At 35.3% G+C, this 144,179-nt stretch overlaps 1 long non-coding RNA gene and 1 other non-coding gene across 2 annotated transcripts; both read right to left on the bottom strand.

Annotated features, from left to right (window-relative positions):
- Positions 1–49,370: 49,370 nt before the first annotated feature.
- On the bottom strand, positions 49,371–49,443 carry TRNAK-CUU. The gene has a single exon. It is a non-coding gene; the product is annotated as a tRNA-Lys (tRNA).
- Positions 49,444–65,121: 15,678 nt separating this feature from the next.
- On the bottom strand, positions 65,122–109,407 carry LOC103677531. The gene is made up of 4 exons (XR_572425.2): positions 109,311–109,407; positions 73,500–73,537; positions 68,558–68,672; positions 65,122–65,310 (listed from the first exon to the last, which is right to left on the bottom strand). It is a non-coding gene; the product is annotated as an uncharacterized LOC103677531 (long non-coding RNA).
- Between the last annotated feature and the right edge of the window lie 34,772 nt (positions 109,408–144,179).

The following is a 144,179-nucleotide window of genomic DNA, read 5'->3' as shown; positions in this document are numbered from 1 at the left end:
AAAATCAGTTTAAACAATTTATGGAGACCAATGAAAATGAAAACACATTGGTCCAAAACCTATGGGACACTGCAAAGGCAGTCCTAAGTGAAAAGTACATAGCCATCCAAGCCTCACTCAAAAGAATAGAAAAATCTAAAACGCAGTTTTTATATTCTCACCTCAAGAAGCTGGAGCTGGAACAGAAGAACATGCCTAACCCATGCACGAGAAGGCAGGTGATCAAGATTAGAGCAGAGATCAATGAATTAGAAACCAGGAGCAGATCAACAGAACTAGAACCTAGTTCTGTGAAAGAATAAATAAGATCAATAAGCCACTGGCCACACTTATTCAAAAGAATAGAGAAAGGACCCAAATCAATAAAATTATGAATGAAAGGGGAGAGATTACAACCAACACCAATGAAATAGGAAGGATCATTAGAAACTTTTATCAACAGCTTTATGCCAATGAATTGAACAACCTGGAAGAAATGGATGCCTTCTTGGAAACCTATAAACTACCAAGACGGAAAAAGGAGGAAATTGATTATTTAAACAGACAGATTAATTATGAAGAGATTGAAGCAGTGATCAAAAACCTCCCCAAAAACAAGAGTCCAGGGAATTCTACCAAACATTCAAAGAAGAAATAATACCTATTCTCCTGAAGCTGCTTCAAAAAATAGAAACAGAAGGAAAACTACCAAACTCATTCTATGAGGCCAGTATTACCTTGATCTCCAAACCAGGCAAAGACCCCATCAAAAAGGAGAATTACACACCGATATCCCTGATGAATACGGACACCAAAATTTTCAACAAGATCCTAGCTAATAGGATCCAAGAGTACATTAAAAGGATTATCCATCAAGACCAAGTGGGATTCATCCCTGGGATGCAGGGGTGGTTCAACATTCACAAATCTATCAGTGTGATAGACCATATCAACAAGAAAAGAGTCAAGAACCATATGATCCTCTCAATTGATGCAGAAAAAGCATTTGACAAAAGACAGCATCCTTTCCTGATTAAAACCCTTCAGAATATATGGATAGAGGGTGCATTCCTCAATTTCATAAAAACCATCTATGAAAAGCCTACAGCGAATATCATTCTCAATAGGGAAAAGCTTAAAGCCTTTCCCTTAAGATCAGGAACACGACAAGGATGTCCACTCTCGCCATTATTATTCAACATAGTACTAGAAGTCCTAGCAACAGCAATCAGACAACAAAAAGGGGTAAAAGGTATCCAAATAGGCAAAGAAGAAGTCAAACTGTCTCTCTTTGCAGATGACATGATACTCTATATGGAAAACCCAAAAGACTCCACCCCCAAATTACTAGAACTTATAGGGCAATTCAGTAATGTGGCGGGATACAAAATCAATGCTCAGAAATCAGCTGCGTTTCTATACATGAACAATGAGACTGAAGAAAGAGAAATTAGGGAATCTATTCCATTTACAATAGCACCAAAAATCATACGTTATCTCAGAATTAACTTAACCAGAGACATAAAGGATCTATATTCTAGAAACTGCAGATCACTCTTGAAAGACATTGAAGAAGACACAAAAAGATGGAAAAACATTCCATGCTCATGGATCAGAAGAATAAACATAGTTAAAATGCCCATGCTACCCAGAACAATCTACACTTTCAATCCGTCCCGATCAAAATACCAATGACATTTTTCAAAGAGCTCGAAAAAACAGCCCTTAAATTTGTGTGGAACCAGAAAAGGCCCCGAATCGCCAAGGAATGGCTGAAAATGAAAAAGCTGGGGGCATCACGTTGATGGATTTCAAGCTATACTACAAAGCTGTGATCACCAAGACAGCATGGTACGGGCACAAAAACAGACACATAGACCAATGGAACCAAACAGAGAACCTAGAAATGGACCCTAGGCTCTTTGGGCAACTCATCTTTGACAAAGCAGGAAAAAACATCCAGTGGAAAAAACACAGTCTCTTCAATAAATGGTGCTGGGAAAATTGGACAGCTACATGCAAAAGAATGACACTTGACCACTCTCTCACACCATACACAAAGATAAACTCCAAATGGATGAAAGACCTCGATGTGAGACAGGAATCCATCAAAATCGTAGAAGGGAACATAGGCTGCAACCTCTTTGACATCGGCCACAGCAACTTTTTTCATGACACATCTCCAAAGGGAAGAGAAACAAAAGATAAAATGAACCTGTGGGACTTCTGCACAGCCAAGGAAACAGTCAAAAAAACTAAGAGGCAGCCCACGGAATGGGAGAAGATATTTGCAAATGACACTACAGATAAAAGACTGGTATCCAAGATCTACAAAACTTCTCAAACTCGATACACGAGAAACAAATAATCAAATCAAATACAATAAAAAATATTATTAAAAAAATGAGTGCGAAACCCTTTGTAAATACCAAACGCTGTATGAATGCTAATAATAAAGATCTGTATGAATGCAGCGCAACAAAAAAAAATGTGCAGAAGATATGAACAGATACTTTTCCAATGAAGACATACAAATGGCTAACAGACACATGAAAAAATGTTCAAAATCATTAGCCATCAGGGAAATTAAAATCAAAACCACATTGAGATACCACCTTATGCCAGTTAGAATGGCAAAAATTGACAAGGTGAGAAACAAGAAATGTTGGAGAGGATGTGGAGAAAGGGGAACCCTCTTACACTGTTGGTGGGAATGCAAGTTGGTATAGCCACTTTGGAAAACAGTGTGGAGGTCCCTTAAAAAGTTAAAAATTGAGCTACCCTACGATCCGGCAATTGTACCACTGGGTATTTACCCCAAAGATACAGATGTAGTGAAGAGAAGGGCCATATGCACCCCAATGTTCATAGCAGCGTTGTCCACAATAGCTAAATTGTGGAAGGAGCCGAGATGCCCTTCAACAGATGACTGGATTAAGAAGATGTGGTCCATATATACAATGGAATATTACTCAGCCATCAGAAAGAACGATTACCCAATATTTGCAGCAACATGGATGGGACTGGAGGAGATTATGTTAAGTGAAATAAGTCAAGCAGAGAAAGACAATTATCAAATGGTTTCACTCATTTATGGAACATAAGAAATAGGACGATCGGTAGGAGAAGTAAGGGAAGAATGAAGCAGGGGTAAACAGAAGGGGAAATGAACCATGAGAGACTGTGGACTCTGGGAAACAAACTGAGGCCTTCAGAGGGGAGGGGGGTGGCGGATTGGGATAGGCGAGTGATGGGTATTAAGGAGGGCACATAATGCATGGTGCACTGGGTGTTATACGTAAATAATGAATCATGGAACACTACATCAAAAACCGTGGATATACTGGATGGTGACTAACATAACATAATAAAAAATTAGTATAAAAAAAATCCTAGAGAAGAACACAGGCTGAAACCTCTTTGACCTCGGCCATAGCCACTTCTAACTAGACATGCCACCACAGGCAAGGGAAACAAAAGCAAAAATGAACTATTGGGACTTCATCAAGATAAAAACCTTCTGAACAGCGAAGTAAACAATAAACAAAACTAAAAGGCAGCCTATGGAATGGGAGAAGATATTTGCAAATGACATATCTGATAAAGGGTTAGTGTCCAAAATCTATAAAGAACTTATCAAACTCAACACCCAAAAGACAAATAGACCAGTTAAGAAATGGACAGAAGACATGGACAGTTTTCCAAAAAAGACATCCAAATGACTAACAGACACATGAAAAGATGCCCAACATCACTCACCATCAGGGAAATACCAATCAAAACCATGATGAGATACCATCTCACACCTGCGGGGATGGCTAAAATTAGCAACACAAGAATGTAAAGAACAGGATGTAGGGACCTCAAAATGTTAAAAGTAGAACTACCCTAGGATCTGAAGGATCTAAAGGATAAAAAGTACAGATATGAAGGGAAACATGCACCCCGATGTTTATAGCAGCACTGTCAACAATAACCAAACTATAGAGAAAGCCCAAATGTCCATCAACTGATGAATGGATAAAGAAGAATTGTTATATATATACAATGAAATATTACTCAGCCATCAAAAAGAATGAAATCTTGCCATTTACAACGACATGGATGGAGTTAGAGTGTATTATGCTAAGTGAAATAAGCCAGTCAGAGAAAGACAAATACCATACGATCTCGCTCATGTCTAGAATTTAAGAAAACAGATGAACATATAGGAAGGGGGGAAAGAAAAAAAAGGAGAGAGGGAAACAAGCCATAGGAGACTCTTATGATAGAGAACAAACTAAGGTTGATGGAGGACGTTGGGTGAGGGATGGGCTATGTGGATGATGGATATTAAGGAGGGCACTTGTTATTATGAGCACTGGGTGTTATATGTACGTGATGAATCACTGAATTCTACTCCGGAAACCAATATTGCACTGTATGTTAACTACCTAAAATTTAAATTTAAAAAATAATAGAAAATAAAGAAGTGAAAAAGAAAAAAGAAAAAGAAATCTAAGCCTCTACCATACATGTCTAGAGAAAGAAAAGAATCATACCCAAAAGTAAAAATTAAAAATAAGAGCAGAAATGAGTGAAATAGAAGGTAGATCATCAATGGAGAAAATCGATGAAACCACAGTATTTATATTAAAAAGATCAATAAAGTTTATAAACTTTTAGTTGACTGATCAACTTAAAATGGGAGTAAAGACAAATTACCATAATCAGGCAAAGAGAAGGGACATCCCTCAGTATCCTATACCAATCAAAAGGATAATAGATAATATTTCTGCCTATAAATCTGACAATCTAGATGAAGTAGACAAATAACTTGAAACCATAAATTATCAAAACTGACATAAGAAACATTAGAAAATTTAAATAGCCATACTGGAACATCTGAGAAACAATAAGGAATAAAAACATCAGGGGCACCCGGGTGGCTCAGCTGGTTAAACATCTGCCTTCAGCTCAGGTCATGATCCCAGGGTCCTGGGATCGAGCCCCACATTGGGCTCCTTGCTCAGTGGGGAGCCTCTCCACTCATCTCTCTCCCTTTCCTCTCCACTCGTGCTCTATCTCTGCACTCTCTCTTCTCTCAAATAAATAAATAAAACCGTTAAAAAAAAAAAAGGAATACAAACATCACTACTTGCTCTCATTTTTACTGCTCAACTTAATACCTAAATTATCAACCAACACAATAGGACACGTGCTCACTTAGGTAGAAAATCCCATTTGAGTTAAGAAATCACCAGAACTAGTAAGAATGTTCATAAAATTTGTCAAATATGATATAATTTTTCAAAAGTAAAACAGTTTGGGTACATGAGCAATAGTAACTAGAAAATGCAGAAATAACTTCAGGTAGTAACTAATTAACCTGACCAAATGTATATGAGATCTTTTTGTAATAGATTTCTAAACTATTAAATGTAAATTTTAAAGGCTCTAGATAAACAGGGAGCTATGTCTAGTACATAGATGGGAAAACTTAAAATATGTTAATTTTCCTCAACATAAACTATAAACTCAATATAATTTCAATTGGAATTCCAAATATTTATTTTCATATTTTGTGAAACTCATACCAAAAATCACAAGAATATCAAGAAATACCAAAAATAATTTGAAAAGGGGATAAAGAGGGAGCAGATGCTCTATTTGCCATGTGTTTGCCTTTCATAAATATAGCAATTATATACACAAAAACAGGCAAATAAACTAATAAACTATTTACAGAAATACAGAGTTCAGAAATACCCTTACTTTCTTGTATATCGCTATTGAGCTTTTAATTATCTGATTTTTTTTTCATTTGATTAGTGCCTGACCCCTCCACTAGAAAAATATTACTGTATTATTATTATTATTATTACTATTATAAAAAATGTTGAATTAGGGCAGAGACTTTGACCCTTGCTATATGCCCAGGACTTGTAATGGTGCTTATTAAATATTTGTTAAAGGAAAGAAAAGATAATGAGAGGTATATGATAGAGATTGAAGCACAAATCAGTAGAAGACTTTGGGGAAGCCACCCACCCTATGTAGAAAACCTAAAGTAAATTTCATAGTTTATGCCATACATTAAAGCAAATTGTAGACAGATTTAAGATCTAAAGATCAGAGGTAAAAACCTAAAAAACTACGGTGAAATAAGAATAAGAGAGTACCTTTATTATCTTGGGATAGGAAAGGACTTCAAAAGAAGAATCCAATAAAGAAAACCCTTCCAATAACAAAATTATCAAAATAACTGGATGGAAATTTTAAGAAAGTAAGATGCATATGATTTTTGTTAAAGATATATATTGGAAAATTAATATGTCTAAACTTATACTGGGGAATTGAAAACTAACTTGAAATTCAATATACACAGCTTTACAGAACAGAATATCTAATACGATGCTTTTAAATGAGACCACTGTAGTCATTGCTTCATTGTCTTTTAATATTCCTTTTCAATTCTATTTCCTTGTAATAAAGCTCCTAAATTTTTATTCAACCATCTCCCAAAATAAAGAGTAGAAGAAGGAATAAAAAGAAGAGGTGGTGGAGAAAGGGAAGAGAGTTGGGGAGGAGGACTTTCTTCTAGCTACATATATCCATAGGGATACATTCCAGACAATGGGTTGTTAAAAAATATGACACGAGCAACTTCTGGATCACCCTCAAAAGGAGGGTGAATGCTTTTCTGTGACCTCTTTCCTCTTCCATGCTGTTGACTTGTTAGATTATGAACTCCTTAATCATGTGTATAAGAAAAACACTCCACAAAGATAAACAGAATAGAAAGTCCATAGCCACCATACCAGCTGGAACTTCAAAATGACAAGTCTCGATTTTGTTTCTGAGCACCTGAATAATCTGCAGCCACCTATGAAGGCTTAGTTTATACACAGAGCACATTAAATGGATAGTGTTCACTAAAACAACTGAGAAGTAGTAGTGTATTATTCCTACTGATCATGTATATATATATTCAGTATTATATATATCTTAATGGGCTATTCTGATTGGTGATATTTCCTATAGATGTTTTCCCATTGAATATTATAAGTATCGAACATACTAAGGTTTTTACTCAAAGCCTTCCTGAGGACTCTTTGGATTACAAAGATGCTTATTTGTTCATCTAATTTTAGAAGGCACAGCCACCCAAATTGCTCTTGTTGCAAAGGAAGCCAGCATGACAGCTAAAAGAGGTGATACATAATAACCCTGGCTTCTTTCATGCCTTTATGGAAAGAATGAAAATCAATGGGTAGAGAAAAAGCATGCATAAGTTTTTCAAAGAAAATAGGATAAAAGGGGCTTCTAACTATAATTTAGAAAATCTGATTATCATGTACCTTTTCTACTAAGCAATATTCTAATGAATAGCAAAGTGAGGGCAACATCTTGCAACTGTAAACCAAAGAAACTGTGCTATAAGAATATGTGTTAGGAAAGAAGGTAATGTTCAAATTCTGGAAAAGTATTTTGTAAACAGAGATATTTAAAAGGTTACACGGTAAGACCTAGCCTAGCAGTCATAGCAATACGTTCTCTTTAGACTGTCATGTGAATGGTATATTACTTTGAATTTGTCTTTCTTTTTTCTAGAAAAAATTACGTTGGAACAAAGTTTTGTATTTTTAATACAGGCTTATTTAACAGATAAATAATGCATGCAAGTGTGAATAGCAGTTCCCCAATACTAACATATTTCTTTTTAATCCATAAATCTCAAAGTTTACATCTTTGAATGTCTTTATGATAAATTTAACATCCCAGGTTAGAATATTTGTATTTCCATTCCAAGCAAAGACAGTGAGGCTGTAATTTAGAATAGACTGGTAAGTGAAGTTATTACACTATCTATAATAGAATAGTTACTAAAGGACATATTTTGAAGTAAGAGCTGTTACCAAGTTTGTAAACCCAAACAGAAAGGTTTCAAAGAAAAAGTGACAGATACATATGACATAAAAAAACAAGAAGTATTCACCAACTCAACTATCATTGGTACCCCCTACTTAATGTTTTGTGCTTATACAAATTAGTCTTCTATAATAAATGTTTGAGAAGTCAAATTTTTCAATAAAGCTTAAATTACGTTCAGTATAACAGACTTCAAATTTTATTTCTTCAAGTGATAATGGCTTGATTTATTTTCATCATATAGTGAAGGGAGAACTGGGAGGCTCTCCACATAGAGCACTCACTTCTTACTGCATTCTTTAGAGTCTGAAACAAAGCAGGGAGAGCAATTTCTAGGAAATAAACATAAAGCAAAAGGTATCAGACCAAAAGCTTGAGAATGTGATCTCTTTTTTTTTTTTTTAAGATTTTATTTATTTATTTGACAGAGAGAGACAGCGAGAGAGGGAACACAAGCAAGGGGAGTGTGAGAGGGAGAAGCGGCTTCCCACTGAGCCGGTAGCCCGATGCGGGAGTTGATCCCAGGACCCTGGGATCATGACCTGAGCCGAAGGCAGTCACTTAATGGCTGAGACACCCAGACGCCCCGAGAATGTGATCTCTTATGTGAGGTAAAGTTAAGAATGTTTTTTCTCATCTCCATGAGAGATCAGGAAAGGAGATTTAGGCTTGGATTACTTAGGTACAGCCAATTTGAGCAGCTATCATCCCTGTGAAGAAGTAAAATGATTGGCTCGACTTTCATTTTAGAAAGCCTGAAGGAATTCTTCACTTAGACAAATGAAAGAGAGGTAAATACAAAGTCTACTAATGTAAAGAGTATATTCTGAATTTAGAGTCAGAACATGGAAAGAAATGATCCTAGCAAAGCTCCTCAGACAGCCTGCCTGACGCTGTGCGACCGAGAATCACTACCCTCTCTCTCTGCCTACTCTTGCTCTCCCCCCGCTCCAGCGGCACTGGCCTCTTGCCGTTCTTCAGACTTACCAGGTAGACTCCTGGCCCAAGATTTGCACGTCTGCTTTTTCTGAATGGAGTATCTGCCCTCCACATAACCAAGTTACTACCTCCCTCGCTTTATTTAATGTCACCTGTTACCTAGTGAGAGAGGCAAGGAAAAGATCATATTTTGTTTGCATTGGTTTTGCCCCAAACTCTAATGTGGTACTTACTATATTTGGCTTCATCAGAGGGTGTACAGATAGGAGGCACAAAAAACTAGAAGTAAATGAGATTGCTCTCTCCCGGAAACTATCTCCAAAATTTTGGCTTTCATTGCTTTGATGATGAGAAAATGCAAGTCTAGTGTTCTTTGAATTGATAAATCCATGACAGCTTTCATTCTCCCTGCAGCTACTTCGGGGAGTAGAAGGTAAAGGCCAGGGAGGAGACTTAATCCCTGACATTAATTTTCATGCTCAACTAACATTCCTGGTTCTGATAACAGGACAATAATATATACCTATGGGAACACTGTAGGGTTAGGATTATCTCCACCTCATACGTGATGCTGACTGATTTGCATCAATGAAGCCAGTGCCTCAGGACTGTGATGCTCCTATCAAAATGTTCAGGCCATTTGTTGATTTTTAATCATCTGTTTTTGAATGAGGAAACTAAGAATCCAACCTTAGAAAGAATAAAAGGTCAAGAAGACTTTACTAAAGCTATTTAAGTCTGATCTCAAGTAAACATTCAGAAACCTCATATTTTTCTTTAGACGTAACGGGTAGGGTGTTGCCTGCATGAGAGTTTTCTGAAGTAAGATGACATAAAAAGAAAAATAAATACATAGGACAGAAGATGAACTATAAAGCACATCATCTTGTCTTTAATACTGTCCCTGCTAATGTGTGTGAGCCAACAGATTCACAATGTGTTTTGCATTACAATTTCCTTAATGATTACTACATTATATCGATAATAAAATGGCAATGGATTTTGGTGAACAAAAAAATCAAAATGTTAAAAGCTGACTAAAGAAATTGTCTTCTCTTACCATTCTGAGCAATTCACAGGCTCTTGAGTTATCAGCAATTTCAATAATTACTCTGAACTATTCTGTATACATACTAATAAGCAGAGAGCAAATACATTTTTTCTTATTGCACATTCAGAGTGAGAAAAAGGTTCTGAACAAATGTTGACGGAGCAGTTTGTCTCTGACATTCTCAGCTCACCCACAACTCAAGTCTTCCTTTTTAGTGATGTACTCATTCCATGTGCATTATCTCAAAGAGATAATGGAAATTAAAATAATGTGTATTCAATATTTCTTTGTGGTGAAATCATACTGTGTTTTTAGTCAGAGATTTACTCCTACTGGTCATGACCTATACGCTAAAGAAGGAATCCTCTCAGTAAGCCAGAGTCCTATCAATAGTTGCCCTGTCATAATAATAAATAATTGAAGCCACGGCCATTTCAGGACACAAAATAATAACATGCAGACTTGATAAGAGTGACACAGCCGAAACTGGATTTTAGAGATCATCTATCTCAACGTCTCATATACCAAGCGAGGAAACTGCGATAGCAAGGTCAGAGAGCTCACTGATGGCCTAACTCAAAATCTGTGTTTTCAAATGACTCCTTAAATACTATTTTGTCCTTTGCCTGTAATGTTTCCTCTCCACCTGCTGACCCACCCCACCTTCAGCCTGGTGAGTTCCTTTTCATCATCCAATATTCAAATGAAATGGAAGGGACATTCTCTTTACCATGCCTGTCCCCCCATTCATTGCCACCACCACATTTGTTCTCACTGTGTGCCTACGTATAAGCCCATATTTCTAAGATACATTTAAGCCTATTGCAATTAATTTTTAAAATCTGCCTCTAGTTGTGGAGATCTGCTTAAATAAGAACAGTATCTCATTTATGGTTGGATCCCTGTGCCTGACAAAGCTGCTGTCAGAGGGGACACACAAGAAATGCTCCTTGGCAACTGAAAGAAAAGCATATGTCACCGAGTGTGATGGCTTAAATACAAAAGTCCATACTTCACTGGACAAGGAGAGGTTTTGGTTGAAAGATGTAAGATGTGGTATAGACACTATGAGGTTGTGCTGAGACTGAATACTATTTCTGTTCTTTTACAGGCCTCTATGATACACAAAACCTATTTTCTCCAGGGTTTCAAAGAAAGGCAGTTTCTTGGCAACTGGATAGGTATAAGCAGAACACAAGTAGAAGGAAAGCCAAATCTCATTAGCATCTAATTTCTGAACAGGCAATGTACAGTAGAAATAATGAGCAAAATAAATACAGCAATATTTAAACCATTGACAAAGACTGAAGTATGAGAAATCAGATATTGAGACTTCCATGTAGTTAGGATTTATTTAATAAAATGATCAGCTTGGTAAAAAGTAGCATGGGCAAAAGCATCAGCAGAACAAAACAAAGGAGTCTGAGAAGTAGACCACAAACAGAACAACTTCCATTAGTTATACCTGCCTCAACTGCACCATCCTACTGTCCTACGGAGTATCACCTTGGGAACCTCAGTTACTTTTTCCAGGGACACCATCCATGAAATCCTCCCAATGTGGCTGAACTTCCTCTGATCACCTTTTGATGCTCATCTAAACTTTGGCCGCCACCCCTACCCCAAACAGTTACATAAACAGACTGACATTACGCCAAATGGGAAACATTACCAAACTCCTATTGTTGTTGTAAAACAACTACCCATGGACATCTCAGCTCTCTCCGTAGTTTGGCTATTGTGGACATTGCTGCTATAAACACTGGGGTGCATGTGCCCCTTTGGATCATTACATTTGCATCAGTGGGGTAAATACTTAGTAGCACAATTGAATGTATAAAGAAGATGTGGTATATATATATATATATATATATATATACACACACATACATACAATGGAATATTGCTCAGCCATCAGAAAGGACGAATACTTACCATTTACATCAACATGAATGTTCTGTTCATGTATTATGGGTATTATGATGAGCGAAATAAGTCAAAGAGAAAGACAATTATCATATGGTTTCACTCATATGTGGAATATAAGAAACAGCACAGAGGATCATAAGGGAAGGGAGAGAAAACTGAATGGGAAGTAATAGAGAGGGACACAAACCATGAGAGACTCTTAACTATAGAAATAAACAAACTGAGGGTTGCTGGAGGGGAAGTGGGTGGGGGGATGTGATAACTGGGTGATGGGCATTAAGAAGGGCATGTCACGTGATGAGCATTGGGTGTTATATGCAACTAATGAATTAAAATCTACATCTGAAACTAATGATGTACCGTATGTTGGCTAACTGAATTTAAATTTTAAAAAAGAAACAATCACCCATGAGTCCCATATTTCTGCATACCTTCTGATCAAAGGCATTGCCAGCTTTTCTTCTGGATTATCTTCTCAAGGATGTTTACAAAGCAAACAACATTGGTATATAGAGATAGATCCTTACACAGGAAAAGAGAGTAGATTTATTTGCTGTCCAGAATAATAAAGCAAATGTCTCCCTCCGGGACAAAGGCTGAGCAGGTTTGTTTGAAGTTCTTTAGAGGATTGTGTTCCCCTAAAATCACAGTTTCTCAGCTGTGACACAAAAACAGCGTACGTACATAAGTCACGTAGGCTGTCTCAGACCCCCTTCACGGTATTTCAAGGGGCAGTTAGGACTTGAAAGTTTGAAGCATATGCTCGTGGTGTACTCTGTGTAATAAAGTCCTTTGTCTCTGACCCACAAAACTCATGTCTTCTGCTAGCATCTAGGACATGGAAGCAGGGATGCTTAATTTGTAAGCTTTCAAGCAGGGAAAAACCTCCTGTCCTTCACAGTTCTTGACAATAATATGTTCAAAATGATTCCAGTGCTATAAATATAGTGATGGGTGACCAGTAAGCCCCTCCTCTAATAGGGGAGATAAACAAAACTCCATTTAATAACAAAGACCATGATGACTACAGTTCCACACAGGTATTATAGTGGAGGGCAACAGGGAGCTGTGAGAGAGAATACCCGCAGATATAGAGGGTAGGATAGTGAGAAAAAAGATCTCTGAATAAGTGACTTTTAAATTGGGACATGAATTGTAAGAAAGAGTCTTCCACTAGAAGTATGAGGCAGGAGTGTTCTAGGTATACAATACATCAAAACCAAGCGTTCAAAGGTGAGAAAGAGTTTGGGTGTCAGAGGACCAATATGGCTAGAATGAAGCAAGAGGAAGGGTAAAATTGTTTGAAAATTATATAGGAAAGTTTGGAAGAGTCCCTAGAAGACAATAGGTTCTGAAGGAAGGTGGTAAGAAATTTATATTTTCTAAGTAACACTGAAATTTTTAAGGGAAAGGAAGTCACTGGTCATGGAAAGAAATGATACTCAACTTCTGTCTTAAAAAGACGACTCAGATTCCAGTAAGTAAATATATTTGAAGAGGGTAATTAGAATCAGGGAAATAGGGTAGAAACAATAGACTATAGGAGGCTATTATTAAGCTCTAGACAACTGATGAAAGTATACTGGAGTAGGGTAATGGAAATGGAGATACAAAGATTAGAAAGAATCAAAATATATTTTAGAGGTAGAATGGACAGGATTAGGGTTCAGTGTCAATGGTGAGTGAAAGTAAGAAGGAAGACTGATGCCAAGATTATTGGCAAAAGCAACTGTAATCATTTATTTCCTTCCTGCACATTTCTTGAGGACCACATGAATGTAAGGTACTCTTTTAGGAGATGAGAATACAAGAGTGAACAAAATAAAGTCCCCGCTCTCAAGCAATTTGCATTCCAAGGGGAGGTGGAAACAATAAATAAAAATAGGAAAATTATACAATGTTAGGAAGTGGTGAGCACTACTAGACAGAAATGAGACAGGGTCACAGGATAGAGGAGAAAGAGGGTGCTCTTTAGATCACGTGGTTAGCAATGGCTTTTGCTGAGGAGGTGACACCTGAGAAGAGACCCACATGAAGTGGGTGAATGAGCCAGCCAGTTACTGGTATATCTGGGTATGTCAGGCAGAAGGGCAACTATAAATGTCTTGGGGTAGGTGGGTTCAAGGATTATGGTTTTATTTACATTAGTGTTTCTGGCTCTAATTCTTGATTCAAGTTTTCCTTTCCCTTCTCTCAAAAGTCTAAATAAGTAATTAAACAAATACAGCCATGCCCATCTTGTTAATCATTGTGTTCCTCCTAGCAGGGTGTGAGGCAGAGATTTGGCTCCCGATAATCACTAGCTCCCAAAATAACACCTCTTTCTCTGGTAAAATCGGTGTTTTCTTTAAAAAAGAGAGTCTCACAGAATATGATTTTTTTAAACCTAGGCTCACTCGTAAATTATTTATTTTTCCTGGCCCCTGTCCACTCTCCTTTGAATCACTGCTTTCCCTGACCTCTCAGGGGATTCAGTACATTCTTGTTCGGCTGGATCTTTGCCACCTGCATACAAACTTGCCTTTACTCAGCCCACCCACCCCCCCAAAAAAAAGAAAAAAGAAAAAAGGACAGTTTTAAAATTCCACTTGGCTTCAACATGCCTCCTCCGAATATTGCCCCATTTTGTATGACACTGTACATAGTAAAGCTGTCAAAAGAGCTGTGTATGGTCACTCCTTCCTCATGTTCTATTCGTTCTTTATGAACATTGTCAATTCCACCTTCTCTCTGTTTTCCTAAACTGCCATGGAAGGGGTATGTTGATTTTATTACTCTTTTAAAAGAAGTAGTTTTGGCTTTTTTTAAGTTGTGTTTTCCCTCTTCCTAATTTCTGCCCTTGTAATGATAAAGGCTAACCGCAAAATTCTAAGCAAAGTCCCGCAGCCCTGTCTCTTTTATATATTTACTCATTCTACCCTCACCACAACTCTGCAAGGCAGGTGCTATTACTATCACCCATACATTATAGATGAGGAAATCGAAGAGCTTATGTTACTTGCCCAAGGTCAAAAAACTATTAAGAGGGAAAGCAGAGATTCATATGTAGACAGTCTGGCTTCAGAGGCAATGCCTCTTTATTAAAACCTATCTCTACTTTCTTTGGATTTATTCTACAGCTTATGTTTTTTTAACTTTAAAGTTGGATATTTAACATGTTAATTTTAGCCTTTTTTTCTAACATAAAAACGTAAGGCTATTATATATTGCAAACAGTTATACTTTATTTACATTCCATAACTTGTGATATGTGATAATTTTTAAAATCAGCCCCATTTTCTAATACCCATTCTGATTTTTTATTTGATCTGCTCATTATTCAGAACAATGTCTTCAAATTTCTAAACTCATGGAAGTTTTCTGACTGTTTATTACTAGATTTTTAACTTATCAGAACTATTATCAGACAATGCTGTCTGTATGATATTTACCTTGTAAAAATTGGTTGAGGAATACTTTATAGTAAAGGATGAAGCAAATTTTCATAAATATCCATGTATGTTTGAAATAAATTGTTGAATCTCTACTGTTGGGTGTAATGTCTTTCATATCCTCATTAGACCTAGTTTACTGACCATGTTAATTCTCCAATATTCTTACTGATGCTCGGCTTGTCTGATCTATCAATTGTTGAGATAAGTAAAATACCCAAATGTAGGTGTATACCTTCTATTTCTTTTTGTGGTTTTATAAATATTTATATTATATACTTTTAAAATTATTTTGAAGTGTATACAGGTAAATAATTTTTATGTAATCTGAGTGAATTAAATTTTTTATCATCATGCAGTGACACTTTATCTTCAGTAATGGCTTTTATATTAGAGAGTACTTTGACATTAATATAATTACACAGGTTTTCTTCGGTTATTTTTTTCTTACTTTTTAATTTTTACTCATCAATTTCATATTTTCATGATTTTAAAACTGTGTATTAGGGGCATTTGGGTGGCTTAGACTGGTCATGATCTCAGGGTCATGAGATCGAGCCCCACATAAGGCTCTGTACTGGGTGTGGAGCCTGATTAAGATTCTCTCTCTCCTCTACCTCTGCCCCTCTCCCTGCTCTCTCTAAAATAAAAATAATAATAAAATAAAAATTACATTTTATAAAAATCATATAGGTGGATTTAGCTACAAAGTGGAAACATTTTGTGTTTAATTGGAACATTTACATTTATTATCCAATTACAATTATTAAATCCAATTACATTTATTATCTTAACTGATGGCTTATTATCATCTTATTTTGTGCCTTTATTTATTTCAGTTTTTGTGTTTTCCTTTTTCTCTCATTTCTTGACTTCATTGGATTGAGCATTTTATTTTTCTCATCCCTTTTTTTCCTATTATATTTGGAAAGCTATAAACTCCATTTCTTGTATTTTGTTACCCTAGGAATAATAAATATGTATAGCTAATATATCAAATGTTCAAATCCATCAATATATCAATATAATACATATAATATATATGATATATATCAATATAATATGTATAATATACACAATCCCAGATATTACATATATTGCATAATATATTTAATCCCAGATTATATAAGGACTTTAAAAAGCCTTAACATCAATAAACTCTTCATGACTTACAGGCATTATTTGGGAGTTTTTTACTTCTTTCTTGATTTTTTTTAAGTTCCACAAGACATTCTTTTTTTTTTTTTTTTCCACAAGACATTCTTATTATCATGGCTTCAGATATGTTCACATATGAACTTTTTATTCCTCCTTGCAAGCAAAACTACCATTTGTAATCACTTTCATTCTGCCTAAATGAATTCTTTAAGAATACCTATTATACGAGTGTGCCGCTGCTCTCACGTATCTTTCATGAAATGTTCTTTTCTGCGTCTTTTCACTGGGTATAGTATTTTACGTTCTGTTCAAATGTTAACTAATCAGAGAGATTTTCTGGACCCCCACACTTACTCTCTATCCTGCTTATTTTCTTCATACCAATTCTCCATATCTCATATGTATTTATTTGGGTGTTCTCTCTCCCTCCCCTCCTAGACTCTAAACTCCAAAAGGAAAGAAACAATGTTTTGTTCACTTATGATTTTCCAGGCACTAATACAGCCTCTTGACTGTAATGAGCCCTTCAGAAATAAGTATTTACTTTAGAATAAATTCTTGAATTAGTAATCTTTAGGACAGAAATGATGTTAATATTTGCCATAAATACAGGAATCTCTTCTGCCTGATTCCTTTGTATTCTCATTGCCTAGGCTGTGTTTATAGAGGATATATATTTTTAGTAAGTAATCATGGGTTAATAAACAAATGAGGGAACAAAGCTTATATGCTTTATTTTCCATAAACAATGGTGAGATAATCACAAAGAATATTGGAGATAATAGAGAACTATGAGGCATTAAGCCCCAAACTCTACCTTCTTCCATTTAGATTCTCTGACAGAGAATAGTTTATCCAAGCATTCGCATTCTTGGACCCTGCCCAAGATGTGACAGCATTAGTGAAAGTTTTCTTCTATTCGGCTAGCATTTTAGAAACAAAGTGATCTCTCTTACATTTATATCCAATCAGTTCATACCACAAGGGTACAAATCTATAGAGTAACCTAGCAACAAATAATCAAATTAACTGGTAAAAGATGAATATGTACAGATAAATTTTGGAAATTAATTTTTCATTAATTTATGTGGCAGATCTTCTAAATCTAATGAAATAAAAAATAACTCATAAGAATATGTAAAACAAGAGAATAAAATAGTTTTAAAAGTAGCTCAAAAACAGACTCACAGGAATGGTCTTGAGAGTTTGGATTTCCACAGCAAGCAAAGTTTTACACACACTGCCACATAGCAGTAGAACATATAGACTTAGCTTAAAAATTTTTTACTGTCATGGATATAAAAGCCTATCAAATTAACACAACATTTTCAGATAAGAAAATATTTTTAATATTAAAAGATAGGAAGAGATATAATCTCAAAATATTTATTTAAGTTGAATAAATCCAGCTTATGAAAAATTCACTAATTTATCTTCCTTATACCCATTTAGTCTCTGTCCTAACAAAATTTTATCACAGAATCTAGCCACAGACAGGAACTGGCAAACAAGAATTGGAAGTATGTATTTTAACATCTATTCTCTGGCCTTAGCGATTCCTGAAAAGCTACATCTAACACTTTTTTCACCCATTCCTTAAATATTCCAATGAGACCTAATAATTGATAAATAGTAACTTGAAGACTTGGACTCTTTGATGTTATTTTTATTGTGACCTGATTTTTAAAATCATGTGTTTTCTTATTTTTCCAAAGAAATATTCATGTATTAATTAAGGAACTGTGAGAAAGAAAATTTTTTCCATGAGTAAAATTTTTAAGTGAAGACAAAACATCATAGGGTTGGAAAGAGGTAATGGAGGAATTGTAAGATAGGCATCTGGCACCATGATGTAAGCAAGTAATAGATGTCTATGAGTGAAGGCAGCTAATTCTGTTGTCATACACTGAAAGGGTTGATGAACCATGCTGCATTTCCCCCTTAGCTTCTTCACAAATATCACTTCCTCTACTGAGATGATCACTTCTCCAGTCCCTGAATTCAAATCATAGTATTTGATTGATCAATCACAGTAAAAGAATGCACCAGAAGTAGCAGTCTGCTTTCTTTTGTCAAGTTTCTTCTTATTCTACATTATTAATTTGTCCCCAAATCGTTATTAATCTGATTCTGATCCCCAGTCACACAAAGATATAAACAGACTCAGTTTAGGTCATACATCTCATTACTCTTTAAGTGAACTAAATTTTCTAGAAACAAAAATGACATAAGACAAAGACTCTATGATAATGTCTATGAAATGAGGTAATATTTATTTTTAAAGATGTGCTTTCGATATTTCAATTGAAACAGCTAATTGCTAACTATGATTTAATCAAGGTAGTTTTGTATTATATGTTGTATACAAAGGTTATGTCTAGAACTTGCATTTTTCTCTGTGTAATGTAAGTCAAAGATAACTAAACTTTGATTTCTGCTAAAATTACTTCCCCAAATATAATATTTACAAAGATTCAACCTGTTAAATTATTTTGTATTTTGTATATTTTACAAAATTTTTGAAGGCAAATTTGTCCAGTAGTAGACACTATGCCTACTTAACTTTTGTCCCTGGTTCTTTGAGAGATATAAAATAGACAAAGATAAAATGGCATATATTTTTACAGCATTCTGAATTTTTAGCTTTATTTGCATAAATCAGAAACAAATTATATGTGCTTTTAATAAAAAGATATAGCAAATGTGAAAAATATTATGTGTTCATTCAAAAACTATTTTCAAGCACCTCTTCTATGACACGTACTGTTAAGAATAATGGAAATAGGGGCGCCTGGGTGGCTCAGTCGTTAAGCGTCTGCCTTCGGCTCAGGGCGTGATCCCGGCGTTCTGGGATCGAGCCCCACATCAGGCTCCTTTGCTAGGAGCCTGCTTCTTCCTCTCCCACTCCCCCTGCTTGTGTTCCCTCTCTCGCTGGCTGTCTCTATCTCTGTCAAATGAATAAATAAAATCTTTAAAAAAAAAAAAAAAAAAAAAAAGAATAATGGAAATATATCAATAGGTGAGATTAAAATCCCACCTTTATAAACCTTAAAAATCATCTGGATCACCTAGCTCCAGAAAATTTTGCAGCAGATTCTAAAATTACAGATATATACATAGTGGAGTCCATGTCTTTATAAATAAACAATTGATAAAACATCTAAATTTTCCTGGTATATCTGGTATGCCATTCAATAAATATGCAAAATGTCAGAAAAGTTGCTAAAATTCTTTCATTAATGTATTTTAGGCTATGTTCAAGTATCAATAGAAGCAGTAGTATAAGAACAAACTAAAACACAAGTCAATGACAGAACTTACTGAAATGGAAGATCATATTACAGTATTAAGTGTCATTTAAAATTTTTTAATATAGTTAACATTCTGATACCAGTTTTCTTAAGAGTGTAATAAATATTTAAAACTTAGGTTTCATTATAAGATACTAACAGAAATATATTTTAGAATTAAAAAAAAAAGTTTTGATGACTATCAAATGACTCACAAGTATAAAGTCTCTTCTGAAACATATATAATGGAGATATAATTAACTAAACTCAAATTTATCAGGTTAATCTGACACACTTTGTGAGACAGTAAAAACTTTGAGACTGCACTAATCACCCATTTGCCTCAATTATCCACCCCATTGCACAGAACGAAATTATAGGACTTTTGATCTAAGCTCAGCACATAAATTCTGATACAGATTTAGAAATAATAACCAAAACAAAAACCTAATTTATTTCTTTAATATGATAGCTCCATATCTAATATGATTAGATCCTTGGGATCTCTATGGCTATAGCTTAAGTGGAGTGCTTAAGGTATTAAAACATGTGTTATTTAAAAACACAATTATGTAACTAATTAGTTAACTCTTTCCTAATGTCCCAAGGACAAGACTAGATCATTTACCAAAAGCAAATGGGTTTCCAGAAATGTCAGAATAAGTCTTTACCTTTTATACGTTTGGCTGCCAAGATAGTGTATACTGAACTCCAGAAAAAGCAACTCTCCCACCCATCTTATAATTAGGTCTGAACTCTGTTTAACTGACACTTACTTTAAAGTATATGCGAGATGCACCTGGGTGGCTCAGTCAGTTAGGAAAGCGATGCTTCAATTCAGCTCAGGTCATGATCTCAGGGTAGTGAGATCGAGCGCAGCCCCCTCCTTGGGCTCCACACGCAGCGTGGAGCATGCTTGAGATTCTCTCCCTCTCCGTTCCATCACCGCCGCCCCCCATCCTGCCGCCTACATTCTCTATCTCAAATAAATAAATCTTTTAAAAATAACAAAAAAATAAAGTATCTGGGGATTGGAGTACATGCATTGAATATGAAGTCCATGCTGTTGATATTATTTCACTTGATTATAATCACACTGAAATAATAAACTGTGAGTATTGTATACCGTATATAGAATAATGCAGTATTGAAATAACTATACAAAATTCACCAATCTGGTTAGTTGTGCTCATACCTTTCCTTCTGTGCCTATTCCTCTTATTGTGATCCTTGAGTCCATGGGGCTTTGTAAAGATTTTCCTGTGAGTCCAGGAGATTTTTCTATAATACATATATTTATAATTTGTATTTTATTTTCTGTGGTGACGTATCATCATACTGTTGACCATTTGTATGGTTCTTATATCTGAGTACTATACACAATTTCCTGACTTAGCATTTTAACTGCTTACAGTATATTGTACTATTGTACCATAAATGTGTTTCTATTATCTCAAACATAACAACACCCAAGAGGAAATACTAGAAGTTGTTAAATCTATGACTGACTGGTAATTTCATTTAAACTATAATTAGCATTATCCAGAGGCTCTTTCAGAATAAGAACTATCATAGACTATCAGAGACCGTGGCGATGCTTCAAGTATTTTGGTAGAAAGGCTGCAAGAAAGGTAGTTAAGCACAGGTCAGATTTGGAGAAGAGCCAATGCATGTGATTTAAAGATTTAGCCTTTCTTTTGTCATTCTTGCATGGAAAAAGTATAAAAAGAGGTGTTATAATATGTTCTTAAAAATTACCAATGATGAAAAATTTACCAAAATATTAATATAAACATACATACATCCCTACTAAATAATGACTATCATTTAAGCTTAAAACTTCTTCAAAACTAAAGAAATACAAAAAATGTACACAGTTACATTGTTAATATGGAAATAATAATACTGCCCTTCCGGGATGTGAATTATTTATAACATATGATTTTACTACATGGGTACATGCATCATTTCTCAATCTTCTATACTGATTGTGAGGAAATAGCTATAAAATTTAATAAAGTTTGGAATGGAAGTCTGGAAATTCAGAATAACCTCGCAGCAATTAAGGACCAAGCAGAGATTAGATCACACATTCATCTGAGATTCTTTTTTAAGACTTTTAAATAAAGAGTATTTACAGAAGTGTCAGCAGGACTGAGGAAACCAACAGGCAATACTGAGCCACCCACAGACTAACAACAGCAGTAAGACGATATTGCTTGTAGATGCAAGTACAGGAAATGGCATTACTAGGATTCTGTTTTGAGCTGGAGCCTTAAAAGAAGGGCTGCCTGACAGAAGCTATAGACAGAACAGAATTTCTGTAAAAACTGTGAGACTGTGGAGAAAGAGCAGAAGGATTAATTATCCCAAGTCCTCCTTCCTCCCACACTCTGATCTCTTGTGGATCACTTCAACTGGTCAAACCCCACTGGGAACCAGTGTGCCAGGAGGCTGAGGGAGGCACTCCATAAAGAAAAATCTGATGGTGCCCCATAGTAGGGTAATGAGGTGGAGCACAGGTTGGGGGGAAAAGAGAATAGCCAATAGAATGCCCTCTGCAAGATCTGATTTACCAAAATAAATAATAGACACTTATACAATGAGAAAAACTCAACAGATGGATGTGTCATAATTGCCTCGATGATTATGTGATCCTATTGCTCTGATAGCCTAAATCGCTTCTCATTGGAAGAGCAGCAGTGCACCCTGAATGACCATCCAGATGTGTTAGACAAGCAGAAGCCTCCTCTGTGCCCTTCCTTGGTCTCATACTCCTCTCTCCTTGAAAAGAGCCATTTTCCTGATTTTCTGATAAATATGCCCTTGCTCTCTTTTCATACTTACCACACATGTATACACCACTGCCTCCTTTTTAGTTTTATAGGGATGGAAAATTTTTTGTGTATTTTGTTTTTTTTCATAACACTGTTATTAAGATATAACTTTCACTTCATAAAGTTCATCCTTTTAAAATGTTTTTAGTATATGTGCTGAGTTGTGCAACCATTACCAATTTTAGAATTAGGATATTTTCATCATGCCAAAAAGAAAGCCCATCAGTAATCATTTTCAATTTCTGCCTTCCTCTGGGCCTTGGCAACCACTAACCTACTTGTCTCTATGGGCTTGCCTATTTTGGATATTTCATATCAATAGGATCATACCACATGTCATCTGGGGTCTGACTTTTTTCACTTAGCATAATGTTTGCAAGATTCATCCATGTTGTAGCATGTATCAGCATTTTAACTATTTTATAGCAAACAATATTTCATTACGTGGATACATCATATTTTTAAACCCATTTATTAGTTGATGGACAGTTGAATTTTTTCTACTTTTTGGTTGCCATGAATGCTATAAGCATTCACGTATAATTTTTATGGGACATTAGAATTCCTAGTGGGTATGAATGGTGCCTCATGGTTTTCATTGCATTTGCCTAATGACTTATGATACTATCTTTTCATGTGCATATTGGTTATTTATATAACTTCTCTGGAAAAATTTCTGTTCGAAATTTGCCCATTTAAAAAAATTAACAGCTGTATTTAATTCACATGTCATACATATCCTAGTCAGCTAGAGCTGCCATAACAAAATACTACAGACCGGATGGCTAAACAACAGAAATTTATTTCTCAGAGTTGTGAAGGCTGGAAGTCCAAGATCAAATTGCCAGTAAGGTCAGTTTCATTTTGAGCCTCTTTTCTTGTAGAAAAAACCTGCAAGCTAGCCGTGTACTCATATGACCCTCTTCTTTGTACATGTGAGATGGGAAAGAGAGTTATCTCCCCAGTATTTCTTCTTATAAGACCGCTAAGCCTATCAAATCAGAGCCCTACGCTTATGACTTCATTGAACCACAATTACTTCCTCAGAGGCCCCATCTCTAAATATAGCCAAAATGAGGGTTAGAGCTTCAACATACAAATGGGGAGACACATTCACTCTGTAACAATACTATTTACTCATTTAAAGAGTAAAGTTCAATTATTTCTAGTATATTTACAGAGTTATGCAACCATTACCACAATCAATTTTATTTTCATTAGCCTCTCACCCACCCCATGAAAAAATTCATACCCACTAACAGTGATTCGTAATTTCCCCCAATACTCCTCCCAACCCCTGGCAACCACTAACATATTTTTTGTGTCTATGGACCTACTTATTCTGAACATTTCATATAAAGAATGTCATACAATATGTGGTCTTTTGTTGCTCTCATTATCCACTTAGCATGATGCTTTCACAGTGCAATCATATTGTATTACATATCAGCATTGCATTTTCTCTACGAACAAATAATATTCCATTGTATACGCATACCACCCTTTGTCTCTCCATTCATCCGTTGATGCACATTGGGGCTGTTTCCACTTTTGGGCTGCTGTGAATAATGCTTCTGTGAACATTCATGGACAGGTTTTTGTGTGAACATATATTTTCAGTTCTCCTGGCCACATACCTATGATCAAGGTGGAACTGCTGGATCATATGGTAACTCTGGCTTTAGTCTTGTGAGAATCCATCATTGAAGCTCCGTGGGCCTAAGCTTTATTTAATGGACTTCTAAAATTTGCTAATTGAGTCTCTTGCTTGGTATAAGTATATTCAAATTTTCTGTTACTTCTGGAGTCAGTTTCAATAATTTACGCTTTCCAGGAATTATTACATTTCAAGTAGGGTATCTAATTTATGTCCTACAATTGTATGTAGTATTCCCTTATCATTTTTATTTATGTAAAAATGATATTAATTGTACCCTGTATTTTTTCCTGATTTTAATTATTTGAGCCTTCTTTCTTTCTCTTGGGTCGGTCTAGCTGAAGTTTATTAATTTTTTTTTTAAAGATTTTATTTATTTATTTGACAGAGATAGAGACAGCCAGCGAGAGAGGGAACACAAGCAGGGGGAATGGGAGAGGAAGAAGCAGGCTCATAGCGGAGGAGCCTGATGTAGGGCTCGATCCCATAACGCCGGGATCACGCCCTGAGCCGAAGGCAGACGCTTAACCACTGTGCCACCCAGGCGCCCCTATTAATTTTTTTTATCTCAAAAAAACAATGTGTGGTTTTGCTGATTCTATCTAATGCTTTCTCTAAATTTCATAAATTTCCACTTTAGTCTTCATTATATTCTTCCTTTTACTCTTCTTTTTCCATTGCCTTAAGGCAGAATGTTAGATTACTGATTTGAGATCTTTCTTCTTTTTTAAAAATATGAGCACTAAGGCTGCGAATTTCCCTATAAGCACTAAATTACATGATCCCACAAGTTTTTACATGTTGTATATTCATGTTCATTCGTCTCAAAGAATTTTTTAATTTCCCTTGTGATTTCATCTTTAACCCACTAGCTATGCTTAATTTTCACATATTTCTGAATTTGCCAAATTTCCTTCTGTTATTATATTTAATTTCACTCCACTGTGGTCAAAGGATAGTAATTTATCTGATCCCAATCCTTGCAACTTTATTTAGCCTTGGTTTATAGCTTATCCTATGGTCTATCTTGGAGAATGGTCCATGAGAACATACAGATCCTGTTAGGTGGAATGTTAGGCAGATGTCTACTAGGTCTAGTTGATTTATAGTGCTGTTTATACTCTTCTATTTTCTTATTGGTTTTCTGCCTACTTGTTCTATCCATTAGTGAAAGCAAGGCATTGAAATCTCAAACTATTATTGTTGAATTGTTTGTATCTCCCTTCAATCTGTCAGTTTTTGCTTTATACATACTAGGGCTCCACTGTTAGGTACATTTTATTTATAATTATTATATTTCTAATAGATTAAATCTTTAATCAATGTCCTTTATCTCTGGTCACATTTTTCTTTGTTTTAAAATCAACCTTTGGTATTAATATAGCTACTTCAGCTTTCTCAACCTTTAATCTGTTTGTATTTTTGAGTCTAAAGTGTGTCTTCAGTAAATCACAAACAATTGGTCTTGGTTTTATTTTGTTTCGATTCAGTCTGACAATCTCTGCTTTTTAATTATATTGTTTAATTAATTTACATGTAATGTTATTATTTATATAGTTAGAATTAAGCTGTCATTTTTACCTTTAGTTTTCTGTATGTCTCACGAATTAATTTCTCTATCTTTCCTTTACTGCTTTCTTTTGAATCAAGTAAATATTTTCTGGTATAGTATTTTAGTTCCTCTAATGATTTTTTTAGTTCCTCTAATAAATACATTTATTGCAGGATATTCTAGGGCACACTATATATATCTTATCAGAATCTACTTCAGTGTATACTGACTTAATTTCAATGAGATTCAGTCCTATCTCATCCTATTCCCTTTTCTCCTTCATGCTATTGTTATACATATTTCATTTATATATGTTAAAAACACAATTAAACAGTGTTGTAATTATTGCATTTTATATCTTTTAAAGAAGCTGAAAGAAAAAAAAGAAGTATAGATTCATAGAATTTGTTATATTGGCCTTATTATTTACCATTTCTGAGTTTATTTGTTCCTATGGATTCAAGTTACTATCTGGCATCGTTCCTTACTCCAATACAGCTTTTCTCCCATCCATGTGCTTTGTACTGTTATTGTCAAATATATTCTACTTATAAATGGTATTAGGCTCCACCATGCAATTAATTACATATATATTATCTAATTGCTTTTTAAGTCAGATAAGACAAGATAGGAGAAGAAATATGCATTTTTACTGGCTGTTTTTGTTTTAATTACCAGTGTTTTTAAATTTTGGCATAGGTTTGAGTCTGGGGTAATATCCTTTCACCTGAAAAACTTCTTTTAGCTTTAAAAACAGCTTTTTAGCTGGCTATGAAATCTCTCTCTCTTCTTTTTAATCTGAGAATGTCGTTATTTCATACTAAATTTTGAAAAACAACTTTGCTGGATATGAATCCTGATTGACTGGGTGTTTGTTTTCAGCATTTGAATATGGCATCACCAAACACTCTGGCCTTCATGGTTTCCGACAGTTAATCTAATTGGAGTTCCCTTACATATGATTAGTAAAAGAATTGCTTTCAAGACGTTCTTGAAAATTTTTACCTTTCATTAGTTTTACTATGTATCTGAGTATTGATTTCTTTCTTTTTATCCTACTTGGAACTGGTTGTGCTTCTTGGATGTGCAGATTAAGGTTCTTCCTCAAATTTGGGAAATATTTTGTCATTATGTTTTCAATTTCTTTTAAATCCTTTTCTCTCTCATCTCACTCCCCAGAGGGTATAGCCTTGGGCACATGACAATCATCCAAGGATGACAGTGGTTTTAGCAGGGCTATCTCTGGCTGCCTCTTTCTGGGATCTGTTAAGCTGTAGGCCTTTCTTGGTACCAAACCAACAGTTAGGTTCCACTAATTGCTGGCTCATTGTACCACTGTTTTGACAATGTCCTGGGGGCATAAATTGCTACACATTATGATCCAATTAAATTAAGGCACCTTTTCAGGGATAGTTTCGAGGCAAATCTTTGAAATTTGTTCAGACTACAGGAGGGTTCTTCTTAGCTATATTTTTCCCTGATTCTTTCTTGTATATTAACTAGCCTATAGTTTAGCTTGTGGCTCTCATGGAGCTACCAGCTTCCTATAATTGCTTAAAAAATAAAGTCAGTTTCCTTTGGGAGAGCTTCAGAGCTGTCTGTTCTTATAAGCAGGCTCTGCCCCTGGGCTAAATTTCTGCACCCCTGCTCCAAAGCCGGAGATGCAAACAGCTGCCTGCTTCTCCTTAAATGACACCCTTGATTTAAGAGCATGGAGCTAGGTGGAGGCAGAGGTTGTAGCCTCTAGTCTTATCTCTTCTGGTGTGGAACCTCTGTCATATAAGCAAGCTAGGGCAAGGGTGATTGGCGTCTCAGTATTCTCAATCTTCCATGCCTGGGGTAGAACTTCCAAACTATATGTGTGGGCTAGGTGGCTGCCCTGAACTATCAGGGCTAGAGGACAGATGAAGAAAATGCTGACAGCTGGGGGAGATACCATAGTCACTAAATGAGAGCTGGGGAACGCAAAACTCTACATTCCTTGCCACAGCCATCCAGAGTGCTGAGCTGGGGGGGGTGGCATGTAGAGTGGGAGTGGTTGTGACAAGTGCCACACACTTGCTATTCTTCCTGAAATGTAGTAGATGTTCTTGAATAAATGTTTCTACACATGCTATATGCCCATAGGACTATTTCCAGAGACTTTGGATAACTGTTTAATTTTCATCTGTTATGACTGTCTGGGAAGAGAATCCATGGAGTCCTCACAATGCAATTTAGGAAACTGTTCATCTGTAAGATTTCTTGCATGACTTTCTTCCTTTCCTCAACAACGAACGTATTCACCTACACTGACAAATGTAGCATGTAATGTTCATTGTTACTTCCTTACATTTTTCCATTTTATGATTATACCACAATTATTTTTTTCCTGATCTAATATTGATGGGTTTTTGTAATATAATAAATGCTGCTATGAAGATTATTGCAAATGTGTCTTTACCCACAACTGCTAGACTTTCTCCAAGTTATATGCCAGGATTTCAATAGTCAGATTTTATAATATGAATCTAACCAACTGTTATTACCTAATGCCAAATTCTTTTCACAATACACTTTCACTGGCAGTATTCAAGAGAGTTCAGGGTGGCTCCCCATCCTTGACATAATTTAATATTATAAATCATTTGTAATTTTCATCTATACCATTGAGGTTTCATTTACTGATTATTAATGAAATTGAATGTTTTTTACGTGTTTCATGGCCATGTATATTTCCTACTTGATAAAGTGTTTGTAGAACTTTTGTTTGCACATTCTAATGTTGGATTGTGTTTACTAGTGATTTGGGAAATTTCTCATATTTTGAAAACCACTGGTACTTTGTCTAATATTGAAAATCAATTCTTGAAAAATTTGTAAATCTTTTAATTTTTGGCTGGACATTTTATTTAGAATGTATACATTTACGAATAGAAGGTCTTAAGCTTCTGTAATTGGATTTATCATTTTCTATAAGGGTCTCTGTCCTACCCATAGTGCTCTTCCATGCCTCACCACAGGTAGTGCTTTGCCCTTCGTGCTCATCAAAGGCAAAGCATTAAACTTAGGATTCTTCCATTTTTCCACACACGCTCTATACCAGGTCACCTTTCCATTCTTCACCACAGGCAGTGATCCATCTATAGTGCTTTTCCATTTATTTCCAAAGAGACCTCTTATTCCGCAGTGCTCTGACACTCATTACCACAAGCTCCATCTGCAATGGCCTCCCACTGCTCACCACAGGCTCTGTTCCTTCCACAGGCTCTTCATTTTTCACTGGCACTGCTCTGTCTGCAGTGTTTTTTCATTCTGCACCCTGGTTAATGCTTTATCCTTAGTTCTCTTTCTTCCAATACCACCTATAATGTTGTTTGATTCTTCACCAAAGTCTCTGCTCTATTCCTGGTGCTCTTCTCTCACGCTCTGTGGTCAGCGCCGTGTCCATAGTGCTGTGCTTCCCCATTCTCCATATGGGGTTCCTCTGTAGTGGTTGTCTATTTTTCTTCACAGGCAATTTTTTTTGTTTTGTTTTGTTTGGGTTTTGGTTTTGGGGTTTTTGGAGTTCTGTGGGTTTTTTTTTTTTTTTTTTTTGGTAGTATTCTTCCAATCTTCACCGAAGCACATCTTCATGTACAAAACTCTTTTTCAAGTCCAGGAATGTCTCAAATTTTCTTTTCATTCAGGGCCTTCCTGTTATTTTCTCAGCTTCTGTGCTTCATTATTTCATTATCCAATTCCTAGTAATTCTTTGGTTTCTAATGTAATTATCATTCTTATAAAAGTCCATTTTGACCCCACAATGTAAATGGCATCATCCATTTAAATTCTCCCTTGTTATTCTGTATTTTTATAAAACCCTATGTTTGCCTTGTTCTTACATCATTTAATGTTTTCTAAGTTAAACTATGTTTCATGTGAATGTTGGCCAAGCTAACACATTTTTTTCTAATGTTGAACATAGTGCCATGTTATAAACAAGTAATATTAATTTTTTAAAAATGGGTGGGCAAATGAAAGAATAAATAACCGTTAATTATTGCAAGTATGTCTCCATAATCAATTTTTCTTTAAGCAGAGCAAGAATTTTTAATGATTTGAGCTTATATTACTTAACTGTATTTTCACTTGCCAATCTTTTGATATCGAGGTTAAGCCCTTTTTGTTGATAACTATTTGCAATCCTTATCTTTTTTCCCCAATTTATGATTTCCCACTTTCTTTTAAGATAGATCTATAAATTGAATACATTTTCCTAGTAGTCTTAGAACTATTTACGTGTACAGAATTTTTAATTAATTTATATAACACTATAACAACTCACTTGGGAATGAGCAAGATAGACCATGATAAGCATTCACCTCCATGAATAGAAAAAAAAAGTATATGGGTACAGTAGAGTATTATCACCAGCCCATGTACATGTACATCATGCTCTGGGAACCAGTTTTTACAGACTGTGAAGAATAACAGTTAATCTAATAATTCAGTTAATTGCATATCAGCTAACAAACTTTGTTTTTCCTCAGAAGATATTTTATTCAATAGGCAATGGAAACATTTCAAACTTAAAAGATATAGGGCAGGATAATATACCATAAGCAGTTATATAAATATATCAGCCTTTAGTAGACCCTATTCTGAAATTTTTTCAGCGTTTATAGTATAGCAGTACATTAATAGTAGAGAACTGTCATTATCCGAAGCTTTTGTGATTTTAGTTAAAATGCTATTCCTATCATTGAAATGTATGTCTTTATTATAAAATGTGAAGTATTTCCATTGGAACAAAATTATCTTTAAAAAGAAGAGTCCCTTACATAAGTGATCAGGGTTACACATCACCATTATTAAGTCATGTGGATACCATATACCTCCTGAAAAGATGCAATAAAAGGGCACATCAGCTTAGTGGTGTTCTTATCCAAAATATATAACCTCAGTCTAATCATGACAAAACATCCAACAGATTGGTGGACATCTGAAAAAGTCATGAAGCACCAGAAAAAAAAAAAAAACTGAAAAAATGATCACAGATGGTAGGAGATGAGTCATGAGAACTAAATGCAACAATAGTATCATGGATTGGGTCCTAGAATAGAAAAAGCACATTGGAAACACTGGTGAACCCTGAGAAAAGTGTGTAATTTCCTTAATAATAATGTACCAATGTTAATATCTACATGTCAATAAAGGTACCATGGTAAAGTGTTAACATTAGACAATGCTAGGTGAAGGGTATATAGGATTTCTCTGTACTATCTATGCAACTCTTCTAGAAATACAAAAGTATTTCAAAATAAAAGCGTAAGGTTTTTTCCTTCTGCAAAGGTATTATAATATGTAGCCCTTTAAATGTCCCTATGACTGACAATTGCTTGTAAGAGATCAAAGTCCAACCCATGTCATGTGTACTATTGTCTCAGAGTACCATTATTTATATCATTTCCCAATGCTAAGGATGCCTATTGGAGAAAATGACAAATTGAGGTTTTTCAAACCTACTTCTGGTTAGCCATGAGTAAGTCATAGAAGTTCAAGGTTTATTACAGTTATGACCTAATTTTTCTAAAATTATTTTACCCAGGTTAGCCTTCTGCCATCTGAATGAAGATCATTCACTATCTAAAACTTGAGACCAGAGTTAGACATGTAAGTATTCTAATGCTGAAGGGGAAACCCTGTGGAGTGTAATAGACTGGTTCATCTAATTTGTTTCATGTTTTATGACACTATATAGCATCCAGCTAGAAGAAGCAGTTGAACTTCAGCATATTGAACAAAAACATTGCTGTGAATTTGTTTGTTCGGATAAACTTGCGAGACATCTTGCACTCTCAGCTCTGAAAATGTATCATGCTTTATCATTTGGAAAGACTGGTTAACTGTTCAAATTAGCTGACTCTGATATCCCACATCTTGGCACACAAAAGTAATAACAGCAAATGAATTATAAGCTATTCAAGAAGAAGTCATCACAATCTTGCCAGTAAGTGAAAAATGCTGAAATAGTTCACATATCCAAAGGAAGAGGAATGGTTTAGTTAACTAGGTATAGATATATAATTAAATGACATAAAAGCATTAAAAAACACTAAGCAGGGGCGCCTAAGTAGTGTAGTCAGGTAAGCCTCTGACTTTTGATTTCAGCTCCGGTCATGATCTCAGGGTTGTGAGACTGAGTCCTAAGTGGGGCTCCAGCTCAGCACAGAGTCTGCTTAAGACTCTCTCTCTCCTCTGCCCTTCTTCCCCTGCTCACGCTCTCTCTCGCTCTCTAAAATAAAGAAATCTAAAAAAACAAAACAAAACAAAACCCCAATATAGACTAATTTTCTTATATTTCTCACATGAAAAATAAAAAGATCTAAATTAAGATATAAATTACTACCTCAACTCTCAGAAATTACAAAATAAAAGTTAAATCAAAAGTAAGGAAGTGCAAGTAAAGGACAGCCTTGCTACAGCTTTATCTTGATATAAAACTGAATTCACAAAGATTGGTTCCCATTGTTGTAAAACTGTGTTAATTTTGAGCTCAACTTGAAAAACTGCCATAAGTCCACATATAAAACATTTTCTTATACTTTAATTCTAAATATGAAGAAATTTTGGCATCTTGTTAGATTTATTTCTACTTTTTATATATAACCATCATGAAAAATAATTTCCCTNNNNATTCAGATATATTGAATAAACATAAATATGTTTACTCGCTATACAGGCAATAAATAGTTATCTACATACAATGAAAGGATGAAATTTCCGATACAGGTCTATTCAGACACGAACCAATCTAATTTATTATTAGATCTTTTATCTTTTTTCTACCTGGATCCTGGGCAAAGTGCACATGGTTTAATTTTAATTCACTCCCCAAAATAAATCATTTTACTTGTTTCTGTGTTATTACCTATAGATCAACTTATGTTAGAGGACTTTGTACGAGAAACTCTGGCTAAGGTGAAGATAATTTGTTACCATGGAATCACAGAAGTAAAAATAGCCCCTGATGAGCTGATGCACTTACCCATTATCTCAAAGAGAAATATTTCAAGCAAAGTAGCATTAGAGGCAGGGATTTCACTTCGTTATTGAAATCCCATTAGTTGGAAGTTAGTTGTGCTTCTCAAACAATTATGCAGCTAAAAGTTTAGATAAAATAAAATATAGAACTGCTGCTAATCTACATGATACTACAACCTGATAAGTTTCAGCAATGATATACTTAGGAAAACATTCACACTCGTGTACCATGCCTTTAACATATTTATGATATATAATTATTAAAAAGTTCACAATAAATATTATTGAAATATTTCAATTTAATTTTGAATTGCCTGCTAGGTACAGTTTTAATTTAGTTTTCCACAAGAGTGACTTATAATATAACACCATATAATATCGTATGATTTTGAAGGATTAGTAAATAATAGATGGTTTTAATGGCTTATTTAATACATCTAACATAAGGAAAATTTCACAAAAATCTGTAATACACTATTAGTCTTTTGAAATTAAGATACCATTAAACTTTGAACCTATTCACTACTGCACATTAGGTAGTGAACTAATTAGGACCCATTTATTAATCACCAATTTATGTCTACCGATAAGGACAAGTAGAAAAATAACAACAACAAAAAAATCAAATAGCATCTTATGAGAAAAACTTATTTTCATATCTAAATATTAATGTACCTAGGAATGAAATGTCTTATTCTTATTTTTTAAAAGAAGAAACTTTCTTAGGTTTTTTGTCACAATTTTCTCTATCATTTATAATTCCTTAATAAGTTTTGTATTCTACTTATGTTTTGTTTTCAATTTTCATTTTTTCCGCTCATCAAGGCATTTGAATCTTTTTTTTTTTTTTTTAACATCAGAGCTGGAAATTTAAAATTACTCTGGTAAGAAAAAAAATTCCTGAGGAATTAATCAAAGGCATACATAAAAAAATTAAACTTATTAGGTATTTTAGAAATGGTGGAGACTCTTAATTAAGTTTAAAAAATATTTTTAAATCCTACTTGACCTTTGATTTTACACCTGATTTTAGGAACAACTGCCAGTGATGTTTATTTTATTCTTTTATTCAATATAATCACCTAAGTAGCAGGGGATCTCATTAGGTTTTTTTATTTGCATTTTTTTAAACATCTGTTTAAATACTGTACTAGCATTATCTTAAACATTATTGTTCATTTCTTCTGTACCTGTGTTATCATCCTGCCCTGTGAACTGTACAAAATTCCCCAGAATGTATTTTTCACTGAAGTAACTAACAAAGGGCTCACTGTCACAGGACCTAAAGGGCCTATGCAGAATTACCCAGCACATGTGGAGAAAAGTAGACATACTGGATTTTCATAATGGGCATAATGGTTATTTTTCCAATAAATATTTAGATGACTTTTTAAGGATGAAAATGGGGAAACACATTTTGAAATAGATAGCATTTACAATGGATAGCCTAAAATTTGGGAAACTAGGGAGCTAAGGAGAATGCTATTGATTTGTTATGAAATAATAATTAGTTGCCTTCTGCTAAGTTCTGTCAGGTCTATAGACAACAGCTTTAGTAAATCTGTTAGTTTTTTACTTCTCATAAAGAAGCTCCTAGCATTAGTTGATATTTAAACTTCTGATACTAAGTTTCCACTTTCTCATATCTCCTTGGGACATTGTAGAGAAAACGTAAAAAGAATCTACTCATCAAAGGATACAGGAAAATAAAAAGGTAGAGAGAAAGTGAGGAGTTCGGGAGAAAGTAGTTAAGAAAGAAGATTGCAGGGAAAAAAGATAGGGAACAGAGTAGAAAAGCAGAGATCATATGGCACACAAGACAGGATATACACCTGGTTTTTGCTAGGACAACCTCTGATCTAAATTACTGTACCCATTCATGAAATTGAAGTTATGGGATCACCATCACAGTCAGTTTAATTACCATCTACAGAGCAACACCTTCTGTTCTTTTGTTAAGAAATCACCATGAATTTGTGCCACTAGTCTGTGTGTCAGAATTACTTGGGAGTATTTTCAAATTTATTTTTAATTCATAAAGTGAAAAAGTTTAGCAAAATATATGGATTTTTAAAACCCTAACACTGTAATTAGATCCCTAAAGTGACTGTATGTATGTATCTATCTGTATTTATAACGTATCTGAATTTATAACATGTCTGCATCTTTAACAGGATCCGTAAGTGATCCTTCTGCAACAAGATCACCACACATCTTCTTTATGTACTTAACAGACACATGCTATAGGAAATGTTGATTTATTTTATGTAAGAACGTAACCAATCTGTGGAAGTAGACACTTTTCTGTGCTAACATAACATTACATAAATCTCACTGAATCTATCTTGTACAACAGGTAATTCTGGGCCTACCATGAACTTTGATCCATGTGGGTAAGAATCTATTTGCTCCTTCATTTTTCCAAGCTGTAACTGAGTATTTCCTTTATAATTTGAAAGGTAGGGCTTTGATGGTGTTTTACTTTTATAATTCAACTCCCTGAGGGTATTATATAGGGAACTGGGAAAATGAACAGTTATAACCCAGTAATATGTGTATGTGAATTTATTTCTGTACCTTGTGCCAAGTCTACTATGTAAATGTCAGTCTGTTCCCTGCTTTTGGGTGAGCAAGTCACTTTGATTAGAAGTCGGGTTAAAATAAATCCTTCAACTCATAGGCCTTATTTTTTTCTTTGTGTTTCTAGGTCAATGCTTATTTTTCTGCAGATACTCACCTCTGCTCTGCGGCTGCCAAACAGACTTGCCTCCAGGAATCATCTCTCCTAATTAAGAAGCTGAGTCAGAGGGCGGGGGGGTGGGGGGGGTGGGGAGGGAAGGCCCCTCCCCACCAGTTTCTCCTCCAGCCTCTTCACTCCTGATGATCCCCTCTGCAAATCCTTCAAGTTGCAACCCAGGAAATCTTGTAAAATATTTTCCACTCACTTACTAAAGCTTAAAGTACGTTCATGAGTGAAATCCATGGAGGATGTCCTGCCTTTATCTCATTTGTTCAAACTATACTTTGTGTTGTGAATCTTGTGCAGACCTTGTTCAATGGTGATTAGGTCATTCTCTAGTGGAAGTTTAAACAGCAGTTTTCTTTTATACATGCACACACACTTCCTCTGCCACTTCCCTCAAAAGCTTGCTCTAACATTAAAGAAGATTCTAACATTAAAGAGGATTTGATGTCTGTTAAGTCTGCACAACTTGCATTCAATTATTCTGTGTTTCTGTTCTGTTTTACATATGGTTGTCCACAAGCCTCCACAGGCACTGAAGTAGCCAGCATTATGAAACAAGCCCCACGAAACGAGAGCACAGGTGAAATGATGCAAATGGCAGAACACTGGCCCGTGAGTTATAAAGAATCTACACCAAAAATATACATCGAAATGTTACATTACTACCGTTACGGGCAATAGAGACGAAAACTGAGTTCATAGGCAGTTCTGCTCACGACATTAAATACAAGGGCTTTTCAGATTTTGAGAAGTTTAGGAGAAACTACACATTGGAAAAACGTACAAGCTTTTCTTCTACTTCATAACTTTGAAAAATAGTTAATATTTCTTTCATGAGAAAATGCCCCTAGAATTTTTATGTCGATTAATGAGATTCTTAAATCATTTGGGAGCCTCATTTAGATACACTATCATAGTGTACTACTTTCCAGAATGTTCAACGCTCTTAACAATGAGGACCCTAGGCACAAAGTATTAAAGAGCTTCTGAAATTTTCTTATTAGTCAAAAGTATTTTTTAAGTGCATTAGGCTGTTTCTCCAGCAATTTCAGAAATACGTTTTTAGCTTTATCTGAGTCACGTATATTTAAAAGTAAGGAAATATCCTATTAATTCTTACTAAGGAAAGAACACATAAACATTCTCATTTAATGTAGGTATGACATTTGAGAAAAGTAATTAACATAACTAGTCTGTAGAACCGGACAAGTTTTTGTATTAACGTAGCATTAGAGTAACCTCACTGAATCTTTTACTATAAGTAATTCTGACCAAATAAATCTGACACACGCTTTAAAAGACCGAAGAAGCAAATCTGACTTAATCATTCTGGGCAATATACAAAGTGGAATTGAGAACTACCAGATTTCAACATTAGGCAGAAACAGAGAAAGCTCCAGAAATAAGTGTGTATCTATCTGGTCAAATTATATTCAGTATTTTCTCACTTCTACATTTCTATCCTTCAGAGAATCCTTCTTAGAGATCTGGGGTCCACTAGACCATTCATAAGATGCTATCACGTATTTAAAAACTATCAACAGAAACCCCCAATTGAAATTTATCTTTCTTGTGCTTCATTTCCTGAGAATTTTTTCTACCTAATTTTAACTTAATTTATATTCAAAATTTAACTAATTTACTTTAACAACTCTTACTCAGCTATTTCTTTTGTTCCAAACATTATTATGTGCCCATGATATTTTTGTTTTATACAGCTTATGATTAAAGATAAAAGCACAGTTAGTTGTGTCTGGGCGGCTCAGTCAGTTAAGTGTCTGCCTTCGGCTCAGATCATGATCCCAGGACCCAGGGATCCAGCCACATTGGGCTCTCTGCTCAGCGGGGAGTCAGCTTCTCTCTCTCCCTCTGCCCCTCCTCCCACTTGTCCTCTCAATCTTTCTCTCTCATTCACATAAATAAATAAAATCTTTAAAAAACAGATATAAGGCACATTTAAAACACACGCACTATCAAACAAAACCAGTAAGTGTCCCAAAGAGCTGTGAATGTCATCTTCAGGCTGAGATGATGTTAAAAGGCTTCTGTAAAATATGGACGGAGAGAAAACACGCTTTGGATAATAATAATTTCTTAAAAAGACATGGCATAGGAAGTTAAGTATCTCTTAGTAACAGAATGTCATAGTACAGTTTGGAGACAGTGAACTTCTTTAATAAAAGGGTTGTAAACAAGGCAAGAATACACATATGTAAGGAGAACATACTGGGAAGCATCCTGATTGGGACAGTAGAGGGTAACACCACTAAAGGTTTTGTTTTAAAAACATAATAATAAAAAATAAAGTTTTTATTTTTGTTGTTTGCTTTTATTTGTTTTTAATTGACGTACTCATTATGTACACTTTCATGCAGAGATTTTATTTTATTACTAGCTTGGCTCACTCAAAACCAGAATTTCAATGACAATAGGACTAGAGCCCCCAAAAGAGCGATATTTCCCTAATTTTTACTGTTCATTTTAAAATAACTTTTTATTGAAACACATTTCAACATGGGTATCAAAAAGATTCAAAACTCATGAACGTACAACTGAAAGAATGTTAACCAAGTAAACACATCTGTGTAATCACAGCACAGGTGACAGAAACAGAACATTTCCAACACCCAGTACTCTGCTTATTCCCCTTTAGTTATTGTACCCCCTACAAAGGTGACTGGTATCCTGACTTCTATCATGACAGATTATTTTTACCTGTGTATGAACATTACATAAATGGAATCATATATTGTGTACTACTTAGCATCTGTTAAGTAGGCTTGCGATATTCATGCTATGGGTAGCAAAATTTCTTGTTTATTGCTGTATAATGTCCCATAGTCCATACTCAGAAAGAGATCACAATACAATTATCCATTTTACTGTTGGTGGTTAACTTAAGCGGTCTTCTGTTTTTGGCTACTGTAAATAGTATAGGAATAAACAGTTTATTATAGACTGAATTGTGTCCCCTCACAATTCATATGTTGATGTCCCAACTCCCAAATTTGACTGTATTTGGGTATAGGGCCTTTAAGGAGGCAATTAAAGTTAAACAAAACCCTAAGAGTCAGACTATAATCCCATGGGGTTGATGTCCTTATAAGAAGAGAAAGACATTTTTCTCTCTGCCTCTGTGCCAACCCAGGGGAAATGTCATGTGATGACACAGCAAGAAGGTGGCCACCGACGTAGCAGAGAGGCTTCACCCGAAACCAGCCCTGGTACTTTGACCTTGGACTCTGGCCTCCAGACTGTGAGAAAATAAATGTCTGTCAATTAAGCTACCCAGTCTGTGGCACTTTGTTACGGCAACCCAAGCAGACTAATAAATTCTCATACATAAATATCACAAAATTCTTACAGTCATTTTAATATAGAAGTTTTGCACATTTCTCATTAGTTCTATTCCTAGGTAAGTAAAGTTATCTACAACTACTTAAATGTTATTGATCCTTAAATGTCCCTTCTGAATTTTCATTGTCAATATATAAAAATATAATTAAATGTTTAATTGGCCTGGCATACAGTTCCCTGGAAAATTCACTTTTTTAAATGTAAGAGTTTATTTCTAGATTAATTTGGATTTTCTACATATACTTTCAGTCATTTCCAAATAAAGAGCATTTCATTTCTTCTTTTCCTATTCTTATAATTTACATTTTCTTGCCTTATTACACAAGCTAGAATTTAGTAATATAATGAACAGGAGTGGTAGCAGTAAGCACACTTGTCTTATCTCTGATCTTAAGGTAAACACTTTCAATCTTTCACTGTTAAGCATGATACTAGTGGAGATATTTTAGAAATACTCTAACAAATTAAGGTAGTCCTTTGCCATGTCTACTAAGATTTTTCTCATATATTTACCAAGTGATAAAAAGTATCTACTGAGAGTATCATTTTTTTTCTCTTCCTTTTTATCAGTCAGATGAGATTAGAGAAGCAGAACCACTAGAAGTGATGTCAAATAAGGGGATCATTATATAAATGTGATCTTACATAGTTATGTTAATTAGATAGGCAGTTTCTGTAATTCTGTTGACTTGAAGTCTGGTGCAGCACTGGGCAGCACCTGCATCCACAGTGCAGGCAGTTAGGAAGGAAGATGCATGAAAGGCAGAGAAGACCAAGGACAAACTGGGACCCATGAGACTAACTGGAGCTCAGAGAGATAAAATGAAACCCAAGTTAGTCTCTCCCCCTATCTAAGCTTCCAACTTCCAAGCTCTGAAGACCTGTGGAAGAAAATGGTGCCCTTTCAACTGATCCAGTAGTCAGAGAGGCAGAAAATAGTGACCTAGACAAGGCTGGCTCACCTGCTACTGCGTACCAACAACGTGAGCCATCTGACTGACGATAGCATGCATGAGTTGCAACAGTGTCTGACCTTACTCTGACTCCCAAGCATAACGATGGCAGCTGTTTAAATTTTCACCTTCCAAATACTGTGCAGATTTCTCTGGTAGCTAGTCCTAGCCAGGTAACACAAGAGGAAGGAAATTCTGTTCCAGTTGAGCTATACATTGATACAAAACAAATCCAACTTAGCATCTATACACACACGGCTATCCATACATAACTTCCAAATAAAGAAAAAGCAAAAACTTGATTCCACATGATAGTATCATAGGTAACATAACTTAAAACAGTCTGTGAACCTTGGCCTGACTCCTAAGCATCTTTCTCCTTGAAGTCCTTGAAGTAGCAAACATCAGGACAGAGTAGGTAGAAGGGATGGAGGTGTGTAGGGAGAGAACCACTTCATGCCAGTAAACAAGGCACTGCATTTCATTTCTGTTGTCAGAAATTGCCCACACAGCTCAGTCAAACCAACTTATCATGTTTTTAATTCACTCAAAGCTTATATTTTCATTTCTAACACCATATATTTTAGCTTTGGGGCCTTCTGGATTCAACTGCTATAGCCACATTGTTCTTAATCTGGGGTTGAAGGGCTGGCTTCTGTTGTAATAACATGCCTCCTCCCTCCTGCCTAAAGGAGAGTGAGTGACAATCAAAACACCATTTGGGCAACTTTTTCCAATCCTACCTCTCACTGTTCATCCCTTAAACATTCATTACAGGTGGAGAAGTGGGGGGCCCTTATCACCACTCCCACTCACCCACCACCTGGGTGAGAACGTTTGCTAACAGCGCTGAATGAGAATTTCCATATTCCTTGCATCAGCTACAAGGCTGTCATCCTTTGTCTTCCACAATCCCATGTCTTTGGCAGCACTTTATCCTCATGACAAAATCTCTCAGTAACTATGAAGAAACTGAAATTTTACTCTATTTGTAAGTCCCAAGTTAGTCTGCCCAGTTTGATGGATAGTGGAAACATGAATATATTAGGTCAGAGATAAAGGAGTTATTAGTCACTGAAATGTTAATAGCCAAAGTATCAGCATTTCTGCAGCTTTCCTGAAACCCAATTTCCAAAAAGTGATTCAAAAGGGATTGGTTGGTGCCTGCACGTGATGGACAGCCTTCATCTTCCAAGGCTCTATGCTCTACAAACATCCTCTGAAAGTCAGGGTAGAACAAAACTAGACAGTGCCTTTGCTCAAAAGACATGTGGAAACATTGGAGAGCCACAGATAATTTTCCCCCAATATTCAAATGAATTCCACTGAGCTCACAGGGGCAGACTGACAGGAAGGAGGCAATATACTAGAAGAATGGGCCATGGACATCTGGGCCAAAGGTCCTAGAACCTACTAAGACTTTAGGACCTACTCAAGACTAATTCTATATCTACCACTTCTGTCTGATGATAGAATATTGCCGTGCACATCTGCCTTTAAGGTTGGGTCACAGAACATTCAATTCATGATGTCAGGTCACATGGTAATTTTAGGTTGTATGGTCAAGCGTTCTCCCTTTCCTAGAGCCCTGAGGATAGTCAGAAGCTGTTTTTCAAAAAAAGAATATTATCTGCTGGGTAAGGCATACATTACTACAAACTTCTAAGAAGCAGCCCTAAGGTCTAAGTAGTATCCCTATTTTGCCAGATACTTCAAGCAAAACTGGATCTTCTGGGCCACATGGCCCAAGTGGCAGAATAGTTTTTTTTTTTTTTTCTTATGGAACACCATACCTGTTGCATGGATTTTTATTGTTCTAAGTCCTATTCAAAATTAGCAACCCTTAGGGTTAGTTGGTAAATGGGCCAGAGGTGCTCACCCAAATGGGGTATATGTTACCTCCAATACCCAGAAAGGCCCACTAAGCACTGTGTCTCTTTTTCTCGTAGTACACAGTGTCAGATGCAGAAATGTGTCCATTGAAGAAATCGATTTTCATGTCTTGAACAACTGGACCCCAAGATATTTCACTTACATGACAGCTCCCTAAACTTTTGTGAGATTTATTTTCCACTCGTTGGCATACATGTGTCTTACAAATGATTCTAAAATATATGCTACTTTTTGCTACTAGGTCAAATGAACATGTTATAATGTAACAGAAGAGCATGATGTCCTACAGCATAGACAGGCAATCAAGAATGGGCAATTGAGACAGCACCAATTGCTGGTCCTAGCAGATGGAAGAAAATAGCTTCTGATATCTTTTAACAAGAAAAAAAACAAAAACAAAAACCATTCATCAGATGAATAGTCACTTACCAGGTCCCAGCAGAAGTGTTGATCTGTTCCAGTGGTGAAATCACGTCTGAAACAACAATCATAATAAGAATAAAGACCCAATTATTTTAGAACTAGTATCTAAATTTCATCTATCTTCTACAGAGACCAAATAGATAAGCTGTGTGAGTATGTGGTAGTAATCATTATCCCTTCCTCTTTCACGTTTTTAATGGTGGCCCTAATCTCTGTAATCCCTCCAGTAATGTGGTATATATTTTGTTTTAATATTTTTGTCGTTGAGAGGAAGTTCTGGTGGCCCCATTTGTCTGACTCTAACATCATATTCCTCACCTCATAGGTTGGGAATGCATGAGGGCATTCTGCAAGGTACGAAGTAGGTCTATCCCTATCAGGCATCTGGACTGGGAATAAAATCACAGATGATTCACAGCCCACTGGGTCCACTGTGAAAACAGCTCAAGCCAAAACTCCATTCAAAACATAACCTCCATAAGCACCCAGTATGACTGCAGACATTATAGTGTTTTAGCTCACCAATAATTGTCAGCTCAAAGCAACATGTACAGCAATATCCAAAATGTCTCATTATTCCCTTTTTTCCAATGCATAGTCACCCTAGGAAATGGTTCTATGTCCCTTTGTAGGAAGCTGGAGAGGAATGTAGTAGAATGCTTCTGGCTATACAGCTATTCAAGTGGCACCATCGTTCCTTCAATTCAAGGTGCTCTCCGGTTGTGAACTTGGTGAAGTCTGAAATTGTTTGTGGGCCTGTAACTTGTTACTGTGGTGACTGAAGTCACATCTCTGCTCATCAGATCTAGAGATTGTCAGGAATCTGGGGAATGCCAAAGCCCTCTGAGGGTCAGAATAGCCTGCTCATGCTTCCTCCCTGCTGCCCAGGACAGAGAACAGGGCTTACCGTGTCTTTGCTGAGTATGAGCCGCTCCTCTAATCCCTATAGCTTTTGTCAAGTCTACCTTCAGCCCTAAATTTATCTTAGCTTTTCCCCTCTTTTTTTGTGTTTCTAACTGTTACACACTATGGAAAATAAATGTTTGCATCTATTCATGCAAACACATAAACATACATATGCACAGATACGACTAAGAAACTTACATAAAAAATTACGAGCTGTTATGCCTAGAAGACATAAAGTACTCTTTAAAAAGTTTCCGTAATATTTTTCACTTTAATTCCCACAAAATTAGAGATGCTTTTGAAATGCAAATCAACCCCCCACAAAAATTAATTGTGATGGAAGACCAGCTCAATATAGCTTAAGGATAGAAAAGAATATACTGTTTCCTGTAATTGAACTGTAGGAAGGACATGTATACACCTTAATCTCAAGTATATTGAGAACTTTAATTTATACTACAATCCAGGACCTTGTCTCCACTGCTGTTTTTATTTCTCTCTGTATACTGACTTAATTCTCCCTCATTAGCGCTCTCAATTTTGGTCATTATGATGGCCATCAGCATATATTAGTATCATATATTTGCACTTTTAGCTCTGGAGAGTATAAGTAGGGCCAAGAGAGCAAGGTAATAAAACAGGTAGTCCATTTCTGGAATATATTAAAGACACAGAATTGAGAATATTCCCCCTAATGTATGCTGTTCTGTAACAGAGAAAAACTTAGACCAACAAAATAAACACTACAGATAAGAAAGACCTAATACTCAAATGTCTCAGAATTTCATATCACCAAAATGATATTGAACAAAGATATCTTTATGTTTATAGAAAGATACATATGAACTGTAAAATACATGTTATGTAAGGTGTATAAGTATATACACGCATATGTATGCATATATGCATGCAAGTAGACAGAAAGTTGTATTTAAATTTAGTAAGGGAAACAATCATATATAAAGAAAATGTGAACCACTTTAAAATAAATGTAAACATTTGTCACTCAATTAACTAAGGAAAAATTACCCAGCAAAATAAATGATCCAAATTTGAAATCTTATAAACTTTAAATGTATCTGTTTTTGTTACATCAGATGCTTAAGACGTCCTGGAAAATAGTTGGAAAATTTACCTACAACGTGAAAAGACAGAATTATAAACTGACATGAAATATGTGTGTACATAAAAACATTGGTAGGTAGATAATAGAAGATAGAAGATAAATAAAAGGGGAAAACATTATTTAGAGGGCAAAAAGAAAATCACACAGCATTTCATGTATGCAATAGTTTAGTGTGTGATTGTTAAACATTTTTAACCCAAATCTATAGGTCGGTACTATATACTACACTCTAGCAATAAAACAAGGTATGCTGTGTATTAGAACTTGTGTTGAGTCTAGCAATCAGTTCAAGTTGCCATTTAGTTGAAAAAGGGTCTTTAGACTTTGACCTGACCATTTCTCCTACTGGACTAAAGACCTTGTCACAGAGATCTGATGCACAAAATAATGACTATGATACAGGTTGCTTAAGAGTTTGCATTTATGACTAATTCTCTTTAGCTCCAAGTAACCTGGTACCCATTCGGTGGGATATTTTAGATTTTTATCACATGAAGATAGGACAAAGTAGGGAATATGTAATTAGAGAAATTTTATTCCAAGTAAAACTACTTTCCTAAATGAAAATAATCTAGATTTTATAGCTAAATCATACTACCCATATTAACTATACCGCATAGGAGGGTGGATGATCAATTTTATGGTTTAGACATAATTGTTGCTTTTCTCTCTGTTTGGATATGCTTACAAGGCTCTTCTGTTTTTTGTCTTGACCCATCACAGTCAGAGTTGCCTTGTCTGATATTAGGTTCCTTGAAATTATGTTCAACAGAAGAATATGACAGCTGGACCACTTGCTAACAACTCCAAAGCCAAGCTGAGAGGGCTGGGCCAGCTCCCAGCTGTCTGGTTCGTTTTCCTATGGAAATGTAGATATGTAAAACTTACTTACAGGATTATAAAAGCAGAATAAAAAGTATAGATGGCATTTAAGTTGTAAATCTAGCACACATGCTGGATTCACTTAACGCACTGACCCATATCAATCAAAGAAATTCACAAAGGTATATAATTCTGGAAATATTTGTGAGCTCTGCTCGGGTTAGAACAATCACTTCAATTATATTGCCAAGTAAACATTTTATCTGAGATAGTTATATGCTGCAGAATACTGTCTTAAAATATTGTCTTTTATTACATATTAGTCATATCTTCCATTCAGTATTTTCAGTTTTTCAAAGGCAGTGACTGTTCCATATCCTCTGTATACCACCCACTCAGTGAGAGTCTTAGTGTTGATGTGACTAAACACTTAAGTGGTTGGTTAGAGAGTGGAAAATGGAAATGGATCAAAAGGAGAAGTGGCTTCTTCAAACTACTATAATTCATAATACTAGTTGTCACCAACTTCAGGAAATCATTTTCTTCCGAAATAGATTTAAAATGCAATTTATGGAATATATTATTTTTATCTCCCTCCTCTTTGAAAGCCTACCTTCAATAACTCTCTAAACTGCAACTGGAGATGATGACTTTTTTAGGTGTTTTCAACTGTCTCTGAAAATTTAATGATAACAGGGATACTCAGACATTCAGCTTTAATAAGCACTTGCACATTGACCTTCTCTGATTCTTATGATTGCTACCCAGCTGTAGTGTTTCCTATTGAAAAGTAATTGGATTACCTCAAGCTCAGATATAGCTAACTCCTAGAAGGTTGCTAAGTGTAAGGATAGTTTAGAATGTTCTCCAACTTTATATATATTAAAAAGTCCTGGCAGGCTTATAAACACCTAGCTTGCTGGACCCTCCCCTATAGTTTTTGATTCAATAGATTCCCAGGTAACATAAACAGTGTTGCTCTGGGTTTCCACACTTTGAGAAATATTAATTTACATGAACAAATTTATATTGAGAACTACTGATTTAAATACTATGGTAGGTAGCATGATGGTCCCCAAAAGATATGCACATCCTAACCTCCTGAAGCTGTGAATATATCACCTTCTATGGTAGATGAGACTTTTTAGATGTGGTTAAAGCTAAGGGCCTTGAGGAGGGAGGAGGACTGTAGGTTTTGTAGGGGGATCCAATATAATCACATGGGTCTTTAAAAGTGGAGAACCTTCCTAGTTATATTAGAGAAAAGGAGATGTGAACATAAAAGAATGGTCAGAGAGATGAAAGGACATTGGCTTGCAACAAGAGGGATAAGTGCCATGAGCCAAGGAGTATAGGCAGCCTCTAGAAGCTGGAGAAGACAAATAGATTCTCACATATAGCCCCCAGAAAGAAACTTAGCCCGCCCAACACCTTGAGTCAGACTGACCTATATAACTATAGGATAATAAATTCCTCTTTCTAAGCCACTAAATTTGTGGCACTTTGATATAACAATAGAAAATGAATATAGATATGGAAAAATCCTATCACCCAGAATTACACATCGCTATCTGTTCTTCCCTGACCCTTCACATGCCCCCCCTACACACACAGATAGCCATTGCAGCAGCAAAAGCCCTAAACCTGATATAAGAAAACCAGAATTTATGTACCACTTATTATCTGTATTAGTTTAGACAAGTACATTTCATTTAATTGAAAATCACTTGAGACCATCCTATTTTTACATATGCCATGTGTTAAGACAGAAAACCAAGTCAAGCAGAGCTGCTATCTTTAAGGGGCTTTAATGTTGGAGACAGAGCAGGAAATCAACAACAATGTGAAATGATCTAGATACCAAAATGATCTATATATTGAAATTCAGGATTGTGATATGAAAGCCCAGAAGAAGGGTGTTTCAACTTTTCTGATTCCAAAGTTTCTTCATACAAAATTACAGTTTTCACAGAAAAAGATCTAGTATTTACTAAGGGCTTGTCTGAGCTACCAGGTGTTTAAGTGATCAATTAGGACAATGCCCTAAGCTGAAAATAACTATCAAGGCTTTATTCACTAACTGCACTAGTATAAGCAAGAGGCCACAACAGAATATAGTACTGGCGTCTCCTTGTTACGTTTCCCCCCCCAGACTGGCATCAGTGACATCGGGTGATGTGCAGTGCCAACGAGGGAAACCGTGGACAAAAGCCTGTGGATGTGTTATGGACTGCGAGGATTTGGGGATGGGAAAAAGGAAGGACTAAGAGTGGAAAAATACTAAGTCAGTTTACTGAAGGCCCCAGACAAGGACATCTTGGTGGAGGGGCCTGAAAAGTAACTCAGCACAGCCCCCTTCCACCGATCAGGAGGCCTCTGAATGCAGAGGTGTCAAGCTAGTAATGCACATACATGTAAGAGCACGGCTGGCCAGAGGTGGGGAAGGCCGTGCACCGAGTCCAGACAGAGGATGGCAGCATGACATCGTGACGCACGATGTATGACAGGCAAACCTTTGCATCTGCCAATGGTGAGGCCTTAAAGCTCACACACACAATTTCAGCCTGACAGGTCCTATACGTATAGACCAGTGCTATCCCAAAGAAATATAATGTGAGACAGGTATGAAATTTTAGATTTTATACTAGCCACATTCAAAAAAAAAAAAAAAAAGAAAGAAACAAGTAAAATCCATTTTAATAATATAGCTTACTTAAACCAATGTAGCCAGGGCGCCTGGGTGACACAGTGGTTAAGCATCTGCCTTTGGCTCAGGGCGTGATCCTGGTGTTATGGGATCGAGCCCCACATCAGGCTCCTCCACTATGAGCCTGCTTCTTCCTCTCCCACTCCCCCTGCTTGTGTTCCCTCTCTCGCTGGCTGTCTCTATCTCTGTCAAATAAATAAATAAAATCTTTTAATAAATAAATAAATAAACCAATGTAGCCAAAACATTATTTCCAAGTGTCTTCAATATCAAAATATTTTTAAATTATTAAAAATTATTAATGGGATATATTACACTCTACTTTTTCCAATGGTAAGTTTTCAAAATCTGGTGTGTAGATACACTTACAGAACACCTTAACTGAGACCAACCACACTTCAAGTGTTTAATAGTCACATGTGGCCACTGGCTGTTCTATTGGACAGTGCAGATATAAGGCCTTTTCTAAGTACTTTGAAAAAAAGCACAAAGGCATAATACAAAATCATCCAATCCTGGCTTTCAGTTTCAGCTCCTTGATTCTTTATTAGTCCTGGGGCCACAGGCAAAACCCTTAACTTCCTTGAGTTCGTATATTTAAAGTTCCTAGTCAAGACTCTGATACATAACTTGGAATTCAAAACACATCAATTCCCTTTACCTCAAAAATACTGAGTCAGTTTAGTGAAGGCCCCAGAAAAGGACATCTTGGTGGAGGGGCCTGAGAAGTCAGCACTTTCTTTTCCTTTACACAAATTGTCTTAATTGAAGAGGACCATCTTTAATGAGATAAAACATACTAATATTTTGGTGAGTGTTCAGAAAGAATTAACACAGCAGATGTCAAACTGCTGTTTTCATAAGGGCTTGCTTACAAGATTGGCCCTTGTCTGGTGTCTGGGGACTTTGCTTTTGACCTGTTCCCTAACTGATTAAAGGTAAATCATTGTCTGTAAACTGTACAAATAATGCGATTTGTGGTAAACACCTGTTTTCCTTCTTGGAATCTGGAATTTTGAACATATGAGGGACAAACTATGTGACCAGCACAATAAAACCTTGGGTGCTCAGTCTCTAATGAACTTCCTTGGTATGAAATATTGCACACATTTTCTTGTACTTTTCACTGCTGAAGAAAGGGTCATACTTAATTTGCCCCATCACAAGAAGAAGAAAACCTGCCTATGGATTGCTACACATCCTGTCTATCCTATGTCTCTTCTTACTAAACTTGTCATATTATCTTTTCACTAAAATAGACTTTAGCTCTGAGTCCATCTAGGGAATCCCTAACCTCATGGATGCACTTGGGGACCTCTGAAATGGAACATCTTAAATATTAAATAAATTTGTATTGGAGTTTAAATCTAATAAAACCATTTCCATTTGAATAGTGTATTAGAGCTTGGAGGACAGGCAAAACTAAATGAGTAAAAGACAACTTCCACACAAACAATTTATAAAACAGGGTTTAAGAGTGCTTCTGGAAGAATATCTGGAAGCCTTAAGAGCTCCCCCCATGGACCTTCCACCAGGGATTGTGATTTGGTTCAAAACTATTCAGGTCCACAGCCGAGAAAAAAAATCAAATTTCTTTCGGGACTCTGATACTAGTTTCATGAAAGTGGCTTTTGGTTTTTTGTTGTTGTTGTTGTTGTTGTTGTTGTTGTTGTTGTTGTTGTTTTAAGGTAGGTTCCGTGCCCAACGTGGGACTTGAACTCACGGCCCTGAGATCAAGAGTTACATGCTCTACCGACTGAGCCAGCCAGGCCCCCATGAAGGTGTATTAAAAGAGCTAAACTTAGATCATCACAATACATTTACATTTAAAAGCCTCATAAAAGTAGAAGCCTCAAATGGCACTGTTAGGCATAGAGAAGTGCCCTCGACACACTACTGACCCTTGCCGTGCTGGGCATTTGTCGATGCAAACTGCCTAAAACTGGGACTATGCATCCAAGTCTCCCTCTTATCCAGCCAAGAACCACATAACTATTTCTTAATAGAACATGAATGGAAAGGGTGTAGCATATCCAGGTCTGATGCTCTAAGAAGTAGATTTCCTCCACTGCCTCCTGACTGGTCACCTGCATAGAAGCAAGACTCCAAGATCACAGAGGATGGCAAAACCAAAAAGAGAAATAGCCCATTCTTTGAACTATGTCACAGGACATCCAGCTGACCACAAACATCCATGTTGTGTTTCTACAGGAATAAGAAATAAATGCTCATTGTTTGAAGATTCTAAAATTTTAGGTTTTTTTTTTTTTTTTAATAGTTGTCGTATCCACATATCCATATGTCATCCACATATATCTATGTCAGGATATAGAAAAATAACTGTCTTACAAACTCCCTTCTATTTGACCTCAACAAACAAATATACCTTGACAAAGTTTTATTTCCAGAAGATCCTGTTACCTGTGGACAAATAACTGCCTTAACAAGACAATAATGAGAGCACTCTTTATGGTGATCAAATTCGCTAAAGGGTAAAATGCTGTGCAGTTCAGTCCCAGATCAGAGCTGCATTTAAAGAATCTGAGCCCAAACAAGAATATCCAATATTTAATCTAAATTCTCCCATAAACATTTAAGGGGGTTTTACGATAGACCCACTACAACTCTTTAGATGGTACCAATGCCTCACCTCATAACTAGCCCAACACGATCTCTAAATTCTCTCCCTCATACTCTCAAAGAATTCTCTCTCATGTTCTATTGGTGTTCTGTTCTCAATATCTTGATTCGTTCACCACTCCCAACTCGTGTACCAAACTGTGGGCCATATCAGCAGAAATGTGAACCCCTTGAGCATCACAATTTTAAAAAGACATCTGTTATATAGAATATATTATTCTGTAACAGATTTTTATACATGCAATGCATTATATTTCATTTGCCAAACTGACATATATTTATTTAATTTCCATACTTCCACAACAGGAATTTTAGTCATTTATAGGACTCTTCTGAAGAATTTGAAAAGCAAAAACTGTCTATCTTTAAGTGCCACAAAATATTAATAATGTATGAGATTATGCATTACGAGTTTCAATATATTCTTAGTCTTTTTTTGGCAATGTTTTTGCCTTAAGTATCTGCTAAATAGTGGTACAATATTATTTATTAAATGGACTACTACGGATTGAACTCAGCATATCAACTCATTGGATTACTAATAGGATATGGTCTGAGTTTTATTTACTTTGTTGAAAACATACAATATTAAATTTTGTATTAGCAGGTATATACTAATGATATGACATGTATTTCTTACCTGATAACACTTCTACCAGGTAAAATTATTTTTACTAGTTGGAATTTTGATTTAATGACTATCAATGATTTATTTTTTTATTTGAATATAGTTGACACACAATGTTACATTAGTTTTGAGATGTACAACATTGTAATTAGACAAATTTATACACTACGCTCACTACAAGTATACCTACCATCTGTATTAATGATGTTTTAAAAAACATCACTGAAGGATTTTTTAATTATACTTCCAAAGAGACAAAATGGGCAATACTCAGACTGGGTTGACTTTTGCGAATATGTAAATCTATAAAAGCTTCAGAATGACAACTCTAGAATAATGTTAAATTTATCTATAGCAGAGTTGAAATTGGGCCAGAGATGTTTCAGAATCCCCTTTTGCTTTTCCCTCCAGTATTTCTTCCAATATCTGAAAAATATGTAGGATAGAATAAATAACCCTTTAAGAATTTTTCTTCTGTTTGAAACAAAGATAGGCTTTTGGAAAATGTAATTCTTTTTACATTTACTCTCCACTTTTATAATATCTAAATGAGAAAGAGAATGCATGCTTTACAGCGGCAAAGATTAGGTATTGGGAGATTTGAGTTTACAGGATAAATTCTAGGTTGGAAGATCCAAGAACTCCCAATTTTTAAAACAATACACTAAAAGATTTTCTAGAAGTTAGGTGAAATAGGCAGTGTAAATTTCTATATAAAATCAAACCACCCTACGGTGATTTATATTGCTCTGAATGATACATTTGGATTACTATTGTTTTTTTTTTTTAATGTAGAGCCAACCTTCCAGAAGCTTTATAATAACTACTGGCAGTCAGTTTTATTCTGTTGCATTATTAATCCCTCCACTTTCTTCTAAATTATTATTATAATCCCTATACAAACTCTGCTTTTCTCTTTGTGTAACAAAATCAAGTTCTATATTCCAAGATGAGCACTTGTCGGGTCAGGCAAAATAATTGGTGTTGTTTCCCCATTTTTGATCTTTGTTACCAGAGTGAATCCAGAAATAGTTGGTTTAACACGGTACCATGTGTACCGCAGGGCCCTTTTCATGAGTCATCATGATTTGGGAGTAATTTGCTCGGAAAGCACAAAAAGTACTATGTAGAGGGTAACCGATTTATCATTTAGCTTTATTGCCACACAAAATGACTAGATTGAATGTGGAGTGGGGAAGAAATCTAGCCCAGCGCTAAGCCAATGCATAATAGGGAGGCCTGGGTGTTGTGTGTGGAATGGGTGTGTTTCTTTAAGAGTAATATGCTCCCTCTCCATTCGGGAAGGAATTTGTAAGTGTGTGTTACAAAATATTCATCTTTAAAATAAGTTTCTTCAAGAACTGTACTGGAAAACCCAAGAAAATGGCACACTCCCAAATCAGGTTGACTATGGTATTAATGTTTTATAGAAAAATACTCGAGAGGGACACAATAAAACCTGGAGCAGTGAAAACATAGTGATGGTACCTAGTTAATTAGTTGAATAAATCAGAAATAGGTGATGAATAAATAAGGTAACCAATGAATTCATGATTAGGAATATGAATGGGTAATGTGGTCCATTTAGTAACTCACCTCGTAAGCAGGTGGCAGCATCCTAAATGACTTTTCTGAGCAAGCAAGAGATGTCTGAATAAAAGGGAAGAATTACTTACTCTTCCCTAAATCATCCATATTGTTTAACCAAACTGAGTTATTTCTAACACTTATGCAGCATTAAAAATAAAAAATGGAGAGAGGCCACTTTAACTGGAAGCGGAAGACAAAAGAGAAGTAGCTTAAACTATGAGTGGCCAACTCCTCTGAGTGCTTTTTACAAGGCAACCCAGTTATTTTCCTTCAATGAAAACAGTGCAGGGGACGTAAAGTTATATACCTCGGCTGGACCATAACTTACTGCTGATGTACCTTCATTTGCAATTGCTTTTATTTTTAAGGAGTAAGTAATGGACTGGAACAATATCTCAAGGCAATATGTGAACAGACAAAATGAGCACAAAAACAGCCCCATGCCCAGGCAAAGGTTTGGTACATTTAGAGAGAGTTTTGACGACCACATTCCTGCCTCTCAGGGAAGCACTTGATCCTTCCAGTTGCTTTTGCCTAAGGTGGAGTTTGCTTCCTATTGGTTTATTTAAACCTAAAACTGGTTCTTAGAAGGATTCTTAATTAATACTGGCTACATGATTTATCTTAAAGAGTATAATATAATAATATTTAAAAATGTTCCTTGTGTGCAAGTCTCACTCTCCGGAAAATACTTACGTCTAATATATATATAATAAATTCTTCACCAAGACATACTTGATTTAACTTCTTATTCCTCCTTCTCAGGGTAAAAACAAGCACAGTAGCCGAATTTTAGGATATACACAAACTAACAGCTGTTCTTTCGCCTCATCTCTCAAGCAAGGTGTCATAAACACAACTCTTTAAAATAATCTAGCACATATTTGAAACGTTATTGATATTTATAAGTAAATTAGTTGTGCTCCTTCTATGGTCTCTTAATTTGCTTACGTTTTAAACTACAGTCTCACTATATTGATTTTTCACAATTTAGAGAGGACTGAACCTCAGATTTTTGTTAACATTTTCTACGCCAAGTCAAGCCTCTCACTTAAGATTTCTTATTGAACAAACTACTTTAGTAGGTTCACCGATTTTTTTTTCAGAAGCAAGGATTTATTGGACCAAGAATATAAGATTTTGATGCCTTGTAACATGGGAGAACAACTGTCCTGGTATTGGGCAATATAGAAAGAGGAAAATGTTTGGCATAAGTTCTCAGTCATTGGTCCAAAGTCAAACACTAGTGAATGAAACAACAGAGCCAGGATGTTTTCTTTCCAAAACCGACCATGCAGTAATCCAAAATACTCATGAAAATAAGAAAATATTGCACTCAAAAACAATAAATTTGTATAACTACATGTGTACCCGTATTATTTGTGGGAGAAAAATAAAGAATTAATGTCCATACATATTTACAAGAATTTTCAAGCTAATTTATCTTTAAAATACAATCTTTGTAAAACTCCATCAGTACAGTCTCTATTTACACACACATTGTTTTATACCGTGCACTGACAATACTAAAAACCAAATGAAAACAAAACAGAAGTTATGCATTCCTTTCCAAAATTCGTACATCTTTTCCATTCTCAAGGACAAAACATACCTTTGACAGGTACCATATAAACATCGCCACAACTTAAAGACAAGTGAAGCTGGAAATAGCTTTATACTGCTTCTGCAAGCCAAACCCATCCTTGCTAAAGAGTTTTGTTTAGCCACAGCAACATTTGTTTTATTGTGGTTCAGCTGGGTTTGTTATTATTGAATTGAATGTTTTTGGTGGAGGTGGAGAAAGTCCCTGTTCTTTCATGTTTGCTGAGGGCAACACCATTCCATTCTCGTAAACCAGGCCCCACTACCTGCCTGAATTGGAAGATATTTGATTTTGTCACTGCTGTTTTGTATCAAGGTAATCAGACTTATAAGGCACAGACTTTCAAAGGCAGAACAGAAAATAGGTAAGCAGAAGAGTCAAGGATGTTTCAGTTGAAGAACATGGCACAATAATGACTAGTGTTCTGATGCATAGAGTGGCTAAATCAAAAAATGTAAGTTAAAGTCAGATTACAGAATATTGTAAAGTGTAACTAAATCATTGGGATTAATGCCCAGTGTCAGCAGAAATTTATCAACTAATCTTAAAGGGCTAGACAACTTGATCAAAGTCTTGCTTTAGAAAATTAGCGCTAAACTAGTTAGGACATAGGGTTGATTGAAACAGGGAGAGTGGAGAGGTAAGGAGAGTATGTAACACTGTTATTAATAAAAAGATATATGAATATGAAAAATAGATCTAAGGATATTTTGGCCAAGAAAAAAGAAAATTTTAAAACAGGAAAAAAGTTGGGACACCTGGGTGGCTCAGTTGGTTAAGCATCTGCTTTCGGCTGGGGTCATGATCCCAGAGTCCTGGGATCGGGCCCCCTGTGGGGCTCCCTGCTTCCTGGCGAGCCTGCTTCTTTCTCTCCCTCTGCCTGCCGCTCCCCCTGCTTGTGCTCTCTTTCTCTCTCTCTCTCAAATAAATTAATAACATCTTTTAAAAAATTAAACTTTTTTTAAAAAGGGAAAAAGTTGATAAGATATAGAACATATATGACTAGGAGATTGTACATATTGTAATAGAGCAGGTAGGAATAAAGATCATTATAAAATATGAATTTTGTTTTAAATGTGTCAAGTTTGATCTCACCATTTAATATCTGAGAAGAAATGCCTAATATGCAGGTGTAAATATAAAATTCATTATTTATATAATACCAAAAAGTTACATAAAAATTGAGTAAGTTAACTAGTCTACTTTTGCACCACAGAGTCATAGCCATGGATCTTCAAAAAAAGAGAGCAAGAAGTCAATGAGATTCTTAAAAATAAAAACACGAAATTGTAGGTTTGATGAAAATAACCTACGTAAAAAAAAAAAAAAAAAAAGTATGGATATTTCTTATTTCACTACCCCATATTTCCCACCCTGAGTTTAACAACATAACATACCCTGGAAAATATTTTTATGATACACTGGAAAAATGTGTAAACCATCAAAAATCATTAGAAAAGTAGTCCTTAAACAACCTAAATCATATGAATTTGAACAGCTCATACTCACCTTTACCACCAAGCAGATTGAAGGGTTGACCCAAGATGTGGCCTAAAGTTATGGTTTCTAGTTTTTCACCCAACTGCCAGTGACGTCAGTGAAGCGGGGGCATAAAATTTGATAGGACTCGCCCCCCTCCCCGACCTCAAACATCAATTTGAACAACTCTGTGCAAGAACGCAGGAACACTTGCACGGGGCCAAGAATTACAGGTAGCGATTAGAGCAGCTGGTGAAGTCCAGAACTAAGAAAAGACGCTGTGAGGAGTATAGGAAAGACAGAGTCACGCTGCCCCCTTCACTACTCCCCCAAGCCCGGGCAGCCCAGCGCTGAGAGAGGCACTTTTCCCCGTGGGAGGAGAGTAGTGTGAACACCTGACTTCAACACGAAACCCATCTCCCTCTATGGGCCCTACGGGCTCCAGTGCACTCCAGGCAACTGCCAAGGGTCCAGGAGCCCTCCACTGGAGGGCTCGGCAGGTTTCTGGAACGGACCGCAGGCTTACCGGCACTCAGCGGCTGCAACTCCAGACAGAACCGGTGCCACCAGGCTCCTGGCTAGCTCCGGGAACCGGGGCCCCCGGCACATCCCTGGCCTGCCTGCTCCTACACCCCCAGGAGCCTCCTGGCACACCAGGAAGCGTCCTCCACCAGAGCTTCCTGGCCGGAAGCTGAGCATCCCGGCCCGCCCCCTCCTCAGCCCGCCCCCACTGCCTCCCCCACCCCCCGCTCCAGGCCGCCCACCACCTGCCCTCAGGCCGCTCAGGAGGCGCCAGGCTGGTTCTGAGGCATCCACTCCGAGCAGCCTCCCTCAAACCAAGGCCCCAGGCTCACCCCAGTGCCTGCTGGCGGCTGCAGCCCTTGTGCACTAATGGCGGGAAAGTAAACTGGTGCAACTCCTGCGTAAAACAGTATGGAGCTTCCTCAAAAATTAAAAACTGATTACCATATGGTCTGGAATTCCACTTCTGGGTATTTTCCCAAAGCAAATGAAGTTGCTGTATGGCAAATATATCTGCACCCTCCCACCTTGTTCACTGCAGCATTATTTCCAACAGCCAACACCTGGAAACAGCCTACGTGTCCATGAGGGATGAATGAATAAAGACGTGAGATACACAGACAATGGAATATTATTCAGCAATAAAAAAGAATGAAATCTGCCTTTTGCAACAACGTGGATGAAACTCGATGGTATTATGCTAAGTGAAAATTAAGTCAGACAGAAAAAGACAAATACTGATTGTTTTCACTCAGACGAGGAATCTAAAAAAAGCTGAACTCAAAGAGCAGAATGGTGACTGTCAGGGGCTGGGTCATGGGGGAGATGTTGGTCAAAGGGAACAAACTTCCAGTTACTAGGTGAATAAATTGTGGGGATCTAATGTACAACATGGTGACTGTAATTACTAATACATATTATGTACTTGAAAGTTAAGAGAGGAACTAGAGAGTAAAAGTTATCACGACAAAAAATGGTAATTATGTGAGGGGATGGAAGTACTAACCTATTATGGTAATCATTTCACAATATATATGTGTATCAAATCATCACTTTGTGCACTTTATTTATTTATTTTTTTGAGAGGGTAGGGGAGGAGGAAGAGGGAGAGAGAAACTTAACCAGACACCCCAGTGAGCACAGAGCTCCATGTGGGATGAGATCTCATGACCCTCAGATCATGATGTGAGCCGAAATCAAGAGTCAGACCCTTAACCCTCTAAGACACCCAGGTGCCCCTACTTTGTACACTTTACACTTACATGTTGTCAATAGTATTTTAATAATGGTGGGGAAATAATTTTTTAAAAATGAATGAATGAAGAAAAGCATTGCCGGGGCGCCTGGGTGGCACAGCGGTTAAGCGTCTGCCTTGGGCTCAGGGCGTGATCCTGGCGTTGTGGGATCGAGCCCCACATCAGGCTCCTCCGCTATAAGCCTGCTTCTTCCTCTCCCACTCCCCCTGCTTGTGTTCCCTCTCTCGCTGGCTGTCTCTATCTGTCAAATAAATAAATAAAATAAAATCTTTTTAAAAAAAAGAAAAAAAAGAAAAGCATTGCCCTCATTAATGTTTGCAATTTATTTGCATTTCTTTTTTAAAAAACTAATTTGCCTTTGTAGCAGCAATGTATTCAAGAGGCTGTTTCCTCACAGTTATAACAACTGTGTGTATTATTAAGCTTTTACACGATTCTAACCTGATAAAATAAAACATTTCTTACGGGTATCTGCATATGTTTTAATAATAAATACTTGACACTTAATTATTTTTTACATCTGCTAACAAAGAGTATTATAATTGGCTAACAAGTGATAAGGTATCAAATTTATTGTCCTTATTTCATTACATCTCTAAATCTTTCTACTTATATTTCAAAATACTAATCTTTCATGTCTAGAATCTGTTAGAATTTTTGGTGTACTTTCATTGAAATAGTTGCCACTCAATCTTTACCTGCGTACTCAGCCTTCCATTATAACTGCCTGTTTTGAAACTCAAAACCACGCTGTTAAAATAAATACAAATTTGATTTTCCATTTATCCTTTTTCAAAATTGTCAATTAATTTTAAAAATTAACCATAAACTCAATAATCAACCTTATTTTGATTGTACTAATTATCATCTTCTATTTTCTAAAGTTGAAGCATTTCTGCCTACACTTGGTTTCCAAAACAGGACCACCTTAACCACATGATTCTATTTTCCTCTCCTAATTTTCTTGTTTTTATATGCACGAAATTTATGCTTAAAACAAAAACGTTTAACAAAAAATTTGTTTTAATTTTCTATACTAAAAAGTGATTATATTTTATTCTATCTTGTTCATACTTGCAGATGAAAGGATCAAGTATTAAGTTCAGTCTTTTCCTGAAATGCTGCTCGGGGAGTAATTATCCCACCTGTTAAGGAAGTGCAACTGAAGTAACTTTAATTGTTTTGTTCTTCTATTTCTGTTCCAGTTTTACCCCACCCAATTCAATACAGCTTTAAATTGTACTCTTATTTCTAATGAAGCCATTGTTCCTTAATACCCTAGAATCTGTCTGATTTCATTTCCCTGAACACACAACACTGCAATTCTTTAATTATACCTTATTTCTTCACATATACCTGTATCTATGTTTTAACTCAAAACTATCTAATGGACTTTCTGAGTAAGGTCATCATTGCACACTCTTTATGTTATATTTTTTTCTGTAATAAGTTCAAATACAAATAGGACCAATAGTCATGATTATAAGATTGCTTCTATGTCAAACTGTTTAAATGTCATGGATAAAAGCTTGTACCTGCCTTTCCACCTGCCCCTGTGGTAGATTTTCCATACTCTAATTAGTAAATTATGAGACTTCAGTTTCCCCAGAATTCCCAGATTAGTCCAGAATGCTCCAGAGAATTCTCTATGCAGGAGATCACCACGTTGCTTGTCCCTGGACTTGAGCCACATTGTAGTGAATGGTGTAAAAAAGTACCTTGCTGCCTTAAACAGAGCAGCTGACTGGCACTTGTGGCTGATTGTTTTAAAAGTCTAGAAACATCAAGAACATGATAAACAGAAACATCTCCCTTAGAAATTCCCACTTGCTTGTATCTTTCTATCATACCTTCACAGTAAATTAAATTGTGTAAACTTAAAAATAAAGCAAACTGTTTACCATGCTAATTTCCTGTGAAGATCAAATGTTAAAACAATATTCTTTTTAGGGGTGCCTGGGTGGCTCAGCTGGTTAACCAGCTGCCTTCAGCTCAGGTCATGATCTCAGGGTCCTGGGATCGAGCTCCATATCAGGCTCTCTGCTCAGTGGGAAGTCAGCTTCTCCCTCTCCCTCTGCTGCTCCCCCTGCTGTGCTCTCTTGCTCTTACTCTCTCTCTCAAATGAATGAATAAAATCTTTTTTAAAAAATTCTTTTTAAATTTTAGGTACAATGAATGAAAGAGTAATAATAAAACTCTAAGGCTATATTGTCTAACATGGTAGGCACATTCCACATGTGGATATCTAAATATAACATTTTAATTAATTAAAATCACATAAATTTTAAAAATCACTTTGGCTTCACTAGGCATATTTCAAGTGTTCAACAGACATGTAATTCCATTATCACAGAAGTTTATATTAGGCAGTGCTACTAAAGGATAAAGCATTACATTCTCTTTTTTTTTTTTTAAAGATTTTATTTATTTATTCGACATAGATAGAGACAGCCAGCGAGAGAGGGAACACAAGCAGGGGGAGTGGGAGAGGAAGAAGCAGGCTCATAGCGGAGGAGCCTGATGTGGGGCTCGATCCCATAGCGCCGGGATCACGCCCTGAGCCGAAGGCAGACGCCCAACCGCTGTGCCACCCAGGCGCCCCAAAGCATTACATTCTAATTTAAAGTTTATACTGGAAAATAATTTTCCACCTTTACATGCACAGAAACAGCTTGGTTATATATTTGCTCCCAAACTTGGAAACCTGCATGAATGCCTCTGAATAGTCAAGGACAGAGATAATGATCAGATAAATCAAGATAAACATGTAACAAAACCTGGCTAATTTTGCACTAATAAATTTCCACTTTTATGTAATATTTGATTTAACAATGATAAATTACAGCTCTCACAATATCTCTGCAAAAATCCCTACCTGCAAAATTGTAAGATGCAAATTTCCTCTTTCCTTTTTGAAAACATGGAGGAAAAAGAATAAATGAAATGCCAAAAACCAAATTGGCATATCCACAAACTAAATTTTTTTCACAACTACTAAGAAAAGTATAATTACTTTGTTGTGCTACAGTTCTCTGTAGAAAAACCTAGAAGAAAAAGACATTTCCTTCTCCCCACCCCACCCGCACCCCAGGGTTCTTCTAGTACATTTAGGAATTAAAATGATATGAGACAGATTAAGCAGGAAAAAACCAGTTTCATTACGTGCACACAGAGGCCCCATAATGAAATTGAGACCCCAAAAAATGACCAAAGCAGGTAGTTTTTATACATTTTAGACAAGAGACAATAAATTTGTGATGAATTGGCAGGATAAAGAAAGCAAGTGTTTGGGAGCTTTAATTAGTAAGGAATTCTAAGCAGAACAGAGGCTGTAGTAATGGATTAAAAAAATTGGTTTGTTTCTACAGCTTTCTCCACTCTAAAGTCCCTACCTCTACTGATAAGGTTGTCTTTTTACTTCTTTATGCACAGAGGGTATTTTTCATGTGGGAGATTTGCTTCCTGCTTTTAGGGGAATAGAGGAAGTTCTGAGTGTCCTTTTACCAGCTGTTTCCCAGGTAGATTCAATTCAAAATAATCAATATGCCATTGTGGCACTTTTGGGGGCGGCCTGCCCTGGGTCCCTACAAATAGAAAGACAGAAAGAAATTTCACTTTTTAGTTTTATATTTAGAAATGCAAATCCACATTAAATTGCAAGTAAATTACTTCAAAGCCTAGTTATCTTTCAGAGACCATAAATTACAATTAACTTTTTAAACCTACAGAAAAGAATTTGTAAACTGCAAGAAATAGACTAGAACATGGTACCGGTAAGTGGCAAAGTTAATATAAACCTTAAAAAAGAGAGCATTTAGACTGAACTACTGAACTATTCTATCATTCTCCACAACAAAGCATTTCTTCAATATCACTATATGCATGCACGTGTACACACACATATTTAATAAACTATTATAATTTCAAATTATTAAATGGGGTATGGGACTGAGCTTTGTCCTCTCACCCAGATTTTCATTAAAAATTAATAAGTAGTTGTCAAGATACATAAATTTGCATTTCTTCTTAAAAATAATTATCCTTTCTGTTGGTATATCTTAATAACATATTACAAATTTATATTTTCTAAACTAATGTGATTAATATTAATTTATAGAATGAAATTTAGCATCATTTCTAGCAATTTTAATAATTATATATACAAATAATAATGAGTATACATGATGGAGAGACTGAAGTACAGGACCAGACATGATTCTCATGAAATATAATGGTTGCATGCCAAATTACAGTAACAAATTAGTGAGAGTCCCACAGTGCCAACTACTATGAAAGAATATAACGTATTGTCATTTACTTTGTAATTTAATCAATTTCATCATTCTTAAAGTTATCTTCCAGACAACATCATCCCTTCCACTTAAAAATTTAGTTACTCAATAGGTCTTTCTTCCACTTGTTAATATAACTATTTGCAATTCTTTAGATATCCACATGTGTCCCATTCTCAGCAAAGTTTCAAATTTAATGTATTTAAATCTATATTTTAATGAATAGCCTTATTATGTTTATTTTCAAGTTAAGTAACTATAATTAATGTTTAATCTTTTTAACTCAGAAAACTTAGATTAGCTATTTGTAGCTCACAAAACAGACGATGATCACAAGTAAAAGTACAAAATCCCTTTTTGTTCTGGATATGATGCAATAAATGCATATTCATCCATATATAAATAACATCAGTGGTTTCTATTTCTATAGACAACTTACACTCCAGTTATCTACTGAAGTGCTATTTATCCTCATTGGATGGATGAGGACTTGGATTTGGTTTTGGATACTCAATACACTTTGAACTCTTGGCAAATTTAAGCAATGTTTTTGAAAATATGATTATATGTTCATATTGAACTGTACTATTGATTGAATAATCTTGAGTTTTCTTTTTTTTAAAGATTTTATTTATTTATTTATTTTATTTATTTATTTATTTAATAGAGAGTGAGTGAGAGAGAGAGAGGCTGAGAGAGAAGGAACAAGGGGAGCAGCAGATGGAGAGGGAGAAGCAAACTTCCCACTGAGCAGGGAGCCTGACATGGGGCTCAATCCCAGGACTCCAGGATCATGACCTGAGCTGAAGGCAGACACTTAACCAACTGAGCCACCCATGTGCCCTTGAGTTTTCTAAAGTATTATAATTTTCAAAAGTCATAAAGTGTCAGTTGTCTCCTTTAATACACATATCACATATTTACTATTTCTAGTAGTATTTTAACTAAAATATTATAGACGCAAAATTTGAAATTCTAACAGTTAGGTATTTAGTAAGCAAAATAATGTAGTTTTTCCTTTACATGAAAAATGTTCCTTGTAAGATACTTAACTAAGTTAATAAAATATGCTATTTTCTATATATGTGTTGTTATATTCACTCAATTCAGTAATAACATATGCAATTATTGAGGATGCGTGGCCCTATAAAATGACAAAAGTAATCCATCTTTTAAATTTGTAAATTTATCATTTTTTAGTTTACAAAAGAACTAGAAGATATGCCCTTTTTTTGCATTATATGAGTTAATTGGGAGAAATATACATTATATTGCTGGACAAATACTTAAATAATTCCAAAAACCTGGAATACAGCAATTTGAATGCTTAATCTAATAAAGGTATGTATCAGATAAACACAGAAGTCTGATTTGTTCCTAAATCAAAAAGTTTAGTAGGCTGATATTAATTGAGGGCATATTATGTGCAGTTTCAGGTACTTCATAACTCACAGTGAGTCTTCTCTTATTTTGTAGAAAAAGATACTGAGGCATAGATAAGTTTAGCAACTTTCCCAAATTCACACTGTAAGTAAGTGGCAGGGCAGGGGATAGAATTCATTAAATCTAACACAAGGGACCACACTTGTCATTAGTATCATACTGCTTTTTAAAAGAGCTTTCAGTATCTTTGTAGTTGATTTATAATCAACACAAATTAATCCATCAGTTCTCTTGGGCAGAAGCCAGTTTGGGACGAGGAATCAGTCACAATGGGCAAATGTGACATGGGAGGTAGAAAAAGGACACAAATTTCAAGTGGAAAGGATATGGGATTTGGAATTTCAGAATACAGATTACATGTATTTTCTATTTTTTTTAAGGAGACTCATAAATTTCAGAACTCAAAATGATGGCCTGCAGTTGAAACTATTTTTGGTTCTCTACTTCTGATACATACAAGCTTTCCCTGACTAATGTGAGAACTACACTGCCTTATAGGGTAATGGTCATATGATGAAATAAACCCCAGGTTTCAAAAAAAATGATTGTTAAAAATTAACTTTCAGAAATCTACCCCTTTTCTGGGAGTTGTTGACTATTTGTACCCTAAATATCACTTGGCAAACTCAGATTTTCTCCTTTATATGGCAAGGTGACATTCCTCTATGTAATCAAAAAATTTCACTATACTTTGAGGACCACATTGTATTTTTAAGCTCCTAAAATTTTTCTAGAATAAATGCAGTCATATTTTCATTGTTTGATTTTTAACTTATTCTTTATGTAGGATGCATGAACCTCTTTTTGAAGTATTAATGATAATCTGTTAAGTAAATATAATGGACTCCACCAATTTCCTAGGAATTAAATTTTAAAATGTCAACCAGTTAAAAAATGTTTCTTTGAACACTTTTATATCGTAGGGAGACAATCTAGTGTACAGAATTACAAATTACAGGAGTGTGAATAATCCTGTTTAAAGAAATTCACTTATGGTGTAAATACAATAATTCTTTGTGTAATCCTATTAAAATAATTCACCTTGTTATAAAAACGGAAAGAGCCTGATTCCATAGCAAGTAAACTATCTCAATTACCATGTGAATGTTGGATCACCTTTCAAGGCCTCAGGATCTCATGTCCTATAGCAGGATGAGTTAATTCATTTCACTTAAGTAAATATCTTATTCAAAAAAATCCAGGTTATTTCTTGGAAAATTGTGTCTAACATTTTATTTGTTTTCTCCTTGATTTCTATCTCCCACCTGAATAAAGTTCTCAGTTTCCACTATTTTATTTTTACAGTATTACTAAGATTAGTCATTATTCCATTGAATGAAACAAATATATTAGAGGATGGACTAGAATAAGTTCATACTTTCCACCTGGAGGTTTTGTTGTATAAGCCTCTGAATTTGTTTTTCCTACCTTCAAATAGAATAGTCCATGAGATTCTTCATTTTGCAAATACCTACAATTTTATTCTTATTGTATTCTGTTTTATCTTGTATGCATGTTATTCCTTTTGGCTCCATTAATTTTTTAAATTAAAAAAAACACCAAATTTAATACTGAATATTCTATAAGCAGAATGCGTTTACAGTCCTGTTCTCTTTCTTTACTCTTGCTTCTCACGATCCTCCCTGCCTCTTGTTTGCTTCCTTTCTGCCAGAATGCTTGTTACAGGAGCAGGAATGGGAGTAATAAATTACAGAAATACAAAGGTTATAAAAAAGTGGATTTTTAAATTCCTTAATTCCTCTTTTAAAATAAACTAAATGGCAGAATATAAATGTGTTAGAAAGATAAGCCAAAACCCTAAAAGCAATCAGAAGGCATTTTTAGCTTCTTTATATTAAGACAAAAAAGGATAAAAGAACCAAAAGGCAATCAACTTGTGAATTATATGTCTATAATATTCAATAGATTATATAAAAATATAAAAATTAAAGTATTAGCCTCACATATGTTTAGACATTTATTTTACATGACATGAGGGGAGACTCTCTCGTAGTTCCTGTCAGGAACAAAATGTCAAAGAATTGTAAATGGGCAAAAGAGATTACCGCATCCTGTAAGTGGCATCCGGGGATCTTCAGTGCCTCGTGCATCCTCTGGGCATTTTCTAATTCTGTGGGGCTGTGTATTTTTGATTGATTTTGATCGACTAGTCCATTTTACAACTCTGTAGGAATAGAAATTAATTTATAGAAAAATGATTGTAATGCAAATGTTTTCACCTGTAGCAATGCAAATGAACTTTGCCCAATAGAGAAAATAAACCTTTGAAGGTCAAATTCTCCTGGAATTGCTTTTAACCCCTTACTCTAATACCGCCTTAAAAAATGAATTCAGTAAAATATTTTGACACAGTTTCACTTACCATGTGTATGAGTCATGTCTTTACATGTGTGGTAAAATGAAATCCCTAACTGAAAGAGACTGACTATAAAGGATACTATTCTCCCTTAAACAGAAGAAGAGGAGCTGAAATAGAATTTGTGATCTCTTATCATATATGACTATTTGGCATTCAAATTCCCTGTGTCACCGTAATACCTTCTAGAGTAATGTTTTTGATTTTGTATATACTATGCGAAACTCGTCTTCAAAAACATGGAAGCCCAAACACTGTTCTGCCTGAAGCTGGTGAGGATCCCTCCGAGCCACTTCTCAGTGAGGACTCCCTGAGGGACTTCTCATGTAGCTTAAAGGAAAAGCCACAGTAGACACTGTGCTTCAGCCCAGAGCTATGGAGGTGGAAAGTTAAAATCTTAGCAAGTTCTGAAGCTTATCTAAAATTGAGAGAATATACACAACTGGAGAATGAGAGGCTGGCTGCTATCAGACCCATCCAAGAATTTTCTTCCAAGATGCTATCATCTCAACTGAAATATTTATCATATGATAAAATAAATACCTCTTTTTAATATTTCTCCCTCACATTTTAAACAAATATTCAAGTGGAAGGCAACATCAAATTTGTTTCCAGAGGGTCAATGTTGTTCAAATTATTAGAGCATAATGTTTATTTAATCTTCATAAACTTTTTGAGAATTGTTTAAAACATTAAACTCTCTTGACAGTAATATAATACTTTACAGCTCTGCTTTCATTTAGAAAGTGTGGTAAAAAATGCAATTTGTCACTTCAATCAAGATATTTATTTCACTGTGATGTGTAAATATTTCTGAATGGGCATCATTGAAAGCCTTTGCAAATAAAGCTGTCTTGTGTTTCTGGTGACATATTTAAAGCTTTGAATATGATCAAAAAGACTACAAAATTGACTCAAATAAAATACACATAAAACTTTAAAAGAATGCTGAATTAGAAGGCATGATCTAAAATTAGGAAACTAGTAATAAGTATAAGCTAATGGAAAACATAAGTATTCAAAAGTCAAATTAGATTAATTGTCTGTATAGATTGCATTGAGAAGTAGAGTGGAAATATGCTAATACAGATATTGACATTTAAAATAAAGAGTCATTTTCTTAATATCTGGAACATTTTATCTAAATAGGTTAAGTAATGGAAACTTACAGTAGATTCAGAGTCCAAGACAGAATATAAGTAACCTTCAGCATAATGGGCTTACATCTTTTTCTGTATCGATGGCATTTTTTCTTTATCTATAAATTTTCATTTGATCCTGCCTCTTATTCTGATATATGCTGTTAATACTTGCAAAAGAACTTATCTAAGCGGGTTTTAGACAACTTCAGTTTAACTCTATCACATCTTCAGAATATAAAGATAACATGCCCACTTATAAGCAGACAGCAGTTTTTTGTTTTTTTGGTTTTGTTTTGTTTTTTTGGTTTTGTTTTTTTTTTGGTAAGGCACATTCTTATTTTTCACTAAACAGAAAAACAAATGTTACATTTTCTCCATCATGCACAAGGGCAATATTACTACAGCACATGAAATGGCTCCAAATGTTCACATAATTTCTTTCTACCCAGGTGCAATATATCCCATTCTCCTCAGAGTTTCTGATTGGCTTAAACAAAGCAGAAAAAAATCAAGGTGATGCATTACTTGGAGAGAGAATTTTATGTCTATTGTGAGGACAGAGAAATAGACTGAGGCCACATTTTGAGTAACAAAGAGAAATGTCACCCCTTAATTCTACACAATTTCATTTATTCCTGAAGAGTGAATTCTCATTTTGACTTTTTGGAGGCTCCCACTTAAAAAGTATCTGGCTATTAATTCCTCAAATAACCTCTTCCACCATCCCTTTAAAATGTTTATAATGAATAGGTGAGGTTTAAAGCATGTAGTAATACAGATAATTAAAGTAAAAGTCAACTAGAGCCATTTCCCAGTTTATAGTCCTCCAATGACTTCCCCCTGTACATGAATCATCTCGGCTTCAAACAGGGACGTGAATGTCGATTAAAATCTGGTCCCCATTCCAACCTTGATTCTCATCTCATTAAACTCTCTCCTTCATCCACTAGTTCATAAACTCTTTCTAATCCCCTAGCCCTTGGCAATCCCCTCCTCTGCCTGAGGAACTGATTCCTATTCCTTTACAATGTTTGGCTTTTTTTTTTTTTTTTTTTTTTTTCATTTTGAGTCTCGGAATAATGTTCAACTTCTTAAGAACCATTCTATAACAGCTCTGTTTTAATTATGTATACCTGGTACTGCGTTCTCTTTCTTTATTCAGAGACATGTATTTTGATTTGCGATGGTGTTATCATATGCTTGTGTGTTGTTTCAAAGGTTGGACCTTCGTGACAAAGAGGGCCCCACAATGAGTGTTCTTAGGCCACAGTCAATGTTACCTAGAACAGCATATTTTTAAAAAATCACATGTACTGGCAATATTTTAAAGTTAGGGAATTTCACATAATTATCTTGATTTCTGATTTTACTTAAACCCCAGAAAATCTCACACCAGTGGCCTGGCGCTTCTTATAAACGAACTGCATAGACGTGAGTAGCAGCTGTATCAGTGAAGAAGGAAGGACTCTCCAATCCATGACAGATCCTCCACTCTTTCTTTTATCTCTGAAATTGTTGATTTTACTCCTCTGTGGCCTCTTTATCTATAAGGACTTGTACTTCTTACCTTTGGTTTCTCCATGTATTGTTTGCCTCACGACAGACCCGGGAAGGCAGAAAATGTGTCTATTTCACCATTGTAATGCTACATTGTATTCAGTGACTTGCATACAGCAGTTTGCATGCACTCTATAAATGTGTGTTCAGTGAGCAAATGAATGGTGCAATTAATATTCCACCAGAATCTAAGAATAATTTGCACCAAATTCTAGGATGGTAGTACATAAATGAAAAACTATGATTGAAGTGTCCTATGCTGATATCAAGAATGATTACTGATCCCTTCCCCAGCTATTCTCTTCCTCTTCCCTTGTCTCTACAGCTTTTTTTTAAACAAACAAAACATTGCTTACCCATTCCTTTGGTTTAAAATCTCTGTTTATTTTTTAATTTTTTGAGACAAATGGAATTCCTTCCTGCTGCTTTCATCTTCATTGCCAGAATGATTTCTCTTCCTATATCCTGAGCCTAAAAATCACAAAAACAAATGGACAAGAAGGGAAAATAGCCACATTGTTAGGAGGGTAGAATACATAGGACTTTTATTTTCTTATATCCTCTATCTCTTCAAATTCTTAGAAAATTAGAACAACAAAAAAGACTGAGTTAAGCATTAGGCAAAGCCTGTGAAACATAGAGAATTTGGTAGACATCTCCCACTTAAATTGCTCTACATGGTAGTACGGAATATGAAGTCGCCTACACAAAAGATGATACCAACAATCAACCTACAAGTGCTGCCTCTTGATAAAACCAATTTGGAACGGAGATGTTTTCCTTCATTCAAAGACGATAAGATAGAAAAAATAAAATACTTTATCCATGCAACAAATATTTGGTTAACATCTACTATGCACCACATACTGTCATATATATTTAGGAAGCAAAGTTGAACAAGGAATACATGTTCTTCGCTCTTATGAATCGTAAACAGTAATAAGTGCTTTATGAAAAATTTTCTCATAACAAGAGATGTGAAACGCTATCCTTAAGCCTCATTTCAGCAAGACCATGAGTGTGGACATGATTACAAACATGATTAAAGTAGATGATCCAGAAAAAAATGTTACTGATGCATTTTGCATTTTTAATATGGTACTAGAAGACACAGTTATCTCCATTGATAATAGCAAAAACCAATAAGGAGGTGTAAGGCTAATTCTGTGAAAACAGAAATAAGAGGTAAAAGCATCATAGTAGGATAATCGTAATAATGTAACTGATTGGAAAGTAATTTAAAGGTAGTAAGTAACACACTTGGAACTATAGATACAATGGAGCATCAATCTGGAAAATGAAACAAAATTGAAGAGAATGGAGTTGTGCACACCAGTTAAGGTGTCATTCGTGTTATCTGGGCTAGGATTAATGAAGGTATAGAAGATAGCGATGAGAAATCAGAGGAGGACATCAATTCATAAGTCAAGAAGAAGAAAATGGGCAGGACAGGTGAAAAGGTATTGAGACACAATGAATTTAAGACTTCTTGTTTGAAGAGGAGTTGACTGAAGATGCCATAAACTGAGATGGCACTCAGCACAAAGGAGGGTGGTAGGCAGAGAATTATTGCTATTCTTCCCATCAGATGTACATGTTTGATGGATTTGGAGGTGATTACTCTAGCTATCTGGCTGAAAAACACAGTTTTAGAGCTCAGGAGAGAAACACAAGTCATAGATTAAAATTTTAATTATTCTTTATAAAATAAGATTGGAAAAATAGAGGGGACACATGCTGAGAAGCACTAAAATGAGAATCTCTGCTTCTAAAATGTTGTTTTCCCTAACAGACTACATTTCCATTTTTTTGCACACGTTAAATAAGTCACTATTACTTTAACTTTAGGTATCTCCCCAGTCTTACTACCCATCAGTCACTGCCTCTCTTCTTTCAATTTTTAATAAGAAACTTCTCATATTTCTACAATGCCCTCTGTCGTGTGGCTCCTTGTCTGCCTTTATGCTTTTCTTTCAGCTTGAAATGATTTATCTCTACCGTATCCCTGTGAACTATGATTGAACCTTTAAATTTTAACTCTGATATCATTCCTGCAGTAATATTTTCCTGAGCTCCTGGGTTGGACAAGGCCTGCTTATTAGTGTTTCAATACTACCTGTGATCAGTTTTCTCTTAGCACCTACCATGATATATTTATAGTACATAAATATAAGAACTATGTCTTATTCATTGTTTTGTCATCAATAATTACTGTAGTGCCTGGTACAGATAAGGTATTCAAATGCTTCTTAAACTTTACCTTAGAGAAAATATGAAAAGGAAATCCTAAGAATGGCAATGTTTAATATCCATGGATACATTTTAGCAGATTACTAATTCATTCATGTTTATTACAGAGAATTTGAAGTATACAGATAAGCACAAAGAAGAAAGAGCAAATCACTTGTTACTCCTGTATACTGCACTTCTTTCAGCTTATTATTTTACTTAGAAGGTGTTATACACAAGTAATGAATCATGGAACTTTACATCAAAAACTTGGGATGTACTGTATGGTGACTAACATAACATAATAAAAAATTATTATAAAAAAAAAGAAGTATATCTTTTGATAATTCAAAATGTCAGTCTCTAAGAAGCCCTGCAATAGAAAAACTCATGTATCGTGACTTAAATATATTTTCTCTAAGTTTATTTTGCTATTGGACTCTTAATTTTTTATATTAACATAGATAATATTTGATGGAACTTGTATTATCTAAGAAATACCTTGTGATATAATATTTTTATACATGTAGGAATTTAATGTGTAAAAAATCAGAAATTTTAAGAATACCCAAAAAAGTAATTGTCAGAAAGATAGGAAAAAATAGAAGAAAGTAGTTTCTGGAAATAAACTAAGGAGATAATTTCCAGCAAAATGTGTGGTCGGAGAATTAAATACTGTAGAGTGGTAAGATAGGATGAAAATGGAATGAGGTCACCCGACTGGACACAGAGAGAGCTCTCATTTTATATTCATTAACAACAAATTATAAATACCTCTGAAGGCCTGGCTCTCATTAAAATGTCTACTAGTAAAATAAATGTAGTAGAGATTTCAAATCCACCTATATCATTTTTTATTTCCATTCAAAAATATGTATCAAAATATATTTGAAAAGTTTCCCTGGAGATATCTTGATGACAGTGATAAATACTTCACAGTGTGAATAATATCATACCTCTCCTGAAAAGGATGTTTTTCTATCATCCACTCCTGACAGGCTTTTTTCCCCCCTTAATTCTTTGGGTAGTTCCTCGGGGTAATATATTGCTATATATGTAGAATGCAACTTAACTGAAGTTTGAATAAATCATAGATTTCTAAAGCTGTATCTTTTAAATGAAAATTCAACTGAACAGCAGAAAGCTAATCAAGAATTTTCCTAAAGTATTTTGCACTTTAGAAGGTTATTGTTGCTTTCTTACTTGAGAGAGAGATTGGATTAATCATATTAGCATAAAAAGTTCAAAATGTAAGTTTTTTAAAAATGCACATTTTAAAACATATTTCTTTAGGTATCTATGTTGAATAATAATCAGATATTATAGCACCACAGGAAAACCTTCTTGGTTTCTTTGAAAAATAAAAGTAAGGCTTGGAGACAAGAAGCAATAGGAAACACAGTCTTGCATATTTGAGTATTTTTAGGGTAGGTGAGTACAAGGCAACAGTCAGGTTTTTCATATTTCAAGATCTTTTTAATCATGACTACTAATACACCTAGATATAAATATTTCAGTGCATTTTATTTTATTTTTTTAAAGACATTATTTGAGAGAAAGAGAACAAGTGGGGAGAGGGACAGTAGGAGAGGGAGAAGCAGGGAGAAGCAGGGCTCCTGCTCAGCGAGGAGCCCAATGTGGGGCTTGATCCCAGAACCCTGGGATCATGACCTGAGCCGAAGGCAGATGCTCAACCAGCTGAGCCACCCAGGTGCCCCTATTTCAGTGCATTTTAAAAACAAAGGACATTTAGAACTTTTTGTATGATCTTAAATCAGTGGACATAATACCAGTGTTGATCTATTTTGTCATCTGTTTGCATTTCTAAGAATAACTTTCTCTTTAATACTAGAGTAATTTAATGTTATATTATACCACAATATATAAGTAACCAAACCAGTAGATACACCGTGGCTAGCATGTGGGTGTGCATGTGTATATGTGCTTATGTGAGTGTGCAAGACAGAGACAGAAACAGAGAGACACAGAGAGAGAGAGAGTAATACAAATGCTACTGAAAAGGAAGAACTTGATATGCCTATGGCAAACTTTATTATTTAGAAAAATTATATTTATCATAATTGTGTTTATAGAGTGAAGTCTTCACTTATTTTCAGTAAACTCTAAAACAAAACCCAAGCATTAAAAGTTGAATACAGTTTTGCAATCTTATTCAAGAATCCAATTGACAATAGAAGACAAATATACTGATATTAGTTCCATGTCTCTCTGGTATGTCAACAACATACCTCATTCTGATTTCTAGAACATTTTCTCTATGCTCCAGGAGGGCAGGGCACTCTAAAATGTATGACTCCCTGTTATACTGTTCCAGTTTCTTTTTAATTTTATCTATTTAAAGAACAAATTAAGCCAAAAAGGCTGGTTAAAAGGCCTATAAGAGAAATGGAGCTTCTCAGTTCCAATCCTTTTCACTCCTGATTCCCACTCCTCAGAGGCAGATTCCTTCCATTAGTTCAAGTTTTTCCCCCGGTATATATATTTTCATATTTCTAAATGATATGCTTATATTAATATTGCTTAATTTTTTGATTGTTCATATTATGCATTGACATTTATGCTAAGCCATGTACAGACACATACTTCTCAATTGTTTGGTCTTCTTTCTTTATTCAACTTAAACTAAGTTATTATCATGATCTGGTTTTTTATAATATGTTCTAATCCCACTTCCCATTTTCTTCTTAGCTTCTATTTAATTATTCACAAATTATTATTCATCATTCCTCTATGAATTCATTATTAAATCATCACAATTATGTGATGAGATGTAATTTTGAGGCTGTTTACCCAGCATTCTTCACAATAAAAAATTAAACAAATTTAATGTCCAAAAACAAGTAACTGATAAAATAAATGATGGCATAACATTTTATTAGAATATAATATATTTGTTGAGATTTATTTTCAGAAAAATATCTCTAATATATTGTAACAGGAAAGGAGCATTTTAAGTGAAAGTTATAGTATTAAGTTAACAACATTCTCGGTTCCACTACCAATTAAGAAATGGAAAAACATATTTCATCTGATTTCTACAGATCTTACCCCAGATGTTGAATGCACACTTAGTTGGACTAGACACCCTGGGAAAGAAGAAAAGATTAAATGAAGTAATTGAGGACACAAGGTAAACATTCTTAACTTTTAACCGCCCCCCCCCCAACCTGATACTGACAGATATCCAGTCACCCTACAGTTAGTGTAGGTGGGGGTTTTTCCTGCTTTTACTTCTACTTGCATTTGTGATATGATAAATTTATTCTTGGGTCATAAGTGTTTGTTTCCTCAGTTTCTTCTGGGATATCCTCTTCTTCTATGCAACCTCCTCTTCTGGATTAGGAACAATCTGCAGTTTGTCAGTAAGGATCATCTCGATGTGGCAGGGATGGCCCCTGTGTGAGTTCATCCAGCCATGAGCCTGTAAATTCTGCACCACATCTTGGGGACAGTTCACCTGGATGTGGTCAATGACCAAAGAATATACATCTATTTGTTGAGGTCAGTAAGTAGTAAATCAGACCTCAAATTTGTTTTGTTTGTGTTCTATCCCCTCTGTATTATTCTGTTTTTAAATTTAGTTGTTTTTAACAGTAGAATTTATTTTTTAATGCTGCTTGGTACTTGCTGCATATCACCACAAATATTGCACTTTTGTAATATTAGAAAGCTCTTAATGATTTTATGTTTAATTGTCACTTTTTTCTTTTATTATTATTTTTTAAATGTGTTTTAGAACTACTTGGGGCTTCTTGATTTAACATTGTTGTCTTCATATTCTTCATGTGTTTTATCTCCATGCAGCTTTCGTCACCAAATATTCAATACCAACACCTAAGTCACCCATTTTTTAACTGATTCTGTTCAGTAGAAAATGTGCCACATATTAATTCATTAAGTTTTATAGATCAATTACCATGAAAAAATACACACACAATTTGCAATGATTTAGTTTTCACGTCTTCATGTCCTTGATTCATACATGCATTTTTAGAAGTCCTTGTTTTTTACGTATTTTTCTTTATTTAGTGAGTGTTTTTGAAAACGGATACATATATTGAATATAGTATCTTTCATGGTTGTTCTAATTTTATTGGGTGTGTATCTACCTCCTTATAATTAATTTTTTAAAAATCTTTCTTGCTTAACATTTTCCTCATGTCCTTTGATTTGTTAGTTTTCAGGCTCACCTTAATGAGAAGTCTGTGTATTCTTTACTCCGTGTGTTCATTCTTCACTGGTGTTCTTGTAGAAAACTAGGACCTAAAGTCCTAAGTTGCCCATCCAGAAACTGTTCTCAAAGTGGTAGGTCAGGGTTCTTGCCCCAGAGAAAACTGGGATCCACTGAGCCTTAAAGCAGATGCTGGAAAGGGCAGTTTTCTCTCTCCTTTGACCACTGCAGATATGCAGCTTTATAGATATGGTCGTTCCTTATTGTCAGTAATTGCTTTATACACTCTCATTTCACAGGTGAATGAGCCCCATCCTGGCTCCTAGTTCTATGAAGTTGAGTATGTCTCCGGCCCCTCCCAGGCACGGAAATCTTTGGTTTCCATTATCCTCACAAGTCACAAGTCTGCCTTTCCGTCCCACAGGCTCCCAACACTAGTTTCTGCCTATCGTTATAGGTTTAAGAAAATTAGAAAAATAAATCTCTGAGTTCTATGATAGTTAGAATTCAATAGAAACCACATTGTTTTTGAATTCTAAAAAGAATTGAAAAAATGATTGTGTTAATCATTTGTTTACTCACAAGTGTTCTGCCTCTGTGCTCACAACTATAGGAGTAATAATCTATTGGTTCTATTGTCATTAATGAATAAATCTGTATATTTATTACTAGCTTGTACATATATTTATTAGAAAAGATATTTATCAACCACAAAGTTGATAATAGTGGAAAAATTTTTAAATCTGCTCATGTAAACAGTCCTTTTTTGCACAAAGTAATATCTCATGTGTTTGAAGAAGTTTGTGACATATACAAATAGAAATTATGTTCTGACTTTGCTATTTCTTCGCATTTTGTTCCTCTGTGCAAACCTGAAAACCAAGAGAACAGCTTTGCTTCCTCAACTACATATGATTTCTACATGAATTATTATAACAAACATATCAAATATGGTGCCATAGCATTGACTTCATTGTCTTGACTTTCAGAATTGCCGTCTGTATTTGCTGCTTTTATAGAACATCACAGGTATGGTGCAAAATTACCCTTTGTCATGAACTTGTTACAAAAGTTTGGGATATAATTGTGCCTGCATTAATCTGGAGTTTGTATTCTTAAGTATTGAAAAACAGAAATAATTTTCTCAATTACTTCAGATAATTATTTAAGATGATTTTAATATTTAAATATTGCTAGAATCAACTACATAATTTGTATGCTGTCATTTCTGCAAAATAAATGAATTGAAGTTCGCTTGCCTTTTACGCTAGAGAAAATAAGATAATGATGTTTTAAAAAAAAGCTTTTAATATCTTAAAGATTTCAGGCAGTCAGAAGAATGCTGAAGAAAGACTAGCTTTGTGTTTCATGGTCCTTGAAGTGTACTACAGACACTCCACTCCCCTCTCCCCACAATGGAATAGTTTCTTGTTCGATGTCTGAAATTCTTTTAGAAATAAGAGTATAACTGCTATGAGTGAGGTAGATGCAATTTCTTCAAAAGAATTCTATTGGAAACGCACTGATTCAAACTGATTTTGTCCCACTTAGTTTTGGGACTCTCAACAGTGCTGATCCTCATTAGAACATATCTTCCACTGACTATTGTATAGAGCATTGTGGAAGAAATAGCAGATTTTGCAGTCATCCCAAGCTACTTGAGTAGTAACTCTCATCAACACCACCACACTTGGTGATACAGGAAAATAATTGTATACTCTATATCTCACAGTAAATTGCTTTAGAAAAAGAACTGGAAAATAATTACTTCAGAAAATCTTAGTGATACTCAATTTTTGCTAATTCCGATTTGGTGACAGTTGGCGTGCCCCATGTCTTGAAATTTATGCCTGTTTAAGTTTCTCTTTTATTTACAGAGTGAATTTGTAGTGTAAATGATTTTGCCAAGGAAATAATTGTTACTTAAAATGAAACGAAATTAAAATAACCTTTTTACAACACTGTCAACTTTTAAAGACACTCACAGATATGTAATTGGAAAGATACTAAAGATATATTATTAACATGTCATTAAATCAGATTCACTCAGGACTTCTACATAGCCATGCTTTAAAAAAAAAAAAAACACAGTAATTCTCTATTTCTAGATAAGGTAATTTATAAAGATTAGGGGTTTGGCTACATATAAGAGAAAACCCAAATAATTGGCTTCAACAAGAGAAAGGCTTACTTAGTTCTCCCATTAATTACATTTGGAGGTTGGGCAGTCTATAACCTGCTAGGCACCCCCCAAACCGTTAGGGACACAAGCTACTTTCCCTTCCTTGCCGTGTCACTTGAGGCAGTGGCCCTTTCCTTTATAGTCCAAGATGGCTGTCACTCCTCCAAAATCACACCCAGTTCTGAGCCATGGAGTGAGGGGAAGAAGAGCATGTCTGCTCTCTTTTACAGAGAGCTTTCTGAATCCCCACATTGCCTGAGTCCTCAGAAGTGTGGCCATCCAGCTTTTAGGTACACTGAAAATGATAAAGGCTGTTGAAGTGGGCACTTTTCACTTTTTATGGTAGTGGAATAATAGAATCACATTTTTAATAGCTTAGTAGGTCATGTAAACTACTGTTTTGTACCCAAAATACAAGCTTATTACAATCGTAGAATGCCCTGACGTTGAGGGCTTATTTTTCTTTTAAATAAAGCTTTTAATACTGAACCTTGGTAATCATAACATTTTTTTTCTCAACATTTTTTTTGCTAAGGGTTCAGAAAGAATGAAAATATTGCTAGTTTGATTCCATCTATTATTCTGTATTTTATTATGTATTTCTGTGGGAGAGAGGAGGATAATGGGAAGGAGGCAATTCTGTGTTGAAGTTGGGAGTGTGCCTGATGGCAGCCCTCTTACTCTAATTTTCCACCTCCTCAGTGCCTGGCATTTTCCTCCCACTACCCAGCTCCAAGAATCCGTGTCTACCAGAGACTAATCTTCTGCCTCTTCACATGGGGAAATCCTCAGTCTAACTCTGGCACATCAAACCTGAAGCAGATATTAGTGGAAAGGTTATTTTCCCCAGAATTCATTAAAAACAATGTGGAAGAGAGAAAACTGATCCAATAAGAAGTGGAGAGATGGTGAAAACTGTGTCTCATTTCCTTACAAATTACTGAAGGGTCAAAACCCTCATAGATGTATTGATTTTTCTCCCAATTCTTACCCAATGTCATCACACAAGAAGAAATATTTATTTTGCTGACCAAAAATACTTTGACCCCACTCCAAAATGACTATTACAGCTTTTCTGTGTTTAGGACCATTTGCCTACTTCCTGAGACTGATCTCAGCCTTAAGGAAGCACACAGTCTGGGCTATCAGGAAAGGTAGCACCAACATAAATAAATTATTTTTGATCCCATAATGTCTTCTCTGATTCAATGGAAAAAAAGGGTGCATGACTTGATTGCCCAAAAAATAGTATTCCTTATGAAATATTATACATTTAAAAAAATTACCAGTAGTTTGAAGGAAAATATTAAAGCAATGTCTTTTAAAAATAATGTTATTTGGTTATTTGCTGGAGAGTTGAAAAAGTATTTTTAATGAAATCATTCAAAGTTGAGAATCAGGAGGGTCTCAAAGTAGACTTTGAATTACTTTCTGTAAATAAAGCTTGTGGTAGAGTTTCCCAGTGCTTCTCTACTGTGCTATTCTAGAGTTGAAATTAGTTAAAAAAAAAAAAAACTTAATATTTCAAAAATTCTTTGTGAACAATTTGGACTGTTGAGTCAGATAGAGGCTCAATGCTTTATTTAGTTTATTTCTTCAACCGCATTTGTTAGCATCCTAGATATGACTGTTCCGAAACTGCATTTAGGAATGCCATTTGCATCCCCTCAGGGTAATTACAAGTACTAAATGAGAAAAAAAGAGAAAGTTCTTTGTAAAGCACTTTATACAAATTAACTTACTGTATAAAGTCTTAGTAATATATTTAATACTGTTTTAAGAAAGATAGCAAACTTCCTATACCTCTAATCTTCAAAAGTATGTTTTTTGATCAAAAAATTGTGTTTTTTGGTGTTAGGCAGAAAATATCTAATTAAAGACAGTAAAATATAGATGAAATGTCAAGTGCTATTTAAATTCCAAATAAAATATAGTTTTTGTTCTTTGTATCAAGGATCCAAAGTGCCCTATCATTAGATACCATAAATGGATTTTATGGATAACTTTATGATGTAATGCATAATCAATTCAATCATAAATATGTGACTTAATAAAAAAGGAAGTTCCAAGAGTAAAGAGATATATTACATATATGTACATATATCCTAAAAGTTTCCTATTTGATCAACTTAAGATCTTTTCATTTAAGTGTACTAATTATATTTCATTGTAAATGTAAGAAATTAAAAAAACAAACAAATATATAAGCTTGGAAAATGAATATTATAGCATTTCTCAAGGTGTAGGGTTGGCATTTTTTGTTTTGACATAATATTCATTCCCTCTTCTGTAGTAATAGCTCTCAAATATCCCTACAGAACAGTCTTTTGCTATGCAGAATGTGGCTGACTCAACTCACAGAGGTGAGTGTATAATTCAGAGCTAGCTTGTCACAGCATAGCTACAGTGACTGGATCATAGATGGACATATGACCCCGTCTATTGTAGACTGGCACTTTTATATCCAATAAAGTAGAAAACAGAAAAAGCAATGTTCGGGAAATCCAAGTAACAGATTCCAGCTGTGATGCATAAGGAAGGCCTGGACAAGAGTAAATGGCAACGCCTAGGTCAAGGGAAGTACAGGTGGGCTCACATAGCCTTACAGATTGATCGGATAATCTCAAGTTGTATCTAATGAAGCCACACAAAAATAGAGCACAACATTTTTCCTTTAGTTATTTTTCCTTTAGTAACTCATGTTACTTTAGTTAGAAGCAATATGCACAAATATGTACAACAGAGATATTTGGATAGTCTGTAAGTTTCCTGGATACCTGCACAGTCAGTTTTGTTCATAGACATTTGCTACAAGTGTGTCATTGAATCAAGCGTCAACAACAATTTGCTGTCTCAACTGGAGCTTTGACTCAATGACTCGAGGTTTCTTGTAGGGAACTGAACAAAGCAGACTTTGATTTTACTGTGACAATTAAATATTTGTGGAATGATAAAAGTTCCTCATTTTAATTATAAGATGTATACTTATTAGCATAAAGCAAAAGGCTTCACTGTGAAGCTTTTTTGAATGCTCTGTACTGATCTCATCCCAGGCTAAAAAAAGTAGACACTGGTCAACCTGCTTTAATAATAGAAAACAAACATCATTTCTCTGGATTATACTTTTCAACTGAGTTGATTTTGTGAAACGTTTCATTAGCTTCATCAAGACATGTTGTAATCAAACCCACAGTCCCAGGGATCAAGGGAGAATGTCAGCTTTAAGTGGAACATGTTTACCACAAGCAATTTTTAACAAATACTTCATAGTGCAACTGCTTAATATCCATATACATTTTCTGTAAAAGGGCATCTTTGTGCCTAATTATAACTTAATTTATTTCTCTTTTAAACACATTATGATCAAAAGATCAATGCTGCTTTTTGAATAATCCAGGACATTTTGGTTATTTTTACAGCATGAGTTTTATGATGGATCCAACTTGCTTAGAGATCGGGAACATTTTAAATATAAACTTTAAAATGTTATACCTATTTGAGTGACTTTTAACATCTTTGAACGATCAAATTAGGACACACTTATGCTATTTACCCAAAGTATGTATTTTTTCCACCATCATTTTGCTTTATTGGCTTTTACTCACTCACTTATTAAAGTCAATTTGTGAAATGTGCATACAGTCCTTGATATGCGAGCTGCTGAAAAAGACAAAAATGCTGAACAGACACGTTCATCCTAATTTTCTTCTAATGCTGAGTGAAGAAAACATGTTACTTATGAGATATAAAGAGCATGTTGTAGGTAAGCAAAAAAAAAAGTAGAGAGATTAATTCTGGTGATATTAGGGAAGATTAAAAAGAAGAATATAGGAAGAATCACTTCTTGACACTGAAAGATTTCAAGTCTTGCCCATCTCTAAATATATTCAGTGAGAAATATTTGGTGACATCTTCAAAAATGGTAAAAGTTATATTTCCTGAATAATAATTTTGTATCTAGAAGTTAGATTTCTAGGAAAGTTTGCTATTTATGAGATTGCCTCACTGAACATATCATTAAAAAATAAAAAATATCTACCATTAAAGATTTGGTTATAGAATGAATGCTATAGCCAGATGATAGCACATTACTCATCTATCAAAAGGAATTCAGGAAACCTATCTGCACTGATATAAAATGGTATCCAGCATATATTAATTAGAAAGAAGCAAACTGTCAAAGATTATGGTTATCCTTACATGAATAAGCATATACATAACCACGACAAGAGGAATTTATACCTCCTCTTAATAATTGCACTTTTGGGGGTGTAATCTGGCAGAGTATCACTTTATATAACATATATTTTAGCAGACATTGAATTTTTGAAGGTATATGTACTACTTCTGAGATCAGAAACCTATAAAGATAGTCACTGATGTCCCTAAGCCCCTCAAGAGCCTTTCTAAGCTACCATCTGATTTCTCTCTTCCTTCTAAGTGAAACTAAAATAATATTTTTCACACTTCTTTGGTTCTTCATCTCCATTCCTTCCTCAAACCAGGCTTTCCCCCTTTTTACTTTATCTCACCATAATTTTTCAAGGAAAAAAAAAAAGAGAAAGCAAGGAGAGAAAAGAAGGGAAAAGAAAAGAAAAATATATCATCTTTTCGGTGTAAGTTAAAATGAATCCTTTTTCAGGCTTTATGCGAGAGTATTCTTTTCCCTTGACCCACTATAATCTATCCTTTTCTTTTTACCTCTCCTGCCTTCTTACTGAGACCTTTTTTTGTGGTTTATCTTTTCTTCAGCAGTAGAAAAAACACTCATTGCTTACTCAACAGTCATTCCCACTCTTTACACCTGCTAATTAAATTTCAGCTTTGTTAAAATATTCACCCCTTCCCCGTCATTTCTCAAGAGAGATTTACCACATCCTTGACAGGGAGATAGACATTGAATGGACTGAGCCAATCAGAGTGGTTCCATTTCCTAACAAGAGACTTAAGTTTGGCCATGTGCTGTGGTCATAGTCAATGACATTTTAAAACATATCTGAGGTAACAAACACGAATGTCTTTCTCTCCCTGATTTTACCTTATTTTAATATGGTACCTATAACTGCCGCAGTACTTTGCAATCATCCCTAGTAGAGACACTCTGAGGGCAGAGCCAAAAATGAGGCTGATAGAGCACAGACATCAAAGAAAACCCAAGCTCTTGATGACAGTGTTGAAATGTTACAACAATCTAGAGAACTGCCATCAAGTTGTTATTTTAGGAAGTTTGTTTTCTTGTTGTTAAGCTAATTTGAGGCTTCCAGATACTTACAGCCCAAAGCATCCTAACCAAGAGAATGACTACCTGTTCTAGAATGCCACATTCATTACGGGTCATTCTCAGACTATCAACACTATACAGAAAGGTACTCAGTAAATATCAGCCATGGTAATTTATTTACTTCTTGATGTTATCCTCCTTCACTCCAACTGCTCCTACGTTAGTTCAGTCCCTCACTCACCATTTCTTACCTGAATACAGAACTATAGTTTCCCCATCTTCTTTCTCAATTACATTCAACCCATTTTCACGTTCTGAGAGGTCTCATCCAGTTCTTTCTTCTGTTGGTGACCTTTCTCAGAAAAATCTGTTCACATAACCACTGGCATGGAACCTTTCCATAATTCCTATTGCCAATGGCATAAAATCTAAGCTCTGTGGCTCAGCAGGCAATGCCCTGCCATTCCTCTACAACTATCTTCCTTACTTTTACTTTCCCAGAAGCACTATCTCTCTTAAACCCCAAGGCATTTGCAGGCACCACTTCTGATGACTAGAAAGCATTTCTCTCTTCCTTACTTTTGTTACACATTGGTCTTTCAGGATCATCCAAGTTTCCACTTCCTTCAAACATTCTTTATATCTTCAGAGCCCACTAGACACTTATGTCCTATGTATGCTTGTATCTCTACCATATCATTTTTCCTGTATTACAAATAGTTGCCTGTGTGTATTGCCTGCTTTTTTTCTTGTTTTTCTTAGGATATAGGCTATGTAGAGCCAGATATTGTGCCTTTTATCTCTGTATCCATAGGACCTACTATATTGATGGTCACGTGACAAATGTTAAATCAATGTGCTAACACAAGAAATTAACGAGTTATGCCTAACCCTTCATATCTAGCTATCCGAAGTCTATTAGCCTAAAATCTACCAACACATCTAAAATACTACCACATTACCCCAAGGTAATCTCTCTCTCCTTGGAAACCACTGAATCTATGTAATTAAGTAACCAATTAATTTAATGTATCAATGGAAAACTCTTATTTAGATTGTGAACTTATCCATTAAATTCATTCAAGAATTCTTGAACAGCTATTATGTGCCAGACTCTGTCATAGGAAGTCAGAACACTTGAATGAACAAAAATGATAAAAATTTCTTCCTGAAGCAGCCTACCTTTTGGTATGTGCTGACAGAAAATCTTTTACTGCTATCTATTAGTTCCAATTTTCCTCTTGTCTTCCCAAGAATATTATCATCTCCATAATATCCATGAGTTTTCTCATACTTCATAGTTTCCAAAATGCTGATACTGTCCCTTGAATTTAAATGTTCTCTTTCTCAACCTTTCTCACTCTTCTCTTTTTGTTTCCTGCGTTTTTCTCACCTTCTCTCATTTTTGCTCAAAAGTAGACGTACTCAATTATATATCATTAAACTGTATAGTTTCTCTCAAATTTCACATATATTTCAACTATTCCATTCTGCCTTTCAGGCATTTGAGAATTTTGTATTTTAATACTGAGAAGTTGGGAATAAGCACTGATAATGAGCATATAAAATTTCATCACAGTAGTCAGTTTTCTCGAATCATGTGCTGCTTTCTCCTGAAATATGACCCGAAGAGTATCCATTGAGTCTAATACTGATGAATCCTGGATCACAGACACTGCTTAGGTGTGGTTGGTAAAGTAGACAAATGTGCTTACCTGAGTTTTTCCTTTTGAGTCAAAAATAAAAATGAAGCACTCACGGCCTATCTCACAATGGACGCACACTTAAATCATGTGTTTGCACTTTCTCATTTTTGGGGGGGAGGGTGACAGTCAGAAACAAGTTCTTCAGCTTGTTGGCTTTAACTTTAAATAATTCTTTACTGTGAAGATTACCATGATCTCCACTTTACAGTTTTGTTTCTAACTGCATCTTACTCTCTTAGTTGTACGCTTGCGTGGGTGTGTGTTTGTGTGTATATCTGTATGTGTTGTATGATGCTCAATTCCCCTTACATGACTCCCCTTAGGAAAACCTATAATTCTTATTCTCTAACTTCATAACATCCAGATTAAAATCAGATAGGAAGGATCACAATATGGGAATGTTTTAAGGAACTCCTTAATAGTTATATGACTAACATTAAACTGCTCTTCTTATTTAATAAATTACATTTAACCAGATAATTCCAAGGAAGAAACTAGAATTTTAATTAATGTATAAAGTTACTTGGAAGTTACTAGACATAAGGTTACTAGATTCTATTTTTGACATGAACTTAACTTGGGAATATTTTACTTTGGCTCCAAAATAAAGCACAGTTAAGGACAATTGCAATAATAAAAATTATGCCAGATTTCCCAAAGGAATGCTGCACAAATTCACATAGGATCAGAAACTCAAGTATCAAAACAAAATCAGAATAGTAGACATAGTCCCTCAAAAGGATCTTATACTTATAAAAAAAAAAACTTTTAGTAAATAATAAAGGTAAGCATCAACATTAATATTTAAATAATTTTCTCTTATCACATAACCTCACTGATCAATAAAATATAGGATGAGAATACCTTAATCATTTTTGAAGAATTACTCAAATACATTTGAAATAACATGTTGTAAAACCTATATCTGAGGAGGAGCATAGGCTTCTAATTTCCTATACAATTAAAATCACATAAATAATTTATCATCCTTGGAATAAATATCACTAATGACAGAAGCCAAAAAATGAAGTACTTTGCGATGTATTTTGTTGATCTTTAAACCAACCTTCCTTAGTCTAATATCTTGGAATGTTTATTGACTTTCATTCATAAAAATCAGCAAATATCTATGGAATAACATCAGGTACCATGATAGGCTCAGGGGAATCACTGATGAATAAAAGTCTCCTCACTTGTAGACTTTACAAGGTATAGAAAAAGAAAGACAGCAAACAAATACATACGGTATGTAGTGGTTTACTGTGAGTGCTGTAGAGAAAAATGAAGATTAAGAGAAGGGATTTTCATATTAAAAATATCATCTCTTTGTTCTATGCTTAAATGTCCAATTTTTATAGCAAGTGGCCATTTTTAGATCATTGAACACCTTCTGAGTTACTTGAAGGCAATGGAATTGAGAGAAGAAAAACTAATCTCTATCAGGGCTCCATAGGCATGCTGGAAAACACAATGAGGTTAAAAGACATACGTGGTCAGAGACGCCTCGCAGCATAAGTGGGAGGCCGGATGGACGGTGAATAAAAACAGACTATAAATAAGTGTATATCATGAGAGAACACCTGAGCCAATATGCTTACTATGTGCAAAATACAAGTCTAAGTGGAAGAGGGCACACAGTGACATAATTAGGTAGGATAGAGAAGATTTTATTGACTTATGGAAACTTTGGATTCTATAATATTAAGTTCAAAAATTTTTAATCTACTGATTATTGATTTATACTGATATAAATTGAAGATTGTGTTATCTCCCCTTAAAGAGCTAAAGCTGGAAGTACAATTAGAGATTTCAAGACATATCTTAATGTGTCCTGGGTCATGATGCTAGTTTTATTTAATTGGAAGAGACAGCTTGCTCTGTAAAACAAATATGGGAGAATGACCTAGTTTATATTTTGAATTTTTTTACTGCAATAATTCAGCATAAATTTTTGGGCTTCTTTCTGCTTTACTATATGTGGCTTAATAGGAATTTATACCAAAGCCCAGGTGCTATACTATCCTAAAGAAATAATTTGAGAAGTTTAATATAAATGAAAATGCTTTTAATATTTAAAAAAAAAAAGGCCTTAGAAAAGTTTCCTTAATTCATCTCTCCAAGACAGTCAATGCTTTATCTGGTTTATCTAAATTCTTTCCTATATTAATTGATATGTGGTATAGGCTGTTATGTGTCTATATGAAGAGATGTCATTTGAGAAATAACGGGACTTCTTTGAATGAAAACTGAAACACTAAACATAGAAAAATAGTGAGGCTGATTATGCCATAGAGTTGAACTTACATACCCTTCAAAGAGAGAAGAATTGACCCCATTATTCAGTAGCTTATAAACAGTCCCAATGAACAAAAATTGCATTGTGTTAGGTCTTCATTTGTAAATGACAAATTTTCAGATTTTAATTTTTGGCCCTGATGCATACTCCAGTTGAAGTCCTTTTAATCAAATAATTGTGGTTCTGGAAAACAGAACACAATTTGTAAAGTTAAAAGGAACACTTTGAAATCTCCCACATTTAAAGCCTTTATTAAATACAGGTCTAGACTAAACAAGAGAACTTGTTACTAAGGTAATGAGTGAAACAGTACTGCCTCCTACACTGACAACACTTGCTTATTATATAATAAAGCTGAAGTCATTATTTAAAGCTCATTGGCATAATTGATAGATTCTAAAACTTTATTTCGAAATATATCAGTATAGATATGGATGGCATACTGATTTAATAAATTACTATCATCAACCAAAAATCCTGTTTCACAACTTATTTATTTACATCATAAATGGAAGCACTTGAACATTTCCTTATGAATAGCAATTTATTCACTTACATCTCAAAGAAGTAAGTAAGTGCCACACTATACAAGCAATGACAGTGGAAAATACACCATCAAAGGAGAACTAATTATAATGGGGGAAACTTCAAATTGCCCACATTTCTGTAACCAGTGGTGCTAAGAAATAACCAGCATTCCTAGAAATATAGTCAGCAGTGATAGAAATACATAAATGCAAAAGAAAGAAAGAAAGAAAGAAAGAAAGAAAGAAAGAAAGAAAGAAAGAAAGAGAAACGTAATCACCAATGACAAAAATATAAAAACATTATCACCAGCAGTTCAGAACAATCATATAAGTCTTTAATACAGTGATGATACAGTTTATATATATTTTAAGTCCATAAAGGGATTTGGAAAGCTGGCTATCCAATTTACATATAGCTGTTAATCCAAAATAATCATGATTATTACAAAAAAATCCCATGATTCTAAGTACTGGGATTGGAAATGAAGTTTGTAAATCCTCATAAAAGTTGAATATTATCTTAGCCAAATTCCTTCACTTGATAAATCTTTCTCTCTCTTCTGTGATATGGAGAAAGACCACAACCACTGCATTTCTGTGTGACACCTGAGTATCTAACCATGTCACACAATTCTCTTAGGCCTTGTAAGTGGCTCTTTTCTGAGTTCCAGCCAATTTCTGAAGTGAGTAACAGCTGGTAATTATCTAATTTAATCCATTCAGCTGCTCTCAACTTCTACAATAAACATCGTTAGCTCTTCATTACAACCATGTGTAGAAATATCTGAACTAAAGAAGATAATTATACTACTTGTCCCAAGAAGGTACCCATTAATCCTGATTGTATAAGCATAATAGTTTGTCCAATTTACATTTCCTTCTGCCTAAAGTGATCGTGAGGGTGTCTGTCTAGTGATGAACTGACACTTATGTGAGCATTTTATAGAATCTATAATCCCATAAAAATTCTAGGCTGACCATATAATTTATCGATCCAACTATATCTCTTTTGATAATGAGAATGAACTTTATTAATAATTACATGAAGACATTAGGCACATTCTATAGATAAACCCCCACATTTAAAATTCCTAGTTATCAGAAAGTACAAGATTTATGGAAAGGAATTAAGAACTTAAGAAACAATATATCTTAACTCCTCATGTTCTTACCAGCGCAGAGACAAGAAAAAACGTATCCTCAAAGTGTGAGAGACCTGAAGTTTTTGTGTGTGTGAGCTTTCGAGTACCTGAGAATTTGGAAGAAATCATCAAAAGCTACTTCTCAACTCTCTATTCTTCATGGCTGAGGGACCCTTTAAATCTAGAATAAGACTTTCCTCTTGGAACTAAACAAATTTTCTTTCCTGGGAATAACAACACAAATGTTCTGCTTCCTCTAAGGAGGAGATAAAGCACTGGTAAGGAGAGGATATCAGACTCCATTTTTCTGAACCCAAGAGCTAAGCATTAATAAAATAAGCATAAAGGCATTATTGTAATAGTATTTTTGCAGGGGGAAAAAGCATAGAACAGGGTGAAAGGTATACCTATAATTTAATGATCAGCGACAACAACCCAACAATCCTGTGTTGCTTTCGGTTTCTCTTACTCTCCCTTTCATCTCAATGGCTATTTAAAATATTCCGCACTTTCCTCAAAACCTACCCTTCCCTGTCCCCCTTCTTATTTCTCAGAGAAAATAAAAGAAAGAAAAATCCCTCAGACTTTTACTCATTTGAGAAAATTCATTTGGAATAGCGTTATATGAACACTAGTAAGATACAATCAATATCGTCTTCATTATTCGAATCTGAGTGCTGCTATGGGTCTCTGCATTTATCTCATGATTGTGAAATTTCTTCTTTTGTAATTTTTAAAATTTTTTTCTCATTGATATCATGGGCAGAAAATTTTTAAAAATCTGAATTCTCAACAGTTAAATAAAACTAAGAAAAAGTTTTTAAAACTTACAAGCATGGTGTCTCCACACATCATCTGTATCTTTGTGAAAGATAATGCAATACCTTGATAGAACAATAAGAAAACTTACTGATGATATGCAGTATTGATTTATTTTACTATTGCATGATCCTTCTGGATGATTCTATTCTTTATTTCTTTATTATTTTGGTCATTTTTTAGCACGGGATAATAATTAATGAGTGATGCTGAAATAATTTCTAGAATAAAAAAATCACAAAATATTTCAAAATTCTTCTTTGTTTAAAAAAATTCTTTGTTTTTTGGAAGACTTCCAATAAAGTAAACAAGTTGCAAAAGATCAATCTTTATAAGTTGTTAGCATTGTTCAATAAAAAAAAAACTTCAACATTACATTGGGTCCAGTAAACCTTGATGACACAACAAGAGTTAAAGATGAAAGTCTGAGGTTACCCTGCTTGCAAGAGAAACATACCAGCTGAAATATAACTGAATATTAAAGACATAGTGATAGTATGTATAGCAGAAGAATGAAGCCACAAACACAGCTCTATACTTATAACTGTTATATGAAATATAACTGGAGCTTTTTCTTGCATTTCCCAGCTTACTGTATCATATACCTTATTTTTATTTTTACCTTTCCACTTCACTTCTCTACTATGCATGTACATTATACAGTGGCTGTTGCATTTTCTATTTCCTTCACAAAGTAGAAAATACCAGTATAACATAGCTATAGAATTAAAAAGAATAGACATCAACTTAAATTCTAGTCTTGAGGCTTATTCAGTAACTGGATGTGATTTTAGGTGTCTTCATTGGAAACAAGATTAAATACTCCTAATCGTTTGTGAGAGGGAAAGAAGGAGCAGAGGTTAATATTGGGAATAAGTTTCCCATGAAGAGATGTCCTGATATGAGAGAAGCCACAACCTTGATTAACCATAGATTTGATTGGTAAGCCCAACAAGGTTAAGAAAACAAAAAGCAAAAGAATGGCGGTGAAGAGGTACACTTCTAGTCAACTTCTGAATGTTATATTCCACAAGAAAAGGTGGAAGGATGAGGGAGATTGAAAGAGAATAAATATTCCAGTTAGATAGAACACATTTGAAAGGCCTACCAAGCTCAGTACATTCAAGGAATTTAAAGAATATTAAAATGACTGGAGTCAGGTCTGTGAGGAGAGGTGACAGTACATGAGACTAGGAAAGTTTAAAGGTGGGCTTTATGAGCCATAACAAGGAACTTAAACTTGGAAGAAAATAGAAATAATATATTTGAAAGATGTTTAGAAAATCAAAGTTAGTTTAACTGTTGATTGACCAAATTTGAGAAAGTACTGAAAAAACGAAATTCACAAGAATAATTTCTAAGTTTCTGGGTTGGCTGATTGGATGGAGAGCAGTACCATTAACTGTGAAAGAAAACTGAAGAAAGATTTGCGGACAAAGAGGATAAGTTCTCTTTTAGTCATATTCAAATATGTTTCCATTTGAAAACATTCAACTAAAGATGCTAATAGTTGGATATACATATTTAGAAATCAGGAGAGAAATATAAACTCTACTACTTGTTTGGGAATCAACATTTTAATAGATAGTAATATCATAGGGGCTATGTAACATCACACAGGATTCATACATGGATGGAGAAGAGAAGAAGGGAAAAACTAAAACAAAAATGAAAATCCATGAAGTAATAAGCACCTAAAGAAGAGTCAGAACAAAATCTGGAGAAGAATGGTAAGAAAAATCAAGCTGGCATGGCTTTAGAGAAGGCAAGGGAAGAGTGTCTATTGGAAGAACTGATTAGTTATGTTTTTAAAACGTGAGGAAGGAAAGCAAAATAAAGGGCAGAACAGTGTCCATTGGATTTGATGAGAAGGAGCTCACTGGTGAAATTAGTAAGGGCAATTTTAATGTTTCAGTCGTGTTTGACCATATCACAGTTGCATCTGAGGAAGGGCACGTAGTGGTAAATGTAGGCAATTTTCAAGAAGTCGGACCGTGTTGAAAGCCAAATGACAGTGTAATAGCCTGGAGTAGGGCTAGTTCCTGTGGGACTTCCAGTTTGTATCAGTAGGTCACGTGGACATATTAGGCAGTAGGCTTACGAAGTGGCTGTGTATGTGAAAGGCTCTAAACTTAACAGCTTTATGGTAACTCAGCCTGTGGTAATAGTCAGGCGAGGCCAAGGATAGACGAGGGATTTATTAGGTTCCAGAGATTAAATCTATTTACCAGAAGCAGCAGAAAGGAAGAATTTCTTCATCTGGATTGTCTAGAAAGCTCATCATGAGGCTAAGGCTTATATGCTATTACTTTAGAGATTTTAGGGACTAAAGTCTCAGGGAAGGAAAAGGAGTAAAAAGGGGAGTCAATCAGCCAAACCAATAAAGTCGTTATGACTGGACTGACCACTGCTTGCCATCAGGCATGACCGCTCGCTCATTCTCAGAGGTCCAACTGAGTACATCTCAGGGAGTCCTGAGACAGCAAGGGCAGTGATCCCATTGGTGAAAGGTTCATTCCACAGACTGAACTCTGGCTGTGCATGAAAAGTGCCCCTGGTGTCTCAAGCCTCATCATTAGTAGAAAGTTCTGGGGCATGACATAAGAAATGTACTAACTCAGGAATGGCTGCCCTCAAGGAAGTGGGTCAGAGCTCAAACAGTTGATTAGCCGAATGTGCACTTGGCGTGGAAAAAATGGGCAAAAAGTCCTGGAGACAGGTCAGATTTAGAGGATCTGACGTGGTACATTTAAGGAGTCTGATACACAGTGGTTAAAATTATGGAAGAGATGAAGCACAATCAATAGAACATTTAAGGTAAGTAAGCCAGGACAGAAATGAAAGAATATAGTCTACACTCTGTTGTTCACACTCAAACAGCTATGCCACAAAGTCACAAAATTCTAACTCATGCGTCTGAGTAATTGCTTTCATCTAGCTGAGGAGACATCTGGGCCAGCAACAGGGTCTATGTGCATGAGATCATATTAGGGGTTGAGAAGAAGAGAATAGCAGAAGTCACGAGCACAGGTATCTTCCTCATATTATATCCTAATTTGTGGCAGAGTGCCTGGAATATAGCTGGTCTCCAATAAGCGGTTCTGAAAGAATAAAGGCAAACAGCAGGAAAAATGTATAATTCACTTTTATATTTACTTAAAACTCTGAAATAATAAAATCTTCCATCTCCCTTTCCCACAACACATCAAGTTTATCCTATAGGCTGAATCTATTGTTGATTGATATAATATAATCATTTGCAGGCAGTGATGGAGAAATATGGCTATTTATTTGCTACAACATCTGTCTACATTTGTAAAAATTTTAAATTTCTTTCATTCCTTCAAATGTGCACTGTAGAAAGATGCTCTTATTTTGTGAGAGAACATCTTCTGAAACCATAAAAATACTTTCCACTCAGAAAAGCAAAACTGTTTATGGCATTTTCCATTTGAAAATAAAATAAACCATTGGCTAATAGTATGACAATTGGTATTGTTTTGTCACTGAAAATCTAATTCATGATTCAACAGATCATACATACAGTTTTAGGTCATATTTCAAGATTTTCAAATGTATCATCCATTACTCTTTAAATCTCCATATTATGTAGTTATGTTTTATTCTTTGCCTTTCTCCCTTTCTTTAATAATCTGTAATGCCAAATGGACTCTATCTTATAATCAGTCTTTTCATGGAAACAAATGTGACTTAGTTGATATGTCCCTTTTTTATTGCTTTTTTTTCTCTCTCTCTCTTTCATGCCCTTATTCTCATGCCTAGGTATAGTCACCTAGATTTTTCTTCTTTCCATTTCCTTTGAGTTTCTAGATCATCAGTAAAATAAACAAGCAAATGAACTACACCAAACCTCAGTGGTTTAACACAAATACAAGTGTATTTCTTGCATACATTACAGCTTGATGTGTGTAACCAGCACTCCTCTATGGAAGAGGTGAGGCACCTTGTTCTTTTCTTCTATTTTAGGTCTTCTAGCACTCTTTAATGGCTGTTACATCTAGCTAGCAGATAAGGAAGAAGAAAAAAACTAGAGAAAGTTGAAAGCACGCATACTTACTCTCAGTTACATTATCCTGGACACGAAACATATCACATTCCAGTGGCAAGAGCTAGTTATACGCCCCATCTAGATGAAATACATGGGAAAATGTGATCTAGCTGTGTGTCCAGGAAAAGGCAAGAACACCAATGTTGATGAGTCCCAGCAGTTTTTGTCAGTCTGGTTTTGTGGTCACCAGATAGCCCATTGCTCTCTTCACATGTAAGACATATAAATTCTGCCCTCAAGGGAAAAAAAAATCCAAAGTCTCATCAACTCACTGAATCCAACTCAATATTTATACCCTCTGGAAGATGGGTAGTCTTCCCCATCAGAGTCATAGGATTCAGTGTTTTCAAGATCTATGAAGTAAAAGAAAAATGGTCTAACTGTAGAGTAGGATCAGGATAACTGTAATAGACACTTCTGTTTGGTAGAGGGACGATTAGAGACACACCATTTAGCAAGTTTGGGATCCCGATGGGCAGGTGATATAAGAATTCACTGTCATGGACATGAAAGAAATTCCTTGATTCACCTGTGGTTCTGCTTTCTGGAAAATATTCTTGGGTAAGTTTTGGTCATCTATGTGGCCCCTTGTTCTATTATCCGGGAAAGTTTTCTTGATCCATTATTCTCAGTGGCAATATCTGAAGTAGTTTTAGTGAATGTGATTTCATTGGAATTATACAGTTCTCACAGTTTCTTTTTTTTTTTTTTAAAGATTTTATTTATTTATTCGACAGAGATAGAGACAGCCAGTGAGAGAGGGAACACAAGCAGGGGGAGTGGGAGAGGAAGAAGCAGGCTCCTAGCGGAGGAGCCTGATGTGGGGCTCGATCCCAGAACGCCGGGATCACGCCCTGAGGCGAAGGCAAACGCTTAACCGCTGTGCCACCCAGGCGCCCCAGTTCTCACAGTTTCTTATGCAAGTTTGGGGGTCACCATATGACGTTAGGCTTGCACCATAAAGGCTTTTCTCCCAAATTCATGGCTTTTTCGCCAACACAATTTTCTCAAATTCTTAATAGACTTCTGAACTATTCAATTAAAATCAATTTCTAAACTTTAAGCAGTAAGAACCATGTACGGAGGTGTATACACATCAGGCTGCTATAAGGACCACATAAGCCATTGCCCCACTTTAGAGACAGTGTGCCTCCAAATGATGGCATGACAGGTGAAGGCAAATTCAGGAGATGGAGAAAGGCAAACAAAGACTTGATGAAATTGTTTTATCCACTGGACCAAGCCTTGCCTGAAGCCATAATAAACCATGAGACATTACTGTTATTTAAGTCCTTGTTTGCTATTTCAAGCAGGTTTCTTGCATTTGTAAAACAAAAACAAGAAAACAAAAAAGATCCCAACTAATGCAAGAAAGAAGTTGTATTTCATCTGTATAGCTTCCATTTTGTACAGAAATTCAGGAATAACTATTGAGTAGGGTGGCTTTGATAGAAAACAACAAAAACAGAATGTATGACTGATGATGCATTCGACTTCCTTCCTTTTTCTACTTTCTAGTTTAGACTGATTATAAGGATTAGCAGTTTATGTGGAATAAGAATTGGCCAAAGAGCAGGGATAAAGAGAAGGGGGCATGAACCATGAGAGACTATGGACTCTGGGAAACAAACTGAGGGCTTTAGAGGGGAGGCGGGTGGGGGATTGGGCTAGGCCAGTGATGGGTATTAAAGAGGGCACATATCGCATGGTGCACTGGGTGTTACACGCAAGTAATGAATCATGGAACTTTACATCAAAAACTAGGGACTAACATAATATAATAAAAAATTATTATTAAAAAAAAAAAAAGAATTGGCCAAAGAGAAATGAGACACAGAGAAATATTCTACAGCAGGAGAGCAGTGGAAATTGTCAAAAATTATGAACAAATATTAATGACAGTATAATTTATCATTAAAGAAAATAATAAACTAAATCAAGCAACTGAACATTTTCCCCATAAGGGGTTCTATTTGCATTTATACTTACTGAATGTTTGTTTGATATGTTTTGAAAAAATATTGTAAAAGAAGATTGGCAGTAAGAAGAACATCATTTTATAATCATTTTGCATGCCAAATATCAAAAACCAGAAATAGTACTTTTTACAGGTGAGCCTACAGATGTTGACTATGCTTATGGTGGTGAGCACTGAGTGAAGTATAGAATTGTTCAATCACCATGTTGTATACCTAAACTATGTAACATTCTATGTCAACTATACTTCAATGAAAAAAAGATGTGGTAAGTGTACTACACAAATGTGTTTTATCTTTCATGAGATTTCCTCATATTTAAAAAAATTCACAAAACATAAATATTAATGGCATTTAAATGGCTAAGTTTTGTGTGTTTACCTGAACATTTAGAAGATAATTGCCAACTATCATTAATTATATCACTAAACTTTTATGATAAAAAAAACTGAAGTAATTTACTCTGAGAGATACTTTCCCAAAAAAAGATACAAAACTTGAGATAGTTGGAAATTATGAGAAGAACATGTATCAAGCAACAAAATTATTAAAGAAATAATCAAGTTATCACATTCTTTTCTGTAAAAACAAAACAACCTAAAATCTTTTATTAACTTTGAAAAAACATTGTATAGCCCATTTATTTATTTATTCATACTTTTTTAAAAACTGAAGTAAAATTAGCATACAGTATTATATTAGTTTCAGGTGTACAATATAGTGATTCAACAATTCTATATATTACTCAGTGCTCATCATGATAAGTATACTCTTAATTCCCTTCATTTATTTCACTCACCCCCTACCCACCTTCCCTTTGGCAACTACCAGTGTTTTCTCCATATTGAAGAGTCTCTTCTTTTGTTTGCCTTTTTTTGTTTGTTTTGTTTCTTAAAATCCACATGTGAGTGAAATCATATGGTATTTGCCTTTCTCTGTCTGACTTATTTTACTCAGGCTTATACCCTCGAAGTTCGTTCATGTTGGTGCAAATTGTAAGATCTCATTCTTTTTTGATCCAGTAATTCCACTACTGGGTATTTATCCAAAGAAATTGAAAACACTAATTCAAGCAGATATATTATTGCAGCATTATTTATAATAGTCATGGTATGGAAGCAACCCAAGTGTCCATCGATAGATGAATGGATAAAGAGGAATACTATATACACATACAATGGAATATTACTCAGTCATAAAAAAGAATGAGGTCTTGCCATTTGTAACATATATAGCCCATTTAAATCAAACCTAAAATTGACCATGGTGATCTGCAAAGCTGGATTGCAGTCTGTAAACAGAAAACAAAAGTTTTAGCTTAGAAATCATGGACTTAATGGAAGATAAGAATAATATCAAATATGACTTTTTGCAAGAGAAATTCACTTGCCTATACTCTAAAATGTGTAAGTATTTGAGCCCTTCCCATCTTCAATTTTCAAGTGCCAAAGGAGATTCTTATTATGTAGCTGTGATATCTAAAGATAATATCAAACAAGCAAAAAGGAGTGTGAGAATGTTTCAAGTTAGGCTAACATTTGGGAATACCACCAGCTGCTCTCTTTTACAATGAAGGAAAATATAGCTCAAAGGCAAAACTGTAAATAAAGTAATTTCAATCTTATTTTACAGGTTGGAAAAATAGTCACAATGAAGTCCTTTAATGAGTTTGCCCTTTTTCAAGCTGCCTCACAGTATAACTAAAATTAGGTAACACCCTAAGGGAAATTTTGAATAATATTGTTATTTATGTCCTATTAAAAGGTATTACCATATTTTACCATAGAGGCTTTGCAGTATTTTAACATATTGCCCACAAACTCAATTTTATGAATTAGTGAATAGAACAGGCATTAAGCAAAACAAGAAAGATCTGAATTTTTATTCATTTTAACTGTTGTGAACTTCAATTAATGCTTTGTTGATTGAATATTTATACATATTTATATGCACACATAATTATAAATATCACAAATATATGTATATGTATGTGTATACATATATGTATATATATATTTATAGATAGATAGATGGATGAAAAGAGAGAGAGAGAGAGAGAGAGACCTAACATATGACCACAAACATAAGTGATGCTGTTCAATTGTTAGGGATAATTCATTTGTTAGTTAAAATTCCAAACCACGATATGAACCTAGCTAATGGCAGAAATTCATAATAAACCAACATTTCTAGGTTCTTTCTATAAATTACAATGTCTTTAAGAAATGTGAATTAATGTGTAGGTGTTTATTTAACAAACTATAAAGGTAGTATTCTATTTTCTTATTTTCTGAGAAAATTTCTCAGGAAAATGAGCTTACTGAGGGTTAAAAATATTTTCTCTTAATTTACAAATCATGATGAGTAGTTGACCTATTATCATGACTTTGTGCGTGGATCATCAGACATAAGTGAAAGAAAAAAACAATTAAAAAGAAGCCAAGAAAGCAGATGCTAAGTTTCATTCAGTACTAAATCCACTTTACCATTACTTTTCAAAAGCAATCTAAATGTCAAATTTCTGACACCGAAATTGGTAGCAAGCAAATCGCATAGCACTAAACTGCAAAGTGGCATGCAAAATTTAGAACAGTAGGTTGTATATAATTAGGAAAGAGTTTGTGCTTCTAAATATAAAAGTCCTACATTCAGCATGAGGAAATAAAACTCTTAGGAAGAAGGCAGTCTGGCTGCACTCTTTAAAGACTCTTAATACAAACATAAGGGCAACAGATAAAACATGAATGCTCACTTAGGAAAAGCAGGCTTTTCACAGGCAAATGTGTAAGATCATTAGTGGAACTAATCAGAGAATACTGGTATGTTTTGCCTCCTTTTATCCTTAAATATTTTGACTATATTCCTTCCGATGAAATGGGAAAGGTTTAAGGCAGAGTCATGTCAAACATAAAAGACTTGAATTTCTAAATCCCTTGAATATTCCATTCATCCACTAAACAAATAATTCTGAATATTAGTAGGTAGTATTTTAAGTTCTTGGGATAGAGCAGCAGAGAAGGAAAAGTCTCTACCTTCATAGCACTGAAATAACAGTGAAGGAGGCAAATGGCGAACAAATAAAAATATAAATACATAATAAAACGTCAATACTCTGATAAAAATAAAGCAGAGACATCGGATAAAAAGTGATGAGGGCAGGGGATAATTTACAAAGGGCAATCCTTCTACCTCTTTCTGAAGTGGTCTCATCTGAGCAGAGACTTGAATTAAATAAGGGAACGAGCCATGCAAGCATATAAAAGAGAAAAATATTATGCAGATAGACCAGCAAGTTCAAAGGCCCTGAAGAGGAAATGAACTGGGTTATGTTGACGCCATATCCCTCCCCACGAGGTAGGTAGGAGGCAGATGAGGTGATACCTGTTGGAAGACTATTTCCAGTTCCTTGCAAGAGATGAAGCATTGAGGCTGTGCCAACAGAAACGGTATCAGATTGAGACTATAGTTTGAAAGTTGAGGCAATAAATAGCAAAGGTTGAGCAGGTCGCTGTGGGTTAACAGGAAAAGAGACAAATTAAGTATTCTGTCGGCATGTTGGCTTGAGCTACAGGTAAATGATGGGGCTATTACTGGTATTGGGAAGAATGGGTGGGGGCAGTAGAACCAAGAGTTAGGTATTGGATACATTCAACTAAGATGCCTACCAGATATTCAATATCAATATCACAGTGACATCAAGAAAGAAGTAGGCTGTGGGAATCCAAACTTGAAGGAATAGTATGTGGTGAAGAGAGGTGGCAAAAGCTTGGGCTATTCGTTTGGAAGTCATCACCATATAGAGTCTATTTAAAGCCATGGGGATACAGAATATCATGTAGTGAGAGGGTACTGTAGCCAGAGGAGAGGAATTCCATTCAGGAAGAGGAAAGGGAACAAGCCACAGTTACTGAGATGGTGTGGGCAGTGAGGTGGGAGGAAATCTGAAAGAACGGGGTGGGTGCTCTGAGTGGAGGAAAAAGAGCAATAAATGAGAACAAAGTACCAACCACATTCAATTATAGTACTATTCTCTGCCTTTGTTACAATTTTGCAGATGGTTAGGCTGGAATATTTTCTGACACTTAGCAGAACAGGTGATGTTGCCTGGCAGAGGAGCCAGATTCTATCGTAGCACAATTTGAGAGGTGTTAACAGGAATTATAAACAGAGTTCTTCTCTTTGCCCATCCTCCAGGGAATGGAATGTCCAACAACAGACACTTGTTAGTGCATAATTAATTGGATGAAAACATTTTTGTTACCTGGGAAGAGTCACATAAATTAGTACACAGCTTAGCAACGACTAGTAGAAGCAGCCCCATGTCATCTGTTGATCTTATGGGGGAAGTGGGAAGTTTGTGGTTGTAAATGAAAGACAGAGGTGAATCACTTAGTACCGATAAAGCAATATCATATTGACTTTGTGCTTCCCGGGGGAGAAGGTGTACCTGGGAGGAAATAACAAGTGACAAAGAGAGTGGGAGGAAAAGGTCCTAATTGTGTATAGCTTGGGGGCATCCCAACCAGGCTCTCTTGCCTTCTCCTATCGCCATTTTTCCTTTGCATCCACATCTATTCCTGCCACTTCAAATGCCATCTGTATGTGAATGATGTGTGCCGCTATATTTCAAGCCCAGCTTTTTTCCTGAACTTGACTATTGCTGTTTACTGACTATCCAGAGATTTCTCGCTTTCAGCATGTCAGAAGGAAGACTCTGTGTTTCCCTCTGTCCTGCTCCTTTCACTACTTCCAGAGGGCACCAGCTTCAACCCAGCTTCTGAAACTCAAACCCAAAGTCATCTATGACCTCTGCTTTCCTACTTGTCTATCCTCATAACGATCATAACTTATATTCCCTATACCTCCTATGTATATTCTGTCCTGTTATCTCTGTCTTTCTTACCCCATCTCTTACCCGACAGCATTTTCCTATTTAGTCTTCCTGCTCTAAATATCACCCACTTGCTGAGCATTAACTTTAGATTTTTTAACTGAATTATGCATCCTTGCATGTCTGATCTCTATTTCCCACTCCATCCTTACTTTGCACTGCAATACCATATATAAACTGGAATGAAACTGTAGAGAATCTTTTTCATGTGCTTAGAGATCATGAGGAAGCAAAGAGAAATAAATTTACTAACCACACTATGGCACAAAGTACATAGCTGTTGTGACGGAACACTAAACTCAACAGTGTCCACTTTTAGAAATTATTATAATTTTTATAATTTTACTATGAGTTAACTTACGTAAAGGAATGGCATATATTCTAAAAATTAAAGTACGGAGGTTATGACAATTTATCTGAATTTACTCTCAAACGTTATGATCAGATTGTGATAAACTACGATCTCACATTTTTATTGAAAGTTTGCAGAAAACAAAATGCATTATCAGAAATTAAATTTAATTGACTGTAAGAAAGAATATGTTGCCTGAAACTGCATCTTGATACCTTTATTCTTTATTTATGGAAATCTTCCTAATTCTTCAAAACCTAGCCCAAAAGTCATTTTCTTAATGATGATTGTTTTCAACCTAATCAGATATAATTACTCCATCTTACTGTATTTTGCTTCTAACTCTATTATAAGACATTCTTTATTCTGACTTGTATTAAAATAGTTGACAATATACTGCAACAAATTATGTCTTCCTTGAAGGCAGGTAATAAGGATTAAACATGTTTGTTTTCACTGAAGTAAAACCATCCTTCTTTCAATGAAGATTTGGGCTTTTATAATAGTATTTAAAAATAATTTCTATGTTTTCTTTTTTTAATTAAAATGTATGAATCAACAAACAAAAATGTAACTCAATATATATCACAAAGCTACCTCCCTGCTAATTCGGAATATGGTTCCCCATAAAGGAATAAATAACCGTAACACAAGTGTTTGGCCTCCCTCATCGTACACTTATTCTTTAGGTAGAGTAAAGCTTATATTTATAAATATTTATATTTATAGCCATTTTAAGTATATGTATATATACATACACACATACATATCAAGTATATATCAGACATATATGCGTCACATATATGCATGGTCCAGGACACACACACACTGACATATATATGAGACTTTATGTGACATTCTTCACAGAAATAGATCTGAAAGGGAATTTAAAATGTTACCAGAGCCACATTTAATAAACTGATTAAGAAGCTAATTATAAATATACTGAGAGCGAGATTCAGAACATATTTTTTACTCCAAACAGAACATAATTTGCAATGGACTTTAACAGAGCAACTTTTTTGGAGTTCACTCACAGTACTTTGGTGTCATGGTAACAAATCATTTAGTTTAATACTTTCATCCCACATCTTATTTTGAGAACAAATTAAGGATGTCAGTGATCCTGGTTTACTTTGCACTATACACTGCCTCAATCATTTCAACTGAGTTGAACTGGATGCTAAAGAAGGTTGGAAGTATTTGTTTCTAAGGATAACTTAATTTTGGGGGGGGGGGTCTATATAGCATAATTTAATTACAATGTTGCCTAGAGAGGTCAGAGGGTCTAGATTAGCTCCCAAGTTCTATTCTTCCCTTTTCACAAGATACTTTTCAGAAAAGAGTGGATTACAATATACAGGCTCTGGGTGCTCTGTGGAAACCTGTCCCTCTCAACACAGACATACCTAATCTACTATACTATGCATCTGTCATGGTCCTGAACAAAAGGACTTGATCCCAATGTAAAGAATTATTAAGATATGATTATATGCCCCAAGTCAACAAATATAGAAAGAAACGAAAAATATCATTACTTGAATGGAAGTTTTGAAAGTTGTTTTTTTTTTCTTTAATGATTTTGAAATACAAAATAATAACAGAACTTGATTCTACTTAATGCTATTTAGGTCACACAGGAATTTGGGCTACTTCTTTTAAGGATCTTAAATGATTCTCTAAATGTAGGGACTGAAGACAACTTGTGTAAAGCATGGTTTCTCAACCTCGGCAATATCAACATTTTGGGTCAAATGTGGGGGGGGGGGTTGTCCTATGTGTTGTAGAATGTTGAGCAGCCCCCCTGGCTTCAGCCCACCAGATGTCAGCAGCACCTGCTCCCAGGTTGTGACATCAATATAGACCTTGTTATAGGTCTGCTTGAGGGTAAAACCACCTTCGTTTAGAAACCACTGGTTTAAATAATATTGAAAATGTTTTGCATAATTAGCTCAAAACAACTTTATGCTATTGGTCAAAACAGAAGTTATTTATGTTGACTTTCAAAATGTGAACCTAAGAAAAATATCTAGATACTGAAGAGGAATGTTTGGATTAAAATAAAGAGACAGTATCATACATGACTATAGCTACAAACTCTAGTATAAATATCTTTAAGACCTTAGTAATATTTTAACAACATGGTGAATTTTAACATGTGAAAATAATGAAAAAGTATTAGGTATATTTATACAAATTATATCTATCTATCTGTGTTTCTATTTTCACAATCTATTAAGCACTGCCTCTGTATGGTTCAATTAGCTTGTCAATTTCCACATTTATAGTCCATGCTATTTATTATATCCTGAATATTTTTATAGCTTATTAATTTAAATATATCTAGTCCTCATAAATTCATTGGAAAGTCATGTATACGTAAATATATATTATCATTTATATACATATATTATATACACATAAATGTTTTTTGTGTGATATGATGTATATATACTATATATGTCTCTGATATGTGTATATATTATATATACATAATATTTATGTGTATATAACTTGTTTAAATTTTATATAGCATATATTATGTATACATATTTATGATCATATCATTCTATTGCTCCTGACTTCTTGCATTTGAGCTTAAAAACACAATTGTCAGCAAAGTGGAAGGAATATTTATATATTTGAAAATTTATAAGCTTGTAAACATAAATATGAGGGTATTGGGCCAGTCTAAAGAGAGTCTTCCTACATGTAGGGGATTAAAAAGAAGTATAAACAAACATCCTATATTCTAAATTAATCATGTCCAAACTTACCAGTAGCAATTGTTTTGCAAGTTAAATACTTAATTTACCCCAATGTCAATCATTCTATCTTTTTACACTGCCTGAGTACAGCACTGTTCTAAGGAGATGCAAAGATTTAAAGGCATTCCCACTCAGGTGTGATCAGATATATACACCACTTCTAAAATAGAGATGGATTCATGGCAACCGGGCTACACATACAGATATGCATAGAACAGAGGGAGAAAGCAAGTAACAGCATTTTGAGCTGCATCTTGAAGAGTATAACAGTTTTCTAAGTTTATAAGGGGCAAGGCATGGAAACGTGAAATTGCATGGCTTAATGAGGACCCACAAATGGCCCAAGTGCAAAGCATCTGATCAAGAAAAGCTGAGAGATAAGGCGAGAAAGACAGGCAGGACCAGACTGAAGAGTCTTTTTTTTTTTTTTTTTGGAGAGTTTATTTATTTAGAGAGAGAGAGAAAGAAAGTGGGGTGGGGGAGAGGAGAGGCAGAGAGAGAGGGAGAGAGAATTTTAAGCACACTCCCCACTGAGTGCAGAACCCAATGCAGGGCTTGATCTCACAACCCTGAGATCACCACCCGAGCCAACATTGAGTCCAAGGCCTAACCAGCTGAGCCATCCAGGAGGCCCTGGACAGAGTCTTTTATCCCAGTTAGGCCTCTTAGTCCTAAGGAACCACTGAGGGATTCTCAACAGTGGGGTCACATGGTTGGCTTTGTGTTTTAAGAAAAATATATGACAACAAAATGTGACAGCATGCAGACACTTGGTAGGTTCACATGGAAAACAATGCGGAAGAAAAGAAGATGCTAAACAACAGCACAGACACCCAAAGTCTACCACTACCCGAAGACACAGAAAAGAAAAAAAAGAAGAGAAGAAAGTGTTTCTTTGAATGAGCATTCACACCAAGCTCTATTCTTGCCCACAACTCCCTGAGAATATACTGTTTTAATGTTAAGTGGAATATATTGCTGTAATTGTAGTCACAGACTTTGTAGTTATACACAAATGACATGATACAGAGGTGCTGCTCCAAAATTATTGTTAAAAAATTATGAGCATGAGCAATATACAATCTGTGATTAGAGGCAAAACTGTAGATACAAAATCACTCTTTGTAAAATATTTCCTTATGCTGAAAATATATTTTCTTTCATCAAAAATCTAACAAATTGTGGGTATTTGGGTGTTGAATAATAATGTATACATACAACTTGGGTGATGATTTATTTATATATATATACACACATACACACACACACACACACACACACACACAACTTATAAGGACATGAGTATCTCCTATAAATTAAAAAAGAAAAATTAGAAGGGAAAATGAATTTTCTAGAAGATAATTTATAAACCACATGAATTATTTCTATGACTATACATGTTTGCATATTCAACTTAACAAACTGCTGTATCTTATTCATTATTGGCATTTCAGTGTTGTTTATAGGCTAACAATCTAAAACCAAATTTTTTGTGTACCTGTGTGTGTATTTTTGTGTACCTGTGTGTGTGTTTATGTGTGTGCTAAGAACTTTCCTGATTTGCTCACATTCAATTATGTGAGTTTGGAAAAATTTTAGTCTCATATTTGGAAAACATTTTAAACTTTTGGACATGTATATTCAATTGGAAATAAATATTCCTACTTCAAAAAAATCATGTTATTTTAATTGAAGATTATCTCTATTGATTTCTACAGTAAAACTCTTCTTGCATTTCAATGAAAAATATGTATTTTTATAATGAAAAAATCATTATAATTTTTAAAGGTGTTACTTAACATCATTCCAATCAATGTAATAATAGTCTGTTCTAAGTCACGCATATAGTATGAGCAAGATTGATGTGATTAGACAAAGAAAATCTCTAGTATTTATCAAGCAAATAAATATATTGGAACAAACAAAAGAAAAAAGAGAAAAATGATGGCATCAACTCTCTTATGTCTCTGATACCTTAATTGGCCTTAAATTACAAAATTTGACAGTCATTCCTTTAAAAAGAAAACTGAGTTGGATATACAACTTTGTTTTTGTTTTTAAATTACACATTAATAAATCTTTGGGGCACCAGGGTGGCTCAGTCAGTTGGGTGTCTGACTCTTGATTTTGGCTCAGATCGTGATCTTAGGGTCATGGGATCAGGCCACGAGTAGGGCTCCACACTGGGTGTGGAGCCTGCTTAAGATTCTCTCTCTCCCTCTCCCTCTGCTCCTCCCCTCACTTGCTCATGCTCTCTCTCTAAAATAAAGAAACAAATATTTAAAAAAATAAATTACATATTAATAGATCTTTATTAAAGTCCTTTACATCCACTAATGTATGGTCATAAAAATCTAAGCACACTATTAAACACACACAAGATTAAACACACACACACACACAAACACACAAAACTGGTCTGTTTAGATACAGAATAATAACAAAATGGCTTATAACATCAGCCATCATTTACAAAAGAGCTTACAGAATTTCTACTGTGCCTGGAAAACGGAGTCATGAAGATGAATAAAGCATCAGGTAGGCCCTCTAGGACCTCATGGACTAATCACACTACAGATACAGAAATATCTTCTAAACAGTATAGATTGTATTGTACTAGTGATTACGTCACCCAAGAAAGAGTCTGATATTGGTAGCATTTGTTCTGAGAGCCTTGAAGGCTGAAGTCAAAGCAGAGTGTGAACACAAGTGCATGTTGTTCAGGGAAACGGCGCTCAGTTCAGAGTACCTGGGTGGTCTGGTGCCCCCAACATCGGACCTATTGGTGATACAGAGAGGCTGAAATTGAAAAGAAAACTGGGGCCACATTTACAATTGCCCTGCTTTGTGGTTGCAGACTTATTCTGTAAGCAGTAAGGAACCACTGAGGTCTTTAAATAGAAGACATGTAAAATCAAACATAAATAACATAAACTGCCCCATGACAAAAGATGCTAGTAGGAAAAGACCAAGAGCAAAGTAAGAAGACAAGATGGCACTGATCTGTTTGATTATCCACTCCTCTGTAAGATTCCTATTTAAAATAAGCATCACAATATTATTTTCTTTACTCTTTGCCTGAGACTGCCCCTTCGTAATTAATTGTCCCTAACCCAATAAACATTTTCTCAGAATCAGGGAAATCAAGATTCCCATCTTACTCCAATAAAGGAGCCTATTTATATTTCATTCTTACTTAAGTGAATAATTTGTCTCCTTTTCAAACTGATTATATTTAATTGTGTTTATTTCCTTTATGAATAACACTTTTTTACCTTCTCTTGTTCTTCTTAAGCACTCTAGTTACTTTAAGATAAACTCACCTCAAAGTAAAGAAAGTGTTATTAAAAAAAAAAGGAAGAAAGTGTTATATAAAAGATGTTTTAGACTATTTGTTTTTCTATGGAGAGCTCTAATGCTATCTAGCCAGTTACTATGTTTGATGCAGGGATGTTTCGCCCTAATGCTATTATCATCCTATCTAGCAATAAATGTTGATAGCTGTTGTCAAACAAGACACTTTTTTAGAATGATAGGCTAAAATCATGGGAAAATACTATTTTCAGTGCCAAAATTGAAAATAATCACCTCCTTCCAAAGTGAGAATATATCTAACATTTTCCCTGTTTCTTAACAAAGTCAACATACATAAAACTTAGTTGTTCTCATTTGTCCTCATATAAGTATTTGCATATCCTTGCCTTTTTCCAGAACAGTACTGAAGTCAACTGCATCATCCCATAAAAACTTGAGGACTTTAATATTTAATCAATGGTTAAAACCTTACTGTGTTCTCTTTCTACTCCATAGATTGATTTAAAACTTTAGTAAAACCCCAAAATGTCCACCATGCTAAACACCACCAGTTTGGGGGAAGTTATGGCTGTACAGGTGATTTGAATTGTGAACAGGGTGATAGGTACCACCTTTACACATCTATCTCTGCAGACATTGATTCAAGCCTTGGTGAAAGTCATTATTTTTGCATAAACTTTACACAAGGAACTTGTTACTTTGTAGTGTTTAATACATTGATAATAAAATATTAGACATTAGCTGGGTTATTATGTATGCAGTATAGATGTTTATTTAGGTATTTATCCCCAAAATGTATGTATGTGAAAGTTTCCTGATTACTCAGTGAATACTGATATTCCATTTATGGACATTCATTAATTATATTTGAGCATGATTATTCTCACAGCAATTATATAAGAATATCTTCATGTTAAACTCTGAGGCAAACTCTACTTACCATTCTATTATTTTAAAGCTTTTGGTAGAATTTTCCATTCTGTCATGCAATCTTATATTCTGTACTGTGTTTACAAGGCACTTTTATATTATTTGTACTGAAATTTTCAAAAGAACATACTGATTATTCTGAGATTTAAAATATTAATATTAATTTTATGTGCATGTTCAATGCTCTTATGGTACAGTTGCTCAAACCTTAGTGTTTCAAATGGGACAAAACCAATAATGTTAAAAAATTAGACACTGAGGAACCTCAATAGGAAAATATCCAGGGAAAATAAAATTCTCCACATGATTAAAATATGCATGTTGTTACTAGATCTAAGTGAGTACAGTAGACATCATTTCCCACGTTTCCTTTAGATTATTGTCATCCTACTAATGATATGTCTCTCCCCTTCTCTTTTTCTCCTGGATCCTCCCCTTAAGTGGGGTAGGAAAGGTATAATCTTGTGAGTGAGCAATGTCCATGTTTCCTTAACAAAGAAATCTCAGCAACAAGGCCACTAAGAATATTTAGCACTTGGTTCAATACCATTGTATGAACCAGACAAGAAACTGTATCTAATGAGAGTATACTAAAAAGTTTCCTTGAAAATTTAAGTGACAACCACAGTGAGCAACCATAATATCTTAATGTACTGGGCAAACTGAACTGGATTTGTTTAAAAGTCTCAGAATTACTGATTTTGCTGAGAGAACAGAAAAGGATATATGTAGCTGACCCAGTGAGGAAAGGGTAACTCAGTATTAAAATTTTTCTATAGGATACTTTGTATAATTACTTTATATTCCTTGGAGACTAGAAGATTATCATAGGAATATAAATGGTTCTATTAACTAAAAAACTAAAAATATATCCTATGTAATACTAACACATTTCAAATTGGAATAATTCACAAATTTATTACATATATAATAACATTATATAATTTTCCTATTATACGAATACATAATTATTATGTTTATCTATAGAAATCTTTAAGTATAATGAGTGATTCATTTAGGTATATTTACATACATACTGATATTATTATAGGAAATAGCCATATTGCAAACTCTGTTGTAATGATTACATATAAAATGGAATCTGATAAATATTTGACATATATGACCAGTGAATCAGGAGGACATTATAATACCTCCTTAATAAAGCAAATAAAAACACAGAAAACCTGTGGATTTTATCATAAAGTTGTATGATAAAGACATGTTCTTCATTTAAGCAAAGAAAAGTATAGAATAATTCTGAACAATTATAAGGAGAGAAGGTAAAATGATCCCAAATTTTAATGGCATTGGATTATATGTCTTTCATAGTACTTGGTTCTAAGTTAAATAATGATCACATAAGCATAATTTGTCAAAAACTAAAATAACCAAAACACAACTAACAAAAATATAGGCATGGAAGTTGAAAAAGAATTAGAAGTAATATGTTCAAATTTACACATTAAAAAAATTAGTAAATAAAGGTATTTAAAGGTGTTTAAAGCGATGGTGATATTTACCGGAAATAGTTACGAATGCTAAGTATGCTTACCTTTAAGACGTGGTAAAAGATATGAGGAAGGAATGGAGCAAGATATTTTTGCTTATTTTTTATCCGACTGCACTGTTAATATTTTAGTTGCTATCACATAATGATTAAGAGTATCAGTCTGCAACCAGACTGCCTTGGTTCAAATCTTAGTTATACTGCATACAACCTATGGCCTTAGTCAATTGACTAAACATCTATTTATGTATCTTAAATACCTACTTATGTTAGTTTCCTCTTCTGTAAATTTAAAAATCAAAAGTGGTTCTATTGGAGGGTTCTTATCAGGGCTTAATGAGCTAATATTTAAAAAGCATTAGCCAAGGTACCTGGCTAGCTGTTGGTAGAGCGTGTGACTCTTGATCACAGGTTGTAAGTTCAAGCCCCACACTGGGTATAGAGATTACTTAAAAATAAAGTCTTTTAAAAAATAAATAACTAAATAAAATGTGCGTACCATTAGGTAAGCACTATAAAATAATTAAAGAAAATAAAAAGAAAATAAACATCATGCGTATGGATAATGGCGAATGCATTTCATAATAACACATAATTTAAATTTTTAAATAACATTAGTTATGAATGCATTGCTATGAGTAAGTGAAAACAGTATTTTTATGATGGTATCTGATACATTAGAAATGTCTAATTTATGAAGATTTTTTTTATAACATGACAAGTTTTTAGAAGCAAATAGATGCATGTTTTGAAGCACTTATTTTATGGAAAGGAAATATGATGCATTATAATAGTTGGCATCATATATAATTTTTGATATCAGAAACCAAGGAAATGAAAATTGCAGAATTTTCTGAATTTAATTATAATTTCATTGGGAAATTGAAAATGCTTTTACATTATTTTATTTCTAATCATTCAGTATGCTAAATAATATGCTTATTTTCCTTATATTTTAAAACATTAAAGAATTCAGAAACTCACTATCCAACATGCAGAGGAGACTTCCTGAATCTTGAGTTCTAAATCTCAATCTATCCCAAACTTCAACTTGACAACTTCTTTAATTAATGTATGTCTTCATAGCCTCATCTGGAAAAGAAAGAAAAAATAAGGAAAATCATCTCTCATTCTCATTGTTTTAATCAATACTGATCAGAAATTTAACGTCCAATCATTAGTGGGTCTCATTCTATTAGTATTTCAGAATAACTAAGATTATTTATAAAATACTGGCAGTTCTAATTTATAAGCAAGTTGTACTGTAAAGTTCATTTGTAAGTCACAGATATAAAGGTCAGAAAAGACCTCAGAGGCCATCAACTTCCCACTCCATTTTTTGTATAAACCCTTCTGGAACATCCTTATCACTGACAGATGGGCATTCATCCTTTGGTTAAAAATGTCAAGTGATCACAAGCTCAGTAATTTAAAGGCAGCCCATTTTGCATCTGGACAGCTGGAGTCTTTATTAAATTTTACATCTACTAAACTGTTTCCCTATAGTCACACATACTTGCTGCAAGTATTTATTTAATGCCAGATATGTCAAATACATTGAAATCACAGAACTTACAGTCCAATTGAAAAGGCAAAGAATCACCAAATAATAGCACAAATATATTATTACAAATTGAACTAAATGCAGAGAAGGGAAAAAAAAGTTACTCTTACTATTTAGCTGGGAAACCTGATGTCCTCCAGGGGCACACACTCACACAAAAAACAGTCTTAAAAAAGTATGGCTGCATGAAATAAGAAGAGGGGATTTAAATGGAGACTGGGGGGACTAGAGTGGAGGGTCCCAGAGTAGAGGAGAAGAGGAAAGTCTGTTTCACTTTGGAGATCGGAGTGAGGACAATTGGATGTGTGGGTTCGGAGGCAGACAGCTGCACTCAAGAAACCAAAAGAGGGACAAAGTATGTGAAGCAAACTGCACAAAAGGGGAAATGCTGCAAGGCGAAACTGTAGAGGTAGGAGGTCAGGCAGTTAGGGCCCTAGGGGGACTTCTAAAGTTGCTACCATCTCCTCCTTAAAGTGACACCCAATACATTTACACCCTGTTCAACATTACAATATACATGCCAGTAGTAACCAACTCTGCTTCCCACATTTCAGCTGAACGAGTGTCTCCAATTCCATCCACCATTTTTCAGACTGTCCAGAAACGTTACTCTTCCAACTGGCTTCCTCTGCTGTCACAGTTGTATGTTTGGGTTTGTTACAAGTTTAACAATGTATTGCTAGAACTAATCACAATATTATACTTGTCATCTTTGTTAAATAATGATTTGAGCTACTATTGATATTTGCTGTGATCATATGATCCACGTCCAAATCTACTCATATTTGAGGGTCAAAGTGGGAACTACCATGAAGTGGGAAAGTTACACAAAGACAGTAAATGTAAAGCAGTCCTCTCAAGGGCAAACCCGGGTTTATAGTTACTCGAATTATTGCTTCTCTTCCATTTTACACAGTCTACTTTGTTTTGACCTGGAGGATTGCCTGATAAAAACAGGATGCCCAGTTAAATTTGAAGGTCAGACAGAGAATAAATAAATTTTCAGTGTAAGTATGTCCCATGCAATACTTGAGATCCACTCATACTAAAAATTATTTATTATCTTTCTGACCTTCAAATTTAACTGGAGGTCCTGTATTTTTGCTGAATTTGGCAGACTTCTCTGCATCTGTAGCACTCTTAGGGGCCTAATGAACATTTCCATCATCTGCGGTTCCAAATGATGACTATTTCTACACCTGGCATGGCACAGAGACCATTACTACATTCAAGTCTTTTGTAAATCGTAAGATTTTCATAATGCTTGTGTAGAGGACAGAAAAATACAAACAACTTATTGAGCACCTTCAATATTTCAAGCACTATGCCATACTCTGGAAATTCAAAAATAAATAAGACACGACTCCTACTCTCAGGATGCCACTGTAGGAAACAAGCACAAACATCTAAAATGCAAAATGACAAGTGACATATTAAAAGTGGAGAGAAAACTTGATAGGAACATAATCAGGGAGTCTTAAATACCAGGGAAATTTATGAAGACTGGGAATTTGATATTGAGTAGCAGTTCACCTGTGAGAAAAATTGGGGAAGACAGCCCAAAGAGAGCTCCTAGCTTGTGCAAAATCGCTATTTGAAAGTGAGTCTAGGAAACATCGTACAGTGCAGTGAGCATGAGAAGATACAGCTACAGGTGAGGTTAGGACAGTGGGCTGCAGCAAAGGGCCCTGCTGAAGCGTGTACTCTAACAATTCTCATTTATTGAATGCGTATCATGTGCCAGGCACAGTGGAGATTAAAGTTAAAAATAGAAACGTAATTTGGAAGTTATTTGAACCTGGATCTATGATATGATGGAAGAGCAAAGATGACTGTGAAGTCCTCAGCTTAGGCACTGGGGAAGATCGTGATGCCATTTCCCAAAAGAAAAAAAACATCGGAGGAAGAGTAAGTAGGAGGTGAGAGAAGAGGAGGCAAAGTGGAGCTTGGGCATGGTAAATCTAAACAGTGAAAATTTCCCTTTTTATTTTCAATACGGTGATGACAGATCATTTTACTCGATGACTAATGGAGTTATGAAGTCAGAACAGCATTTTTGTGGATGTTTGGCTATTTTTAGCTTCTTCATTGCCAACGTGAAGGTTTGTGCAATAAACAGATCCATGAGTGGTAATGATGCAAGTTTCTCTGGACAATAACTCTAGACCACTATGGCCCACGTCTTGTTTCTCAGGGTCAAGTTCTCACTATTCCGAGACAGACCGGCTCTCGTAGGAAGGTTGAGGGCTTCCCAGATTGAGAAACAGAAGTGAATTGATAAGAAAGTTGTTTCCTGATTGAATCACATAATTATACAGTTAGCACTGAGTTCTGTTTTTAGAGGCTGAAGTTAAAATTTACTTCCTCGGAATGGAGGTGATTGTACATTAGGCGTCTAAGAAAAGAGTGAACAGCATTAATCAGTAATGCATTTACTTTTATAAACCAGAGTTATTTTCTGAGAACCTCAGGAAGTTTCCTTGAATTCTATTCACTCCAATTACTCTTTGGATCTTTTAGTGAGTTTTTACAAATGAAATTTTTATTTGTACAACACATTTCTAATATTTGCGGTTTCAATTTTTTTACTTCTTTTTGTTTCTTTTATTTAAATGACATTTAAAAAGATAAGGAAACATTTACATATTCCCCCAATGCTTTGCCCCAAGTAAGCACTCAATAAATGGTTTTGACTGACTGGGAAATTCTTTCTTGCTAAAAGGCAAAATTAACCTCCCCCATTCCTTTTTTGCATATAAACTAAGGTCATCTCTTATCCTTAATTCTGCTATGAAATAGTTCTGCTTTGAAAACAGCAAAGATGCAATTTCTAGAAATATAAAATAGAGAGTATTATTTTAAAGTAGCTAGAATAAAATAAACCACAAACATTAATTAAAATAATAAAATAATAATTAGTATTTTTAATCAGTGAAGACTCACATGTATAACTGATTTTCCAAAACAGCAAAATCATTTTGCTCAATTATCTAATTATGTATTTACTTTGCTTTTCACTTTGTAAACTTTAGTTTTTCTATAATTTATAATTACTTTGAGTCTTTTTGCAACACTGACATTTTTCATAATACTGGCAGGTCTAAACCTTATTGAGTCATTCTTTCTACAGTGAAAACATAGCCACATATCATATCAAGTTTGTAAGCTATTTGCCATGTGATTGATTTCAGCAGAATATTTTTATTTACATCGCACATGCTTTACTATTTCCAATTCCCTCTTTATTTTTTAGCACAGATCGTGTAAGGAATGGACCACATTCTCCAGATATTCCAATAATACTAAGATACAGAGCATATCTATCCCACATTCCAAAATTGTGGCAACCCTAGGCCGTATACCAAGTCAATGAATATGTATTAAGTATTCATTTTGCAATTAGAAGAAGAAGATATGCAGTTCTTGGAGGCAGGCATCTGTTACTTTTACCAACTTTAAATTTCCTTTATAGTCGGGATGGAGCCTCACAGTGATTTGAGAGCATTTACAACAAAGGGCTTTGTGTGAAAAAGCTACCGCTGATTGTAACAAAACATTACAATTCTAAGTGGCTTAGAATGAGCATTTACTCTCACAGATCTGTGAATAGGCAAAGCAGAGCCTTGCTCCTGGCCGGAGCTCAGTGGGTCCAGGGCTGGTCCACATGGTTTTCATCTTCCTCCATCATATCTGAAGATGGCATTATAAAATGAAATTTTTTTTAGCAATGAAACAACTTTCCATTTCCCAGAATGCTTTTTGCGTGCAGGAAGCTCAGGGCCCAGAAATATTTTTGTGTTATTTTTGTCTTATTTACTATTTAAAGCAGGATTAAGTACCTTTTAGTTCAGATTTATGGCACTCTTGTAAGATATTTCTTCCAATACCTTGTAGGCATTCTATGTTTTTGATTCCACGAGTCTTGGGGGTAAATGCTTTCTCTCCAGACTTAATTATTTGGTTTTTGGGCATATCTGGCCAACACATTTTCTAGGAGACCTAGTGCCTGGCTATAAGTGTTCACTAGAGACCACTTTATCACTTCTAGAGAATTTAACAAAAGGGTGTTGGGGTCACATCCTTGGCTTGGACTCACTGTCTGTACCCTTATTTTAAATTTTGCTAGCAGAAGAGTCTAGAGATTAGAAAAAGTTCTAGCTTCCAAGCCAACAACACTGCTTGCAAACTGGACAATTCTTTCCTTAACCTACATGTTGCAGAATAGTATTACATGCGACTACGATGATTTTGATATCTATCTGGTTACCATCTTAAACTCAAGTAGACAAGTTCTTAAGGTCTATTTACTATGTTACATGTTATTTCAGGCAACAACACTGCCAAATATTTCAACATTTCATAAGGTCATCAACTCATGCTGATTTGCCCATGACATTCCCAGTTTTAGCACTGAATGTCCCACATTCCAAGAAACCTCTGAGTTCCAGACATACCGTGATAGTTACTGTACTTACTACTCTACAACATGTAACATGGCTTGCAAATTTTAAAGCATCCTATAACAATGTCCTTATATCTTTCAACAGGTTGCTCACCTACCACTTCCCAATTCTAAATGTGTATATAATTACAGCACCCCACTTATCCATAACAATTTCTATATCAGTATAACAATGCATCTCTAAACTCAGTGACTTAAAATAACAATAATTTATTATTGTTCCCATGCCTGGGTGATTGACTGATTGGAGCAGGGCTCATTTGAGGGCAGCTCAGTTCCACATGTCTCTTATCCTCTTCGGACCAGTGAAAAAAAACCTTCCTAAATTCCTTTTATGGCAATGGCTGAGACATAAGAACAAGCCCAAGCATACAAGCACAGTTTAAATTTCTGATTTCTTGATATCTGCTAATACTTCATTGGCCAAAATAAATCAAGTGGCCAAGCCCAAGGTCAACAAGCAGGGAAATACACTGCACCTTTAATGGGAGGGAAAGTGTAGAAGAGTATCAAATAGATTCTATTACATTTAAGTATTCATTTTTACTGTAAGTTACATCATGTTTAGGTATTCGGGTATACCTCATTTAGGTGTGAGGTTTAAATTCTCTTAAGTAAATCACTTCATACCATGTAATGAGGTCAACCCACCCAGCCTTCAAGATTTCGTTTACATTGTCGGGGTGCAATCAGGAAGTAATGGGCATATAAGAATATTATGAATTTACTAACCATCTTAGAAGAAGAGACCCAGCCAGAAGCAAGAGTAAGTGTGGGTGGAGTTATAATCATGGTGATCAAGAATGCCAGGAGCATTTAAAGAGGAGGGAGCTAGCAGAAGGACCAATCGACAGTTGCCCACCCTATGCAACAACTGACTTTTCTTTTGCTATTTTTACTATCAAATACAATCTTTCTGCTACGTTGATTGCATCCAGAATTTTTTTAGTTCTTCTTTTCCTATTTTTCCAATAGAACAGTCACTGCCCTATTAAGTCTTTTAAAAAATTAATATAGCTATTTTCTATCATAAAAGTAGTTTGTAGTTACTACAGAAAATACAAATAATTGGGGGTTAAAAAAAAAAAAAGAAATCCAGAATCCTACAGCCTAGATACAGTCATCCTAAGCATGATACAGCATCTTTTTACATTCATTTTCCTATGTGTATTTTCTATGAGTGCAATAAAAATAGTACTCAAAAATAGTTCTTACATAAATTATACCTTCAATTTACAGCTTGCAAGCATGTTAATCTGCTGCATAGCTTCCATTTAAAAACCTTGTATCAAACAGGGTTTCTCTTACTGCTGTTTTCCTGAATTGAAATTGGATATCCTTTTCCTGTATGTTAGGTTCTTAAAAGAGAAGGGGCTCATAAAAAAGCAAAACTGAAATATAGAATTGTATACAAACTAAATGCAAAACATAATACAAAAACGCAAAACCCTTTGGATTGATACCAGGGCTTCTTTCCTGACTCTGACCTGCCTAAAGCATTTGATTGTCGAGACTCTTTTGCAAAATGTAATGCACTAGTGATGACCCTCGGTTCCTCCAGCCCACACGTCACCCACAACCACAGAGATTTCCTGCCAAACGTTTGTTGTTACAATCTAGAAATGGATTCAGGCCTCGTTAGTCCAAGGACCCTTATTCAAACTGTTCTGGAATGGTCCATGGGCATCATATCAGAAGGTACGTCTGCCTAGCTTTCAGGTTGAATTACTGAGTCCACTCAAATTTCTGAAGATTTATTTGGGTGCTCAAGCACAGTCTGTGCCTTTTTAAAAGATCATTTTCCTCAGCCTTGCAGTAAGAAAAACTTCCTCCTGGAGTCGGGCAATATAAGTATGTCAATATAAACATGTCGATTTCAAATCCTAGTCTACAGTGTATAAGAGAGGGTGTGCCTTATTAGGTGTCTTACTTACGCTAGTTAGTTGTTGGAAGAATTTGTTGCAGGGAGGCTGATCAAGAGATATTTTTAAGAAAAACTTCAGCAACTTAATTATTTTTATTTGTTTATGTGTTCGGGTTTCATTTAGTTTTGATTTTCCTTAAAATTCAATCATAATAATTCTTGTACGCACATTACAACATTGGCAAAAGGTCCAGATGAAAAGCAGGAATTCCTGGTTTATCCAGTCCACAAACCACTTCCTACTGGCACCGACTTTCAATGCTTCAAGTTATTTCTTCGAGTATTTATTCTGAATTTTAAACATAATATACTATGCTGCATTCCCTTAATTTATTCATTTCATAAATTATTTGTTCATATTTTGTGATGCCAGATGACCATTTAGCCTTCCCAAAATTATCACACTCTGTACTCAAATTGACAAATAATATTTACAGTATTATAATGGTGATGCAAATATTATTCAGCGCCAAGCAGTAGCCTACAATTATTCTTTTTTTTCTTTTTTTACATTTTCTTATTTTTCCTTCATTTACAATTTTTGGGGGTCTTTTTCTTTTTTTACATGGCCGACAGTTAACAGTTAAGAGTCCCAGTGAAGCATGCCTGTCTTCGTCCATGCCCTTTGCAATGTAACTTTGCTATTCATTGGTGATCCCATTAATAAATAGTCTGCTTCCCTTCCTCCTGAATCTGGCCTAGAATTTGACTTGTTTTGACCAATGAAATGAGAATGAAATGATATTGTTCTACTTCCTAGATTAGGTCTCAAAGGACCTCACTGGAGTTTCTGCTTTTGCTCTCTGGGAACCATGACACAACATGATGTAAAGAAGCCCAGGTGAAAAACCACAAGAAGAGAGAGGCCAAGCCAGCCTAACCCTTAAAGACCTCACATAGGCATGCAAATGCATAAGACCCTGCACAACCAGCAGAAGAACTGCCCTAGAACCCCAAGAGGCAATAATCCATTGTTGCTCATGTAAATTGTGTATCCCACAGAAACAATGGAATAAATACAAAGAACAACACTCCAAAGAAAGTAAAAAAAAGAAATAGAATAAGATGTATCAGTCTTTAGTACTTACATTACTTAAATACAAGCATTTGAAATAATACCCATTTTGTACAGTTATTATAGATACAGACAATACATAACAAATATATCAAAATGGTGTCTCATGGTGGAAGAAATGAAGTGTGGCATAGGCATAAAAGGAAATAAGAAAATTAGGAGTGGGATCTTGCCAAGAGCAAAGACAACAATGACTATAAGATGAAGAGTGTGATGAATTCAGCCCTCTGCCTGTGAGGTACCCTCTCCCCCCAAAAAGTCTACCACACACACACCACTTACCTTACCCAGACTCACTAAATCAAAACTTGGTTAGTGATGCCCAGCCATTGCTATCATTTTAGGGTTCCCCAAGCAATCGTAATGTGATAACTCTTAATCTGGCATCATGAGTTTCTCTTCTAAATTTTAATTAATTAATTAATTTACTTACTCTCTATGTTTGTATGTTTGTTTGTTTTCCTGGACTTTTCCCCCTGGAATCTTCCACCTCCAATCTGTTTTCATCTGTGGGTTTACAGCCCATCCCAAAACTCCTTGTTGCTACTCTCTTCAGTCAGTTAACATTGTTTCTTTATTTTAGTTTTTTTACCTCAACCGGTTTACTAACTTCTTTTTACAAAGTATATTCTTCAGTATCTTAGCAATAAAGTGTGCACTGGAGATAAATTTTTTAAGTCTTTTCATGCTTATAAATGCCTTACTCTGCCCTTATACACACTTCATAGTCTTGCTAGAAATAAATTAATGAATTGAAAATCAGTCTGTGCTCTTTCACCTCTCATTTTTTTCCTTTTATATATAATTGAATTTTATTTATTTATTTTTTCTTCCCTACATCTACACCTATCAGCCCCAACCCAGGAGCTTCTGGAGTTTAGCATTTAGCTTTTAAGTAGGTCATACAGATTTGCATGTTTTAATCCCCACATACACGAGAACTTTAAATTATTTTTGTAATTGATATCTAGACTAAGATACCATTGTCAAAGAGTATACTCTGTATGATATGAATCATTTGAAGTTTATTGAGACATGATTTATGGACTAGCACATGACTAATATTTGTAATTATGTTATGTATATTCCATGTATATTTATATTTTATAGTTGTTGGGTGAAATATTTTATATGTGCCATTAGGTTAAAATTGTTAAAATGTTTCTTAGATCTTCTACATACTTAAATTCTTTGGCTTGTTACACTAATTACTAATAGAGATGAGTTTAAACAGAGGTAAAATGGTCCTAAAATTCCTATAGAACCATGTAAGTCCCCGAATAGCTGAAGCAATGCTGAACAAAAAGAGCAAGACTGGAGGCACCACACCTCCTTATTTCACAATACACCACAAAGCTAGAGTAATCAAAATATTATGGTGTTAGCCTAAAAACAGACATAGAGAATGACAGAACAGAATAGAGAGCCCAGGAATAAACCAACACAAATACATGAACTTATTTCCAACAAAGGCACCAAGAATGCACAACGAAGAAAGGATAGTCTCTCTAATAAATGGTGCTGGAAAAACTGGATACCCATATGCAAATTCATGAAACCTCTATCTTATATTACATGCAAAAATCAACTTAAAAGAATAAAATACTTAAACATAAGATGAAAAACCATAAAAGTCTTGGAAGAAAACATAGGGAATAGGAATAAGTTCCTTGACACTGGTCTTGGCAATGATTTTTTGGATCTGACACCAAAAGCACTGGCTCAAAAAAAAAAAAAAAAAAAAAAAAAAAAAAGTAAAAATAAACCAGTTAGACTACATCAAACTAAAAATCTTCTGCACAGCTATGGAAACCATCAACCAAATGAAAAGACAATCTACAGAATGGGAACAATGTTTGTAAACCATATATCTCATAAGGAGTTAATATCTAAAATACATAAGAAACTCTTATAATTCAATGGCAAAAAAAAAAAAAATCCAAGTAACTCAATTTAAAAAGGAGGAAAGAAGTAGACAATTTTCCAAAGAAGACATGCAAATGGCTTACAGGTATATGAAAAGATGTCGACACCACCGATCATTGGGAAATGCAAGTCAAAACCACAATGAGAAATCACCTCATATCTGTTAGAATGGCTATTATCAAAAAGACAAGAAATAATAAATGTTATTGAGAATGTAGAGAAAAGGGAACTCTAATGTACTGTTGGTGGGAAAGGAAATGTAAATTGGTACAGCCAGGGGGCACCTGGGTGGCTCAGCTGGTTAAATGCCTTCAGCTTAGGTCATGATCCCAGGGTCCAGGGATAGCGCCCTATGATGGGCTCTCTGCTTAGTGTGGAGTCTGCTTCTCCCTCTTGCTCTGCCTGCCGCTCCCCCCTGCTTATGCTTGTGCTCTCTCTCTGTGTCAAATTAAAAAATAAATGAATAAATAAATAAATAGGTGCAGCCACTATAGAAAACAGAATGGAAATTTATAAAAAAAAATTGACTACCAATTAAAAATTGATTACCATATGAGCCCCAATTCCACTACTGGGTATTTTTTTTAAAGGAAACAAAGTCACTTTATTGAAAAATAACTGCACCCCCGTGTTCACTGCAGCATTATTTATAACAGCCAAGACACTGAAACAACCTAAGTGTTGATAAATGGATAAATAAATATTATTCAGCTAATAAAAAGGAGATCTTGCCATATGCAACAACACGGATTAATCTGGAGGGCATTATCTAAGTGAAATAAACAACCAGAAAGAGGAAGGCAAATACCATATGGCATCACTTACATGGGAAAAATCCATTTTTTTTTTTAAAGTTGAACTCAGAGAAACAGAATATAGAACGTTTGGTAATTGGGGGTTGGTAGCTGGGAGAAAAGGGGAGACATTGGCCAAAAGGTACAAACTTTTTTAAGTTTTAAAAAGAGTAAGTTCTGGAGACCTAAGGCACAGTGTGGTAACTATAGTTAATAATAACATACATGTGAAATTTGCTAAGAGAGTAAATCTTAAGTGTTTTCACCACACACACACACACACACACACACAATGATAACTACGTCATGTGAGGAATATATTAATTAGCTTGACTGGGGTAATCACTTCATAATGTACACATATATGAAATCACTACATTGTACACTTCATAAAATATTACAATTGTATTTGTCAATTACACCTCAGTAAAGCTGGGAAAAATGGTTCTTGGTACACAGCAGCCACTGAACAATTATTTATAAATAAATGAACCCCTAACTTGTTATAGATGATAATACATACATAAATAAATAAATAAATAAATAAATAAATAAATAAATAAAGTCAATCACTATGATTATGGATTTAGGTGTGAAAATTAATTTAGGGGTAATTTGAGGTCTGGGTTAGCAGATCTTTTTCCCAGAAAAGAATTTCATTAGCTTCGAGGAGTTAAGATGGCAGAGGAGAAGGGGTCCCCTTTTTCAGCTGGTCCCCTGAGTCAAGCTGGATAGGTACCAGACCAGCCTGAACATCCACAGAGTCAGCCTGAGACGCAGGAAGATACATCTGGATCTCTACAAATGAATATCTCCAGCGCTGAGTATTGAGGCACAGATATTGGAAGATAAATGGAAGGGGGAGCGGGGGCGGTGGGCGGTGTTAGAAACACAAAGGACAGAGACGTGCGGGCCCTGGAAGTTAGGGCTGGGATGCCGGCTGTGGGGCACACAATCCGGGATTCTGTAGGGTTTAGCAGCACCAACAAAAACAGAGTTAGAGTGGCCAGAGGGGCCCAGTGGAGAACAGTCTGCGATCCCTCTGTTCTGAGACAGAGGCTGAGATTCAGCTACTGCTGCTCTGATTCTCAGAAGAGGCACAGCAAATCGCCAGGGAAAGCTGCCAGAGAACAAAAGCCTGGAAATACCAGCTCACAGTGTGCCCATCCCCATCCCCCCTGGCAGGGGACACGGAGACTCTACCCAAACAGGGTTGCCTGAGTATCGGCGCGGCAGGCCCCTCCCCCAGAAGGTAGGCTGAAAAATCAAGAAGCCCACATCCCTAAGATCTCTATAAAACAAGTGCACACTGCCTGGGTCCCGGTCAAATAATTTGGGCTCTGGACAACCCCGCCACCTCTCCTCATCAGAATGACGAGAAGGAGAAATCCCCCCCAGCAAAGAAAAGACAATGAGTCTGTGGCCTCTGCCACAGAACTAATGGATATGGATATAACCAAATTATCAGAAATGGAGTTCAGAGTAACAATGGTCAAGATGATGTGTAGACTTGAAAAAAGCATTAACGAAAACATTAATGAGAATATAGAATCTCTAAGGGCAGAAATGAGAGCGAATCTGGCAGAAATTAAAAATTCTATGAATCAAATGCAGTTAAAAGTAGATGCTCTGACGGCCAGGGTGAATGAGGCAGAAGAATATATCAGCGAATTGGAGGATGGGTTAGTAGAAGAAAAGCTAAAATAGAATCTGGACTCAAAAAAATGCACACTCAGGAATGTAGGTTGCGGGAGATTACTGACTCAATGAAACGTTCCAATGTCAGAATCATCGGCATCCCCAAGGGGGTGGAGAAAAACAGAGGTCTAGAAGAGATATTTGAACAAATTGTAGCTGAAAACTTCCCTAATCTAGCAAAGGAAACAAGCATTCATGTCCAAGAGGCAGAGGGGACCCTTCCCAAGCTCAACCACGACAAACCTAGGCCACATCACATCATAGTGCAATTCGCAAATATTAGATCCAAGGATACAGTATTGTAGAAATTTCTCACGTACCAAGGCAAAGGTATCAGAATTACGTCAGACCTGTCTACATAGATCTGGAATGACAGAAAGGGTTGGGGGGGGGGCATTTTTAAAGCTCTTTCAGAGAAAACATGCACCCAAGGATCCTTTATCCAGCAAGGCTGTCATTCAGAATTGATGGAGAGATAAAGACCTTCCACAGTCGCCAGTAATTGACCAATTTCGTAACCACGAAACCAGCCCTACAGGAGATATTAAGGGGGGTTCTATAAAAGTAAAAAGGCCCCAAGAGTGATACAGAACAGAAAGTCACAATCTATAGAAATAAAGACTTCACAGGCAACATGGCATAATTAAAATCATATCTCTCAATAATCAGTCTCAATGTAGATGGCCTAAATGCTCCCATAAACTGACACAGGGTTGCAGATTGGATAAAAAGACATGACCCGTCCATTTGCTGTCTACAAGAGACTCATTTTGAAACTAAAAATACATCCAGACTGAAAGTAAAGGGATGGGATACCATCTTTCATGCCAACGGACCTCAAAAGAAAGCTGGGGTAGCAATTCTCATATCAGACAGATTGGATTTTAAACTAAAGACTATAGTTAGAGACACAGAAGGGCACTATATTATTCTTAAAGGATGTATCCAACAAGTGGATATGACAATTATAAATATATATGCCCCCAACCGGGGAGCAGCAAGATACACAAGCCAACTCTTAACCACAATAAAGAGACATATAGATAATAATACGTTAATAGTAGGGGACCTCAGCACTCCACTATCAGCAATAGATAGATCACCTAAGCAGAAAATCAACAAAGAAACAAGAGCTTTGAATGCCATACTAGATGAGTTGGACCTCATAGATATATATAGAACACTACACCCCAGAACCGAAGAACACTCATTTTATTCTAATGCCCATGGAACATTCTCAGGAATAGACCATGTTCTGGGACACAAAACAGTCTCAACCGATACCAAAAGACTGAAATTATTCCCTGCATATTCTCAAACCACAATGCTTTGAAATTAGAACTCAACCACAAGGAAAAATTTGGAAGAAACTCAAACACTTGGAGACTAAGAACGATCCTGTTCAAGAATGATTCGATAAAGCAGGAAATCAAAAATCAATTTAAACAATTTATGGAGACCAACGAGAATGAAAACACAGCAGTCCAAAACCTATGGGGCACTGCAAAGGCAGTCCTAAGGGGAAAATACATAGCCATCCAAGCCTCACTCAAAAGAATAGAAAAATCTAAAATGCAGTTTTTTATATTCTCACCTCAAGAAGCTGGAACAGCAACAGAGGGACAGGCCTAATCCATGCACGAGGAAGCAGTTGACCAAGATTAGAGCAGAAATCAATGAATTAGAAACCAGGAGTACAGTAGAGCAGATCAACAGAACTAGAAGCTGGTTCTTTGAAAGAATAAATAAAATTGACAAACCACTGGCAAGACTTATCCAAAAGAATAGAGAAAGGACCCAAATTAATAAAATTATGAATGAAAAGGGAGAGGTCACAACCAACACCAATGAAATTGGAAGGATTATTAGAAACTTTTATCAACAGCTTTATGCTAATAAATTAAGCAATCTGGAAGAGATGGAGGCCTTCCTGGAAACCTATAAACTACCAAGACTGAAACAGGAAGACACTGATTTTTTTAAACAGACCAATTAATTATGAAGAGATTGAAACAGTGCTTAAAAACCTTCCAAAAAACAAAACGCCATGGCCTGATGGTTTTCCCGGGGAATTCTGCCAAACATTCAAAGAAGAAATAATACCTATTCTCCTAAAGCTATTTCAAAAAATAGAAACAGAAGGAAAGCTACCAAACTCATTCTATGAGGCCAATATTACCTTGATCCCCAAACCAGGCAAAGACCTCATCAAAAAGGAGAATTACAGACCAATTTCCCTAATGAATATGGATGCCAAAATTCTCAACAAGATCCTTGCTAATAGAATCCAACTTTACATTAAAAGGATTATCCATCATGACCAAGTGGGATCAATCCCTGGGATGCAAGGGTGGTTCAACATTTGCAAATCTATTAGTGTGATAGATTTTATCAGCAAGAAGAAAGCCAAAAATCATATGATCCTCTCAATAGATGCAGAAAAAGCATTTGACAAAATACAGCATTCTTTCCAGATTAAAACCCTTCAGAGTGTAGGAATAGAGGGTACATTCCTCAATCTCATAAAAACCATCTATGAAAAGCCTACAGCAAATATCATTCTCAATGGGGAAAAGCTGGAAGCCTTTCCCTTAAGATCAGGAACACAACAAGGATGCCCACTCTCGCCACTATTATTCAACATAGTACTAGAAGTCCTTGCAACAGCAATCAGACAACAAAAAGGGATAAAAGGTATCCAAATTGGCAAAGAAGAAGTCAAAATGTCTCTCTTCGCAGATGACATGATACTCTACATGGAAAACCCAAAAGAATCCACTCCCAAACTACTAGAAGTTATAGGAAAGAATTCAGTAATGTGGCGGGATACAAAATCAATGCTCAGAAATCAGTTGCATTTCTATACGAAAATGAGACTGAAGAAAGAGAAATTAGGAATCCATCCATTTACAATAGCACCAAAAATCATAATTATATTGGAATTACACCAGAGACGTAAAAGATCTATATTCTAGAAACTACAAATCACTCTTGAAAGACATTGAAGAAGACACAAAAAGATGGAAAAATATTCCATGCTCATGGATCAGAAGAATTAACATAGTTAAAATGTCCATGCTACCCAAAGCAATCTACCCTTTCAATGCTATCCCGATCAAAATTACAATGGCATTTTTCAAAGAACTGGAACAAACAGCCCTTAAATTTGTGTGGATCCAGAAAAAGCCCTGAATCATCAAGCTATTGTTGAAAAGGAAAAACAAAGCTGGGGGCATCACAATGCCGGATTTCGAGCTGTACTACAAAGCTGTGATCACAAAGACAGCATGGTACTGGCACAAAAGCAGACACATAGACCAATGGAACAGAATAAAGAACCCAGAAATGGACCCTCAGCTCTTTGGGCAACTAATCTTTGATAAAGCAGGAAAAAACATCCAGTGGAAAAAAGACAGTCTCTTCAATAAAGGGTGCTGGGAAAATTGGACAGCTACATGCAAAAGAATGAAACTTGACCACTCTCTCACACCATACACAAAGATAAACTCTAAATGGATGAAAGACCTCGATGTAAGACAAGAATCCATCAAAATTCTAGAGGAGAGCATAGGCAGCAACCTCTACAACATCGGCCACAGCAACCTTTTTCATGACACATCTCCAAAGGCAAGAGAAACAAAAGATAAAATGAACTTGTGGGGCTTCATCAAGATAAAAAGCTTTTGCACAGCCAAGGAAATGGTCAAAAAAACTAAGAGGCAGCCCACGGAATGGGAGAAGATATTTGTAAATGATACTACAGATAAAAGACTGGTATGCAAGATCTACAAAGAACTTCTCAAACTCAATACATGAGAAACAAATAAACGAATCACAAAATGGGCAGAAGATAAGAACAGACACTTTTCCAATCAAGACATACAAATGGCTAACAGACACATGAAAAAATGTTCAAAATCATTAGCCATCAGGGAAATTCAAATCAAAACCACACTGAGATACCACCTTACACCAGTTAGAATGGCAAAAATTGGCAAGGCAAGAAATAACAATTGTTGGAGAGGATGTGGAGAAAGGGGATCCCTCCTACATTGTTGGTGGGAATGCAAGTTGGTACAGCCACTCTGGGAAACAGTGTGGAGGTCCCTTAAGAAATTAAAAATTGAGTTACCCTATGATCCAGCCATTGCACTACTGGGTATTTACCCCAAAGATACAGACATAGTAAAGAGAAGGGCCATATGCACCCCAATGTGCATAGTAGCATTGTCCACAATAGCTAAATCGTGGAAGGAGCCAAGATGTCCTTCAACAGATGACTGGATTAAGAAGATGTGGTCCATATATACAATGGAATATTACTCAGCTATCAAAAAGAATGATTTCTCAACATTTGCTGCACCATCAACGGCACTGGAGGAGATAATGCTACGTGAAATAAGTCAAGCAGAGAAAGACAATTATCATATGGTTTCTCTCATCTATGGAACATAAGAACTAGGAAGATCGGTAGGGGAAGAAAGGGATAAAGAAAGGGGGGGTAATCAGAAGGGGGAATGAAGCATGAGAGACTATGGACTTTGAGAAACAAACTGAGGGCTTCAGAGGGGGGTGGGGGAATGGGGTAGGCTGGTGATGGGTAGTAAGGAGGGCATGTATTGCATGGTGCACTCAGTGTTATGCAACTAATGAATCATCGAACTTTACATCAAAAACCAGGGATGTACTGTATGGTGACTAACATAATATAATAATAAAAAAAAAAAAAAAAAGAATTTCATTAGCTTCATCTGGAATCCTTTGGGCACTATATTTCCAAGAAACATTTAGTCCAATTATACATGTGAAGTTCACTGGACCATTCAGGAGCCAGAATACTAAGCTGAATTATTGATGAAGTCCTAATAATTCCAATTACTTTTTCCATGAAATTGTAGCCAATCAGGTCTCAGCTTAAGATGGGGCAGGGTATCAGACTCTACCTTGTGCAAAACCTGGTTTTTGGCTCTTATCTCTTTGTCTTTCAAAGTGTCAAAAACACAGCTCAGTTTCATAGCTGTTTGGTCTGTACAAGCAAATGTCCACAAGGTAAAGGCAACTTGTAGTGTTAGGTTTAAATATCTGGATTTTTATCATTTCCTAAAAATTTGGATGGATTAATAGTGATATTGTTAGCGTTTCAGTTGCTTTTCTGAAGTTGTATTCTTTTAATAATGGCTACATAGCTTATAGAATTTTTATTTAAAGAGAAATGGAAAACATTGATGTGATGTAACTATTGGGTTTTTCCTATCATTTCTCTTGATAGTTCTTATCTGATCACACTGTATTGCTGCTGTTTTATTTAAAGTAAAACATAGAAATATGCTAATGGCAGGGGTGCATGGATGGAGAGTCGGTTAAGCGTCTGACTCTTGATTTCGGCTCAGGTCATGATCTCAGGGTCTTGCAATAGAAGCTGGTATCCAGCTTGGTGCTCAGCAGGGATTCTGCTTGAGATTCTCCCTCTCTCCCTCTCTCTCTGCCCCTCCCTCCTGCTCTCTCTCTCTCTCTCTCTTAAATACATAAATCTTTTTTTAAAAAAGAAAGAATATGCTAATGTCAAGAAATGGTGACAAAATTCTCCATTTGTAAGTCATTTTACACATAGAAAAGCCAAGTGATCCCAAATAATCACCATCAATTCAGTTCTAAAAATTATCAAAGTAAACAAATTCATAAATACTAATATCTGTATCTTAAACTAAATAGAAATTTATTCTTGAACTTTTTTATATAGCAAACTTTATATTTGTAAAAAAAAGTTGCTAGTAACTACTGGTATATAATCCCTTCCTTAAAATAAATAGTTGTTTTTCTTGAAAACAAAAAGTAATATGAAGGATTGAGAATGAGGTAACTTCACCATCTTATCAAATGGATTTACAATAGCTTATCCAGGGGGCTTTGAGTTCTCTTTCTCCTCTCCTCCCCAAGACCCTCTTATCCCCTGAGTTTCCAATAGTCAAAAGTACATTGTTGCTTGAGGTTGGTGGTTAAGGGGATTTCATAATATATAACTCTACTTCCACTTTTTAACATTCTAATTTACTGGTTAGGCAAATATTGAGTTTGTGAAATAAACCATCCAATTAAATTGTCAAGAACCAACTTACTGGTAAAATTATGCTTCCCTTATTTGAATGGAGTTACATCAGATATGTCTAAATATTCCAAATAATCGTGGAATAAACTTATAAAGTTTATATCTGAAAAGTTAATAAACTCATACATGTATACTCTAGAAAAACAAAATTTAAGTAAATAATTATAGTCATTATCCAATTTTATTAATTCTTAACAAGCTGGTGTATGTCCTTCTTAATTCAAGAAGTGTATTCATGTACTAATGACTCATAAATCAGAACCCATAAATCTTATCTTAATGGAGAAGTATTTCACATTTATTTTAGAAGATCTATCATGATTAGGAAAGTTGCATGCTTTACTTTGTTCCAAAATAACTTTCTCATAGGACATTAACTTCTGAAACTTTGTCCTACAATATTATATATCCATAAGACTTTTATTTCTTATGTATCTTTCTTTATATCCATCCCCAACTTTTAAAATCATTTCCTTAACAGAATCAAAGCTTTTCCCATGTCCTATTTTCAGAAGCAAAAGTTAGTCACTTCCTTACAGTACAGCTAACAGTTGTATATATTCTTGCGGGGGAGACAATGGTAGTTTTAGATGTGTACAAGGAGTAAGTTTACAGTTTTCTAAATGATTTGTGGGTTTAAAGTGTGTCACCCTAGTGTCTTATATACCTGCATTTATTTTTCTGCCTTTTGTCCTGAAGATAAGCTCATTAACTCCAATGTGTCTAACAGGCCAATGTAATATTTCCACAGGAGAGTAAATCATGTTCAATGCAGCAGTGTTTGCCCTGATTCATATCATTATGAAACAAAAATTAAAATTAAAATATCCTTAAGAGCAAAATCTATTCATAAGAATTAAAAATAAAATTTCACAAACAGAATGATTAGATAATAAAAAATGGTTGACTAATTTAATTATCCTCAATTACTCTAATACTTTTATAAATAGATATATATTTAAAAATTTTTATTGTATTAAAAATGCATGACCATAAAATTTACCAGCTTAATCACTTCTAAGTATACAGTTCAATAGCGTTAAGTATATTCACAGTATTGTACAACCAATCTTTAAAACTTTTTCATTTTGCAAGACTGAAACTCTATACCCATTAAACAACGACCTATACCCCTCTCCCAAATAAAACATGTGCATAAATGAAGAAAATGTTTAAAATAAGACATAGTGGCAATGATTCTTGCCTATACAGGATCCATTTCTCCTTTCTGTTCTCCAATAGAACCCAAATTTAACTCAAGTCATCTCTCCATTGCCAACTTCAAGGTGACTGTAAACCAATAATAAAATTCCTATTTCTGGGGCACCTGCGTGGCCCAGTCAGCTGAGTAGCTGCCCTCAGCTCGGGTCATGATCTCAGAGTCCTGGGATTGAGATCCACCTTGGGCTCCCTGCTCAGCAGGGAGCCTGCTTCTCCCTCTCCCTCTGCTCCCCGCCCCCCTTGGACTCTCTCTCTCTCTGTTTGTCAAATAAATAAATAAAATCTTTAAAACAATAAAATAAAATCTCTATTTCTAATGACTGATTCATGAGTTTGGTTTTAGTACAATCACCATAGCACATTCTCCTGTTCATCGTTATTGCTCTTTAGGAGTGAGCACGAGCACTGAGTTTACTAACCGGACTATGAGGAAGAATTTATAATCCATAGTTGGAAGATACATTTTCTTTCTCTCTCCAACTAACCTTAAAGAAACAGGCTGCTTTAATTGTTACTAAAAACCACATTATAACTGATCAAGACAGCCTTAATAGTCCCCTCAGCTTAATTAAACTTTAGACAGGTTTCTGCATGACTCAGCAGCTCTTGACTTCCCCTTCCTATGAGATTTACTTTAGAAAACTTGGCTTTATTTGCCATTTTGAGATACAGATTTTTTAAAAAGACTCTTGCCAGTTTTACAAAGCAGGACTGTCTTTTTCAAGGATTTAAGCCATCTCCTTGAAATGTAATCATCAGGGAAGATAGAGCGCCTCCCTCCCATTTCCACGGGTGAGTAGGAGCCTACCTTCTGCAGTCCCTTGCTCTAAGTAGTTTCAGAAGGTACGAGAGATAGCTTAATTTCCTTTTGGGTATAGTCAATTAGCCATTAGCCAATCAGGATAGGCCACACAGATGGCCTATGATACACCCCACCCTAGCTCTTAAAAATCCTCCCGCTTTTCACCATTGTTGAATTTAAACTCAGTTCTGACCACTCTCTCCTATTGCAATAGCTTTATTATTTTTTTATTATTATTTATTGAAGTATAATTAACATACAGTGTTATATTAGTTTCAGGTGTACAATATAATGATTCAACAATCTATACATTACTCAGGGTTTATCATGATAAATATACTCTTAATCTTTATCTGTTTCACCCATCCTGCCTTCCACTTCCCCTCTGGAAACTACGACTGTGTTCTCTTTATTTAAGAGTCTGGGGTTTTGTTCATTTGCTTATCTCTTTTTTCTTTGTTTCTTAAATTCCATATATGAGTGAAATCATATGGTATTTATCTTTCTCTGACTTGTTTCACTTAGCATTATACCTTCTAGGTCCACCCAATAGCTTTGAGTAAGATCTTTGATGTCTGTTTTACTTTGTCTAGTGAAAATTTTGCTTTGACCTAATCATGAAGTTTGTCAGCTTGGGGATGAAAACACTGATGTAAGGAACAGAGTACAGAGAAGAACATTAAGGAGGAATAGAACCACAGCCCCAATTATGCCTGTCTAGAATTCACCTTATCTCTAGGCCTTCTGTCATGGGAGATAGTAAGTGTCAAAAATGTTTAAGTCAACTTGACTGAGAATCTTGTGGACATTTACAGTCATTCACAATCTTATATTTTAATATCAGACGATAAATATTAAATTACTGTTGACTCATAACAAATAGTAACTAAAGTCAGAAGGTGAAGATTTTTACTTGTCTTCACTGCTAAATTTAGACTGACTAAAGATTAAAGCTGTGAAAATTATAGGGAAACATTACATCGAAGTTGAAAATTTTTCTTCCAGTAAGGATAGATTTTTTTTCCAAAAAAGAAATATAAATTAATCAAGTTTAAATACATTCATTTTATTGTGCTTAGTTCTTAGGACAGTGTCCAAAGCCTCTGAACAATGAATAAATGTGAATTGATTGAATGACCATTTCCCTNCACCTAATACATAGTAATTTTATCTAAGTCCCTATTAAAACCAAAAGAGATTATTCAAAAAGAAAGTATATTTTCATAAGAAATTATATATCTTCTTTTAGATGATTATCAGCACATTTTATATGTATTGAATGAATGTCTTCTCTGTCTACTTTGCAAGAAGAAAAACTTACAAATTAGAAGTCACAAGGGAATACAGATTCATTCACTGCTGTTATTTTTTGTCTTTCAGTGAAAAGGAACCAGGTATAACACACAATTACACAGTCAGATACACGAAATGGCTTAGTGCCTATGCAAAGTACTTATGCAAAACTATCAGCTTAAAGGGGATCAATAGTAAACTGTCAAATTGCTACACTGGCAACTGCGAGCAAGTCGGCAAGAAGCTTGGCAGTGAAGAAACAGAAAATTCTATGGACATACATACCTCTCCTTTTGCTGCCAACATGGTACACATGCTGCCCGTAGCCCATTGGTCCTATGTAGTCAATTGGATGACACAGAATGCTATCAGAGAATCCTCATTCCTGTGTTCTGAGAAGTATCTGGCAAGGCCTACCTCTTTCTCCCAGGTGTTGTGCTCCACCACAGGTAATAGAATCTTCCTTGAGAGAATCCAACTTCTGGAAGAAAAAAGAAAGCCAACTTCAGCTGTTGAGCCATAGCATGGAGTCAACAAGAGCTTTGTCACAACTTTTAAATATTCATGAATCTCCAATAGTTGGAGGCAATGGAGAGACTAAGCTGGCCAGGAGAGGAATACTGTCCCTGTGTTAATGTGATAAGAAATGGTATGAAAGACTTATGGTATTAAGCATTTCAGCTGTATCATATTAGCACTGTATCATAGACCTCGCTTTTCTCCAGCACAATACAGAAATCATTATTATGTTAAGACTTTCTTCCTAAGAAATAATTGAGAAAAAAGCTAATGGGATAGGAGATTTCAACATTTTTCTTTTAAAAAAGAAAAGGTAATCTTTAAACTCTTCCCCAAATCAAAATATGTTTGAAAACATTTGGTTTACAGTATCTTCCAGAAATGTCATAAAATAATTTTGTTAGAAAATTTGTATTACTACTATTCTTATTTTATCTATTGGCATTAATGTGGTTATATATGCACGTGGATGTGTTTGGGACGTGTATGCGTGTGTGTGTCTGTGTTTGTGTGTGACTGCATATGTGTGCAGGTCTGTGTGGGATGTGAGTATAAGGTATGTGGATGTGCTCTTCTAAGAATAGGCAGTAACCATAATTTTAAAGCTGGAAAGGGTCCAGGAAATCATGTGAGATGTTGACCTTCAAATTTTCCAAATGAATTGTGAAGAAACACACGTCACATATGTACTATAAAATTCCTATTCTGTTCTTTAGCAAAATGGACAAATTTTAAAATAAAAATTCATGAGTAAATCAACATTTAATACCTGTAAGCAAAATTATCTAAAATATTTCATCCACAAAATGGTTTGACTATCTTATTTGAATATATAGAATAAAAAGAGCTATTTTTTCTATTTACTAATTTCATTTTGAAAAGTAGGAGCGGAGGGAAAAAGGAAGAAAAGAAGGAATGAAAAGAAAGTATCAAAAATTAGAAATTGCTGAAGTAAAACCAATGAATTACTGAAGTAGTAATTAGTAAAACCTCCTTGTGCATACACCGAAAAGACAGTTTGTGAACCCAGAGCCCTCAGACCAAAACACGGAATGAGGCTCAGGGAGGTATTGTTATAAAGCAGCTTATACAGTGAGAAAGCAGTGACTGTTTACTCTTCACGCTGATTGGTTATAATATTAGAATTCTCTTCAATGATAGGGAATTGATTAGTGGTCACCTCATATCAATTTTGGAAAAGAGTTCAAGTTTTGCTGATGATTTCCAGAGGCACAAGCAAGAAATGACCCAGGTCACGTTAGTCTTGGAAAATAAGCTAACCTAAGCTTTATTTGTATGACTAAATTGGTTTTGTCTGCTCAGGGAATTTTCAAGGCTGGTCTCCATTTGTTTTCTATTGTAACAAAAGAAAGGAAAGAAAGAAACAGGGTGGGAGAAAGAGAAAGAGAGAAGAAAACAGAGTGAAAGTTCTGATCCTGATATGTACATAAGTAACCCATAAACGTCTGGGCTTCCTTGGGCTAACTACTGAAAGTTCCCCTCCCTAACCACTGTCACACAGCCTCAGGCTGCCTGCTGTGATTTTTTCCCCCAAAAGTTTAGGGATTAGTGTTGGGTTAAGAACAAAGAAAAAGATGACAAGCACCAGATTCAAGAAGAACCTGTTTTAGACACTGTCAGAACTGAAGTCAGAATAACAGGAAAGGATTTCAAGGATTCTCGGTCCAATGGCCTCATTACACAAATGGGTAAACCAAGCAAGCCCTGGGACACTGTTTCAGTCAGTTGAAGCTGCTATAATGAAATATCATATAGGGGTTCCTGGGTGGCTCAGTCAGTTAAGTGTCTACCTTTGGCTCAGGTCATGATACCCGGGGTCCTGGGGTCCTGGGATAGCAGCCCTTCTCAGCCAGGAGTCTGCTTCTCCTTGTCTCTCTGCCCCTCTTCCCCTGCTCCTGCACACTTGCGCTCTCTCTCTCTCTCTCAAATAAATCAATAAAATCTTAAAAAACAAAGAAAGAAAGAAAGAAAGAAAGAAAAGAAAGATCATATAAACTAGGTAGCTAAAACAACAAAAATTTATTTCTCATGGTTCTGGAAGCTGGAAGTCAGAGATTAAGGTACCACCATGGTCAGTTCCCTTCACACAGATTTTCCTTGGTGTCACACACCATGGAAGATTCCATGTCTCCTCCTCTTTTTATAAGGGCACTGATCCCATCATGATGGCCCCACTCTCAAGGCCTAATCCAACCCTAATTACCTCCCAACCCCCCTCCAGCTCCAAATACCATCAACATATGAATTTGGGGGAGATGCAAACATTTGGTCTGTAGCAGACACTAAGATTTGAGTGAGGACCCTGCCTCAGATATTCTGAAAATTGGTCTAATATAATTTCCACTGCAACATGACCCAAAACCTGTTATTCAAAGGGGTTAAAAAGAAGGGAAAGAAACAAATTATCCGGGGATTCACTCAAATCTCATCTTTTGCAGCCACATGATTCAACACTACCCTACCTGCCTCTTTGAAGGCACTGAGCCATCCACTTTTCCATCTTCAGTTTCTCTCTCCCTCTATTCTATAAACGTTTCTTCCTTTAATTCCCATCATCCCATTCAACTACATCCCTAGTGCAATTCTTTCCACTGTCAAATGCTACAAAACATTCTACATTCTATCTCCACTACCATATTCTCATCCACCCCTCGGCATAGACACACTGCGGTCTGGTTTCTATCCTTCTCATTCTTCAAAAGTAGAACTGAGTAAAATCACACATTAGGGGATTGCGAATGTTATTTAAACTTCTATTATCCAACTCTCATAGTGACAGATTTTATGTATGTTGCTCAATTTACCCATCTAAAACAAATCGAGGATTATTTATGTTTCAGAAGGGAGAAAACTGAACTGAAATATTAAGTAACTTGTCCATTATTGTTCAGTTTGTCTAAATATACAGGTCATTGCTGCCTATCATCTTTGTCTTTTAATTCCTTTGTAACCTTCTTACTTCCAAGTTACATTTTAAAAAATATTTTTCCATAAATTCCCCAACACTTAATTGATTCCTCATTCGAATACCAAACTTGCTCTTACAAGCTACTAAATCTAATGGCCTCTTTTTCAATCTTGATTTCATTTTCTAATTAATTTCCATTTGATTAATTTCTGGCTTTGGGCATTATCAACTTTCAATCTATTCTGGTACAGAGGGGCATTTAAGAGTGTGAGCAGCAGTCAGACAGAAGAGAGTCTGAACTTCATCTCTAACACTTACTGGATATGTGTGGCATTAAGCAAATTTAACTGTTTTCTGCTTCATTCAACTCATTTTTAAAATTAGGAACATAACACATTACTTTAAAGAGTGTGGGGAGGATGGCATGAAATAAAGTGTGTAAAGGGCTCAATACAGTGTCTAACACCTAAGCACTCTATTAAGAGTACCCTTTATTCCCTACAGAAATGATTACCTCTTTGTCAGCCCTACCAATCTGATTTCTCTTTCTCAGCCTCTTATGGCAGCCTCTTGATTATTATAATCCAAATTTCTGCCTTTGACTCTCTCATTTCCCTCACCATTATCCCAAGATGTTTTTATCCAGTCTATGGTTCACCTGCCACTTCTAAGCTGATTTTTAAAGAATATAATTACATCTCTAAGTCTCACCTCTCCCCAGAAATTGGCCTGCATGTCTAAGTACTCTTGCTTCTCATTCTTTCTCAAATAAGGAATACAAAACCTAACAAGTTTAATAGATTATTTGTCTTCTTTCCCCATAAAATACGCCCCCAGTTATCAAAGAAAGAAATCATAGTCATCTAGAAATTTTCTCAATTCTTTACCAATTATCATCCAAATGTATTAATATGGAGGGCACACTCCTCATATCCTGATTTTCCTCTCTATTAACATATCCCCACCACTCGACTTCATGGCCTCCAAATGTCACACTCACTGGGCAACTTGCTCTCCCCAAAATGTTTTGCTTTAGTATTCCTGAGCATCTTTGACCATGCTGTTTGCTCTACTTCTTTTCCTGTCTAGTAAATTCCTTTTGTTACATTTTTAATTTTTAAATGCCATTGACTCTCTGAGACTTAATGGGGATTTCTTTCGTGTGCTTCCATTAACACTTTACAAGTGCTCCTCATGTGATAGGATATTATAATCATTTGATCCCTCTGCCTCCAGCAGTCTGAATATTACTCACTTTTGTATACATCTAGATCTTGAAGTTCTTTGATACCAATCCACTGAATGTTAATTTATCCCCAAGTAATATTTTTTTCCTTTTGGGAAAAAAACTAATTCATTCTTACATAAAATTTCTTATAGTTTCTAGAAAAAATTTTAGCAAAAAGTTGAGATTCAGTTTATAAAAGTACACATGTGCTATAATTACTATGTAATGTTTACATTGCATAATACTTGATACAAACAAAAGAATAGGTCACATAAAAATAAATTCTGAATAAAAATGATAATAAGTTAACCCACCATCCAACTTAACTAGATCAAAACCCATGATTTTTCAATCTTTGTTCCTTTTCTATGCCATCTCCTGCCTTGCTCTCAGATATAACTACTAGTCTGGATTGCATATTCATAATTCCCTTCTTAAAAAAAAAGTACAGTGTTTTTTACATATGTAAGTATTCTTAAACAGTGCTAACTTGTTTCCTAAGGTGGGAGGGATCAATTCATCTACAACCAGCAGACTGGCATATGTGAATATTCCTACTGATTCTCATGTTCACCCATACTTGGTTGGGACAGACTTCTTAATTTTGACCAATTTAGCAAGTGTAAACAAGCCATCTCAATAAAGTCTTAATTTTAATTTCTCTGATTACTAATTAAGCTAATTCTATTTCTTTATTGGCCCTTCGATTAACATAAGAACTAATATTTTCTACCTGTTGCTTCTTGCTATCCAATGTGAGTTTTCAATAGAGGACCATGACCTTGGTACAGTATGATGGGATTAGTTTAGCCAAGTAACTCCAAAGTCTATGTGAACTTGAGGATCAATTTTCTTTTAACTAGTGGAATATAAGGAAAAAGTAGTTGATTCATAAAACAAAGTTATTCTATGTTTCACTGTTATCCATAAAGGTTGTTTTGGAAACTCTCAGAGTCAGAATATGTAAGTTATGAAACTTAGAGATGCTAGCCCAACGCATTTTTAAATAAACTATAAAACTGAGACACAGAAGAAAGTCAATAATCTGGTTACAATTACAGAAATGGCTAGAGAATTAAAGTCCACATCTCCTTCCTGTTAATTCAGGATTCTAAGCCATCCTACGGGAGTCTGTGCCAGCCGGAACTGGAACTGGTTTACAGCAGACTCAAAGAAAGAAGATTAGAAATCTGTGAGCAGGTAGAGATAAACTTCAATATGTTATTAATATTTTAGATCTGTTTTAGCTGTTGTTATATATTAACTGTTCCCTGATTAGAATAGAAAGACTTCCTGCTGTCCTGTGTTGTTTTGGAACAATACAAATAATTTCTCCAAAGGAATGTAGTACTAAGAGATACCGAAATAAATATAAAAAAACAAAACTTTGAACTGCCACTAATAATGCTTTGATACAAAAAAGTAAAAGCTTGAAATTACACTATATTTTTGCATTAAAACTATTTTATGTAATTGCTCATGTCATAATCTCATAGACCCTATAAGAAGGGTCTTCGAGATAACTAAAATGGTATTGAAGGAGTATGTGGAATAAGAAGGAATATGTAATATGCAATATCCTTATGTGGAATAAGAAGGTGAAAGGCCAGTTGAGCCTTCTAAAGTCACAACTAAATGCATTATAATGTCAAGTTAATCAGGGCCTAATTCACTCTATGCAGATATAAGGTTACTTCTGCATTGCCTCAATGCTGTTGTCGCTTATTCTGTGGAATTTAAGAAATCTACAGTAGGCATCTTCATCTAAAATTATAACAGATAATAATATCTGCAACTGAAAATTTATCAGAACTATAATTCAATGAAAGAGAAAAAAGAAATTTGTAACAACGTAAGATAACTGTAAATAGAATTCACTTGTTCTACCTTTGCCACTAGTGAGACATTTAGTGGCATGACCTTCGCCTTCCTGAGCCCAGTTTTCTCCATATAAAAAGTGAGAGGTTTATAACATGAATTGGGCCCTAAAGCATCTAAATGTGTATAAATCTAATAGATAATTCTAACTTTACAATATGTACAAGACAACCACGTCTGAGTTTACCTACATTTATTCTATTTGTTTATTAAAGGGTTTTATTAAATTCTTTTTTTAAATTTATTTATTTTTATTTTTTTTAAGATTTTATTTATTTATTTGACAGAGAGAGACACAGCCAGCGAGAGAGGGAACACAAGCAGGGGGAGTGGGAGAGGAAGAAGCAGGCTCCCAGCAGAGCAGGGAGCCTGATGCAGGGCTCCATCCCAGGACCCTGGGATTACGCCCTGGGCCTAAGGCAGATGCTTAATGACTGAGCTACCCAGGAGCCCCTTTTATATTTTATTATTTTTAAAATTAAATTCTTAATATAAATACTATATCATTGTCAATGATTTCAATATTTTCTGACAAAGTAATAAAATAATTGATTAGAATGAGTTACAACTTAATCCAAATCAAAAGAAAGACACCAGTCTCTAAGCTCAAAAAATCAGGACCTTTACTATCCTAAATTCTTTATTTCATTCTTGCACATACTTTATCTAGCAGGCCTATACAAATTTGTAACCTTATGCACACCTAAATTCCTTTGACAATAAAATGTCTTTCTTTCCCCAGTAAGCACTCTTTAGAATGAATTTAACACACTAGGGAGCACTTTTATCCATTCCCACAGAAATTCAGCATCTTCTTCAAGACTTTATGATCCTCATATTATTTGCTGTTGAGCAGGCAATAACAAGAAGATATTCTGAAATCTAATGTGTGTTTAGTTTTTTGTTTTCCTTGACTAGACTAAAGGTATGGGTAGGAAAATCCAATCTCAGCATTTATAGCTTTTGCAGAGTCTATGTAAATTATAATAAAGCAAATATGAAATTCATCTGCTGTTTACTTAGGACACTAGGACAGAGTTTGCCCAGGCTTAGAGTTACTAAAATACTGTTTCCTTTGTAGACTGAGAAAAAAAAAATCTTGTTAGTCCCAGGATATGGGTAGACTGTCCTGAATGCTTTGTCCTCCTTCTTGATTAGTAACCTTACAAAGTAACAGATATAGTTTGATATTTAAGAATCCGAAGAGAATGAGCAATTAAGGTACACCTCTTTAAAATACCTGGTAAACCAGACAGACATTGGAACAGTCTCCGTTATTGTTGTTTGTTGTAAATATCATATATATTTATATGTTGATTATATCTGATACTTATATACAAAATTTAAATGTATATCATATTTATCGAGAACACGCTCAATAGCTATACTGAGGAGGTATGTTAGATAAGAGTAAATCTATGATTTTTTAAGAAGCCATTTCTTTATTGTTTTTTAAAGCAATGGATATTCGGAATAAATGATTCCAAAATAAGTCAATAAGTATATAATTTGGAGCAAGAATGACGTCATAAAATGACGTCAGGTGTTATCAGATCTCAACAACTGTGAGGCTGTTAAGAGTACAGGGTCTGGAGCTGGTCTGTCTGGATTTAAATCCCAGTTCCATTATTTACCAGTTATTGGACCTTGGACAAGCGACTTCAACTTTCTGTTGAAATTATTCTAAGGTTTTAAATCTGATTCCCCTCTCCTTCCTAAGCACAAGGGAGGACTATATTTCTCTATCTCTTACAGATGAAGAGATGTGATGAGTTCTGGCCAATGGCCTATGAGTGGAAAAAATACATGTATAGTGGGGCAGAGATCAGCATATGTTCTCCAGGTTTTCTCCTTCCCCATATAGTGTCCCTCAAAGTTAAGAAATGGGATGGAGGGGTCACAAGCAATGGAAATTCCATCAACTTGGTCCTGAGTGAGAGTACATGGAGACCAACAGTGGGCATGTAATATAGACAAGAAATAAATCTTCGTTGTGTGAAGCTGCTGAGAGCTTTGGAATTAATTTGTTACTGCAGCATGACCTTGCCTAATATGGCTAATATAGTCACTGTGTCTCAGTTTCCTTATCTGTAACTGGAATAATAACAGCATCTAATTATTTCTATGATTGTCAACAAGACTTTATGAAGGATAAGATCAAATCAGTTTTTCGGGTTTTTTTAAAAATATTTTATTTATTTATTTGAGAGAGAGAAAGAGAGCACAAGTTGGGGGAGGGGGTGAGGAACGGACTAAGGAGAAGGAGAAGCAGACTCCCCACTGAGCAGGGAGCCCAATGTGAGGCTCAATCCCAGGACCCTGAGATCATGACCTGAGGTGAAGGCAGACGCTTAATTGACTGAGCCACCCAGGCGCCCCGATCAATACAGTTTTTTCATTCCTACCAATAGTAGTATTTCATATACACCCTCACTTAATAGATTTTAAATTATATAACATATTACCTGTCATAAAGTCCAGATTTAGCCAGCAGTGAGTTCACATTTCTGCAATGCCTATCATCTCAAATTAAAAAATCAAAGTCTCAAATTCTGCTGTAATAGAAAATAGCTCTACTAGGATATAGAATACTTTTGTTATGTGAAATATCTGTATGTTGACTGAAATATCCCAGTTACTGACTTCCTAATGATACCTTTGATTTTTAGAAACAATACATTTTTTCTATTATACAGCGGAAATATAAGCCAGATAAAAGGGAGAAGTAGGGGAGGGTAGACAGAGACAATAGTGAAGACTAATCGACAGTGCAGTACAAAAGATTACTGCAGGATTCTTCTGTAATGCTCTGACGATAGCTTTATTTATCAAGATTTGGGGTGGAAGACTACTTGAACCCTAAGAGTGAAAAAAGGACCTTTTTTTTTTTTGCTTCAGAAATTTAAGCTCTTTATAGACACAGTTTTAGTTAATCTGCACGACATGAGAGAAAAGTATTATTTTCTGTATTTTGCAGATAAGAAAAATATACCATAGACCACAGGAAGAATAAAAGAGAGTCACTCCTTACCGAAAGGCATTTACTCTACTGGGGTAGCAACTCTTAAGTTTTCATTTTCATTCAGTTGGTCATTTACTGCTCTCCTTCATGTTTTAAACTAGAGCCAAAAATGAAAAGAACAGTGTATCAAAGCAAAGAAAAAAAGGAAACATTTTTCCTGGAGGAGCAAATTATCTTTACATTGTTGTCATTTTGCTGAACTCTAGGGAAGAATTTATTGACCAAGGAAAGGATTAGCAGATCTCACGGGACCAACCATCTCTGGATCCTAGGAGGTCCCATCCAGCAGAGATGAAAATGGGAATATGACATTTCCTATATTGAATTTGGAAGGAAAGAATTTCATATTCCTTCAATAAACAAAGTTAGCCACATTACACTTTAACTCTGGTAAAGGAATATTAATTACACCGTGTATGCTCACATTAGAGTACTACATAATACATATTATAGTCAAAGTACATTAATGTTAATACACATTATATTCATTAAAATTAAATAAATAGTGCTGTGCAAGTACTGCATAAACAGGCAGAGTCTCCTGTGTTTAGAAATTTATTATCTGTGCTGCTAGTGAAACTTAAAGACATTTTAAAATATCTAATAAATAATTAAAATCTAAGCGATTAGTACTTTTGGAATTTAAAATTAGTTGAACATTAACTATTTGCTGTGTGTGAACCATGATATATACAGAGCTTATTATTTAATTGGGGAAATACAAGTCAAGACAGAGCAAACAATTAAGAAATTTACCAAACATTTGAAAGAAAAAAAATGGCAACATGACCCCTATTGTATAATAAAATCTATAAAGCAATAAGAAAAACTACTAATTCCCCCCCACAATGAAAAACATAAAAGAAATTTTCTATTCTCTCAAATTATTCCAATAAAAACAACAATATATGCTATTTGGAACTATCATATTGGAAATAAATAAAAAATATATGTTATCTAGTAGTGATATCACCGCAGACAAATGAGTGCCCTCGTATACTACAAGTGCCATTACAAACTATCAAACAATTCTTCAGATATATTTACTGAAACATACCAGAAAACCTTACATTTTACATCCCATTTAAAACACACATCCAGGGGCATCTGGGTGGCTCAGTTGGTTAAGCATCTGCCTTCAGCTCAGGTCATGATCCCAGGGTCCTGGGATGGAGCCCCGCATCAGGCTCCAGGAGCCTGCTTCTCCCTCTGCCTGCAGCTCTCCCTGCTCGTGCTCTCTCTCTCTCTGACAAATAAATAAATAAAATATTTTTAAAAAATAAAATAAAACACATATCCAACACTTACTAACATACTAAATAATCATAAATATTTGCAAAGTTGTGGATAAAGGATGCCTCACTGAAAAGATATTAATATGAAATATTGAAATAAGTGAAATGTGTATATCTACATGGCAAACCTATATGAGTAAATTCTGTTCTGTCCAAAAACAATATAGACTTCTTATTCCAACAATCTAATTACAATAAAACTCTTAAGAATCAAAACTGATGTGGATGAAGGCACCAAAAAAGTAGGATGATAAAGGTCCCATGCGCTGGACTGTGAAGAATAAGCATGTTTTGAAAAAGCGAAGCACACAATATAGGTCTCTCTAATTAAAGAAAGAGGTATAGAAACAGCAGTAATTATGTGGTGTGGGAAATAAAGAGAACTGTGGTCTGACTTGAGTGCAAATGGAGGCTGCGAAGGAGAGGGAAAGGAGTACCTGGAACTACAATGTTTACAGTTAGCACTGATCGAGCCTCACTCCATGCCAGGCACCATGGCATGCTTTCAACGCACCCCCTCATTTAAATATGTATCACTAGTAGGTAAGAACTCTCACTCCGGTGTTACCGGACGAAGTCCGGGAGGTCGGGGAGGCAGGTTCTGGAGGCACACTGCCTCGTTCCCAATCTCAGCTCCTCCACCACTGGCTGTGAGATCTTGGGCAAGTTACCGAGCCTCTTCATACCGCCTACTAGAATAGCGACAGTTAACAGTCCCCTGCTTATAAGACTGGCATGAAGGTTAAATGCTTTGATATGGGTAATGTTCCTGTGACAGTGCCTGGCAAATGGCAAGTGTGGATAACTTTCAACCATTTTTATCAAATGGAAAAATGGAGTCTTCAAAATTCCTAGTAAAACTCAAAGGTATACCACTGGTAACTTGGAGAATGGGGGAAATGGAAGCCAGGTTGTCTGACCGCAAAGTCTAAGCTCAAAGGCACAACGCGGTCCCCTTGTCCCTCCTACAGAGACATGCCCTTCTGTACCTTGGCCATAAGGAAAACGCCCTCTCGCCAATCACACAATCAGAGCAGAAGCACAAAACTACTCACTAATGAAAATAGAATGGTTCCCAGACATCAGGCTTCTCGTTGTACCCTGAGTAAGGTATTTATGGTTTGTTTGTTTTTTTTTAAAGCATGTGTTCATTAGCAGAGAGACCAACCAGCTTTGGAAACAACAAAAGGAGCATCCCAGAAGACGTAGGCATCGAACTACTGAGCCATGCGTGACCTGGAACTGAAGCCAAATGGCTGTGAGTATCCCATTTCCATTGGCTGCACAGTCCTAGACTCAGCCTGCCATGAATACATATTTGATTCACTTTATGGTTTGATTCTCCTAGTTCTTTTGCTTCCCACTCAGATCTGTTTCAGAAAAGAATGCAGTGACCATGTCGCAGAAGTATGAACGTCTTTGTGAACAGTTATATTTTCATTGCACATCAAGTTTCTGCAACAATCTTGTAAATATGGCTCACTTAAGTTAGCCTTATATTTCATTATCTAAACCACAGTATTTTAGAGTGAAAGAGGGTATTATCAGTGCCCTGAGACAATAGGCTAAAACAGACTTAGGAAATTGGGACATATAGTCAGGCTGGGTCAATAGGAGTTAAGCCTGAGATTTTAAAATACTCTGTCTCCCCTCCTTCCCAAAATTAGATTTTTCAGCCTGTGTTGAATAGTGCTATATAGCCTAGTAATATATAGTCCCTGATTTAAGGTAATGCTTGGAAGGTTTTTAATATGGCTGTGGGGGAGTCCCTGGCTGGTTCAGTCACTACAGCATGCATGCAACTCTTGATCTCGGGGTCATAAGTTCAAGCCCCATATTGGGTGTAGAGATTACTTAAAAATAAAAGAAAAATTCTTTAAATGTGGCTGTGTGATCTTGGATAATGTACATAAAGCTTTAAGCCGTAATGTCCCCATTTTTAAATTGGAAACAATAATTCCTATTTGATAGGGTTACTGTGAGAATTCATGTACAACACACACATATGCACATATACACATATAAATGTGTGTGTCTATATATGTAAATATGCACATATGCATAAACAGCTGACCCTTTAACATCACAGGTTTGAACAGGATAGGTCCACTTATATG

The sequence above is a fragment of the Ursus maritimus genome, unplaced genomic scaffold, assembly GCF_017311325.1.
Source record: "Ursus maritimus isolate PB19 unplaced genomic scaffold, ASM1731132v1 scaffold_10, whole genome shotgun sequence".
Lineage (NCBI taxonomy): Eukaryota > Metazoa > Chordata > Mammalia > Carnivora > Ursidae > Ursus > Ursus maritimus.
Note: the sequence above shows the minus strand (reverse complement) of the source record. Positions and strands in the feature narration are given on the sequence as shown.